Consider the following 111337-nt stretch of genomic DNA (forward strand, 5'->3'; position numbering starts at 1 on the left):
TCATTTTTCTGCCAATCTTGCAAAGTACGTTTTGATATCCCCACCAACGCAACTAACTGCCGAACTGCCAAGGAAGCGTCGTCATTTTTTTCTTCGTTTACTTTAGTGAGCAATTTCACTTTTTCTTCTAAACTTTTCTGTACCATTCTGTTCTACAAGATGGTCGCAATAGTACCGAAGTAAAAGCGACTATGAAGCTGGCACGGCGTTATATGAATTCATTGTCGATTGTTACCGCATCAATCGTCATTGTTTCACCATAATCACTCATAATGCAATTGCATCTTGTGTTAAAACCAACCAAGTACTGTTTATTTTTCATAACCTAACGATGTAACGATAGGAATTGCGAACCTGTGTCCGAATTAAGCGGAGAATTGTCCGAATTAACGGGAGTTTTTTACGTTCAATTTTTACTTTTGTTCCGTTCCCGAGCATTTTGGCCGAATAAAGCGGTTGTCCGGGTTATCCGGTGTCCGAATTAAGCGGATTCGACTGTAGATGGTATTTTCAGATTTATTTTTTATTACAACTGTAATTGAAAACATAAATCAGAAAATAAACATTTCTTTTACCCGATACAATATTAATAAAATGTTTCCCACATTTTCTACTTTTTCCTTCAACTCCTGTTATCATTGGTTACTGTACGTCTGACGTCAGAATGCAACCAACACATGAAAAGCGTGTAAAAGAGAAGTATCGCTAAGTCTCAGGCAAAGTTTTTCATGGAAATTCTTTTAGGCTAGGCTAGAATAGATAAAAATAGGGAATTAATTAAAAAAGAGGCTTAACCATCTGGTTTCATTTTTTTAAATTAGGCCTGTACTCTTAATCCATTAATGCCAGGCTGGACCAGTACCGGTATATCTTTCCATCAGACCGCCCTGGTCAATCTTTGTAAAGTTTCACTATAAACGACTGCCCCAAAACAAGAATTTTTTTTGAGTGATTTCGTCAAAAAAATGCTTTGAATTTCAGTTACGTTGAAATAACGTCGCCTAGGTTATTAACTTTGTGAATAAAAACCTTTGTAAAGCAGTATGGTATGGTAATCTTTATTGAAACACCAGTTAAAGCAATCTCAACACAGACACCTCAAAAGTTATCTTGGCGAGAGAAACTCTGCGGAAAGTAACTATTTCTTGCAAGTTTTTAAATTGGCGTTTGAACAAGAGGTTCTTTCATATTTATTATACAGGCAGCGTTTCACCGGGTGCCGGTTATTTATTTCGTATCTTCCTTCTTCGGTAAACAGCTAGCCGGTTACGTATTTATTTATTTAGACCTTTTACTTAACCGAGCTTAAACAGCCGGTTGCGTATTTGGTATTCTCTCACTTAAGTAAAAAGTGGCCGGTGAAGTAGACACCAATTTTACCGGCCGCTGTTTACTGAAGTAAAGAAATACAGTAACAAGGCTAGTCTGTGAATTGATATGTATGCTCTTTTTCAACTAAAATTGACAGTTTTTTCCTAGTATAAATTAATTTAAAACTAATTCGCTCTGACCCAATCTCTCACCTCACATGACTAAACTACATCACAAATATATTTGGAGGGAAAGTCAAACAATAGCAAGATTCTAAACCAAAATCTTTAGTATATTACTCCCATCGTTAACCACTACGCCACTCCATTACTTTCTTCCCTTCGTCCCAGACTTCAGAGTTTGGCATAGGCGCACTCAATACTGCTTTTCATGAGCTTCAGTGCCGCATTTAAGGTGCGTTATTTTGCACTTAATGACTTGGACAATACTTTTGTACACTCAATTTTCGATTGATTTCAAGGTTAAATAAGTCAAACTGTGTAATTGTGCACTTCCTTTGCGTCTGAGCATTTTTGCACAGCACATTTCATTTTTGGTTGTTTGGCACTCCCAAGAGTTTGCTGAAAATAGCCTTACTCTGCAGTACGGCCTTCACCCAAAACCAGATTGATCAACCCATAAGCTAAAACCTGCTGGTCACTGTATTGTGAGTCAGCATCTTCGGTAAACGGATGCCGGTGAAATCGACACTTTGTGTTATAAATCACTGTCCACGTAGATGCGACTCGTGCACTTTCAGCTATGGGATATCTGTACGCACATTTTGGAACACAGCTAAACTTTTTCCATGATGCAAGATTTGGAGAGTGGGCCGCCTCTGTGCATTTAAAAGCTGTTATCCACACAATTTCGTAGAGAAATCCACATGAAATGCTTACTTCAATTTTGTTAGTCTTTTAAAAATGTATGGATGTTCAAAACAGCCCCAGTCAGTGCCACAATAAACTGATACCCAACTTTTCAGCCCTGTATTTTGCAACATGAAAGTTGTTATTAGTTTTTATGTAGAACATAAAAGAGAGCCAAAATAGTGGAAAACATTTTATTATACAAACGTTTCGGTCGAACCTATAATAATAGGAATAAATATTGTATCGGTGATATATATATATAATATAGGAATAATGGAATAATGATATTTAATAGGAATAAATATTGGATTTTATCGGATCGGTAAAATTTTCCGAAATATATATGCCTTTTGCCGGAAAACGGCATCATCATGTATGAATAGAATAACTCAAGCACCTGTGACAAAAGAGTTCTATATAAATCATTTAACTATAACTTTGAATATGATTCATGTTATTGTCAGAAGTTTGTATGTAATCATGGGTTACACAGCAATTAATCACCCTTGTCACAATCGTTTTGGCTGCAAGTGAACTAGTTTTATTATTTTTGCTGCAATGTATCTGATAGTGCAGCAGTTGGAATTGGCTGAATAGATGTCAAACAGGCTGCATTACTATAAGTTATTATATATGTTTTTTACCCCTTTTACAATTTTGTTGTGTATTTTAAGCGCAATCAATTGTATTGTAATATTTCATTTCGTTTTGTGGCCCACATTTTGAAAAGGTCAGAAAAACCAGATTTAGTAAAATAAACTTATGTTGAGCTTTAAGTATTGCATTTTCAACTGGTGCTCACTGATAGTTTTTACTTTTTGTGGATTAATTGAAAACTCTCCAACAATTAACAAAAACCTACTGATTTTGTCTGTAGATTTGAAAGAATAAATATTCCTACAAAAACTTTGCTCTATTTTGTAATTGTAACAATTGCACTGCTCATTTTATTGGGTCTTCATTGTATACCCGGAAGTTACAATAATTTTCTCTGCAACTATTCCTGCAAATTACTTAAAGGATGGGAGATGAACCAAGCCAAAAAACCCAGGTAAACACACTTGAACACGTGAAATATTGTAAAGTTTGGTTGAATTGACAGATCGAGACAGGATCAAAGCATGCATAGATAGTATCTGTTTAAATATATTTGACAAAACATTTTTTGGTACTGGTTAACTCGGTATTATTATGTAACCATACATAAACCTGTGCAAATATTATATAAAATACATAAAACAAAGGACACCCATTGGACTCAATTTAGAACTACTCTGGATTTTCAAATCTGTATGCTGACATAATTTGAAAGTTTTGTTGTAAACATTTTACAGGTTATACTTTATACATGTTAAAGTGTTACTTTCACCAAGTCTGTGTGTTTTTTTTAGGATGTGAAGTCTGAAAATGACCATATCAATCTTAGAGTAACTGGTCAGGTAAGCTAATGACCAATGTGTATATGGTGATTCTGCTTTTTGTTATAGTTTTCAGGAAACTGTTTTGACATAGAACCTTCTCTAGAGTCCTAGGGATAGACATGAACAACAGGATTGTGAAGTCATGTTACTTAGGTCTTGTGTACCACTGTAATGTCATGCTATAGTGTAATATCCACTAACATGACGACCACTAAGACGCCATGTAACTTCCACCAATAGATGGTCAGCTTACTGGAGTTCTACTTCTACTGTTTAGTGTTAAAAAGAAATGAGAAAATTGCCAATGACAATCGTGTTTCATGTTGCAAATGTTTTAAATGTTTTCCGGAACGTAAAATTGGGTTAAAAAGGAATGTATTGGAGGGTATAATATTTTAGAAAAACTAATAGGTAGAACAGATTTCATAAAAGGGATGCGTTACATCTAGGTCTTTAGAAGCATGTTTTTATTTCTAACGAAGACATAACATCTTAACGTAACAGGAGATAGCGGAGACGCTTTGCACACAACAATATCATTTGTTGCATTACATATGACTCTGACAATGCCGACAATGCAATTTAGGAATAGTACACATTAGGGATGTGCCGCGAGGAAGATTATTCGGGTTCGGGCGAACCCGAATATCATGAAGGTCGACACGAACAAATCCCGAATCTATTCGTATTAGAACCAAACAATAAAATTTCCTCCAAAATTTGTCAAGTCTTGCTTCTAAAATGACGTAATCGATAAACAAATCGCTTTCTTTTGAAAAATGGTGTTTAAAAAACGATCGAAAAAGCAAAATCGTAAGGAAAACAACCTTCATTGTAAGTACTGCTGACTCTAGTTTAGCATTGTCGGGAAACTGGATCATCATTTTTTACGAAAGTCAGTAAATTTATAAGTAATATTGTATTCGGGTTCGCCATTGTTGGTATTCGTGTTCGCCCGAATCTTCCATAAAGGCGATATTCGGCGAATCTATTCGGGTTTGGGTTCGTATCGGCCCATCCCTAGTACACATGCAAGACATTGACTAATGAAGGCGATATGCCACCTGGCCAGCCCTCCATGCTTTCAAGTCATTATGATCATTAATCATATTATTCAAATGTCAAGGACACGAAGAAAAAAAATAATTGAAATCCTCAATTTATCATGACATTCGCTGACCCCTTCTCAGGTGGCACCAAGGGGTTTGCTGACCCCAGATTATGAGTAACTACCAAACACTTTCACAAATATATATAATCTTTGGCAGGATGGATCGGTTGTGCAGTTTAAAATAAAGCGTCACACACCTCTACGTAAGCTCATGCAAGCATATTGTGATCGTCAGGTAATTTTTCTGTAATTTTCAGCCTAATTTATTGCTTGGAAGTTTGTAACAATTATGTGTTAGCGACCAAAAAATATTGTTTCATAGGGTCAAAGTATGAGCATGATAAGATTTCGATTTGACGGACAGGCAATAAACGAGAATGACACTCCAAACAAGGTAAGTAAGCCTGACAATTTACATGTTAGACTTAAAAGCTTTTTAAAAATAGTCAATGCATGAGTCTTTGTCTTTAATTTTAGCTGGATATGGAAGATGAAGACACAATAGACGTTTTTACCCAACAAACTGGTGGACTGATGTCTTGAATAAAAAGCATAAAGAAAAACAGACATTTCATTTAACAGCACTCACCTGCAAAGTGTGTTGTTGTTTTTAAGAAATAATTTCCATTTACAACTTACCAAAACTGCCAGAAAGTCAGTCAGTGACTTTCTTCTTTTTCATTATTTAGCAGATAGTGCTATTTTCCAACTTTTGTATATTCTGTGCTTGTCATTTAATTAAGTTTAAACATTTATAAACTTTGGCTTGTATATTTTCTCCTGTAAATAAGTTTAGGATATTACATCAATTGGTATGCATTTTGGGAATTTTTCAACAAGTGATATATGTGTTTATTTTGTTTTTATTCCTAATAAAAAGCTGCATGATACTATCATTATTAATCATATTTTAGTCAGCCAACATATGGTAAAAATCAAACTACCCATACATTTTTCAGAATCCTAAAATTGCAAATGTACGTATATTTCTTGTGCCACTACAACAACAGGTTCAGAGTTTAATGACATTTTTCCATTACTGTAAAATAAAAGACCCTTTCAAAAGTGTTTCATTTTATTTTCATTTAGATAGAAAAATAGTATGGAACAGTCGAAGCTTATAAAATCCACTTTTATGGCCGCACTTAGCAGTATTTGACAAATGTTGGCTGGCAGTGAACTGTATTTAGAAGCAACAATCTCGCAGTGTAAGCGTTTTGCAATCCACAACAATATTTCATTCTTATTTTTGTTCAAAATGTTGAGGTAATAAGTTACCGACGGTTCAAGACTTCCCCCCTGAAGGTTAAAAAGACGGCAAAAAAATCATGTAACAGTCAAATCAGCATCGCTTTCATTTGATGCTTCAGTTTGCTCTCTTGCTTCTTTCATTTCCACGAGAGAATCATCCAGCGATTCTAATGATGGACATGCCTCGGTCAAGTCTGTTAACTCTGGTGGTGCTGGGTCCACTTGCATAGAATCTTCTTGCTTTATTACTTCTTCAGCATTTTCTTGCAAAGATTTGTCAACACTGCTGTTGTTTGTGTCATCATTGCTGCTTGCATTGTCTGTTCCAAAATCTGGCTCCGCCTAAAGAGGATGTAACAAATAAAAACTGATGCATTTAGTTAAGTACTTATGACAAACTTTCTTTAGGCGGCAATCCCATTTGTTTGAATAACTTCTTTTTTGAATTGTCATTACTTATGCATAATGGCCCATACATAGACACTTCGAAGTTTAACCGCACTTGGGTAAGCGTTTAGAATGAATAAAAGACAAAAGGTCTGGTCCAGATGGTTTCCTACTCTGTTAAGAGCATTCCAAACTAGGACATAACAAATCCACTGTTGCATATAACAAATAACTTGTTCCATCCATTTGGAATAAAACAATGCAAAATACAGCATATATAATTTTATCTATCCATAATTACAGAAAAAAAATCATTTATAATGCTATCTGAGACCGTATTTCTTACCACATAATTGATTAAATGTAAGCGATGGTGTTCTACAACGACATCTAGCGTTTTAATTTTCTTTATCAAGTATATGTGCAAAAACCAAAAATGTGTACAAAAACTGATATCCCATTCTGTCTGGCTGAAATATACCTCGAAATTAATTTGTCTGTACAACATGCGATACGAAGATTATCTAATGGGTTCGTACGATGTGCAAAACGTCTATTCCATACAAAATAGACAAATATCTTTATTTCTGACATTTCGACTATAGAAGTTGCCAGCTATGCCAATGTTTACTGAAAGTAACTTGCTAGTCTAATTAAAACAGTATGCTCTTACGAAATATTTTAAACAATATTGCCTAATATTTGTGTAATACTCAAAAACATCTATGTGGCCAGATGCAGAAAAAAACGTTCTATGCAACTTTTTGTGGTGTGTTTGCAAAAATTATGCTAGAACAAAACTAATTTTTGTAAAAATGGTTTCACTGTCTTCAGAACACAATAAGATATTTACTTAACAGTCATGAACCACTTCAAAGCTAATGTATGAAAAGTTCAATACTTTGACAAATGCTATTACGTTAACCTTTCCACCAAACTTAACTTGTTGACATTGCTACTTACAACTTTCATTTCCATATCGCCATTCTTTGTTGTCTGCACGTTTGATTGGTTTTCAGATTGAAAAGCAGGTTTCTTGCCGGTTACAGAAAAACGTTTTCCTATAGAGACAGATTATTGAACAACAGTCTTTTAATGTAACAAACCCAGTTGTAACATTAACTCTTTCTGCATTAAGCAACTTACTCTTCTTCTTTCCTGTGAACGTTTGTCCTTTTAACTTAGGCTTCTTTTTCAAGGCTAAGCCATCACTGCTGGGAATTGCTAACAAATTTACACAAAGACGTTGATTAACATTTCCACACTGCATTAAGTACGTCTTTGTCTGGTTTATCACTTTAGTTTTAACTATCCTGTTTACCTTTCAAATTCGCTGGAGGCTGCAAATCATAGCCAACAAGCTCACACCAACCAACTGGATAAATATCAGGCGACTGCGAGTCAACCCACTGATCGTAATCGTTCTCCCAACCATCAAAATGAATTCGCAGTAATCTGCCCACAACTCTGCACAAATATAACACTGAGTAAAGCTCCGTTAATTAATGCAACATAAAATATCGGTCACTAAAAGTAATACCTTGCCACGGTGGCGACACAAATCAATCTTGGCTCCATGAGATCAACTGCTTCCAATTTCATGCCTGGTACAAAACCGTGCGGAATTTTTTCTCTGTTAAACAGGTTTACAGGAGCTGCTTCACTGCCAGTTTCTTTCAGGTATTCCTCCCATGAAAAAGGTTCTTTGCAATCTGCCATATCAAAAAGAAAACATTTTCATGTTTTGACTAACAGTAACAGACTTCTTAGAATTTAGAAATGACGACCCTAAAAGAAACACAACAGGTAAAGAAACAACAAATCATACGACTTTAACAAAGACTTGAAATATTTTAATTTCTTGCAACCTTTAGTAGCCCTATTGCATTTACAGGGTCATAATGTTGGGCAAAGTTTGTCTCTTTCTACAACTAACACAGAGTTTATTAAGTATAACCTTTTGGAAGGGCAAGGTTGATGTCATTTGTGTCGCAAAACCCAACTGGAAATATTGATGGCGAGCTGCAGTGATAACAGAACCAGTCAGTACCATCAGCAGCCTCACTGCCATCAATGCCTGTCAGAACAATAAGAATACTACAGTCAAGTGAAACAAATCTAAAATAAAATGACACACATGCAAAGAGAACAAAAAAAGGAAATAATAAACGAACATTACATGGGCTTCAGGCTTTATAAAGTACATTTGCTGTTTTGCAATAAATTGTCAACTGGCTGTGACTGCGCATATATTGAATTTTACTGCAACTACTTACCTATCATAACATAGCCATTTTTGAGTACTTTCTTTACTGTTGCAATACATATGCAGGAAAGATTAAGGGGATCTATGGCTTCCAGTTTCATGCCCACCTTAAATCCACATGTTTTGACTTGTTTTACCTGTAATTCGTTATACGCTGTTTACATAAAGCCGACAAATGCATAATCTGCGTGGTCTATATTACGATAAAGAATAGTTCAGATTCGAACAAAAATGCACATTGCTCATGCAGCAAATGAACACGTATGTCTAAGTGAGCAGAAAAAATACATTACCTTCACGAGACATGACTGCAATAAAACATAAACTCGCAATATAATGTAATATTGTAAAACTTACTGAGGTAAAGTACTCCGGTTTACAGTTTTTGTACCCTGGCACATTCTTGTAATCTTTGGAGGCAACAAGAATTCGATGGCCCACTTTTTCCGACCAACCAACGTTGTGGATAACTGGTGAGCCAGCATGACACCTGCAAGATCTCAACTCTTTACACAGCATTTGGGTAAAATACCGCATCCAAAATAACGCGTAACTTAGTTTAATGATCCGCCTTCACCACACAGTGAGGTAGCTCATAAAACTGATGTCTTGATAATGCCATCGTTTGAGGTTGATTTGTGTCAAACCATGCTATGCGCACAGCATGCAGAGATTGTACCAAGACATGTATTTACGGGAAACGACTTTGGAAATTGTGACCATACCACTGAAGATAAAAACTACAGCTTTTATGAAACCTTAGGCCTAAAAAACGCTGAAATGTCTGATTCTGTTTGTTGGAAAATTAAGCTTAGTTTGCCAGAGTGGGGCATCTAACTTTTTTGAAGGGCACCCATTTTTACGAAGCCAGGATGTCCAGGGGAATCCACTGAGAAAGATAAAGGGTATTTTCTAAACAAGCATTACAATCAGCCGTCAAAGTAAGCTTAAACAGTAGGTAGCTCCGTACTTACAAACTACCATTTAGTATCATATAGATTTGTTAAGGATTGCATTCAAACATTGCACTATGACACATCAGACACAAAAGACAATTACCAGAAATCATCATTTGCCTCATCTGAATCTTCGTAGCGTAATTTGAGCCTCCCCCCAACAACTTCCTCCACAATACCAATGCGCATCCTTGAGATCTGAGTTTTATCCATCACCTAAATTGCAAATCATAATACGTTCTGATATTACGTCTTTACAGAACACCAAGAAATTAACAGTATTTTGATGACACACATCAACTAAATAAGCAACATGTTATGAAACTTGGAACAATTTGCTACTAAACATGTTAAAAGACCCACTAAATGTCATGCCTGTCTATCTTATTAACCTTGCGAAAAATTTTAACTGACTATGACTTCAGTCCAAGTTAAACGTCATAGGTATCTTACTCACCTCAAGCCTCATGTTAACTAGGAATGGACAGTCCAGACTTTGTACAACCCTCTGTTGAAAGTCATTTGGAAGTGTTTTCGACCCCGTAAGTCTCTGGACAAGGAAGTTCTTCCAATTGCTGTACTTGAACTGTATTGCTGCAAATAAATAAGATATAATAGCATCATAGTATTGTGGGAACTGTACAATTAAACTTCACTATCATGTATATAAAAATTATGCAAGTACAATGCATGGAACCAGACAATTTATAGCGCTTTTTAGGTAAGTGTTATATGTCATACGTCTCTATTTCCATGATCGTATCTGAAATTACTTTTCTCTACAACATTTTATGAGGCTAGCAGCAGCTTGCTTTTGCAGAAAACATAAGCTCTTGTGTTACCATATTTTGTATTATATGACACCATATGCTTGCAATATGCATTGCTAAAAGTTAGGCATATGCGGTTGCTACTAAAACAGATTTGTCAAATAGAGTTTTGACTATTTTGATGTACAATCTATCAAGTCATGACTGCTGTAAGGCGATTTTCTGAACGCCTACTTTCCCGATTGTTATCCTATTAACAAGAAAACATTGGACAACAACAACAACAACATTGAAAACAAGTTTTCTAATTTTAACTTTTAATAACCTACATGTTCCAAGGACATTTAAGATTTATGCAGAGATGTATATGTCCATAAAAATGTGCTTAGAATCACCAATAAATATGAATCAAAGCACTGCAGGTCTAAAGACATCAAACATTAAATATGTTACCGTTGGAAACTTAACATTCCTGCATTAAATAATAAATTTACGAGGGATACTACATGACATAGCAAAATGCAAATACGTCGGAGACATATTAAAACACATCTGCATCAGTACCACTTTTGCAGTAACTATTTTTACAAACAATATCTTCTAACTTTCTGGATACACCATTAGCAAATTCCACTAAAGTAGTTGAAATTAGTTCACTTACTTTTAGGTGGTACTAGAGGCTTTCCCATGGTTGCACACCACCCAACAGCATGTACATCATGTGTACACAAGTTGCACCAAAAATCATACTTTTCTTCATCACCAAAGCCTTCATACCTTAGAAGAGCTTTATAGCCAGCAACTCTTGCGACCTTTCAATTAATTAAGAGTTGATACAAAAATTTTAAAAAATCCTATTAAGTAATTTTACGAATGTTAAATATTAGCTGAATATTATTGTAGACCATATAAACATAAGCAAGTCACCACCTAATGATACACATAATTTTTGGTAAATAGTACATACATACTATCTAATACTATTGCAGTGAACAGTAGGCAAAAGAATTACATATACCTGAGCAATCCAGTAAACTTTAGTTGGTACGGGGCAATCAAGATTTAAAACTTCAACTTTGACTCCATCGTCGATTTCAGCCCAATGTAATGCCATTTGTGCCTACAGGTAATTAGCAATTTAAATTAAAGCACTCTTAGAAATTCTGTTAGCGTTAGACAGGATAATTTCCCAACATATTTCATAGTATTCAAATACAAGTCAAAAATTGTGCCACTTGCAAACATGCACAGCTAAACATTATGTTATTCATCCAATAATAAATCAAAATTTACAAAAGCAGAAAAACATTTCAATGCACGGTCAATGGCAATTCTGACATGATATAGCTTGGCAGTTAGCAAGCTTATCTTTATGCTTGACAAACAGGGTTGGTACAATTAGGGTAAGGTTCAGCATTCATCAAATCGATCTGAACCTTTTCGTACAAAATCCACAAGCAACATAGAGATACCAGGGCCACACAGTATGATACATATTGAACAATACTGTATCCACATTTAACAAAAAGCAGTGTGAAATGCAAGAACATATGTCAATGGGTATCAGCAATACAACTTACATGAGGAAACAAGTGGACTGGGCATGCCTGACAACCATGGTCAATCAAGTATTTTCCCCAATCAAATCCTGAACTTGAAATTTCTCTTCTTTCCATCTCGGAAGGCAAAACTAGAGGCAATGTCAGTGCTCTAATAAAGAAACTATGATTGGCTATGGTACAAGCATGGGGTAAGTCAAAATGGTTTCACTTCCAGAAAGACTTGTTCCTGCGATCTACTGTAATGCTTCATTTAAAAAAGCATAAAAGTATGGTCTAGCAATTATTATTTTTAACTTAAAGCATGAAAAAATAATGGCTCTTATCAGGGAAAAAACTAAATGTAAACGAAAAAAAGTACACATATATATGCTTTATACTACCCAGAGTAATATGAAAGTTTTCTTTTTTTTGTTCCTGATTTAATTGGAGATTCTGTGTGAAGGTTAGGAGAAGATGATGTCTCACGTTCACGAAAATATTTTCTGTGTCTGGCTGAATAACTGTGCGAGCAACTTGGACCACAGAATCGTTTAGTTGTTGAATAAAAGGACTTCTTGCTGCCCACTTTGCCACAAAATTCACAGGTTGCAGTTTCTTAAAATAGATAAATGTATGTGCTTATATTAACAAAACTAGTAAAATTTTTAGCCATAACGTTCATACATACACTCAAACCTAAACCATAAATCTAGTCGAAATGGAAGTCTGGGCTAAACTTACTGGGTAGCTACTCGGGTATGTACTCACTTACCTGTCCGGGGTGGGTTTTAATGCCAAAAAAACATGTTTTAATGGAAAAATAGTGTTTTTTTTTTAATTCACCTGCTTTTTGTGATTTAAAAACGTTTTAAACTGCAACCATGAATGAGATAAAATCATGCACTGAAACCTAATATTCAGTGTTTGTAGATGTACAGCACCATGTTTGACAGCTATCAGTTGTAATAGGCGAAGCACCAAATATATTTTAAGGAAAATTCTGCTTTTAGGGCAAAATGTTATATAAAAAGCAGATAGTATTTTGAGTTGTTTTCCGATTTTAGGAATGTTAGGGTTTTGAGCTATCATTGTATTAATATTTTAACAATTCAAATAACACTATAAAGTTACCTGTTGTATTTCAACTTTTGCAACATCCTGTTATGAAATTTTATAAAAAGTAAACATCAGTTTATCACATTCATTAATTGCATTTCAGTTAAGCAAATAACAATCATTGTAACACACATGTCATATGGCCGATAAACTACAACTAGCTACTTAAATATTTTACCACTGAAGTTAGCTTTGTCGCTGCCCAACTGGAAAGTATGGCAGTTTTCGACGAGAAATCAGGCATGCAAAAATAAAAATTTTGGTGTGATAGTGTGCACTGCAGCCTCAGTTTTTCGTTTATGTCTTATAAATTGGAATAGAAACAATCAAATTTTCTTTATTTGTTAGTTATTATTCGACGTGAAGGTAAAACTGATCGGTGTACACGTTGATAAATCTCATGCGTGCAGGTGTCACAATTTTCACTATGGTATAACTCCTCGCAAAAATTACAACAAAAGCTTTAAAAACAATTTCAAGCTGTACATATACAACCCAAGTTGTCCAAGCAATCTTACCAAGTGTTCAAGCAAACGTGCATAAATTTTAAAAGCACTCTAGATTCGACTTAACCTTAAATCTGTCAATGAATGACTAAAATCAAATTAAGTGTGAAGGCAGTGTCAATTTAACCAACGGCTGCTTATTGAAGGCTAAAAATACGAGTATATACAGTAAAGGATAATTAAGTACTAAAAAAATACATTAAAGGAAAATTAAGTTTGACTACAAATTTAAAACATTTATGCCAATCAGAGACCAAGTTTGCTAGATAACGTTGGAGGGGAGTGGGACAAACTTGGTGTGATATGCATTGATAGTTACAGAATACAGTTCCAATTGAGATAAACTACAAAGTTTGATAATAATTGTTCAAAATTTGGGGAGACATGTCCTCCTGCCTCTCTTTGAAACGAGGCGCCTGATGCCGATTTTTAAATTGATTTTGCAGTGCTCACCTTCTTTGTCAGAAACATTAGCTGCCTTTTTTGTCGGTGATTCCATGCACAATAGAATGTGTCGACTTTACTTAAATTCCAACATACTTACGCCACTGTTCTGAAAAACGGAATTTTCATTGCTTTCTTTTTGTTTGCGTTGCAATGCTTGCAAGCCGTTGTAAACAACTAAACTAGAGTTTTGATTTTTCTATCAAGGCAACTCATAGACATCGTATACATAATTACTTGTTTTTTAATATGATGTCTATAGCAGTTAAAAATGACTCAATTTTATTTCCAAAGCGGTGTTCTTCATAAGTTGTGATAGGTCACATTCAGATAAAAAAACAAAGGGTTTTAATTTTTGTGCAAATTCAAATGGAATTTAAAAAGAGCACGCGTAGTAAACTGATAAATGTGTGCTGACTCCAAAGCTAAATCTTACTATTTCTTTCTTTGACAAGTTATTTACAAAACCGCTTTTATAAACTAGTGCACTGCGCAAGGATCCAATGTGACGTTATAGTGGTAGTTTGGTGCTTAAGCGCATATCAGGACGCTATAAAGCTGCTGTTAGAAGAGTTGTTTCCGCAAACTTCTTGAGCCTGTAAAACTTTTTTTTATGAATTTACATCTATTGATGATAGACTAACGACCTAACGCGTTTTCAATTAAAAAAGTGTACAGTAATCTGTATGAGCGACCAGCGTGGTGTGGCCTTAGTCCTACAAAGCTACGCCTAGATAGTCAAAGATTCTATAAGTCTATACTCTGTTTAGGGACTAGATTTCCAGATTTAGCTGTTAGTATTTTTTAAATGCAAACACTATTGGCCTAGCAAATGCAGTAGCACGCTATTTCAAACAAACAGTTTTGCAATAACAATACTGTAGCATTAACAAATACTCGATATTACAATGTTACTAAGAATTTAATGTCGAGGTAGGGTTTCTTGCTCAGTTCTCACCCCTCCCTGAGAAAGCTACTACAAAAATCAGACTCAGATTTGTTTACGGTTAGTTCACAAACCCTTTAAAAGTTCTACACATCTGCAGTTGATATAACATGTAGCTAATTAAGAACGAATATTTTTTTAACTACAAAATCTAAAAATGATACACAAAAAAACTTATCTTAGGTTGGAACAGTGAGAAAAATTCTTCAATCTATAGGCCTACTGTTCGAAATTCTTCTTTAAACGATAAGGTGTTAAATATTTAGCTTTGTTTTTGATATTATCAACAATGTGAAATATGTTCTTTTCCATTATTAATCTCTCATTTAAAGTTTATCTGTGTAAGTTAGAACTGGAAAACGTATAGTAACTAAAATAGGATTAACATTTTCCAAGAGTATTACAGGAGCCTGAGCATCAAGTTGGTGCAATGCAAATTGCAGGGTTAAGAGGCCCCATGCGGAATCAAAAGTCAAGTAATTTTGTCACGCAGCGTCGTCTGCACCTTACATATGATACAACAATTTTATTTTCTTGTAAAGTGATTAATAACATATTATACTTGTAAAATACAATTGAAATTTCAATAAATTAAAGCTTCTTAATTCGAATTCACAACTATTTTCACTTAAGTGATTTTGTCTGATGTAAAACTTAGAAGGATTATCTTCACATGCTAATCTCTTTGTTTACTAAAATGGACTTTTTCTGCTTCAAAATCACCGGATATGGATTAGTTCATACTAAATATGTGTAATAACAACGGTATAATGCAAAGCAATACAGTGAGTATAAGCACACAAGCTGTTATGACGTGGTAAAGGTAAATTCATAAAAATGATCAAATTAAACGTGTTCTGCTTAATTACAGTTCCTCCCAATTAGCTGATAATTTTTACAGATAATTACGAAGTTTGGGAGGTCTACAGGGAGAAAAGAACGCGTAAAACCCCAACTCAGGTTGTAGTAAACAAGCGACTGACGCCATTAGTCACGGATGAATGCGATGAAGGTCAAACTTTACGTTGAAAAGGGAGTGTTGCTATAGAAAGATGCTGCATCAAAAATATCTTGTTCACACGTGCAAAAGTGACTGTGCCACCCGGAGACTCCAGCACTATTGGTTTGACTTTTTACGCAACCGGTACAATTTTGAAAACAATAGCTTTAAAGAAAGCATGTTAAATTTATTAATCTAGCCCCAATTAACTTGCAAACGATCGCATATTGATATTGGTCACCAGAAATCAACACGTGGCGGATGTGTTGTGTTGTTAAAGGGTTTGCCAATGCAGCCACCCTCGACACTTCTGGCACCTGCTCAAAGGAATTCTAACAACACTTTCAGCGGATTATTGACGTATTCTGCGCATAGCTGTCGTCAATCTTACAATCTGATCCAAGATGTTTGTTTCATTCGTCCGATGCATTCACGAGCTTACGTTGGTGATTTCTCCCCACCAAATGAAAATTGAAATCCTTAACAGAAATCCGAAGTGTTTAACTTAACTCTGTTTAGGTTGATGCCCAGGACCAGAACTTGTTTCCTTCACTGAGGTATATTTCTTGCGCTGCAATAAATCGCCAGAAACAACAAATTTGGACTGTGTATTAAATGTACTACAATCGATGCTTTTCATATGCTTCCATGTTTTTCATTGAACAAAATATAACCTTGTGTATAATATAAAGTCGATTACAAGTATAAAGCTCCTAGTAAATGCAAACACAGACCTTCGTTTACATTCTGGGCAAAAAGTGGTAAAATAAAACAACGCAAACTTTATCGTAAGCCTTCAAAATACTTCAGACTTAGTAATTTCTAAAGAATTCAGTCATTAAAAACCAGCACTTGTGTACATGGAAGTATGCTGTCAATATTACCGCGATGGCAATAACGTTCATGTTACGCAATTGATCTGAGGCTCCCAGCCAGACTCCTTGCAAGTGACCCGGAAACAAAATCTCCCTCACGACTACTGGTAGTAAAGGTCGTGGCACTTGTCTGTGTTAGGTCATTGACCACAAGATTAGATAAATCGCTTGAAACTGTTTTTACGTTAATCAAAAGAAAACTAATTTGCCCCGGTTGCTCATGGCAATCCGCCTATGAATGGCATTGCTCATGCAAACAAAAGCATGAGTAAGCGACCACTTACAACTGCTACATGTAATCTATGTGACAAGCCAACCGCATTGGTTATTTTGTCAACCATGTCAAAGACGTTGAAATTTCGAATCGATGTTACAATAAAGTCGTAATTCACCGATTGATATTCTAGATAATGTATATACGTTATATTACGCCCATCTAATGGTGTTTACAGTTGTAGTTATAAATGCGGCTGGGCTATATTCACCTTTGATCAAAGAGGGCACTTAATTGGTAGATGACATTGAGTATGAGTCAACGATTTTAATGAATATAAGCAACATAGGCCAAAAGGTGTCACCCTAGTAAACAACCGTTTGTATTACGTGACAAGTTAGATTAATTATTTTGCCATTCCTTACATCGAAGAGATAAAGATTTGTTCTTGAATCTTCATCATGTTTTCATAGTACGTTACGAGAATGTTATGTTACCGAGCACTGTACTGATAATAATGAACATGACAACAAAATTACAATATTAACTACCAATTTTAAAATTTAATGCTATAAATTGTCAAGTTACTAAATATTTTTTGCAATTGTCAAGTCATTTTGTGACAACATTTTAAGTTTCAAAGACGCCCGCAAGTCATGTGTCTTAACGGTTATCATCTCACATCTCACTAAGCAACTCATGGCTGTTATATGCGTCAGAAGACAAAGGTAACCATTATTCTCGGTATTTTTTGTAAATCTCCAGATACTTTCCCAAAAAAAGTGCGAAAGAAAGAAAGAAGATGTAATGAGATTAGCTATGACATTAAGAGATGTGTATGTGATATGTGATATATGACATGTGATATGTGGTATGTGGTATGTGTAAGAGATATGTCACACACGACTGCTTAACTTTACATTTATAGCGCCTTTTTAAAAATGTCCGTCCATTCATAACAAATCCAAAGTTACTTGGTGGTTATGGGTTTATTGTAACGTACGCTACAAAATTTGGTAAACATTTGCAGATTTGCATGTAGGTTGAAATTATAGACACTCACGTTATTGTGCGCGTTTCTAAAAACTCAGTCGGACGACGACTGTTTACGCACGACATACGGCAACTGTCTCGTGATGCATGAAAAAAAGTGACTTTTATCTTCAAAGTAAAATGTTTTTGGAATGCAATAACGTTAGTCTTACTTACGTAATGGACCCATTTGAACTCGTTGGGAGATATCTCTGGTATAATCTTTCCTATATGACGACAGATTTTAAACCACGACCATTGGCTTGATTCATCAAAATTTCAAATTGGTTTTGACGATTTTCAAGAATAAAGTTTTAAAATAATAACTTTAAAGGAAATGTATTGTTTCGAAGATTACTTCGAAATTCTCCCAAATCTTTTTCCCAAAAATAAACTTTGTTTTTACGGTATTGAAGTGTTGACGTCATGACTGTATACATAGGCAATACTCAAATAGTGGAAACTTTGCTGAGATTTTTTGCATAATGCCAAATTAATGTTTTTGATTTGGATTATAACATCAAATCACAAATTATTAAATTGTTATAGAGATAATACTTTTTTAATTATTAATATAATCACCGAAATTATTCCTCAACTAATTGTCGTTGAGTAATGATACATCAAAACCAGCAAATAATTCCCTCCACCTTTAATTTATTGACCATTTGCCGATTTTTCACTGATGCATATTTTTATAATTGCCTTGTAAGATTGCATTTTCAATAATCTTTGCGCCACCACCATATAAATATTTTTTGTTTTGATTCGTATTTGAGCGAATGATATAACGCAACCGGTCACGGAAATTCCGACCACGGTTAATCGTACTTATCCGCTCTTGAGGTCGGTCTTATACGTGTGTTTATCATATGCGATAAACATAAATCTAACCAGGATGATTTGTTTGTTAAAATTTGCAAACTTGACTTCGAACAATGTACCAAAGTGTTCTCTGTTGACTGTAATATTTTGAAGAAAGTTTTTCTTATCATTTCTCCTTCCCAGACAAGCAAAGAAACTTGAACCTGATAAAAAAGTCAGATTTTCCACATGGTCAGTTGATAATTAAGAAGGCAAATGTGGTAAGAATGAATCACCCATAATCCAAGTAAACAAGATATCTTTTTGTACAAGTTCAAACAAGGTTATATCATGCAATCGCAAAATTTCGAGTGTTTTGAACAAAATATATCTGAGCCACCTCGAGCGCTAGCTAACAAGTTCGCAACCGCCATTTTAAATTTCAATGAAGTTTTGATGCTAAGTGAAATGGATTTAAATAACGAAAACGGAAAACCACATATATGTAGATAACGTCTAATTTTAATATTGTTTATTTTTTATGGAATTAATATTTTGTAAGTATAAAAATAATGTTTTTGTTATGTTGATATTTATTTAATCTTTATAAGTTTAGGTAATCTGTAGAGCGATTCTCACAGTTAAAACTACGATGCATAAATTGTATTGAAAGATTGTCTACATTTGCTACTTGCCAAATGTGATAAGCATAAAATAAATTACTAGTGTTTATCGAAACTTGTTATTTTCAAAACTGTTTGCTTTCGAAATTAAAAATTAACCGTTTTGTTGTGATACAGCTGAGTGCATATATAGGAATCCCAGAGACTTACTGCCATTTAAGGAAAAACAATCGATCAAATATAATATTTAAAGGTCAATTGAGTATTCATATGTTCAACTCAATTGACCGTAAACTTGTTGGAAAGTTTCCAAAGAACTAATTGAAAGTTGATTTTCTTGGAAGTAAAATTGTTTGCTGAAGACAGACAATAAAGTGACATATGCCCAGCGATATAAACCGCAATGACGAAGAAAATAGACAAAAACTTTTGAAGGTCATATATACTGTAGGTTGGAGATTATGAGAATACGAAAGAGTAGCCATCAATGCATTACGTCAATATGAGATGACTTTCTCCAAACAAGTTTTCCTACAGAAAGTGATCACGTGACACGTTAATAGAGTTTACTAAAATTTATAAAAAGATTTTTTCATGTGTTTTGTAGGAGCTAGATTGACTTAATAACTCTTTTCGTGATTATAAAGTTTTTGGATAATTTCAAAGCGTGTAGACAGTAGACATGTATAAATGCATTAATTATTTTGATTTTGTATCTTAATCAACAGTGTGCGTAACGAAAGCAATAAAATGTGAATGTCATATTGTTTCCCATTATACAATTTTACAATATTCTATCTTTATGTATAGGTTACCGGTTTTAAACTATACTGTATAGTTGTTTACTTCATAAGTTTGCGCGTGTGAAAAATTCAAATGAACATAAATCCGAAAAATCTGCTATCAAATGATATCATTCGGCCAATTGAGCGCTGGTATAAACTGGCATTGCGGTATTTGCGGTGTCATTGAAATACGCTTTATATGTCGCCAACAGCACACTGGTGACCAACACATTTTGCGTGGGGTATAAATTCCATTAATTAAATGTTTTTACTTTTTTATGTATACGTCAAAGTTGTATACAATTTCGGACTTGGATGTGGAAATTCAGTTTGTGGTCGGTAAAGTCCAATGTCTTGTGTCATTTATTAACGTACATGGTTACGGCAGCATAAGCGACAGATATCTTTTGAATGTAATGTCCTAGGCATTACTCATGGAAGTTCAAAACATACTCAACGACATCGTTATTGCTAACTGGAGACTTGGGAACGGACTTATACTATTTTGGCTTACTATTTTGTTGCGGAATCCCAACTTGCAATTTTTATTTTAAGTTGGCAGGTTATATCATTTGGCTATGTTGATGTATTATTTGACATTTATATGCTGTATATATGTGGCTATATATTATTTAGCATTTGGCTATATTATTTAATAACGCCACTTCAATGAGGAAATTTAGTTGGGATAATAACAAAAACGTTCTAAGTGGTGTTCAGACTGCGAGGGTTGAAAAGGTTGAAATTACAAAACCCATTTCTCATTTCCCAGACATCACCGTCAAAAAACGCGACAGAGCAACAAAATTGGCAACTGAAAAACTTCTCGAAAATGAAGCGGGTACAAGAAAGCGCAATTTGACTGCATTACATTGACGCCAGACGTTTTTCAAAATTACCATCAATGTGCAATAACAAACGAGTTGTAGAGAGTCATTAATCAACGCCAACTACCGTCCTTTCAATGGTCTTCTATTTGCAAACAAAAGCATTTATTTTGAAGGTTCGCGGAGATTTTCTCCAAAGCTTACCGACCAGTTCAATGAAGTAATTAACCTAATAAGGTGTATGACGATTTCCGGAAGGCACCTTGAGGAATAAAATTTTTCTGAGTAATATTATTTACAAGATAACGAAAGGTTAGGATTGAAACCAAAAGGGAAATTTGGAGCGTTATTCAAGCAATGCCGACGTGTCGAATTATAAATCAAGATTAAGACGACCTAATTTTTGCTGACTTGTTCGTAAAGTTAACAACATGGTTAATACTGTTTATTAAAGAGCGCTGCTTTTAATAAAAATCTATGCGGCATGCAAATGATGTTGTCGCGTTGGCGAAAAATGACGTAACTGTAAAGTCTCCATATAAAGCATCTTTCTACTTACTTCTGTTTACTTGTGATGGTTTCAGAGGTTGAAAGTAATAAATTTTTGTTTTGCGATCGGTTTGCTGGGCAATGCGCAAGGCTTCGTTCCCACTTGCGTACGTTGTGCGACCAGCAAGAGCTTTCGTAGAACTACTGACGTTCTCTATTGTCTGCGTGACCGCTATTTCGTGTCATGGCCTATATTTGCACTTTTTTGATATATTGCCTCAGGTGCTATGCGCGCGTCCCGTGGAAGCGTTCTGAGTCGCTTATGAGGTAAACATTTGACCTTGTAAAAACCTATTTAGTGATTCTTAAACTTTGCTGTATTTATTTTCGACACTGGGCTTGTTGTGAAAAGTGTAATCACACGCAAAAGATCTCAGGACAATCTATAAAATTCACATTTCTACTTTGCACAGATCGACTTTAAGAAAAATGTATAATTACGTCAAAGTGAAACATATACAGTATGTACTTGTGCCTTTGCTTTGCAACTGGATACCAACGTTATACCTACTTTTAAGATCATTATAATCGAATGCAAACAGCTAAATCATAGTGTAATAAAATCAAATGATACAAATTAGAAATCCATGGCGAGTATCCGTTTCCAAAATTTTAAGTCAAAACTCACAAGCACCCTTTTTTTGAGGTAAACAGAGAACGTCAAAAATATGAGTGTACATACGCTGTAGCAATGCTAACCCAATTACAATTAGCGCATGGGTCTGTAAAACAACAGGAATGCGTAACGAACACACAGGCCACACAACACGCCGAAAGTGAGTTATCCGAAGAAAATTCGTTCCGGTTTGGAAGTTTTCCAAGCGGCAGCTATTTTTTGCTGATTGTTACTGATTACGTTTCGTAGGAGCTGCTATAGTGACGTCAATGATGAAACCGTGTTTTCGTTGGATTAGTTTTCAGTTTTGAACGAAGTTGTGCTTGTAAACAAAAGCTAAGGGGTTTCACATCTAATTTAAAAAGAAATTCCCGAAAAGTTTTTTTATAACCTATACACCAAAAGCGTATATCGGACAATTCGATACACTTTGTTAAAATATTTGAGTTATGTCGTATTTTTTATGCCTCAAACCAAACACTAAATATACTTGATATCCTCAAAAAACTATAAACATGTTTTAGATTAATAGTATTTTTATTTAAAAGTCAATCAAGCCCAGTCTTAACGTAGTACAGCTGGGAACCTTTTACAAGTAAAACAAATCAAAAATTCTGCTTTAATTTCTTCTTGTATATACTCTATATGAGAATTAGTTGGCGATATTCTCAACGCGATGATTATCAAAACAGAAAAATCCCGAAACAGTAAGTTAACAGAATAATCTATCCCGGAATTAGTCATGTTTTGAACTTCGATTCCATTCAATGATATCTTTTGTTTCTGATTGTCAGGTATCATACTGTGGATGACGAATATGGCACGTAGCGGAAGCAAAGTTTACTTCAACAAGAAACACTCATCTTTATATTTACCCTCAATCAACCATGTTCGCATGATGTCATCATTACGTAAGTGAATTTGACAAACCAGCAAAACCGCACGCGTAAAAAGCGGCAGTAGGAGAGAAAAAGAAAGTTAACCTCGGTATTCCACGCTGCCAAAAGCGGATTTGCGCAAAAGCGAAGCATATAAATATCGGCAACGGTATCATTTCAACTTCATACCGAGGAACAACTTTCTACGAAAACAACTTAAACAGACGCTAGAAAGCAAAAGTTTTAAAGGGACGGAAGCGTGAAGTCATTGTTAACGATCGACTTCACGTTTTCTGTCAACTTTACCTTGACAAAAATTGCGTCTTCGTGATAAGATTTTCCTTTGTTTTCAGAAAAGGGGTCAAAGGTTATAGTATGTCGTGCGCTTCTTACGTCAATAATTTAGAGATTATATCTTTTGTAGCGTGATGTATGCGTTACGTAGTTTATGGTGCCAGCTTGACGGTTGGAAACCGTTGTTATATGGAAATTAATTTTGCGGCTAAATTTATTTCAATTTCGGTTTTGAAGTCATTGTGAATTATAATTAAAGACAAAATTAAAACCGCGTGACTACTTAGAAAATGTTAGGTATATGACGTAAAGCGTGACATGACCTATTTGCTCTTTATTTCAACAGTAACTATATCTTATTTAACGCTAAAAAATATATAAAGACAGTTGTCTTAGCGTAAAAGTGATAGTGCCAAAACTTGCTCCACCAAATTCGGCAAAAATGAACGCACGACGAATTGCAAGTAACTCCCTTCTCGCTGTTGTTTGTCTTCTGTTGTGCCAAACTCATCTTGGCTCTTCCGGACCGACTAGAAGACTTCCGCAATATGTGAGCAGCAGAGGTTACGTCAGAAAGTGCGGAATGAATGCGAAAACATTTGCCCGAAGCTTGTGCGGCGACAGGTTTTTCGACCTACCGATGGAATTCAATAAATATCCATTGGAAGGTAAGTCATCTGCATAAAATAATTAACGCAGAATAAACAACTATAGACTACCCGATTTTAGGCATAATTCATTAATTTTGCTCTACATTTCTCTGACTTTTTTTCTTTCAGCAATTATCAAGGCCCGCCATCCCAGCCCTTTGACGAAACCGTTTCTTTACCAAACCTACATGTGCTGCACGGTGGGGTGCGAGCGAGAAGCATGGACTTTCATGTGCAATTACCATCGTGTTCTGCGTCAGTGCAAATCTAACAATAACGAAACATCATGTCGGAACGATATGAATGCAGACGGTGCGTGGATGCCACCTTCCTATAAGGATGTGCTGGGTTTGTAATATTAGCCCACTTGAGAGACAATACGACTTGGAAGTAGCTTCATAAATGCATACACTGCAAACTTTGCAGTGTATATATGAAACTTTTCACAACTTGTACAATGAAGTTTTATAAGTTTAAATCACTGTGTCTTCGAAAGTTTAGCCGTGATTTTGATATGCTTATATGCTGTCACATGTTCTCTTTACCAAAGTCAATCATTCTTGCCAGCTGTTTTGTGCTGTACAGAATCAATTTTCAAGCGATTGTCTCCTTGATTCTATTTCTCTCTCTCACCTTTTTGTAATTTCTGTATAATTTTACAATCCTATTTATGACTCTTTTATGGTTTACTGCAAACCGATTTCTTTTACATTTTCGCATACGTAGAAGCATTTACGCACCTTCCTTCTGAACGCTTTGTTTCTCAATGCGTAGCTTGCTTTTGATAGTTGTATTTATAAATACTGCTGTTGATATCTCCTCGCAGTTTGTCTGCAATGTACGTTTGTTTTATATGTTTGCCTTTGTGATAAATAAACCACATAATATCCTTGTACATAAAGTTAAGTCGATTCAATTTGCTGAATGTAGGTTATTTATCGAATTCTGGCGCTGTATGCGAGGTGAAAGCATTTAAATTTTAACCGAAAGACTAATTTAGACCAAAACAAAAAGTGTAATGCTGTGTTAGAATCTTCAAACAGACGACATGAGCACGACCTCCGAAACGTATATTAAAAGTTAAATGTAATAAAAAAAAAAGTCTCTTGCTTTGTGAATGGGTATAAACTTGACATGCATATAAGCTTGTATTTTCTTATAATTAATTCACGATCACTTTTTGCCGTAGTTTGGCCTTCTTTTGCTCCACGAGCCTAAATATTGCCTCGTTTCACGTTTTCATACTTGAAATTCGTGTAAACGGCTCTTAAGAGAAAAACAAAATTACTGATTACGTAGGCAAGAGAGTTTTGTCTAAATTTAACCTACTTACGCTACCGCTTGAAGCAGATTAAAGATGTCACAAATGACGGAGGCGGTGCGTTAAGCTTTTTGTTTTGTAAATTAATTTTTCTGTAAAATTGTTTGTACAAGTTTATCGGCACCAAACTGCTTTCTAAAAGATACGAAATTGATAAACAACGACATTACAACATATGCTATTTCAGTTGAAACTACAAAGACTAATGATTTTTACTTAATTCGTCGTTTGACTGCCATAGATTCAAACACCCTTATTTTTAATTCGGTTACAGCATTATTCGACCGATAAAGCAACAATGTATTTCGTCTACCGTTCTACGAAGCGGGCATTATACAGAATTAAAGACAGCGACACCAATCTGTATGAAATACAGCCTGTGAATTTCAGTGAAACGCTTTTCTGGTAGCTTTAAATTGTTCAACTAAGATTCGCCTATAAACTTTATGTTGACCAAGTTTACGCAATCACATGACAGGAAGCATCTTGAAATCTTTTCGTTTACTTGTTTCTTTTTAATACGTGCTCTTTGTCATGTATAGCATAAGGAAAAAGACTTGTTGTTGTATCAAAATGCAATAGCGAGAAATAAAAGTGAGGTAAAACAACCGAATAAGTTTGAATAAGTTTGTGCTGTTCTTCATATCGGTCTTGTGCAATGTATTTATCAGCTTCTGACCAACTTGGAATAATTGGAAAAGCTTTTACGGCAAAGTAGTGATTACTATAGTTGTATAAACTGTACTTTTCCAAAAGCGGATTTGCATCGCAACAGTTAATACCAATAAGAAGTAATACTTCATTGTGATGGAAAATATACCGTGAAAACAACTCTGCGGAATATTCGTCACCTGACATAATACAGTCCACGGAGTGGGAAATTTTGCTTAGCTGCTATTGCTCCGTACTTTTGCACGATTGCAAGAATAGCCGCAACTGCGCAAAATGTAAACAGTTACAAGGCTTGTCAGAAAAGGTTCTGCAACAACCATCAAAACAGTCTGCAAACCTTCCTACCTTTTTCACGCTTAGATTGTTCAATATTCGGTACGAAAACTGCTACAAAAAATTGAAGAATTGAGATTTTATTAATGCTCAGAAAATTTTAATTTTATTATTAATCAGACGTGGCAATGCTTTGACTATTTATCAAGCATTATGTTTTCTAAAAAATACATGCAGTTTGTTTTTAACGCACAATCTCGTTGCATTGATAGTCATACTGAACTTAAACGACCGAACTCATTTGACATTACACGAATCGTGCTAATCAAAGCAAACAATGCGGTTATGAAGAAACGACGTTGATTTTGTTGTTTTTTATTCAAACATCTTGTAGTCCAACTTACTATTCATACCTACTGCTAACAGTGCCATATTCAAAGAACAAAACTACTTAGTTACCGCAATGTAACAAAATCTACTATTGCCCAATGAAGTACAAATTATATAGGTATATAGGCCTACTTTATGCTTTGAATATTTAGCCGAGCTGAGCCGTTTTTAGTTGACGCTATGTCGCCTTCTAGCGAAAGCTTTCGGTGGTGTTTTAAGCATAAAACACTGCTTTCGGTGTGGTATGATAAACCTAATCTTCCAGTCCCGATGATCGATAGATCAAACTTACAAACACAGCAACAATCTACTGGGCCTTGGTACGCATCGTTTTCCTTTATGGCCAATGTCATAGGCCCTATGAATTGGAAGAACCTATGAGGCTGGAGGATCCTCCGACACTAGAATTTTTTGACCACAACCGTTCAAATCGCACACTGCGGATGTGGTGGCAACATTTTGTGCATTTCTGCTGGATATTGAGCCATGCTCTTTGCTTCCATGTTATAAGTAATGCATTTTTAGTAGTTGTTTGTTGTACAGGGCCCCTCCAGAAAAGTCTTGGCTTCTTCTGGTGTCCCAAGCTAGTTATGACCCAGTAAAGAAGTTTAGCGCTTTCACTCAGTGCAGCCAGTCCAATGCACTCTAGAGGAACAATGCAAAAAATTCAAGTTAAGTCTTCAAAGGGAAGTGCTACTGACAAAGGCTACAGATTTGCCTAGCTTCATAGCCTACTTGCGTGAGAAAATGCACTAAGCTACCATAAACAAATCAGCTATATAGCAAGAACAACCAACGCACAGAAACCATGAAAACAACATTTATTTTACTTTTCTCAAACAGGTACAAAAAATTTAAAACACATAAAAACTATTTGTTCCAGTGAGAGCAGTAATGATGATAATATGCCTAACACGAAATTGCGATACACGAGGTGAAAGATGATAATTATTACTATTGAGTGACTGCGACTCATGAAATTGAGCGCTTCGCCATAACAACACGACATATTATTTTAATGACAGGGTAAGCTAATATGCTGCAGCCATTTCATAAAGTCACTCTTAGGTGACCACAAAGTTTACACAATTAACACGTATGCAAAGAATTCCACTTGACGTTCCAGAAAGAAATTTGACACGTCAAGACGTTGAGAAATCAAAGCTAAATTTTTGATGGTTGTAAATTCTTAATTCTTTGCACTAACAAACGTTAAGCAAAATTTAAGTTAAAAAGTTATCTACGGCAAAAATTAACGTATTGCCTCTGACCTAGAAACGATGGCAAGAGTTTGCAATTGAAAATTGATTCAACACAAAGTCGGGGTATAAGCGTTAGATTAAACTATTAAAAATCTTTCACAGAGTTATTCTTGAGTAAATGGAATTCAAGACTACACGGATGGTAAAACGCATGAAATATAAGAACAGAATTATGCCAGAGCTAAATTTTCCAAAAAGGAATTTAAAAACAACGGAAATAAACTTGTTCGAAATTTCCCAATTTTGCTAATTCTGTGCTGGCATTTTATGGCGCCCATCTGATAGTATCAAGTCTATTACACTCGTACGACAAGAAGTGATCGCTACACAGTTGACGAATTACAAAATGTCTAACATTGCATTCAAAATCGAAGCCTGTGGTGCAAATTGACGAACAAAAAAGAGCAGCAGGAGCAGCACAGCCTGCATTGACGCGATGAAAAAATGTTGACTACACGTTCAAAAAATCAAAAACAAAGACGGGGGAAAAATTTTGAAGGACACTTTTTGACAAATGACGAACTGCAATGCGAACCAAACAAGTCTTAGCAAAAAGCAGTATTTGCAAAAAGCTCAAGTATCAAGCACACAATGAAAAACTTCCCGAACCGCAATTTCAAATACTGCTTAGTCATTGGACTTATGTAAGAGAGGGCAAAGTACACACGTGTTTGCTTTACGTAAGACGAAGTGTACCTTTGTTCGCTTCAAAGAACAGTCCTAAAATTTAAAGTAATCAATACCGCATTGTGCTCAACTTGTTTACAGTGGCTTAATGCTAGTACAGGCTAGCTAAAGCGTAAGCGACGAAAAATTCTTCTTTCAATGGTTCGCAAAACCTTATGCCTTGTACGAGTGTCGCCGCTAGATAGTAGACACCCTATTTAATCATCTGAAATAACAGCGACAGAATTTGACATATAAAGAAAATTAAACACTATCAGGATGCAAACACCTGACGAGCAATCAACGAAAAATCACTGCAGATTAGTTGGAGTTGGAACTAAACAATAATTACGACACCGAACTTTTCGCAAGATGTTGAACTATGGGCAGTTGGACACGAATGCATGAAAACTGAAGCAGTTGCACACGCAAGCACATCATGATTGTGCTAAAATCTCTAACTTCGATAGGAATAAGAATAATTGATTGAAACAAAATGAGCATATTTTGAGGTTGTAAAACATTATCAATTGACTGGACTAAATATAAAAGTGAGCATAAAAACTTGACTATTTGGCCCACAAAATTGGTGTGGCATTACGAACGTTTGGTTGCTTTGAAACACCTTCTTCGTTTGAAGACAAATGGTTACTTAGCAATGCAATACAATGCACAAGTTAATCAAAACCACTGTTATTGGTCGTTGTCTAAATCATCCGGAAAAGGTGGGAAAGAATATTCAAAATTGACCTGAAATAAAATTATAATTCTCGTTATACTAACGACGCCAACAGCACCAAACGTTGCCTGAGGGAAGTAGGCTCAGCTTACACGCGGTAGCATAATATTTACGCAACATTACATCCATGTACACATTGTAGAAAAAGCGTTGATGCCGGAAGTAGAAATTTAATATCTAAACCGCAGGCAACCCAACCACAAAAGCATAGCCGTTGAAGTAATAATGGTTGGCCTTTGATAAACGCGCCTTGCTATACAACCCTGCTTATTTTTATTATGAAACTTGCACGAACTCAAAGGTCATTCGTATAAGAACTGCACAAAGCAAAAACAAGCTTTACCTTTCCACCCATGCTCTCTGGAAGATTTTCAACGTCGATGTACTGTTTGAGTCCTTCCTTTCCACACAACACAGTAGCTTCACGCTGTTCAGCGGAAAGCATTTTACTCACTAGCTTCCATATGGAGTTGAGCAACGTTGGCAGGTTGTATATGATGATACGTTCTGCAACATTCAATTACAATTTTACAGTAGTATGAGTTCATGCGGTTTCATAAATCTGCCGTCATAAAACGAAATAATTACCCAACATGCTTGGAAAGTATGTGGTAAAACACTCTATTATGAAAGTCGTGAAGGCCATGTCACTGTTTCTCATGCTGGTGCCAGTGGTGTCCATGATAAATGTTATCAACTCGCCCGGCTCTTTTCTTTGAATCCTTTCCAACCAAAAGATAAGCAAATTCATGGACCTTTCACGGTCCTTCTTGTCCAGCATTCCAGTACGAAAATGCACTTAAAAAGCTCCAAAATTAACGATTTGCATTTTTAATAATAATAATTAGTCCAAGAAACAATAATTGCATAAATCATTTAAAAACTCATGAAGATTTTTCTCACATATTCTAGATCCTTTTTTGCTTTGACCGAGAAGAAATAAATGACCAGCCTTAAAAGCTTCTTCTCCAATGTTTTCAATTGTGAGATCTGTGTTTCAGAAAAAGTGAAACGGAAATCATTTGTTATATACCTGAAAGACTATAGAAATTTTTTACTGCTTAAAGAGATGAGTTGCTTACCATTTACTTTCTTGGTCAGACGCCATTTGAGACATTTTACAGCAAGATTAACGGCATCCTCGTCTGATTTTGACCAATTTAGAAAAAGAGTAGCATACTCTGCATCATTCATCAGTCTTTCTACATCACGGGTATCGACGCTATCCTTACAGTCTAGAATGTACAAGCAGAAATTATTTCTACTTGAGGGCAGCTAATGCCAGCAAAATTCCTCTTACCAAAATTAGCTTACATAACAACGAAAATACAGCTACCTTTATTTCATTCAGGAAGAATCACCTTTTATCTCTTTATTGAAAGCATCACGAAAATAAGCAACATGTTCAGAACCAGACTTTGTGTCTTCGCTTGCCATTGAAACACTTCAAACAATTGAAAACACAACAAAAGCACGCAAACATGGACCTAACACCTAATCAATGCAAACATAATAAAGTGAATGCTACCTTGCAACAACAATCACAACTTACAACAGTTTTAATTGACAGTCTCAGCAGACCTACTCACTTATCTGCCAAAACCAGCAATAAAATTGATGCACTTCAAAGTTATTCCACTTAAAAAAAGTTAAAGAATAAACCTTCATAAACAAGTCGACTGTATATGATAGCAAACAGTCCATTACACATACATGTCTGGATATCAATTAAATAACTTAATGCTGATTGAGAAACCAGTTACTTGACACACGCACAAAACTAAGCAGCCAATGTTAAACATAGCCATGAAAATTACGTTACATAAAAAAAAATTCATATCAATTAATATGTCATCTTAAGCTCTTGCTTACAATCTTAAAATCACAGTTAAACACATAAATGGATAAATTCGGATAGATCTTTTGGACTGTGGAACTATTCAGCAAGCAACTTCTCAATTTCTGGCTCCATGGAAAAGGGGTTATCTTTAGGACCATACCTCTTTCTTGGCACACCTTTCCGGTCAATTAAGAACTTTGTAAAATTCCACTTGATAGCATTTGTGAGAAAACCTTTTCCATTCTTGTGGTTTTTAAGAAACTTGTACAATGGGATAGCATCATTTCCATTCACATTTATTTTTTCAAAAAGATCAAAGGTGGCCTTCATTTTCTCACAAGCAAATTCTTTTATTTCTGCATTGCTTTTAGATTCTTGTCCACCAAACTGATTACATGGAAAAGCGAGAATTCTAAGACCCTTTTCAGAGTATTTTTCATAGAGTTGTTGAAGTTGTGAGTAGTTTTCCTTGGTTAAACCTCAGGCAGAGGCAACGTTAACAATAACGCTAACTAGTCCTTTGTACTTGGACAAAGATACATCATTGCCATCAATGTCCTTAACTGTGAAGCCATAAATGTTTGTCGGTGTATCTTTTCCACTCTCAGCCATATCGGTGGTATAATATCGACTCAGCAACACTGCAAGTAATCCAAGAATAAAAATACTAAAACAAGATTTACGGGACATGCAGCGTCCACAGTCTATATAAAAGATACAATGTTTACTTCTGTCATGCAAATATCAATGATCAATTTTAATGCGTACTGTCACTGACATGACTGATGAGTTAAACATTTGTTCACACCCTGGTGCAGCTTTTCCACTCAGAAATACGAAAACAGCTCTAATATATCAACTACATGAGTCACTGCACTGCATTTCCCACAAGTCCAGCTATGCATTAAAAAGCATCCTGGTGTCTTATGCGCCAAATAACTTCCTGATTCAACAAGAAATGCAGCTATCCATAAAAATGACATTACCTGATAATTGTAAACTTGTTAGATTTCAGAATAGATTGACAGAAAACTGTTAATGAAGCAACAATGCTGAACCACATTTGCAAAAAAAGTGCAACACATGCAATATGACTGGTAATACAAAAAAGTTAATGACTTCAACATTTGCCAGAAACATACCAATCTTTTTCTTTAACACAATCAGCTTTTTTATTTAAAACAGGATTTTATAGGACTTGTTAGTAGCTATTTATACGAGTGTAGTGATATGAAAATACTTTTAAACAAGGAATTATACAATCTGATGGTGATAAAGGAAAAAAATGAAATTTTTCTTGCAAAAATGTAATAATCATGTATATATATATATACATATATATAAGTTAGCATTTCCTGCAAACTGTATTAACATGTATAACAAACAAGAAACATATGTCCTATGATTGTAGAAAAAGTTCAATCTCCTTGCTCATAACAATGGCACATTTATGTTCCTATTAGAATTGGATGATGCTGTCTGCACTACAAAATTTAAAAACTTACAACAAATTTTAAGCATAATTTCATTCATAAACCTGTATTTAATGTGTATGACAGTCTTTGAGGCAGTATAAAGACCTTATGTATCATAATGTCAATTGCCATGTACAATTCAACAGATACGTCTCCTGTATGTAAATCTGCAATGGTATTAAAACATACTAAATAATCTGATTTAATCAATTCGATCCGAAAGTTTAGTGCAAAAACGTTACCTGCACTTGAACTTCTGCTGGCAACATAGCCGAAACTTCTGTTCAGAATCAGACATACAGCACTTCTAGGTAACCACATTTTAAACGTATCCACCGAAACACCTACACCTACTTCAAAAAAGGATTAGATTTCACGCATTTAGATTAATGATTAATCACAGACGCACATGGTACGGTATTAGAAAAGCGATGTTTTCATAGTTAACACAAGATCTTTGTCTGCTGTACTGGTACACGGTGCTTTCAAACACAGCAAAGTACTGAAAGGTCAAAATGTTAACAATACAAAACATATATTTATGCATGGAATTATTTAGCCTACAGATGATAATATTTATAATGAGCATTTTTATACATGTCTGAGTTCTAGTGCTTATAAAATGAAATTAAAACATTAATAATGTCAATTGAATATCCGTTTAATCACAAGTTAACAACCAAACTATCCAAATTAAAAAAGAAATGTAAATTAGTTTGCATGTGTGGACTGGCCCATACATTTAATTAGTTTGTTACCCTTAGCTTGTACAGAACATTCTCCCAAATCTATGATAGAGCATTTCACAAATTCAACAAGTGCTAAGAAATGACTTACAATCAATTTTTCAACAGAAAGGTACAATACCATGTTATGCACCTTGGGTAAAGAACATGCATACTAAGTACTGCATAAATGAGTTACTATAGTATACAATATATACATATCAAGTTTTTCATATTCAGAAAAAAAGTTTGTTTTTAAAAATTTGCTCTTAAGCTGTCACCTTTGTCTGCTGGCATCTGAAAAATAAGTACTACATGTACACTGTTGCTCAATTAGGGTACACTTCCTTTATTATGACATGGAGCGAACATTCATTTCAAGAACTACATCACTACAAAGTAACGATCGCCCACACCTCAGCACTTCCCTATATCATTACTGTATAAACAGACTCATTGATTTGTGTCAATTCTAAAGCATTTTTTTTATTAAAAAAAATTCCAAAATATTTTAAATTGAATTCTTTCCACAATGAAATTGAAAAATTATAAACATTTCAACTGAAACATACAATAATTTGCCATAGTTGCAGGAAAAATGTGGATAAATACAAAATTATCATTGAAAATGCAAAAGCATTTAATTGCTTAAATTCATAATGTAAGTTTAACTGTTGTTACTAGTTGCAATTCCAATTATGATGAAATTCGTGTGTACTTGAATTTAACCTTTTACCATTAAGTTTCTGTTTAAGTTCTTTTACCATTAAGTAATGCCACTCGCTATCAGTAAAGAGACAAGTCGCTCTGTTGTGAGAAAAAGACCGCACACGGCATGTATTTAATCTAATGACTGTCCACTTTTTTGCCGGGTCAATACGATTAGTTAACGGTAAGTCTATAAATAATTGTGAAATAACTACTTAATAAACAAGTATATATATTTGTTTTATGTTTATACATGGTTTGGGACTTTTTAAGTGCTAAAAAATACATTTATAAATTCCAAAGAAACTTGACTTCAAGGTGTTGGTTTAACTTTTCTCCACCAGTAGTGCTAACCAATTTCAGTGCTTAGCACTTTCATTCCGTACTGAACTGCAGTGTTACCAGCTGAAGATGTAAAAAAAGTTGGTGTTAACAAATTTCCCAAGGAAAAGTTAACTCATCAATTTTACAGCAAAATCATAGAAGGTCTAAAAAGGTTATTATAGTTAACAATTTACAGAAAACTACCATTTGCTTGCCTTAAGAATACACTGTATAATACTATAACTCATTGTGGGTTTTTGCTCAAATAAAAAATGAGAACCATGAAATAAATTACATGAAGTTAATCTGTATGCTTCACCAGACCATTGCATGTTTCATCAACTTTCGGAAATGTTAAGATTATCATTTTTAATTGATTGATGTAACTGGTATGCAATTAGCCAATTTCGTTCATATTATCTCACCCTGTGTAGTGTGTACTGATGAAAGCACAACAGCAGCCAAGAAATGATTTTAATTATCTTTTAATCTGCTTAACTAAATTATGTTCTTTAATAATGACCGTTAATAATACAACAAGCTTATAACGCATGCACAATGAAACAAAAATGGAGATCAAGATATTAGAAGGACAGATACTGGGATACACATAATTTACCACACCATGATTGTCACCAATATGAGGATTTGAGAAGTTTTTCAACAGGTTTGACATACTGGCGATATTCCATAAAAATAATATTAAATCTGATAAATATATAATAGTTTGGTATGCAGTTTATATGCCTCGTCTTATTATGGTATAGTAGTTTGCGTTATTTCAAAGAGCAATATGCAAAAAACGTATATAGTCTGTTTATAGAATACAGTATATATCTGTAAACTGAAAACAAATATTCCATTTATGCATTTCTGAATGCAACTGTAACCTACCGTGTTTTCATGAGAATTGATACAATCTAAAATATAAATTTATTTTTTCAAATTTTGGTTTAGGATAAACAAAAATTGATATGTATTACTAAATTTCATATTCTGTTTTCAACAAACACATTTTATGCATTAAGATAGGTAAAACCACAAAATAAAAAAATTGGTTTTATAAAAGGTAACCATTTATTGCCATGGAAAAGTAAACAGTCGTCTAATACAACATACCGCTAGACAATTACCACAAAACAGCATTGAGCAAAGCAAAACTTAAGTTTCAAAATTTAAAAATGCATCACACTATTAACTTGTTACTCATGACCTACATCCTGAAACTTCTGCTCCTCGACGACTCGACACGATTTAAACAGATTTATACATAATAGACATACGGAGAAACTGTGCCATACAAGAACTATCAAACTTGTCTATTAAAAGTTTCTGCAGATGTTTTAAAACAAGATGGATTTAAAGAAGTGGAGTTAACGTTAATTGAGTTGAAACTTCCTGTAAGAAACAAGTTAATAATATTTCTATAATTTTTTTTCTAGGTAAGGACAATTTCACAAAAAACTAAAAATGTTTAAAAATTCACTCACAAGGTAACAAATTCTTTAACAGTTTATAATAAATAGATGCTGCTTGCAGTATATTTACATACAACAGCACATCACAAAAAAAACACAATACAGTTAAAACATGCAAAACACAGTAAGAAATGTTGAATATCATCAGTAAAAACAGTTTTGTACTCACAACTTTTTTTCTATGAAAAAGCTATAAAAGGAACAGCAAACAAGAAATGCAAATTTTTATGGCAAGAAAAATTACCCTTATTGTGATAAAATAAAGGAAAATTACCAGATTGCATTTGCACCATAAATTTACAAATTTCAAGACTCAAGTTAAATTATCATCAAAGTGTGAAACACATACCACAAATAAAAGTAATTCACAGCATTATAATGGTAATTTTGTGTTGCAATAGAAAAGTATTTCAATCGATCAAACTCGAGCAATCAGTCATCACATCACTACGCCGTTATTGAACATTGACTGATATTTGAAAAAAGCAACAACTGGCGCCTAATGCCTTCACACAGTGTTAACTACCGAAAAGCATTGAAGCCGGATAACAAGACACAGTATATACTGATAGCTGGTATAGTAAAAGAACAATATCACACTCAAGCGTTGAAAATTATTGGAAGCTAGTAAACACTTTCTCAACTCACAAGAACATAAAAAATCGTATCTTGGGTTACTGTAGTAAGGTACAAGAAGTTCAGTAATAAAAACAACAAGCGATACTTTGCAGTTTGCACCGCCAGCAGTCATACTTAAGTACTTCATTTTAGAGGAAAAATTTCTTTTTGCATCGCACGCCATAATGCTGCAATATTGCCGGCTCCAAAGCCAGATGAAGTTTGAAAGCGTTGAATAATTTCAAAGAAAACCACTTTTTCCTCAAAAATGGGTTTAGTGAAAACTTGCATAATAAACCACTGTGTATTGTTCATACGTGTTATTTGATCTTCAAATATGGATGATTGGCAATAAAATGGAAAAACATCATTAGAAGTTTCATCAACATTCATATGACTTTCTAACAAGATATCATTTTCCCTTAGGAGTTCAGGTGTGTAATTGAGCTTAGTAATCTCAAAGCGTTTCAAATAATTATCGTAATATGACTGGGGAGCCTGTACACAATTTAAACCATGGCTTTTAAGGCGATAAATAGTATTTACAATATCAGTAGTGCTGAATGCTATGTGTTGCACTCCTGAGCCTTTATGTTTAGCAAGAAAGTGTGCAATTTGGCTTGAATGGCAGTTATCATCTAACGGTTCACATAAAACAAATTTAGGAAGTTCTAAATCAGACAATTTACTCAACTTTCCACCATCTAAACAATCAGTATTTGGACTTGATATTGCCTTAAGCCTTAAACCCTTATTACCTTCTTGCACAACAAAACCATTGGATTTGTCTTCATCGACATTAATAATGAGCCTGCTAAAACCTAACACATGACTATACCAGTTAATGACATTATCAGTCTGTCCAACAGGTAGAGCAAATGCAATATGATCGATAACTTTCAGTAAGTGATCTTCGTTAACAGTGCCTCGTTGCACAGTCTCTTTAGATGCATCAATTAAATTAAAACCCGGCAAAAAAGTACCACTATAAGATGATAAATCAATCAGTGTGTGCTGAACATTGCCAACAGGTGGTTTCAAGACAGCAAATTTAACTTTTCCATATGTATCTTCACAATGTTCTGTTGCTGTTCTAACCAAATGTTGATCAAGACTTGTTGCTCTGCTCAAAACGCCTTCTATATCAGAACAGCATAAGCAAACATCACAGATAGTATCCACAGGATATACTGTATTTCCTGCACAAAATGCATTACAAGAATCCTCTTTTATTGATCTCTCTTCAAGTATGAAATATATTTCATGATGCTTCAAAACAAGGCTCTCTGCAGCATCAGACAATTTCCTCATTGCATATGGTTTAAATTGTAATTGATGAATTAAATATTTAGAAAATGTTTTCACATCTTTAACAGCATATCGAACGTGGTGAACATTCACATGCATTTTATGTTTGTTTCACAGTAACCTAGAATAGTTAATATCATCATGTATATATTTAATAACATTAATTATATAAAAAAAAAACTTTCCATAGGGCTAGGCTATTAAACTTATATTTGCTTCAATTTATTTGTATTACTTTTCAAACAAACAAGCAAGGTACTTTTAATTGTTCTGGTTGGTAGCGTTAAGGAAAAGTAAACAGTAGTTCAACATCTGAACATGAGATGAAATTGGAAAACTAAACATTGCCTCAGGAAAATTAACTTGTCATTATTATTATAAGCAAAGGTCTATGATAACATATACTTATAGATATGCACTATAGACACAGACTGTACTTCCTTTAACGTCTGTGTTTAAACAATATGACCTTATACAAAGAAACATGTATAAATAGCTTGCATGCGAAAATGCTGTAACCAAACTAATAAAAATCAGTTAACCCAAAGTCGCAAATATACCACTGATTGCAGCTATACTGTATTGATATACTAACAGACTGACATCTATAGCCATCAAAACTGCAGTTTGTAATATAGCCTATGGTAGGTATTAATAAGAGAACAAAAACTGATAAACTGGTCAATGAACCAATAAACAATTCAACAAACAGGCAATAAAGTTTAAAGATGTGTGGTGTGGAAGTAAATATTATGATAACAGCACCATCAGTTTCATCATTATGATGGTTTGCATATACGTCTTCATGTTACATCACCTTGCTAATGTTGTTCCGTTTATGGCAGCAAAAGCAGAAGGACTTGATTTATATTTCTCTTACGAAATATTAGCTTATTATACCGGATAGCCTAAAATAAATCAATTAAGTTACCATGGTCAGGCCGTACCTAGTACTGTTATTGCCATAAATGAAACCAAACTAAGACTGGCTTTTCGGCTAACACTAACTTTAGCAAACAGAAGACCAAGGAAATTGTCACATATACAATTTATTGGATATTGTATTCCTATCAGATTCTCTGTAGTCTGTACTAGCAGTGCATTCATAGGCAAATTACTTTAATCTAGCCCAGTGGTTTTCAACCTTTTTAGCTTGCGGACCGGTAAAATTTCAAAACAAATTTTGCGGACCAGTGGGTCTTCAAAAATCAATTTAATTAAAAAATCTTCAAAAATTTAATTACGACAAAAGTATCCATGTGTTACGTCACAGAGCTGCAAATTACGGTCTAGCGAAGTTCTAAATCAATTTAAAATTTGATGTTTTATTTCTTTAATCAATGGACAAGCCTTCAAGATCTTGCATTTTGCATTTGAGATATAAAATTGTAATATAATTGGCGGACATGCAGTAAAGTTGACACAGGCCGGCACGGGTCCACGGACCGGCGGTTGAGCACCACTGATCTAGACCAGAGGTCGGGAACCTATGGCTCGCGAGCCATAGGTGGCTCTTTTGATGACGGCATCTGGCTCACCGATAAAACTAAGCTGGCATTCTTAGCACGACCGTTACGAATAAACTTTTTCTGTAATTTTCCATAACGTAACAATCCATTCATAACAATAAGAAGTAAGAACAGTAAGAAGTAACAGTAACAGTAACAGTAGCTTTCCGGCATGGCACCCCAGAACGCCAATATTTTTATGGCTCGACCAGAAGAGAACGTTATACCCGATTTTCGTCTGAAGCCACTATTTTATTTGCGATATAGTGATGATAATATATTCATGATCTGGACTCACGGTTACGACAATCTTGTCCAATTTTCAGAAGCCCTCAACTCTAAACATTCTAGCATCCAATTGACGTTGGAATGGTCTAAAACGGAAGTTAACTTCTTACACACCCAGTTGACATTAATCCAGAATAAAGTACAAACCTCACTATATCGTAAACCTACAGATTATTTTACTTACCTACACCCTAACAGCTCACACCCCCCTCATATATATAAATCTATTGTTTACATTAAGACACTGCCGCGTTTGCTCTGCCATTGCAGACCGAGACCAACCACAACGCAAATTACACCAAGAATTTGCAAAGCTCGGCTACCAAAGCGTTCTCATAGAAGAAGCCAAAAAGAAACCACGCCATAAGCTCCTAGAATACGGATGTAGGCTAAGCCTTTAGAGTTGTAGGCTATAGGACTCCAGTGGTCATGACAATTTCTCCACAACTGAGACCCATAAAGCGTACCGCTAAAGATATAGCCTACAGGGCATTCTCAATTTTGATCCTACACTCAATGCTATCTTTCCAAACTAACCTCTAATAGCTTACCGACAACCTCCCAACCTCAGAAATCTCCTGACGTCGAGCAAATTACCCGACACATTTGAAGAAGTGGGAACATTCCCCTTCCAACACACCGCAGATGCCAACTGTGTCCGTACATCCACACAACTGCCCGAGTAGTCGGCCCAAATGGATTTACGCATCGCATCAGTGGAAGATTTCAATGCAGCAGCACTAACGTCATTTATGCCATCTGCTATCAACGCTGCCCCAAGACAATTTACGTGGGAGAAACAAGATCAACCTTGAGAAAACGATTCACGGGTCACAGAAGTGATATTCGTCATGAACACAACCATAAATCAGTAGCTGAACATTTCAACTCACCGGGCCATAACATCAACGATTTACGCATCATCTTATTACGAAAATTAATTTCTAATAACCGCCTTGATCGAAGAATTGAGGAATAGCCCACCATTCACTTCTTTAATTGTATTAATGACGGCCTTAACAGAGATGCCGGTTTTATGGGACTTTATGAATAAAAATTCATTACTTGACTTTAATACGCCTTTATTCCCGTTTTCGTTTCATTTACCGGTTTACTTCATTTTGTGATGTTACGCCATTAAGTATTTTGTAACTGCTTGGATGCATGTAGATATTAGCCTACGTCACAAATTGCGATCGTTGTTTCCAAGCAGACATTTACCTAGTAATTTTGAAATATTTTTTGCCATTTCACAGTACACCTCAAGAAGCAAGCTTATGCTTGCGAAAGCTCGTGTCGAAAAATATAAAGTTAATCTTATGAGTGCCAAAGTATATCCTGTTTCTTATTTTACAGGAAAAAGCATGTTATTGAAGAGTAAATTCAGACATTTACCGTTGTCTAAAACTGCTGGTTTTGCTTAAAAATGCACACGTTAGTTTCATTAAGTGTTGAAAAATATCATCTCTCACGGAAATACAAATAAAAATATGTAGCTTTCAGGGCTCCCTTAGCTAAAAAGATTCCCGACCCTGGCTTACACCATTAGTTTGATGTTGAATCTTATACAACTGTTGTTAGTTGCTGCTTGGCTGGCTGGACCTCAATAATCATAAATGTTCACTTCGATTTATCTCGATCATATTGATTCTTTATTGGTTAAAGATGATGAAACGCAACATTTTGTCAAGACAGCGAAATAACAACGTCTTCTCGTCTGGGTCTTTGTAGAATAATAATTGCAATGAATACATTGGACGCTAACCAACAACAAAATAGGGTTGCGCCAATTAGCACAGAAAAACATGTTGTAAAGAAATAAGCACAAGAGACGTAAGCTACAAACATTCCATAGGAAATTGTTTGCAGGCTCCTTAGACATCACGACGTGTTCTGGGAAATTTGTATCTTGTAAGCAGGTCTAATGCAGACATAGTTACAGAAATCACATAACTTTACTTAATGTTTGTTTTACTGTCGTTTTGAAATTTGTCATACATCTATCAAAGAGTTATTATTGCACAGTACTAAGTGATTAATCCCTTATCGCATTTATTAGATGCGTGGCGCAACAACACCTAGTATACTACTGTATTTCGTATCAAATGAATATTTTCTATGCCTCACATAAAACAATATCTCAGAAACACGCTTAGGCTAGTACTTTAGGGCCTAAGCTGTACAATATAAGCAATACGGTCCTGTGTACAATTGTGACGTCATAATTCTGTGCGAAATCCACTAAACGACTAAAGAGACCACCTTACTAACACGACCATTTCACTATGCTCCCGCGGGTGATCGACCTGCCGTGGTTCTACTGTACTTGCTAACATTATATAGTTGTTTAGAATGAAAAAAAAGCTTGGAATTGGTGAAATAAGTCGTAAATATTATAACTTAGTTCATATTTTATAAAATTGTTTATGAATCATGTAGTAATTATTTAACTTTAATTTGATTAACTTCTGAAAATCTGGAGTTAAAAGTCTCGAATTAGAGGAATCGCCATACTTTGAAGGCTACGTTTTGTAGTAAATATGTGCACCATCACATGACTCCATATCGTGGGTCAATTGTAACGTATCGCTAGGTAAGTTGTAACACCAATTTTTAAAGCTCCTGTTCTATTGCAAATCATTTATATGCAATCTGAATTAATGTCAGAATAACAGGTCTGACATACAAAACATTTAGAACTCCAGTAGCATGTACCACGTTCATGTGTGCTCTGTGCAGTGCTTGCATGCCATGCATCTAAATTCCGTCATTCACCTTGTGAATGCTGTGAATGCTGCTATTGAAATGCTTGCAGCATATAAACTTTACAAAGCATAAGATTCGTCGTCAGATTTATCAAAACCAAAATGAATTGAGTGTGATCAGGGTGGCTAATAGAGTTGATGGTTGGATCGTAGGTGAAGTCAACAGTTATCATTTAAAATTTGAATACCGCGCTCGACAAGCTGTTACAATTAACCCAAGCATAGACATTCACCTTGTAAACAAAATTTTTACTCTTTTACAAACCAACTGCACCAATAAATACTAATTTATAATAACTATTATCTCATATTTTCTTCTCGCTACCACCAAAAATCTGATTTAATTATTTATTAGATGCAGACCAAATTATTCCACTGTTTTAAAAAAAATTACTCAATTGTGTAAAAAATAAACTATTGTTCATATTTCCTTTTTGGCTTACATTACAATCGAGGTGATTAGCTCAGTTTATACTAGTTGTAAAGCCGATGTATTGTCTACACAATTTCGACGTTTAATGACGTAGTTAAACAAGGAAAACTTGAGCTGTTATAGAATTTATCCGTGTTATTTTTGTCCCCGGTCTCCCCTACCGTTTGCTTTTCTGTATTATTTCATTTTACGCCTCTTTTAATTGTGCATGTATTCTTCACCGAATTGAGTTGCATTATTCTTGTGTATTGTGCTTTTAGTTTGGTGGTGGTCTCTATTTTGCTTGCACGCAAGTTATTTTCTTGGGCCTAAGGCCGTCACTCTGGTTTCGCTCTCCCCCCTCATTTGATAGGATCGGCGTGCCGCATGCTAAAATGGGAAAGGTGGTTGATTTTAATATTTTTATTCTAGATGTACCTGGCACGGGTAAAAACGTTTTTTGGTGTGGTTCATCGACGAGTATTTTACTAGACATCTCAGCCAGCTGTTATGCGTTTTTTCCGTTTTATTAAAAGGTGAAATTGACTGTGACAGTCATTGCAGTAGTGACTGAAGAAAGCCCGGTTGTTGCGGCAGCCGTTACCGCGATAAGAACTTGGCAGTGTACAACAGACGTACTCGTAACACATATGATAAAGCCACGTCCAAGTAAGTGGCATGTTAAGGATTGCGTTGAGGAGGATTGAAAGTTTTTAAAGGCTGGAACAAAAATTCTTGTGTTTGACCAGTTCAGCCAAAAATGTTGGGTTTTTATGCCCCAAAAACCGCTTTAAAACATCTTCGAAAGATACATATTTTCAAATTTAAATGTATAATAGCTGCCAATTTACTGTGTACACTTTTTAAACGCCGTATATATAGGCTACAACAGTTTTGTAGGGTTGTATGTAACAATTTTGAAATGCGCCATGTGGTATACCGGCTTGACTCAGTAGTCGCAAACAAGGGAATGTGATAAACTAAAAAGATTGAAGACGTAAAAAGGCCTATATGACCCAAAAATGTTGGGTTCATGAGAAGGGCATCGGCCCAATGGCATAGGGCCTATGTATAGGCTATAGGCCCCCGCTTTTTACTGATGGGAAGACCTGGCCAATCCACTTTTAAAACTTAAACGTGTTAAAATTTGATAGTCCTAAAGCAAATCGCGACATTTGGATTGCAAGTTAGGCCTAAATTGGCCAACAACTCATACATGACGTCATAATTATACTTGCTGCCATGTTGGAAGACGTAGGCTACGTCATAAGTTATCAACCACTGATCTCTATAAACATTATGTGTTTACTATATATATAGTATACTATATACTGTAGACTTAAAAGCCTATTCACAAAAGAATGCCTTTATATAGAATGTAGAAGCATTGAAGCAATATAGGAATAGACCCTTTCTGAGTTAGCCTACTGTCTGAGTGGCAAATTTTTTCGATCGCCTATATTTAACACTAGAAATTGTTATCTCTCCTGAGTAGCTCTCAGGCGAGTAGCATATTAATTTCTTTACACATAAAGAGAAAATTTCGAAAAACGTTACCTAAGTTCTGTTGTACAGTGCTTTAAATTCTACGCATTGAACTTGTTCGTTATGACGTCATTGTACGTGATCATTGCAGCATGCGACGTAAACTTTTTTGGCTGCCACTATTTCACCGGAAAAAATCGTGTGTTCAAAGCTACTTTTCACAGTGTCTTGTTAACCTAAGTTAAACGTTATAACATAGTAACCTAAAACTAACTACTAATCTAAATCTAACTCCAATAAAACCTTAAATAGCTAAAATCAACTTTTTGCATACCGATTCTACCAACGTCCTCACAGGCTATCTTCACGAAGTGACTATTTCACCGTATCTAGGTAATGCAACCTGTTAAAGATAGGCGGTTAAGTTAGGAGAATGAGTATCCAAAAAATTTATGTAGGATTTTATTAAAGTTAAATTTAGGTTACTAAGTTATGAAATTTAAGTTTGGTTAAGAAGAAACTGTGAAAACTGGCTTCGAAGGTACGATTTTTTCCGGTGAAATAGGCCTAGTGGCAGCCCTATCTTAAACAGCAGGCTGCGTGACCTATTTACAGTGAAATAGTCTCTCTCAAAACATTTTGCAACCCCAGCGACTTCTTTGATTGCTACCAAAACTGGACGAATAAAAAGAGACTACGCTGCGTCATAACTTTTGCGATAAAACGACTTCGACCCCGACAATAATTTTACCCACACTGGTCACCAAATTCACAGAAAAAAAATTTATTTTTTTCAAGTCATCTGATTATCTTACAGGCAAGTGTGACGTGAACTTGTGCAAAACGATGTAACCATAGCATGTTGGTGTTGCCGAACAATAGAAACAGCACATTATGCCATGAATAGGTGATAGCGAAGGGATCAAGAAAGGCCTTTGATCATGATATGGAAACACGAATCAAAGTAAAAATGGATTAATGCAAAAGGAAAATATAGATAAAAATCAAGTATTAGGAACGCTGTCAGATAATTATACATTAGGCCTACTTGCTGTAAAAATGAGCTTTAATGCACGAGATCATACCAACATTTTTGAGCCAGTTTTGAACTTTTAACCTTCATAAACCGTAACGGAGGTAAAATTTAAGTGTCACAAGAGTAAACTCGGTAAAGTGGTTGCTTGCCGCACTGAAATGCTATCAAGCAACTTGCGCGTTCGAGGTAAGTATGTCGCTAAACCAGTCTGAAAACCAGCTGTGCCAAATAGATCGTTGTTTATATACAACAGTTAAGCAATACTCGATTGAGCATACAACGTATTAAGGTTGTATACTCGAAGCAAATGCATGAACAGAACACGTATCCTGATTCGACTACCATTGTTGTAAATCACGCTATATCTTATTTGTAATTGTAGGTAATGAGTTACCGCTATGCATTTCTTTACAAGAATAAAACATAGTAATCAATAAAGCAATCGTACCCTTAGGTCGTTTTCACTCTCTTACGTTGTTTATTGAGAGACCTTATCAAATTTTACAAAAAAAGCAACACCACATTTTCCCTATAGCCTTTAGCTCCACAACTCCGGCAGAATTTTTTGTGTAATAACAAAGCAGTGGTTGTGCGAATTCGGAGTGTAAATGCATAAACTATGCGACTACTGTAACCAAGCGTATTATCCAGCATGAATTAACTCTACTAAATTACAAGCACTATTAGTATCGTCTCGTATTACTAGTACTGATATCGACTGATCTAAACACGCAACATTTGGAAACACGTAAATACGAACATTCAAACTACTTGTAACAGAATAATCTCACTATATAACAAAACAGAGAAAAGAATTGTATTTGTTGACAATTTCGATATGTTCAAGACTTCGGGTTAGTTATGAAATTAACATCAAATTCAGGATGGCACTCATCAACTAAAATTCTATTGAAAACGAATAATCTCGCATACATGCAATCTGAGTAAACAAAAAATATATATTCAAGAGAAAGGCAGAACAAGTAACATAATTCAATTGCTGCCTTGTACACTGGTATTAAAATTGTATAATAAACATAGTTCGGTACTATTTTGTAAACTTGAGATACTTCCTGATGGAAGTAATCGGTATACATATAATGTATATGTAAATTATCTATATATTGCAGTTAAAGCACTCACACCTTAAAACTTGACATAAAAAAGTTTGCCAAAAATTTGACACTGCGGTAGGCAAAACACCACACTTATGTATTGGCACCGTAAAATAGAGAGCTGTTATATCACTTTGTATTTTTGTGTGCATACATGATCTACCCATTGCATAACGTGCGGTTGATGGCCACAAAATGTTACTGCACAGCTTGCTTTCAATACACTCATTAAATCACAATGTGAGGTAAGGTAGCTTCAAGGTTTTGTCATGTACTGGTACCGTAAAGGCAGTCCAGTTTTAGTAATGTTAATATTAGTCAATCACAAGAATGTTTAAACTCAGAAGCGTGGAAATGTACATTGCTTGGGTATTTTAAATAGCCATTAAAAGGTTTCTTTTTAATCTTTCGTTAATGGACTAGCAGGAAATTTCCAAATTGTATAGAACAAAAATGCATAATGTATATTGATGCAGAAGGCCAGCGCTTGAGCTAACATATCTTCAGATAAAAGGTTTGCAAACATAAATAAATTGAGTTGGCCAGTATTCGGAATGATTTTATTCTCAGAAATGGTCGGAATTTTACAAAAAGAAAGCTTTAAAGTTTAAACTATTAGTGGATTAACAACATAAAGAAAATCAATTGTTGTAGTTATATACAACGAAAAGAAGCAAACAAAAGTTCTGCACAATATGGCAATTTGAAGCATTAGATTACACAAAGCATTTTAATATCAAGTAGTTGCTTAATTCCAAGTAAAAGATAGGTAATATAGGCTTAAATGTTTGTAACACATGCAGAAAGTAAAGGCTACAACTATCATTTTAGTTACAAAATGCAAGTGGCTCGATACAACAGAATTTCTGAACCTTGCGGGAATATTTCCATTAAAACATTTGCAGGTATAAATGCAACCACTCCAGGTTTCAATTCACCAGCAATTCCTGCCACACTTGCTGTTCCAGATATGCATAATAAGATACTAGCAGAGTCGTGTTGCTTTACAACATACTTTTCATGGTCAGAAGGAACTCTAATGCATATCACAGCAAAGTCTTTCACCGGCGGATCATACACCAATTCAAAAGGATAATCAGATGACTTAGGCTGAAATTTACGGTCTTCTGCAGGTGTAGGAAGGTAGTCAAGCATATCACAAAGCGTGCTAGCATCAACCAGCTTAGGAGTAAGACCTGCACGAACTACATTGTCTGAACATGCCATGCATTCTATGCAGTCTCCAGAAAGATAAGCATGCGGAACATTAGCACCAAGGAAAATTGCCTCACCAGACGAAAGCAATATGTGATTAAGAAAATATATGACAAAGCAACCCACATCACCAGGAAATTGCGAATGAACTCGAAGCAATAGTTCACCATGGACTGGTTCAAGATTTAAATTATCTTCCTTCATTTTCTCAATTCTTTGCACCAGTGTATTGAGACATTCCTCTCTTATATGTTTCTCACTCAGTATAACATTACTAAAGCATTCCTTTAAGGAGGATGCAACATCAGATACGCCATTCAAACATTTCGCTTTTAAACGATCGGCAGTGACCTTACCAACTACTGCCTCCAATTCTGGAACAGCTTCAAGGAACTGTACAATTTCCTTCACTGGACGGAAGCCACACAAAGCTTCAAATTCAGTTAGCGCAATAGCCATTTCTGGTTTATGATTGGAGTCTCTGTACACTTCAGGTCTCTCAACATGCAGTTTTTCAGCCAAAGCTTTGTCTGGGTGAGCTTGAATTGAAAGAGATTTGGCAACACTGAGGACTTTAAACAAGAATGGAAGCACCCCAAACTGTGAAACAACTTTTTCACCCAAAACACCAGGATATTCCTTCACAAAGTCTAAAAGGTTTTTATCACCTCCAATGAGCTTGCTGGGTGCTTTAGGATGTGCACCCATCCATAACTCTGCGTAAGGTTCATCATCTTTTAAATTGAAAGACAGATCAGCATTGGCACATAGCAAGGCAACCTTGCTTGATTTGCCAACTTTTCCCCATGCATATTGCTGGACTGCTCCTTGAATCAGTTGCACACTTGAAGTATTATTTGCCATGTTATGGGTTTATTTCACATATAATACCTGTGAAAATTAGATATATGTTATCGGTTAATCAAACAAGGCTAATTGGGATAGTTTTCTAGTTTATCAACTAATAAAACTTATATGAAACAGTTTTTTGAGTTCATTACATGATCATTTTATATGGTTTTAGCCCTATGCTGTACTTTCCCACACATTGTTAAAGTTTTGCATCTAGTTTTCAAAAGCATGCTTGTCACAAATTACCCCATGTTTGGTAAGGGATCCATAATACAAAATACTGAGCTATTATAAGTAAAGCTCAGCATCAGTTATTCACCGCCCTCACAAAATCACTTCATTCAAGTTTCAAGACGACAATTGCCAAGTTGATGTAATATCATACAATTTATGTCATGATGCACGCGTTGCTTGGTTTTGAAAATTTCAATGCAAAATTGAGAATAAAAGAAACACTCCAAAAAACATTGCTGTATATTGTCATGTTTTTATAGAATTATACAGGTCTTAGCTAGGTTTGTAGTCTAGTACCAAGCAGTCTTATTAACTTACAAATTCTGCAGTCATTGCAAAAGCAATGCCCACCAAATGTAATTTGCAATCTTTAACAGAATTGACAGTGTAGTGCAGAAGTGCACAACCCATGCACAGGATGCATTTGCATAGCCTAGCCTACCAGGCTTACACCCGGAATTGATTTAATGGTCGTGCTAACCTGCCGTTGTTACAGCACTCTCATGTTCTGGTGTTTAACATCTTACACGTTTTATAAGCTCTCGAGGCTAGGCCACAATTCGGCATTTTTCCGTCTGTTAATTGCAAGTAAGTGTTTGTTTCGATTAGTCTGTAACAATGTTTAGCGCCCCGTTTTTTCCCCTTTACAGTAACAAATTAAGAAATGTAGCCTACAGAAAATAAACTAAACTAGCGGCTAGCCTACTACGGTAACTGAATATAACAAAAAAATAATATTAGCCCAGGCCTGTCCCTATATGTTAGTATGTTTAACACCATAACCTGCTAACCTGATTCCCGACTTCTGCTGTAGGCCTACTAAACTTAGTGTATTGTAGAGTAGACTATTAGACTGGAGTTGCTACCGACATGAAATTAGTTAAATAGGCCGCACAGATTTGAGCAAATGAAATTCGTCTACAGTACTTTGTTTTCGGTGTATTCCAGTACGCCGCCGATTGCAAACAAAAACGGCATTATGGACAAGTCCAGACACGCCCGCAGTGATTGCGCAAGTTTTGCACAACTGGTACAGTACATGTTATTTTACTTTCGACAAATAACCCTTTAAAATACAACACTGACAAGTAATTTACCATATTTATTTACTATGCTATATTTCTTGATTACCATTTTTTGCATTTTATCTACATCGCGTCAAGGGCTCGCAAGCGTCACATACGTTTTTCTCAGAGGGAAAGGAGGTTTAATTAAAATCCCCTATTAAGGTCTTTCCAAATAACGTAGTAATATTTTATGTTTTTTTCGCGTTGCAAGTTAAGATAATAAAAGTAAACTAAGCTTATTATCGCTAGCCGGCAAGCTTAAATCCAATTTTTTAAATCTAAAGTGTTTTTAGGCGTATAAGTAAGTAAGTTAAACGTCTGCACATCCGTTCGTAAAATCTATATATTCTGCAACTAGCATTGGCCTGCGTGGCATTATCAACATTATTAACGGCGGCATACACCAGATACTGTAAAATAAAACCACTCAAGGTATTTCTATAAACTTTAGACTTTATTTTTATAAACTTTAGGTATGAAGCTGTTTCACTCAGATGTCACAATGCATTATTGTCTCACAATTACCACTGCATTACTTAATTAACTGTATTAATTACAGTTATCACTGCAAAAACGTTATCTACACTTTGCTGATTGTAGGTCACACAGGCTGCTGCTAAACATAGGCGGTTAAATTAGGTCGTTTGGAGAATAGGTATGCAAAGAAATGATTTTAGCTATTTAAAGTTTTCTCGGAGTTAGATTTAGACTTTAGAGTGAGGGGTAGATTTAGGTTTCTATGTTATAACATTTAAGTTAGGTTAACCAGAAACTGTGAAAAATTGATTCGAACCTCACGATTTTTTCTGGTGAAGTAGTGGCAGCGGTATAGAAAACACGTTAAAACAGATTCTTGGTAAATGTGCTACAATACGATCCCAGCGTAATCATAAAAAATAAACGTTTTCACATTACTCGGTCTTGCACAATGTTCCCTCTAAGCTGCGTGCGTGCGCAAATGCGCACTGCTGACACGTTCTCCGCGCACAGAAAATCTGTGCTGCGCACAAGAAAAAATTCCAACCTGAATTGAAAATAGAATAAACGCATAATTATGACGACGCGCACGTCAGATGTTGCTCACAGTGGTCCAAGAGACCGCTCAGAGAGTTAGAGTGTTTGCTCAGACTCGTTAAAAATTAGAGGGAACATTGGTCTTGCACCTTGATATTTTGTGTGAAAATTTTGCCCATATTTTGTTTGTGCCCCTAAAAGGTAATACTTTGTGGATGTATTTTGTTATAAGTGTATTTGTTATGACGCAATGATGTCTTACAATAAACACTGAACTAAAATGATTTTTGAAAAGTGCCCTTTTTTAGAATTTTGGATGAATGAAACAAAACTGCTACATGAACGCCTTTAAGGGAAATTGGAAAAAAGCTGGATATACCCGATTGAACTACATTGTTGACGAATCACTACAATTTAGGGCAAAATAAATTTCTTATAAGTTAATTAATATTAGGCTATTCGTATAAAACGGAGAGTAAGTTACCAGAAAAGTTGTTAACATATGAAAATGGAAGATTTTATTCACATGCTTGGCGTAATCATTTTGAAAGTTTAGTTTGCACTAGATCATAAAACTTACTCTTTGTGACAGCAATGCTTGTGTGGAATCTTTTAATGTCCATCTCCAAAATACCGTAGGCCTATATAAGTTTTTATGGATAGTAAACGGACGTAGGCTACGCAGTCCGTTGTTACAATACGTACTGTAAAAGGTTTATACAGATGGAATTAACGTCAGTCAAAGCCTGATTAGGCCAATGCGAACGATGCCATTTCACTAGGCCTCGCGCTGCTTAGCATCAAAACAAAATTTACAATTTAACTTTTATTTTGCGCAAATCACAGTTTAATTTCTCAATTTCTTCCCAGAAGAGAATATTTTGGTGAAATAATATCAAGAAACAAGGCTTTGATGGGAACTGATTTGCAAAGGGTTGATAGACCTATATGGTTTACGTTATTATTATATTTTAAGCTTTATAAAAACACCATCACTTCCTGCACTGGGCCCCGCTCTTGATGAGGCCGATGTCACTGTAAAGTGTAAACGAACAAAACAATTCTACAAGACAAAAAGACCTAACAGCGGGCTACGAATCCTACGATAAACGCGAATTGTCACCGTATAACATGCCGCAAACTAAATGTATCTGAAACATAAGAAAATTGTCGTGAGTTGAAATTAATAAAATTGTAAAGTAGATTGCCACTAACGACAAAGCCGTTAAAAGCATATTTTTCTACCCATTTCACGAAATCAAAGTTTTAAATTTCTTCTCAAACATGAATTTGCAGTGAGACGCCACACTCTATAAGTCTACATTGTGATGTCATTATTAAAAGTGAAACTTTCTTGGGCGCAAATCTTGAACAAATAAAAACGCACCCTATACCGAAAAGTATAATTTTTTTTACCAAACCGACATCAAATACATTTAGCCTATATGACAGGGGTGGGCAACCTTTTTGAACCCGAGAGCCACTTTGGTTGTTAAATTTTTACTGACGAGCCAAGTCATAAGAAATTATGACGTCATAAATAGTTTATGTCGTTTAATTGTTCCATATCTGCATTCCTCAATCGAAAAATATCATTAAATTTGGATAATTAACAACTTGTCATCATTGCTGGCCTAAATAAGGAAAAGAAAAAGAGAGAAACGTTCATAAACGGTACTCTTGGTAGCCTTTACAATTTTTTTGAAATTTTACGATTCGACTAGAAGAGCCACAAAAAACATGCCGGAGAGCCGCATGCGGCTCGCGAGCCGCAGTTTGCCCACGTCTGCTATATGAGAATGTAACCACAGCTTTACTACTGTAGTATGTATACTTTTCATGAGTCATACCATGGCCGCAGGAATTGTAAGCTAACCTAAACCCTCCCCTACTTTCTTCATTTTTCTCAGTTCCTTTTTCGGCCAAATTTTTTCCATAAAATTTTAAACTTCTTTCTATTTGTGAGCTAAGAGGCTCCCATTGAGGTTCACTGATCTATCAGCTTAATTTTAAATGTTAACCAATGATACTAGTTTGTAAAAAAATGCCATTTTTAGCTTAACTACGAATGATGGCTTCCGTATTGCGACCTTAGTGAGCTTCTAAAACCCTGAAGAGTCACGATTAATTCTTCGATATCGGGTAGCTGCATTTTTTATCAAAATACAATACGACTATTTTATCACGCTAGTACCAAACCAACATCAGTTTGACTGAAGGTTCTTTCGTTTTACCGGTGAGAAGTACATGGGACAACACGTTACGTTAAATCACTTTATTCGTGAAGTTTTGATGACGTAATAATCTTAATTGGTTGTGTTACGCCATAAAAACGCTTTGATAAGGAGCAAAAGTTCTGCATAACTTAACATAACATAACAATCACCCCATAACTGCCGTGCTGCACTAAATGAGCTATTTGCCAGATACGATCGGCTTTTTTCTGAAATAATCGTTGTAATCAGGATGTCGAACCGGAACTGAACCTGTTAAGTGTAAATTGTGTGATTTTGGGCGGGTTGACCAGAGGATAATTTTACTTTCTACTGTAGCTTGGGATTTTCCAGAATTGTTTTAAGTCATTATACGCGATTAAAAATGTTTAAAATTTGATGAAGTCAGAATTTTCATGAAACGAGACTGAAGTTTGCTCGGATTAATGTTTTTTGGGATTATGAGTATCACAGGAAAGTGTTTTTCAGGAAAGGAGGCGACTCGTGTTTTCAGTCGATAGACTCGATACTGCAAGCATTGCGCTCAACTGCCGCATTTTTTAATTTCTCTTTCGAGAAATAAGTATATAAAAGTGAACCTGGTGTTTCACAATTCAAAAGTTAACCATTTGTTTATTTTAGTTAGTACAGTATTTACAAAACATTGCATACAGAATAGACGTGATGTTTTGATAATTTTCATTTTTCCTATAGGAATAACATAACGCATAGGATATGCAGCAGCCTCCATGGCCAAGAGACATTCATAAAATGATAAGGAAGGTACAAAAAGATTTGCTATTTGTCACGCTACGCACGACTGGCGAAGAAAAGCCTCGCTTGAGTGACTAACTATGTCCCTTCTCCGAGCAGGGATATTTCACCTGTTGTTGATGTAGTTGTCACTGATACCTCCGAAAACAGGGTTAGGTATAGTATAGGACTATAGGCTATACAGGTACACTATTTTATGATTCTTAGCTATTGAATCAGAGATAGACTAGTTGCAAGTTTAGATTCGACTGCGCATATTTTTTAAGCATTCAGCATGCTGCGCGCTTGTTTTACTGTATGTGCGTAGTATAATCGCATATTAATATGAAAAAACTACTTGGTTAAGTTTTTGAACTCAGGGAACGCGCCAGTCGCTGATGTTTAGTAATTTTGTTAGACTATTTGTGTAGACTTCCAAGTATACCTGTCTGCGAACTAACGATTTTTACACTGTGATTCGTTTGACAACCTTCGTTTTTGTTTAGTACGATTGGAGACGCAGTTGACCTTAAGCTCTTATACAGGCTATAATCTACTAAAACAACCAACATGAAAGCTGTAATCGTTGTCCTTTGCTTGTGCGTCTTGGTCATACTGGCAGGTACGTGTCTTCCCCAAAAGAACTTTACTCAAATACGGCATGGTGCTTGATCTGTCTCACACTGAATAGCTATGTTTGGCCAACTAAATCGCCGTTTCAAATGTGTTGCCCATCTGCAGGCTTCGTAATTTTATACGTTGATGCTGCTCAAACCAAATGCACATATAGCGTCACTTACATCCAGTTTTAAGTTTTACGTTATGTGCTGACAATTTTAGTTATAGGCCTATGTTCGTATCAAAGAATCTTAAATATTACCATAGCCAACATAGGTTAGACTACATGTATCCATCTTATTTATTATCATATATCTGTAATACAAATAGTAGCCTATTTATGCGAAACTGAACTTCTGTTTTGCGTAGAGGAAACACCAGACACGGCAAAATTCGAGGTAAAAGTAAATTGCCCGGAAGGACACGATTGTCACAAACATATACAAGAAAGACTGGACAGTCTCAAGGAGCACGGCATTCACGCTACGCTTGAGCATATGAAGGAGAATGAGCATGGAGAACTTTAGATATGTACTTGTAAAAACTACTTTTATTTGCAGTAACGTAAATTTGTATTGCCATTGTGTCGTTGTCGCACTTAAAGCCATTAGTAAATTATGGTGTGCTGTCACATGACGTACGGTCGTCGCTTTCTTTGTGGTCAATCTTAACACGCCTGATTGAAGCCTCTCCCATGGGCCATACAGCGTAGAGCCAACACTTTATCGAAGCCACCACGCTCTTTTAAGCGCGAATAAAGATGCACATGAAACAACCCACTTACGAACCGAATCAAAATATCCAGATCATGTTTTTGTTTGTTTTATCCACGTAGTTCCGCCAGTTTATCAAACGCAGAACGCGCGAACATTCGAGATGTTAATGCTTCTTTTAGGTAACCTCGATTGGTCATGATAAACCAGCATTATGTCTCTACTTTTTGTCGGATTATTTCTTTTCATTCCGCTGATATTGAAAAAGTATAAATTTCTTTTGTTTCTTCTTCTTAGTATAAACTTCTTGGCGTTAAGATCTGACATTTCCAAGTATGAACATCCATTCAGTGCCGTCTTCTTTTGTTTTCTACTGGTCTATCATCGTTTCTATTTTCCAAAATCTGGTTTTTATTAATTCGTTTCACTGGGGTAAAAATGTTATGAGGCACGTTTGCTAGCATGATATTTAACCCTCCTCAAACTCAGTAGCAGAGAGCAAGCTATAAAAAAGCTTGACCAATTGCATGATATGACATACAGAAGCCTAATTGTACATACAGGAAGTCCGACATTCGATTAAATGCAAAAACAAATATATTTAAAGAAAAGGCCCCGACCGGCACCTCGCTTATTGACGCCAGACGAATTAATGTGGTTGGGTGCTACCGCCGCGGACGTTGAAATCGCAGTACTGCACAATTATGGAAACCACTAACCAGTGTTTCTGGCGTACACTAACCTTCAGTGTTGTAATAACTCGAGTCAAATTTTCCATGACTTGACTAGAGTCAAATGACTGGAATTACGTGATGACAACAGAGCTTTACGGTAGATAAGAAAATCGTATATTTTTAAAAATTACACTCTGCTGGAAAGAAAGTATCAACCAGATCAACTTTAGCACAGCAATGACGTTTTGATAACCAATTAAACGCAACACGTAGTGTAACGTCAGAAATGTTTCTGAAAAAAAAAAGGTATTGACCACTCCAGTCACAGCAAATGGACTCAGAAATAATGACGTCACTCAGGAAAATAATGGTGCTCAACAACAAGACGTTTGCTTGCATTCCGGGTCGTAAATGGTGGTATTAAATTGATGGTGACAACTAGCACAGTCACAAAAACCGAAACAAAAGCTGACAGCTGCAAAGGGGGAAAACCCACTACAAGCGGAACACCATCTCAAGCAAAAGCCTGGTAACTAGTGGCAATGCTGATCAGTGATAATGTTGGGATTTGCTGGACTGCCCGAGTTTCAGTAATTTATGCAGCAGAACTGTACATGAATAATGACATCAAAAGATATTATGGCATTACTGCTGCTCAGCACAATGGTTTTGGGGTTTAGTGACCGTCCATCGTTATAGCACAACCGTTCTGTAGTTAACAACTTGCATGCTACAAGAATTCGGAGCTTTTTCGCTTTTCTCATGTTCATTGATCTATTATTTGTAAGCATATTTTTGTTTTATTGTAACAACTGTTAGCATTAAGCACTGCACTTTTTGCTTCCCAAATTCAATAACATAAACTATACTAAACAATATGACATGATCATCTTTGGTAAGAACATCAACTGGGATTTTATGGTAAGATTCAAAAAGTTGCTAACACTATTTGATGAGTAGTGGTGGATAGAACGCTTCCATTTTCAATTAGTGGATATATTCTTGGTGAATCATGAAACAGACCAAGTTAACCATCATTGAATGAATGAATCTAACATTGGTCACCTTACAATTAAACATGGGGAGTAAGGTGTGCAAGCACCAGTGCATGAAACAAAATACGTCGTCACTCTGTCAAGTACTGTGACATCACATAATGTTGACAAATTAAGTGGGTAAGGTTCAAAGCGCTGCTAAATTCACCATTTAATCAATAAATTTTGTTATAACAAAATGTACATTCACGGTTTCACCTTCAGTGAAATCTTCACAATCTGATGCTCAGAACGCATGCAATTTAACCGCTTTACGCTGATATTATAAACTTGATGAATAAAAATATACATAGTTTCGTATAGTTTTATTTTGTTACTAATTGATTTCCAGATTTAAAAACAAAACTCTTGTGTTTGGTGGTATCGGTCTTAGTGTGACAAATTAGGGGCACCAACAAGTAAGGAATATTCCCTCAGATTAAGCTGTGATTAATGTTCTGCTATTTGTTAATCGAGTGGGCACATATTCTCTTATTTTATACCAAAATATCGTTTTCATTTGTTTTTAATATCGTACCAGGATTTGTAACAAAATTGGTAAAAGAAACCAAGCGAAAACATAGCAAGTAGCAACTAACCAGAACAAAACAGTGTACGCATTACAAAACACGATAGGAACAACATAAAATACTCAGCGTGAAATTCATAAGTGGGTTATTCTTTAAAGCAGCTAACTCTTTAGTTTGAACAAATATTTACTTGGTATTTTCGCTTGGCTTGGAAACCAAAAATTTATTGTCTGAACACTTTGATGCACTTCCAAATTTAGGTAAAAATAAAACACTTTTTTATAGTGCTCTCTTTTAGTAAAGTTTGCATTAAATGACAAGTGTACCAAAATAGGAACAGAGAACTTTTACAACGCTATACGGCGATTGCAAGTGCCGGTGCAAAAAACAGTGTTTTGTGTACGGATGGCCCACCAAACAATATACAGAACTAAATTTGTTAGACTCTGCCTAGAACTTACTTTTGCTGTTAAACAGTCTTGTATTTCTTCCTCAAAACATTTTAACAAAAAAAAGACTTTCTACAAAAGAACACGCCAATCAGTTGAATTATCTCACAAAATAGAAGTAAGATTTTCTAATATTTAGTGTGTATAAACAGTATAAGTGGGAGCAAGGTTTATGAAAAACTTTTGCTAATGGGACTGTATTGCAATAAACGACTACCATAGTATATAAATTAAATACCAAACTGATTTACGTCTGGAAATTCATATGCTCACAAATGATGTAATGTGTTGCTTTAGATGACATTTAATATAATGTGTGGACTCTAGAACAACACCTCCCCAACCCAATAGATTTTCATAAAAATTTTTTCAGCATTTGTAATGTTTAGCTATCATATGCCTTACACAAAGTGGCCTCTACAAGAAACCAACATTGTAAACTATACAAGCTCATAGCAAGATGTTGTAGTGCATATTACACTTGCCGCAACATTTTTTACTTCCAAACCATAAAAATACATAACAATTTACATTATTGTAGCATTTTTACATAAAACACATCGTTACAGACTTCAATAAACAGAAAATAATATTTTTAGATCATATAAATTATCACCAACTGCATTGTGTACTGAAAACATGGTCATTGAAGCAACCACCAGCAGTAAAATAATAACCTATAAAACAAATAAGATCACCAACCTAACAAGCCTAAATGTTTTGCCCAAAAAGTTAGGTTGTTACCATAAGAAAAGTAGGCCAATTGCTACATTGCCTTAGCACAACATAAGACTGTAAGCAAGAAGAATAATAATATATTTATTTGTAGGTACAATATTCTGGATGGCTGTGAGCTAATTCAACAGTTTTATTGTAATTATCCAAAGAAAACTCAACAGTGGAAGTAATTTTGCGGTAAGTAATACACTGCAGATGGCTCTGATTGTTCACAGTTCCAGTAACTTCAACTACATCTTCTAAAAGTTCATTCAAGGGCGTATTCATAACTACCGTCACAGCTGTTTTGTCATCAACTTTCAAACGAAATGAGTTTCCATCACTGGCGATGTCACCTGAATCTACTAATCCCACCATGGTAACATTATTTCCGACATACTTTGGGAGCATAGAAGCTGTAACTCTTGGCCGCGGAGTAGCATAAAGTTCGTCCATGGTTCAAAAGCAAGAATTACAACGATACCTGTCGGTAATTTGAGGAATGGGCCAACGTTGAACGTTTCCAAAAGAACAAAACTCCAAAAAAAGAGCATGGCGGGAAATTAAGTATTATAGGGTAATACCCTAACGAAGTTTTTTGTTATTGTTTGTGCGGTTATAAATTAAAATGCCAAAGATTTTTGTGTTTTAAATAGTAATTTGGGTCTCTATAAAATTACAAACTAGAAAAAAATAAATAACGATATAAAAATTAATTAAAAACGATCCAGATGACTTTTAATCGTCACCATTATGAATAGACAATAGACATTCAATCGCTGTATAAGCCTACGTCTTGTTCTTTTTAACACTGATGACTAGGGTTTGTATTAGGTATGGCAGGCTAGCTAACGCACTTTGGATGGAATACGTCTCGATAGGTTTGTAAGAAAATGGTAATGTTATGTTGGGGCTTATAGTTGAATTAAGCGATAGGCCAACAGTTATGGTTCATTTCCGTTCTACGTACAAACTCTTTAAACACGAAATATGCAAACAAGAATTTTCAAAACAAAAACAAAAACAAAGTAGGTTAAATATAAAACTGGTCTAATCCTAGCAGAAAACCTAAGCTCAAAATCAGAGAAATGTTAATACGGAACATACTACCATAACGGAATTCATCAAAACATAAACTTATGTTACAATACTTATATTAGCTCTTATATTACACAAGATGGCAGTCTGGTTGAATTGCATTGACTTAGAGGCGATCGGAGGATTTATCTATGTCTAAACAGGAAAAAAGAATTTTATTGGCGCTTGAATCGTAACGGAACAGCCAAAAAGAAATAAACTAAAACCCGAGTGTTTCATTACTTTAGGGCGAACATATCGGCCTAGTGCCTAAAATACGATTAGTTCTACCAGGCTCTACTTACTACTTGGAATCTTTTATTAATCAATTTGGTAAACTGATGTTTGAGGCAAACAACAAGACAGTGTTTTGTAGGAAGTCCACACCTTTCAAAGCAGCCAAGTCGGAGGTACGAGCTATAACATTTTATTGCCCTGCTATTGATGACAACACACATCGATTGGCAACCACGAAGCCTCACTTGGTGACCGAAATACCTTCATTGCCTCAGATCAAACAGTAAATTCAATATGTGCTGACGTGAATTCTTACGTTGTGTTACGTGGATTGTTGTCGAATTAAAACTTTTGCACTGATTCAACGTATCGAAATGAGTCGAAAATTGAATTACCGTTGAAATAGGTTTATTCAACACCACCCAGAAAATATGTTGTTCAAATTACACACAACAACAATGGGGACTAAATCGTATCAAAGGCATATTTATACGAACCAAATACACGTAAAATTAATCTCAGCATAAATAATTTTACAGTGAATGACGCATAGGTAATGTGCAGCAATTGCAATAGTACAGACAGATAGATCAGAAATAAGAACAATTAATGACAAACAACAACGAAAAACAACTAGTGCCATAAGAAAGTGTTCACAAAATAGCACGGTTTTAAGCCTAAATTAAAATTGAAAATTTTTGTCATGGCTTGGTACTATATATCTCAATGGAGGTAATATACAAAAACTAGTCTACATAAGCCGCTATGAGGTATGAAACCGAGTATGTTTTTGTTACTAGACATAAATTTGTTACTGTGACGGAAAGGAGATATAAAACCGATAAAATAATTAACAAGAAAATAATGCATTGCATGTTAAACAATACCTGACAAGTAATGTGAAAAAAAATCCTGAAAATGATTTTTCAATTTAAAACGAACAAGCACCTATACAGAAACCTACACGTGGCGAACATATAATTTTGTACATTGAAGTAATTATTTTTGTACTTTTGGATGTTGAAAAGGTTTCAAGCATCAAGATCGCTTTCCTCTTCCTCTTGAATTAGGAACACGTCATCAATATGGTCACGTGGATTCGGTTTTGTCACGTCATCAGGTGGTTCCCCTAATTCGAAATAGCGTAGTGATTGAAAGGCATGAGCGCCAGCGTCAGATGAAGTTTGAAGCATGCGCTGTCTGGCCACGAGTTTTTCGTGTCGTAATCTAATAAGAAACTTCAATTAACCGGATATTATTTCGTGGCTGAATTCAAGGACAATGATAATGATAAAATCAGGGCTGGTAAAGTACATCGAAAGTGTAATACCAAAGCATGCTGTGGGGGCAAACTTTAAATAAAGGAAGTTTGATGACGGTAATAATTGGGTTTAGAATTTAGAGTCAGGTAATTCAGAGAGAACTCAGATAAAATGTTGGTTTTATTTACCACTGTTTTAAAACGCCACAAACCACTCACCTTTTTCCAGCGCTTTTACACATACTCTGCCGTACTTCGTCCAACATTGTAAGCTCTTCCTTGTCGTGGAAATCTAAGCCCGTTATAAGAGCGCTCCGGGAGAGTCTTCGAGATAATCTCCTTCTCCATTTATCACCGGACATCGACCACTAGAAAAAAAGATACAAAGCAAAGAGATAAATCGCACAACTTTGAAACAAAAAGAACTAGGAGGCCATTGATCATGCAATAAAAACAGAAATTTAAGAGCCTAAATACAAGCATAAGGCCAAATAATTGCTGGAAATAGTTTTCATACCGATCCAGAGCTTTTCCTTGAGGATTGTGACGACCTCACGGCAGGAGGAGGCTTCTTCTTTTTTGTTCCATCCTTTTCTGGTTCCATTGCAGAGACGTCACCATTCAATTCGCCAATTTCGTCATCAGATTCGTCTGAGTTCTTGGAGAAAAAAACAAGGATTACATTTACAAGGCATAAAAAATATCAAAAAAATCTAATAAATTTCCTTCAAATGTTTTGGCCTGTAAACGCTAATTAAACGACCTGCTACAGGTTCATGTCCATTTACCTCAACTGGAAACTGTGCATCGAATACTGGATGCTTGGGCATGCTTTCAGGATCAAGCAAGACTTCAGGAGGAACCCTTGGATGTTGCCAGGTGGTCGGATCATTAACATCCCAAGGATTTGACTGCCCAAACGTTCCTTGAATTACACAGCATAAAAGAAAATTTAGCCGAGTTCGAACAAACGGAAACGTGAAAAGCATCACCATGAATGTTTTAACCAAATGTAATATCGGAGGACCGAGAATTCATTTCGTTTTTGAGATAAAAGTTTTTCGTCTCACCATAAACACCACACTTTTTTATTTTACATGAATATATTTTGACGTGTTTAAGAACGTGGGTACCCGTATAATGTTCAACGCACCTATATATTGACCACTCGTGGTCCAAACCCGGACTGAGTAGTCAGTCGATGACGTCAAAACAATATCATGGCTTTCGATAAGTTCAATCCACGTGACAGGGTGCACGTGACTGCGCCAAGCAGCCAAGCGTGGCGGAGGTGGTGTGGATTTTGGGCAAACGATGTCCTTGTCCATGTCAAGTAGTGGATCGGTTGCGAAGTAATCGATGTCAAATGCGTAAACGAAACCTACAACACAAAAAATTTCTTTGTGCGCATTGGAATAAAAACGAAGCATTAAAGTTCGAAAACGGGGAAAAGAGGCCAACGAGCCACTGCCTACATTGACAGGGTATTGTGAATAAATACTAAAATACCTTTCATAAATAGTATTTAACGCATGGGTGGTCTCACCAAGATGATCGCCAATGTATAATTGGTTGCCATCACTGGAAGCGACCATGAAGCTTAAGCCTCCATTTCTATTTGAGATGGAAAAACGAGCATGAGCAGTTCGGGTGTGGAAGTTCCAAAATATGACGTATCCGTCCGAGCAGCCAGCCACAAGAGCAGCATTGTCTTTTGTGTGTAACCGGTTGGAGAGGAATATGAGCTTATTTATGACCTGTTTTCCAGCACGAACATCTGTAAAGCGAAAAATGGATGATCTTCGCGTACAACTCCGGCCTGCTTAGCTTTTAACTTACAGCCAACGAACATGTTCAACGTTGGTTCGTAGGTTTTCAAGCTGCATTATTGCTGTTGAAATTATGACAATTTAATGATGTTATTTTTGAACATCATTAAACACACCTGTCCCGATATCGCTTTGCTCTTCTACTTCGTCTTCTTCGTCAGAGTTAGACTCGGACTTCACACTAAAAACAAAGATGAGCATTGATTCATAAAATAAGCAGATAAATAGGAACTTAACAAATGAAAAACAATTTTTAGTCAGCAAATGGACAAGCATAAAAGGATATTGTTTCTAAAATCTGCAGTTTCAGACAGCGATCCAAGCGGCTAAATGACTCAAAAGATGGTAAAAAAATGTTACATTTCTTTGGGATATGGAATCCGAGAAACGCTATGTCCAGATATGATATTCCAAACAATAATGAAGCCGTCGTATGAAGCCGTCGCAATCAAGTTCGGTTTTCCAAAAGTGACAGATACGATGTCTTCAGTGTGACCACGGCGCTACAAAACATGGCAGGTTTATATTGACTAAAAGTCGAGCGCTCTGGTAGCGGCTTGTTGGATTGCAGAAGTTCTAAAGTCTACCAAATCGTCTGGCCAGTGGGGCATGGGCCGCTGTATGTGATGAAAATAGTCGGTTTGATCAGGGAATATGTTTATCCGCTGGTCCCAGCCAACGGCGATAATGAATCGATTCTTATTTATTTCCACATACACGCAGTCAGTAATTTCACTCGATTCGTTTTCTAGAAAAAGTAACATTTAATTAAGGACATGTTCTTTAAGAACTATTTCTCATTTGTTGAATCATAGAATTCGGTTAATTTTTGTTAGAAATGAACCGAATCGACGAGTTAAAATTATTAAACACATTACCTCGTTCGAGCGACCGAAGACAGTGGCCGTTGTTATAATTCCATATTCTCACGGCACCGTCTCTCCCGGAAGTGATGAGACGTCGCCCGGAAGCGTCGAAGGTCAAGCTGGTGATGGCAGTATCACCATGAGCTTTGTTAAATTCAAACATGAAGGTACCAGTTTCAAAATCCCATAATTTTACAACCTTCAAAAGAAAGTGAACACAGCTCACTGACGTAACAATCTTAACATCCCCGGTAGATCTTTTCAAACGTACAGAAATATCGCAAATGTTTCAACTTATGTTAACGTGATGGCTTTAAAACACTTTTAACCGAGAAATAAAGCGCTCAAATAAAGCCATTGGTACAGTTGTACAAAGCCCAAAACAATTCAATTGTGACAGCCAGGGACGCGGTTTAAATGCTGACAATATTTCAATAGTTGACCTGTTTAAGCGTAGTAACCGAATACTATACACAAAGTGACAATTAAAGGGATGAAATGATACAATGTTGCGAAATCGTACGTAGTTGTTTGAAAAACAGGGACAAACAAGCCAGTGAGCCACTAAATCGCCTCCACGCTGATGTAGGAAGACAATCAGACCTCGCAAGCATAAAAGCTTTATTTACTATAACGGACATATCAAGGAAATTTGCTTTCTACCTATAAATGGTTGCCGTATTGCCGGGCAAAACTCCAATAAAACGGTCTAAGATTAAACTGAATTAAAACTACAATCAAATATACTGTTCTATTGCATGAAGTATGTTTAAAAGCGTTTAATTTATTCGAGAATTACTGTCATCGACATACAAATTAAGTTATAAGATGGTAAATCTGTACTCTCACCGAATTTTCCGAGCATGTGATCACGTGACCAAAATTGCTGTTGAAAGCACAGCACATCACCGGCTCGTTATGCGACACTGATACTTCGTCAGTCAACTTAGCTCTGAAAAGAGTTGAATACCGCCGTAAATCGATTACCTTGCTGGAAAATGTAACAAAACAACCAAAGGGACTAATTCCAGACATTATATAAACTGCCTGTTCAATAAATTATAACGAGCTGTTTCAAAGCCCGAGTAGTGAAATGTTAATGTGATTAGTTATTGTTATACAAAGTAGAAGCGAAAATGAGCTTGGCGAAATGCCAAAGTTATGTAAATCTGCGGCCACGGTTTTATTTTGCTTTATTACACCGCACGAATTGCTAAAGCCAGGCTTCAGGAATGAAAAAATCCAAGTCTACTACCAAAGTATTAGTAGAAGCTAGTGATGACGTTAACTCCTTAATTCAAAAACGAAAAAACTACTTCGACTATGGAAGTTAGTCGTGACTGATGAGGTTGCTTTATATTACCGGTATCCGAAATTTGGTATCACGCGAATTCGAGTTAACAGGCATCCGCACTGTGAATTATGTTTAATCAGCAGCACAAAACTAATCGATTTAGTTCAAACAAACACTCAGTTCATTCCTAATTTAAAAACGTGCACCAAGGAGACTCACTGTTTCACACGGTAAGCCATTGCTGTCGGCAATGTATCACCCTTCCTGTGATAATGGTATTTACGAGTTATAGAAGTTTTTATCTTACCTGTAAGTATACTGTTTAGAAGATAGACACTAAAACACAAATGTATCATTATATGCACGTCTTTCTACTCACTTTTGTGATATTTTCAACAGCGACAATTGGTCTGTAGCAACTGCCAGCGCCTGGAACTGGTGCGAGTATGAACAGGCCACAATCTCCCCGTTTATCTTGTGCAACTTGGGGTTGATGGTTACCAAGCAGTTTTGCTCAACCAAATCCCAGCACTGTTCAGAAAATAACCCAAAATATATTGAGTAACCTCAAACATTTTAAGTAAACTCCAGCGAGTACCTTCAGACATTTGTCTGCTGAAATACTAAATATCCTTCCATCTTCACCGTCTATTGAGATGAAAACGACCGGAGAAGAATGCCCGCGTAGAAGCCCAGTAGCCTTCTGGGGAACATAAGGGTTCCACAATCGAACTATTCTGTCCATGCCTGGGAAGCAAAACAACGTTTAAACGTCGCAATTCCACGCAAATGACGCAATTAGCAGATAAATAACCTATTGGCTACTATGCAATGGCTGTCATATTGCAAGAACAATAAAAGGTTGTTACCCCCAGTTGCAACGATGTTTGTCGCTGTACAGAAATCGAAGGTCTTCACACCCTTGTAGACGTAGAACACGGATTGATCGGTTTTTTGACGTCTTTGGGCAGCCATGGAGCCATGTTTTCGTGTTTTGTTGCCCTGGGCGGGAGTCTGGGATTGAGCCATGAAGTTGCCCGAAATAGTTGTTGGGTGTAAATTGTTTAGGATAGTACTGGCAGTTGTACAACCTTATAAAGGAGAAGAATATGTTAACCTGAAAACAAGTTAGAAGAAGTGAACCTTCTTTAATTTAATACCTCTAACTAGCGCGGTGGAGGCGTGGTTCGAGGCTGATATCACCGAACGGAGCTCGTGAAAGTATCGTATCTGCAATAAAACTTCACTAACTAATAAAGCCTCATTAAGTAAAAAAATATAAGTTGTATCTGCAATGCATCACTTTACCTCTGTTACCCAGTCTTCGTGGACTTTCCATTTTACGAATGAAGTTCCCACACCATTGGCCACATCATGCATGGTGACCGTTGGAATCCCGCATACTTTGGGCACTTTCTTCCAATTTCTTAAAGTGTCTCCGATAGCGTTGAACATCATGATACTTACACATCCCTGTTGAGTGTTTGCATGCAAATAATGACAAGTTGAGGTGTTAACTTGCATCCTACATATCCTACATAAGATCGACAAGGACAATAACAAATAAAAAAGGATATAAGCACAAATTTTATTTAGTTTCTATACATCAAAAATCAAAACTACAATTATAGTGTATACGCAACCCATTTCACCTGATCATCGCCGTAAACTATGAGGCAACGGTCGGCTTCAGTGGGACAAACGTCGATACGAAGAGGCACTGCATCAAGTCCAATCACTTGACAGTAGAATTCGAAAGTAATCAGTTCGTAAAAGTGAAGTTCGCGTTCGCCGGTGCCAACCAGTATTTTACCGTGGGCAGGAATCAAAGCAACGTCGGTGACCCACTATTCAATGCACAATATTGTTTTTCGAGCATAAAATTTTTACCTGCGATATGTGAGGGTGCTAGAAAATGTTATTATTACCACTGATGGCTTTGCAGTGTACGCCTGTCTTTCCACTACGGAGCTATCCAGCAAAGATTCTGTCCTTTTCAACTTCAAACTTTTAGACCAAAAAGTGAACAGCCCATCCTATAAATGTAAATAGGCATGTTTTCAGGTCATGCGATTGTCAAGATTTTTAAAACGATAATGAGTTAATAATGGTTGTAATTTTAACGTTAGATATTTTAATACACCAGATATTTGACAAGAGTAACTGCAAAAGCTGTTTTTTTTCCTTGAGCTGTCTCCATCTTTTTACACATAATCAGAAAGAAAAAAAAGTCAACTGATACAAAATCAATACGTTAGGATTTGAAGAAGAATAGAAACATAAACACAATGACACGTGTACACATACTTTAAGTAGGGACACTTGAAACCACAGCTATTTTAAGCCAACATACTGGTGATGCTTCAAAGAAAGGGAAATCAATTATTAATCTCCCTATTGCCACATTAATCCTTGTGTACATTACACTTAAAATAACAAAAATTTCAGAAAAAAATACTGAATTCCATTAAGACCTTTTCAAAAAAAAATTAGACGCACAATCTATTTTAATAAAATACAAAGCTAAGAGTAAGTAAAATAACTTCCCTAAGATAAATTGAAAGTATTCACTGATAGTTCAATCATGTCCAATTGCTTTTAAAAAATCTTACTTGTCCTGCACACATGTATGATGAATCTGCAACGCAAATCACCCTTAGTATGGGAGCTTTGTGATGCGGGGTGGTGGATGACAATGCAGGCAGCACAAAGTCAATTCTTTTTGCTCTTAAGATAGCCTCCTCTTTTTCAGCATACTCCAGTTGCATGTAGGTGCAGAATTCATCCTGATTAGTTTATTATGGTTATTATTAATGATAATTTTTAATCGCATGTCATGTTTAGTTGCACATATTGCATTGCTTATCGCGTGGTAACAATTATTAGTAGCAGCTTCAAAAAACTATTTTTAGATCTTCACCAAGGCAACAAAAAAAACGATTTTAGAATATTAATTTCTCAGCACAGACCCAGTCAATTTCTCCATCTGAAGAAGAGTCAATTTTCATAAAAAGTGCAACAATCTGTTCTTCATTCTGCGAAAGTAGATTCAAGTTTAAAATTATTACAACATGAAATGAGTGTTTATATTTTCATACCTAAAAACAGTAACCACCCACCTTTCCACGAATCCCAAGGCATTCCTTTATCACCATTTTAAACTCGTCAATATCTAACGTTCCACTTCCATCTGTGTCTGCTTCCTTAATTTTTGCAAAATAATCCAGTAATGACATGATTGTTGTGCTTTAATTAACTACTCAACTTAAAAAATGTTTAAAGGCATCGCTCTGTCCCACAATAATGACACGAACATATTTTTAACAAAGAATATGCGATGATTGTGTACCACAAAAACTCTCAATGCAAGGCTGAAGTGTCCACTTGAAAGCATTGACCGAAAAAGAATGAGCAAGTATTATATCTAGTGGCATAACAACGTGTCTAGCAAACTATTGATTGCTTTGTAAATGACAGAAAAAAATTACAAACCACTTGTGAGTGCATAGCCGTGTCCACTTAGAAAGAAAATTCATATTTCAAAGCTAATAATCACATAAATTAACAGTTCTAGACAGTTAGAATTGCTATCAAATTATTGCGTTCGCATAGCAGTCAGCTTGTGAATGGTATCGTTTTTGTGACAAAGACTGTACAGACATAAATAGGTAAAAATGACAAATATCTGTGACAGGAAATATTTACTCTTGAAACAAATGTATAGCATTAAGCAAAACATTTAAAGCATAACCTAAAAATTTTTAGATTCAACTTACTTCAAACGCAGATTTAATTCTGTGCAATTGATCCAGAGTTATTTTTTCTTCAATCTGTATGAAATTAATATTGACAACCTGAACCATATGCAAATAAGCACGTGAAGCTGAATTAACCAACTCAAAAACAAAGCAACAAGGAGTACAATAAAATTTAAATAACAAGTTGATACAAAAAAGAAATCATAAATTTTCAAAATATTTTAAACTTAAACACAAATATATTTGAACAAAAAGACAAGCAAAAGTTTTCTTGAGCAGATTTATTTCTACCTTAATTTTTTTCATAGAGCTTGCAGGTGTGTTGAGTCTTGTGAGAATTTTAGCAAATTCCCCAATGCCATGGACAGTGCCAAGAGTTAAACGATGCTCTAAAAATCAAGAGTGATTATATTAAAATTATGAAGTAAGGTACTATGTATACAATACTTTACTAATTTTACAAGTTGTTAATAACTTAGCTGTATTGTAGATTGTAAGTGCAGCAGCAAAACTTTGTTACAACGCAATTTTCGTTTGATAAAAAGCATCGCAATAGTACTACGGTATTGTGAAAAAAGCAAGTATACAAAGTAGCTAAGTGATTGAATAGAAAATCACTTGATATCAAGGCGTTGGGATTTATGACTCAAATGCAGAACCAACACCAACAGAACAGGACCAAAACCAATAAAATATTTATTATGCATACACTTTGTTTCATGCTGCAGCAGCGGTATAGATACTAATCAGTAAATTAGAGGGACCAATTTTATACAAATTATCAACATTAAATAGATTTCAAACAGTTGGAATATACGTTTGGGGTGGGGCTGGCCCTTGAGTGCAAGATAGGCAAAAAATCATGTGTTAAAGTAAAATTACACATTTTCTCTATGGAGTCCATCACTTTATATCCAATATCACATTATTGATGTGCTATATAATAAAGTTTTACTGTATAATATATATATTATATATGGAATTCAACTTAGAAATTAAAAAAATTATTGCAGTACCATAACTACTTTAGAGTTTTTAATGGAATCCTACCTAGGGGTGGTTTGGGTGGCAAATTGACAGCTGAATCATCTACAGCTGGAACAGCAGTAACGGACTTTGTCCTGGACACAGCACCAGCGCCAGAGTTGGCATCATCCAACAAGTTCGTATATGAATGAGACTGCAATTTAGCACGTGCTGACGATGGTCGTATAACAAATGGATCAATGTCTTTCTGTACACTAGCCACTGGCCTACCAGTGGTAGCACGAATCATTCTGAAGCTTTTGCAGTCGGTGCCAGCCTAGGCAGTCAGGCACTGTTACGCTTAAGTTCTACATAAGCATAACACAAAAAGTTAGTGGGGAAATATGTTAATGCAGTGTTTAGCTTTTTTTGTAATCCACGAATGACTAAACTGGATAAATTTAGCATTAGTTGTAACAGTGCACCTTTGTTCACTTGAGGTCCAGTTTCTAGTGTGAAATTTTTCCCGGTTTATTTGAAAAGGATATTTTATAGACCTGATTGCACTATAGTATTTAAAATATGGTGTCTTTAAAATGCACATGAAAAAAATTAATATGGGTGCAATTCCGAGAAAATCGCAGTTAGGTTATATAGTATTATTTATGTTGGTATAGACAAATCAAAGGCATGATGCGATTGCCATTTAACAGCATGATTAGCCTACAACAAAATTATGTAAAATTGCGTTTTCAATGCATGTTTATGCTTATTAAATATCACTTTTATAAATTATACTACTGGTACTGTATAAAAGATTGAAAAGTTTTTCTGTTTCTGGGTGAGAAACCGCCTACACAACAAGATGAAACAACGGCCTTCATATGCACAATTAAATCTTATCCCACGCGCACTTAGTAAACCTTCCAATCTGGCTGTCAAGCCTGCAGGTTATAGTATTTAGTATGGCAGAAGCATTTCTACAAACAGAACCTAACTGCTACAAAACACAGAAACTTTTACAATGAAAAACCATAAGCCAGACTATAGAGTTTGACAGTTTTGGCCAATAGGTCCTATCTCGAGGATACAAAAGCAAAATCCCAGTATGCACAGCTCAAACACATCTAATGTTTGAGGTAAGTAGGATGTAGCCGTCTATAGTAGAAAATAGCGTGCAATATCATTTTGGTCAAAAAATCTCAGATTATCTTCTGCCATACTCTGCAATCTGGGCCATAAGTAATGAGACTGGAGCATTTTATGAAACTTTATGGCCACAGCTGTAACTTGTTACACTTGTCTATACTGAAAACTTCTATTACGCTAATTGTCATAATTAGCACAGAATTCTTGTGCAGATCTCTATGTTTACCAACAAATGCTATGCTTTATTTTGGCTTGTTTTTAGTATGTGTTCTGGCCATCGTGCTTTTATCACTTCTAGATTACGAAAACCTTCACCACAACGCACAATGTGTTGATTCAATGTTCAATCTACTTTTGCAGTGATATTGAAAGTGTCTCTTTGAATGAGTTCTGAAAGTAGTAATCGTTTTGATATAAATCAATAGTAGGTATAACTATATTCAAGAATATTATCAGCTTGGTTAACGTACTGTCATGCTCAACTAGTCTATACTGATATAAGCGATTAACGAACAGCCAATTTACAATTACGATTAAAACACAAGCTGGCACAGGTCCACATTCAGTTTTACATTGGTGAATTTGCAATGTAGCCTTTATATGCCAGATAACTAAACCTAGGCCTATATGCCGCTCAACTTAATCTCATCCACAACTAAAATCACACAATTTGAACAAAACGTTCGGGTCTTTTGTTTTTACCATCTGTTATGAAAATCTGAAAACGTACAAGTACAGGTATAACCATGAAACGTACGAAAGCAACCCACTTTCGTAACTTGGAAACAGCACTAACACTGAAACAACGTTTGAGAGTGTTCCACAACGCACGAAAAAATTTGTTAATTTTAGTTAATTAGTTAAGTTAATTTGAAGGTATTGCTGCGGATAGCTATAAAAAGTCCCTATGGTACCTATTGTCATAAAAATTATGCCGTATATACTGTACCGTAGGTCGTAAGACAGTAGTACAGTAATAAGCTAGCCTAAGCCCTAGGCCTATATAAGCCGTAGACAATAAGCAATAAGTTTGCCGTCTAAAAACCATAGGTCTATAATCTTAGTAACTTGCAAAAAGCTTTAAAGCTATATAAAACGTCATGTTTAATTTTTAAAAAATACGTCGTACCGAGTGAATTTCTATGAAAGGTTAAAACAAGCAAATGTCAAAATGTGCTTAAAAGATTTTTAACCTGCCCGGTCATTCATTCTTTATTGAATAGCGTCCCTGTTTCCAGCGCAATCCTCACATGATGACGCTATATTTCTATCTTATGTTGATGTTTTCGACAAAGCAACGCCGTTATAGAGAACAATTTTTCAGATCATTCCCTATCGTTGCGGCCCACGTAATATTTTAAATTAATTGGCAGGAGTTACAGCAAAAATTAGGAATTTGGTAGCATGGCAAAAAGCGTTGGTAAACCGACAAAACTTAAAAAAATATCATACCTCGTCCTTCTCCTTGCATGTGCTAATGCTTTAAATTCCAATCTCTCTAACAGCGAGAACCATTTCGCACAAAAGTGGTTTAAACTTTAAAGCTAGCAGAGTTTTCGGACCTCTTAAATGGAAATGTTATCCGACATTTCGGACGAAAAATCAAGCCAGTTGTTACTAATACGTGCCAAATAACAGGAAAAAGTGACAAAGCCGAAAAGGCCTAAAACGTGCTCAAGATAAATAACGTTAATAATTGCTGGTAATAAGTAGAACGGCCACTAAACCCATACTTAGTTAAATCTATAAAACATAAGTTGAAAAAGTGAAAAATAAGCAGACGAGCAGGTGGTGTGTTCAAGCAATTCATGATTGAAAATTGATTCACTGCTGTACATCAGTGGATGGGTACTACAGTTTTCGTACTGTATTTAACCAGAACGGCACTTGTAGAACAAAGCTGTTTATTTCACAAAATTTTTCTTTCTGGTGTATTTGGAAAATTGTGTTGCACAAATATTACTGATTGGTTTGTAGTATTCTACTTCAAATATTTCTTTTGCTCCGATGTGATTTGCAAACCCTGCGCAAATGAAGAAAACATTGTGTAGCGTTTGGGAAAAAAACATCATCACTGAACTACTGTAATACGTGGTTATTAAGTGCTGGAAGCAGACATATTTCTGATATTGTAAGTTATTTTTGTTCACTAGTACAGCATACTAGTATAGGTTTGAGAGAGGCTAGTTCAGATTTGCTCTCTTACAACAATCGGACCGACTGAACCGTGGAATTTACCTTATCTACAATGTAGGTGCTTTTTGTTTTTGTGATTATGTAACAGTTTGTCACCTGTTTATTTTAGACAAAAAAGACTTCATTCGCAACCGTGCGAGTTTGCGGAAAGTGGGCTTGAAATATCATGTTACCTTTTTTAATATTCGCGTCTACAGACCTATAGCTTAGTAAGAATCCGTAGTGGAAACTGTGGCACCTGTACTCCGATCTTTTTCATATTTACACCGATTTATTAATAAATGAACAAAGAAAAACTGGTTGTTTGAACGCCAATTTATAATAGGTAAACAAAAATTGAGGTTTCAGTGCATGCCATCACGCCAAATTTTACTTCTTTGCACAAACGAGTTCTCGTCAAACTATCGTACTTTCCAGTCTTGGTATAAGAATCTTTTCAGCGCAGTACCTGGTAAGTATAGCTTAGTTCGTGACTAACTAGGAATTTGCTGCCCGCTTTTTACATTTGTTTTTAGTTGGTGGCTAATAGCTGGACAAATGTTTTCCAGTCCCATTGCCAAATGTAATTTTTGTCCAAACTGACCAAAAATTGTCCAAAAGTGAATAGAACTACAGATATCATTAAACTGAGTGATTGTAAGTCTACAGAATAGCAGTTTTCGAGGAGAGCTCTGGTGTGTGGTATGCAGCAAGGGTTTGTGGCATTAAAAGTAGAACATTCTACAACTAAACAGAAGTCAAAGATTCTCCTATTGATTTAAATCCACAAATTATTGTTTATATTTTAAAAATATAGCCACCAAGTGCCAAATATTGATGACGAATAAGTAATTGTTGTGTCAGTGGGCAAACTTTTTTTCACCAAAATGTAATCTCCATACATGCAAACTTTCCAGTATGTGGCTTTATCAGCAATAGTCGTAGTAGCATAGTGAACAGGTTACCCTGATAGAATAACCTGTTGTTTTTAATTTCTAAAATATTCTTTAACCTACACTCATTAGCTTAGCCCACGGTTTGGCAACATTTAGCATTGCTAATTGACTACTTAACACTGACACTCTGAGCCAGAACACCTAATTGACTACTTAAAACAAAAACCGTAACAATACATATATAATTCGAACTAATGCTTTACAGTTACAAGTAAAAACTTCAGTAGTTACCCTCACAAAATTCTCACTACCACGATGACAATTTGCATAGTCATCAAACAAAGACCAATATCCAAGACATGCGACCTCAAACAAAAACAAACTTAGGATCACGTGAGTGGCAAGCAGTCATGCGTATTATGCCTGCGAAAATCACTGTGTAGTATTTATATAAAATTTTCCACGTCCGAATAAAACATTCTGAATAATAATAAATCGGACAAACACATTAAGTTATTACATTGTGTCACTAATAAACACCATTATTCATTCACATTAAGTTTTCCTAAATGAGCTCGTTGGCTCTGAGTTGCGGGAGCCATAGCACAGGGATGAAAGAGCCGCAGGTTGCCGACCTATGGCTAAGCCTATACCTTTGGGTCTACTATGGAAGTAAACTACGGTTCCATCTTGTAATAGTGACATGATAAGTAGGTCGCTTTAATTATTTGTGTTTGACATGATTGTACAGAAGGCAGTTTATCGTGTAAAATTTTGAAACGCCGCATAAAACCATTCTCTAACGTCGTATACAATGATTTCGTTATTCACCTGTTACAAAATCAAGACATGAAAATGCCTATGGTCCCAAAAAGTTGGGTTCATGAGGGAGGACTATGACCCAATGCCCCCTTAAATTGGATAGTGACTGTGGGTGTTAATCTTAGGTTCTTATTTTTAACGCTTGTTTTTTTACAGGGCTAAAGTGACATTCAAGATTATTTTAACGTCAGATCCAAAGCTCCCTTATAAAGTGTAAGTCAGTTTTCACTTGAATTGTACGTTGTAAATAGCAAGCTGTTTCTACATTCTTTGTCTTTGAAATAGATTAAGCGTTCCTGAGACAACACCTTTTACAGCAGTTCTTAAATTTGCTGCCGAACAGTTCAAAGTTCCCGCAGATACCAGTGCCATCATAACTAATGGTTTGTACTACTCATAGTTCTATTGAAGGTATTTAATTACTGCCACTTAAAGCAGAACTGAAGTCATTTTTTACCTATTTTCAAAAAAAGGATAAAATACGCTGTTTCCGAAAATAACAAACTGCAGGGAGCGGATGTGATGTCACCAAGGTTGTTGATCAATAGACCAATACAAAGTTCAAATCAGATCAATAGAAAGTAGCTGTTGCAAAACTCGTTTGGGCAAATTTATTGGGGCTTGTTGGATAGTTTCTTTTTATATTTTCTCAGTAATGGAAGATTGACTATTTATGCATATAAGAGGTATTTTTAATTAAACAAGTGTTATTTGTATCAGCACTTGTTTAATTAAAAACTATTAAGTTACAATAATTAACAAAACATTAAAATACAATCATTAACAAAAAAGAGAGAAAATGCGATTTACATTTTCAGAATATGCGTATTTTTATCCTTTTTTAGAAAATAGGTTGAAAATCACCCTTTAAGTGTCATAGCAATGTTAACACTAGAAAGACTGAAATTTTGATTTACCTAGAATGACGGAGTGTGTCATTTTGACACCCATGTACTTTGGAGTCCAACAGTCTGTTTTGTTTACGTTTTTATTTAACATAACAACACCCTCCGTCGTTCTAGTGTTAACGTAGTCGGGGCCAAAATATGAGCACTCATGAAAAAACAGCAAGTCTTGTTATTTTGTGTAAAAAGTGAAGTAGCACCATCGCCAAAGTTACAACATTGACATCTTGACTTACATATCAAAAAAACATGTATTTTGCATTCAAAACAAAGGCACAAGTCAATATTTTGTGAGAAAAGCATACCTAGAAATCTAAATGATGTCATCAAATATTAAGTATCACTAAGAATTCATAAAATATTGACCTATGCCTTCAATTTTAAATGCAACTTATATAATTTCATTTCTTACGACTGTCTTTAATCAGTATATTAGTTTTGAAATCTTTTCAGTTGTACCTCTTCCTTATTTAAAAAATACAGAGATGTAATATTTGCTGTTTTTCATGGGTGATCCCGTTATTTTGGCCAGGACTGTGGCCGGTGGTGTTATTTGTTATACAAATATATATTTTTTGATATGCAACTTAATTAATGAACATACTAAAAATCTTTCTTCCAGATGGAATTGGAATAAATCCAGCGCAAAATGCAGGAAATGTATTTCTTAAACATGGTTCAGAACTAAGATTGATACCCAGGGATAGAGTGGGCCATTCATGATTATGCAATTTCTTCAGTGGACAGTTTTTTTTTGATGTTTATGTGGTGTGTTGTTTGGATATATATACAAATTCTGCCATGGTGGAATCACACAATATGAGGATAAAAGGCAGTCCGGAATTTTAATGCTTTATCATCTTTATTGTTGCACATTCTATTTGATAATATTGAATTCAAGGTAACATATAAGAGGCATATGACACTGTTTTAGTGATTTTTCTTGAATTTTGGAAATCTTCAGGATTTGTGCAGTTTTAGTCAAGAAAAAATACCACTATAAACAAACTGTAGGTATTATAGTATAGTGTAACATAAATACAATTCTTCTTGGTTATTAAGTTTGGTATGGGTTTTTGGTTGCATTTACTTCTAAAATACTGTACTAAAATCTGATTCACTATTCATGGCATTGGATTGTTGTTAAGGCAAACGTTTCTTAGGTAACTGTAAGCTTTTCTGCAAAGCATGTTTATGTACCTTTCAGTGCAATGCTTCTTTGGTATATTGAAATTAGAAAATAAAATTTATTGAATTGAGAGTGGTTAGATAGTAGGTAAGGTTGCTTTGTGTTAAACAGAGTCGAGATAATAGCCTTCTACTGTAGTTACGGTACTGACAATATTTTTTGTTCCATTCATCAGACACAAATCAATGAACTTAACATTGTATTAGTCTATGAAAGTTATGTTGAATAATAGTGCATGCAACCAACCCAAACAAGTAGAACATCACCAGTCAGTATGAAATTAAACATGATGAAGCACAATACATTCATTGTAATACTGCAATCAGCAACACAAGATAAATACTGGCCTGTACATGTTTACTAGTCAAATTTAGTTCCAGTTAAAAGAGCTCAGTGTTTTGCAAAAATTTCAAAGGAGTGTGCCTTGTCTTAGCTAATGGACTTGCAGGCCATGCAAACTTTAATGGAGTTCCTAAAGGCGTAGGAAAAGAAAACACGCCCCTTCTTATAGCAGATTTTGGTGTGCTCCATCTGAGAAAATAAACACAGTAAATGCTCGTTAACTCCACTTTCCTTGACATGGATAAGTTAAAGTGAGGGGCAAGTCCAAAAACAAGTACGCCTCAAATCAAAGAGTAGTTGTCAGCAAATGTACTGGTGAAAGGATTTGTACTTAGATGTAGTGGTTAAACAGTTATTGCCATAAACATGATGAAGATGGCGATTCTTATTACTTCAATATAAAAGAGGGGCACTCAGAAAGTTGTGATTCCGTGATAACTAATAAGGAAGGTTGCGTATCTTCCCAATGAGCACGAGCTGTCCCGAGCGTAGCCAACTTGAACAATCCAGACTCTTACAAACACAACTTGTATTGTTGAACTCATCTGCTTGATCAACAAGTATGCACGATATACATAGCGAGCAAATACCACGCATAGTAGTAATCAATGCCAAAATGTCCAAATGAAGACAGAATCACCGTGTAGTGGGCCACGAAAGAAACAATAGGAATGACTCAGGTATTTGGATCAAGTATGAATTAAAAGTTTGCTGTGACCAACAAGTAAAGAGTAATAGATATAATTACAGCATACTTGAGTGTCAATAACATTGTGCATTAAATAACCCTAAACTAGCGTACCGTTAGTGTACTGTATATGCTAACCTACAGTACAGTGCAGTCTGGGCTGGTGGAAACAAGAATGCTTTACCAGTTAATGTGCTGTTATCTGTGACATTTTTAAGCTGAAAATAGACATTACTTGCTACTAATCACCTACCTATGGAGACGTATTCCATCCAAAACGCGTTAGCTTGCCTACCATACCTAATGCAAACCCCAGTCACCAAACATACCTTTACATGGTGACGCCATAATGACCACCCTTGTCATAATAGAAGGTCAAATTTACGATACAATTTTGGCAATTACGGCTCAACCACTGCCTATTAGTACAAATCCTTTCACCAGTATGATTACTGACAACTACTCTTTGATTTTAAGGCCAACTTGATTTTGGACGAGCCCCTCACTTCAAAGCAACTTCATGAGTTTGGCAAATAGCCTATTACAATGAATGTCAATTGTCAGGACAATTAACGGTAATGAGGTGTTTTAGTGGTTCCCAGAGCATAACTGGTGACTGTAATGTATTATTAATTGACAAATCTTTCATTGCAATGTAAACATTGCAGTGATTATGTGTTGTGATACAGTTAAGTTAAAGTCTTGTTAATTGTTGTAAATTAATTATGAACAGAAAAAAATCAAGTTTTACTCACTTCAGATAACTCGGAGTAATCTAATCATAAATTCAATAAAACCCTTACTTTAATCTGTCATCTTCTGAATATGACAACACAGATTTCATCCAGGTCCACACGTGGGGATATTTAGCAGCACTAATCTCAGTGTCCGAAATTGCAAGTATGACATCCCTGTCGATTTTTGATGGTTCATCCCTAAAAATAGAGTACTTCCAAAACATTGGCAATCTAGTGATTTTAAGATAAATTGTGACTGTTTTATTTTGTGACTTCACATTGCATATAAAAATGTAGAGATTATGATTAATTAGTAGGTTGATGTTAAAAAATGATACTACTCACCCAGTGAGATAAACCGTTAGCTTTGAATGAAAATTATCATTTGAATACTGAGTTAAAGGTGTGGTGGTATTTCCTGAGTGATTGAAAGCTGGTAGTAACCTGCAAAAAACCGGTCCCAAGATACTCAACACTATCTATAAATGCTGCAGTCATTCTCAAAATCATGAATTAAATATTAATTAATAGCATTTTTAACATTGGTTTCGATTGCCGTTCACCTTTTTAAGTCGGAGCTGTCATCAGAGCTTCCTTCAGATGACTTTGGCAGTGACCTCATGCTCCCATTATCAGACGAGGATTCTTTTTCATTACAAGCTAAACCAGAAATCTTAGACGATAATTCGCCAGTGACATCTGAATTGGAAACAGAGGCATTAACAGATATATAGCTAGATGACATTTTCTGCAAAGGTGGTGTCATGTTCGGGTGATGCCTTGTTGAAGTCTCTGTAGAATTCCCAGTGCTCAGATTCTCTGACAACCGAAACATTTGCTCTTTCCTTGCTTTTATCAATGTTTCTCGCAAGAAAAACAATTGTTTTTCTTTGGACGTTACATTGTTTGGACTAGTTTTGTTTTCCACCAATGGCGTATGAGGTGTCCGGGTGTTTGTTGGGGTTGAAGTAACTGAATAAAGGCCCCTACTCTTAGTGACACTTCCGTGTTCTTTAGCAATGTCATCGTCATGTTTACAAGTGGTTCCTGTTTTTGATACATTTTCATCCACACTCACGTCCCCCATTTGTGAACATAATTCTTTTAATGAATCATCACTTGATTCAAAAACAGAGACTTCTATATCACTGGATGGTGGTGAATATTTCCTTTCTGTCCTAATAACAAACAAGGAAATGCAGTGGTGCATTACAGTAGGAATTGCAAAAATTCCTACGTATGACATCCTACATTAAATGTCTTACTGCTTTATTAAATAAGTTTCCAACTGAGTGAGACCATCATCAGTTGTGAAATCAGCAAAGTTTTGAAGGAAATCCCAGTATTCGAGCCACGGGATCTGAGCTTTCTTGGCCAATTCTCTTCCTATTCTTTCTTCACCTCGATCAACATCTGACCGCCGAATGTCTCTGAACCTTCGACCTAAATTTATACATAGAGATTAAAAAAGTTAAAAAGACAACAAGTTAAAAATCAAAGACCCCTTGTTACGTACCGCATATTCCCTTCTTATCAGGAGTGGTCCACGATCGTTGCATTTCCTTAGCTTCTTGGCTAGCCATTGGGCCTGCCAAAGCGTTAACAACAAGTACTGGAGCAGTGGGGTCGTCGCTGTCTCTGGGCAGATCAAGTGATCCATGCGAGATATCTCCAGTTGTCAGCAATTTTCCAACAGATGGTGGCATGGAGTTATCATGTGATCGAACCAGGGGTACAAAGTATTGATCACGGAAAAACGACTCAACTTGTGACCTGCAAACACATAGCAGAGATGGCAAAACAGGTCAATATCTTAATGATATCGGTGTCTTTTTACAAAGCACCTGTTGACCTTGAGCAAGATGTAGCAACCCAGGGTAATAATTCGACCATGCAAAATAATTTTAATATATTACAGACATATACATCTTTTTTACAAACTTGCACATACTTGGCGCTTGGATCCTTTCTTCGTCCACATATAACATCACTAGGAGTCTGATCAAATTTATTTTTCATTGTCTTGCAACATAACGGGTGAGATGAAAGTTCAATTACTACATCTTAAAGTGAAATCAAAAAAATTAAATGAGTACAGTGAAAAATGTCTGCACCATAAATACACAATAAATCTTTATGTATACTTGTGCAAAATTTACCGACAAATCCGAACTTGCAAGCTATGTGAAGCGGGGTTTCATAAAAGCCCTTTTCAGGGGTGTTCAAATATAGATCCACAATACGGTCTATGCGCTGTGTAAGGATATTCTCATCAACTTTGGTACAAGCAGAGTTACTTGCATACATTAATTCATGAAAAGCAGGTTCTTGCAAAATGGCAAGAAGTTTTTCTACGATGTTGGGCCGATTGAATTTCGAAGCAATATGAAGAGCATTATATCTGTGAGGTGCATTACAAGAAATAAAATTAAATTAGCCTTGGGGTCAACAGTAAGCCGTTAAAGTTATTAAAAAATCCCAATAAACATGAAGCTTTTTCATTAGAGTCTTTACCTTACATTCGGTTTCAGCAGAACTGGAGCATCCCCTGCACTGATAAGGTAACGTGGATTACCCCATACAAACGTATTAAACAACTCCACATCATTTTTTTCAATGCACTGAGCAAGTTTGGTTAAATCAGTTTGTTTAAGCGCCTTGAAATTGTTAGGTTTTTCCGATCCAACTGCTTTAGACTCTGTGGTGGTTTGGTCATCTCCTTTGCATACCCTACAAGAAAATGAATGTAGCAACTCTTTTAAAATATTATACATAAATAGTTTTCCAATATAGAAAAATATTACATAGTTATTATGTGAAGCTCACAAGGGCGGTTGTTTGACAAAATCTTTTGCTTCGTTTCTGTCTAGAAACCGTTTAAATCTGGCATCTTTATTCTTCATTAAAAATGACAGTGCACTCTGTTTGTCATCAAATATGAGTTGTTCTATGCAAGGTGTAAATAAATTGTAAAAATTAGTATAACAACAACAACACAATATAGCCTAATAGGAATATGTCGACCAGTAAAAGGTTCAGACTTGTGAGAATAATACATTTACTACATGAAACATTAGTACAAATCAAAATTAGACCTTACAGGACTTGAAAAGAAAAGAGCTAAATTTGAACTAGCCTTTTCGTACATGAAATATAAAAATGTTCTTATTAAATTTCAATTGTATAAAGTTATTAAAATCCTCAAATGTATTTTTAAGTGCTGTACAGTTTTATAAAATACCTCACATTAATGTTCATTGCTTTTCAAAGCAACTGTTTATTGCATTCTATTTAAGTAATAATCACGTTTCTTTATGATTTTTATTACGTTTTCTTTTGCTTCCTTCGCTTAAATTGGGGTGCTTAATACTTTTTAAAAAGAAAGAACGAAAAATGCAAAGACTATATCGAAAAGCTGAGAATATGCAGGTCCAGTGTCGGTACAAGTTAAAATAGAGCAAACATTGACACTAAAGGTTTTCGTACATTTGTCTTAAAGTCAATTTTGCTATGATTGGCTGACATCTTTAACATTGTACTTTATTCTTTTCTATGGTCACCATGCCCTGTGCATCACCATGAAGCGGGTTGTGTTTGTGCAGAGTGGTTGTTACTCTCAATTCTAGTGCATTTTAACATGATTTGCTTTAATGCAGTAAATATGGTGTTGAAATGGTTTTATTTATAAACCTCTTTAAATTTAGCTCCATCAATGATGCCAACGCTAAGCTAAAAAGTTAAGTTTGTACTCGCATAAATTCCAATTTCGGTTTACTTTTTTTATGATGTCATTAAATTGAGTTCCTTAAACATTAAGTTCAAAAGGTCAAGTTCTCTAGACGCCAAACCATTTTAAATTTTGCAATCATATCACAAAGATTGGCCAACACGCTGCATCCTGAATAACATTTGTATTACTTTGGCACATCCTTATCACACAGTATATACAGTTAAATGAAAATGACCCTACTACCACTTGTTGATTGCACTTACCAACACTAAACAAATTTTCATTGGATGATACTTGTACAGCATAAAAGATTTTTCCTTTTTTTTCTGCAGTTTTATCACCGCTGTTTTCCTCATTTTCTGTTCCATATTTGACTGTAAATTACACCATATTTTAATATGTTATAATCTGAGCTAGTCATATATTGTGACCTCACCAGCGATTGTATCTATAGAGTGAACTACTTTGTATTATGAAATTTTGGGTTTGCATGTTATTTCTGTACAAGTAATAACACACACTCATTACAAATAAATTATAAAAAAATATATATACCCAGTGCATGTGATGACAACTCGGCAGAAGTCTTTTCCTATATCAAAATCAATGCTGTTAAAAAGTAGATTCCTAACTTCACACTCATTATTTTGTATCATACGTATTCATTGGAGAACTATACCTTGCAAAAACAATATATACTTTAACACAAGACAATTACCACTTCCGTAGCTGACTGTCAAGAATACAACATGAATGATGTGCAACTCCATAAAAGAAAATTACACATTTGCAAAAACAAATTTGCAAAAGGAGGTGTATAGTTCAAAAGATAAGAGTTCTCTGATTTTGTTAAACTCTCACCTTTTTAGACCAATCAAAGGGCAGCATGGTTAGGGTTGTTTTTAGTCTGGGAATTCCCCTAGCAGATAGTGCTTTTCAAAGTTCCAGGTTACGCAGAAAACTTGGATAGAAATCGGCATGAAAAAGTAGGAAATGTGTGTTTTAGGCCCAAAACTACACTTTTCTCTTGCAGAGATATATGTGATTTTTGCCATATTCTAGTATGAGATAGTACCTTGCCTAAGCCTAGTTCACATGCAAAATTTCAGGGATACCTATGGTGTGATTTTTGAGTAATTGTATTTTTAATAATTTTACTATATAAAGGAGTAAACAAAGAAATTGAAGCTTTTTTGAAACCCATACACCTCCTAAAAGCGCTCTCATTAACTGAAAGCTGAATTGTATGAAACCCATCAATAATAACAACTGGGTCTGGTAACTCGCGCTATAAAATCTTACTTCACCTGCAAACTGTCATATTTTTCTTTTGAAGGATCTTTTTCAGAGAAGGTCAAAGTCCCCAATCGACCTGCAAGCTTTTTTTGATAAAGCTTCTTTGTGGTTGGCGTCAATGGAACAGGCTGAATTCCAACTTTAATAAGCTGTTTTCTTAGCTCATCATTGGTTAATTTTGCAATGCTTTCAGGTATTTCTGTCATTGCACAATTAGACAATAGATTACTTTATCATTTAACTTTATCATTTACTCTAAGCAAATATATAACAGTTTGTTAAATACAATTGTTGTATAGTGTCATAGTGACCAGTCTGGCTTTGGAATTAAATACTCTACCATACACCTACTCGGTCTCTCTAAAATGTCTGGTTTTTTAATTTTAGAATTTTCTTGTATTTCTTACAGCAATAACAATAAGGTTACGTGTGCAAATGGCTACTAAGAACTGAAGGGTGCCAAGAAACCCAGCCTGCCAGGTAAAACCGCAGGTCCATGGGTGCTTAAAAGAGCCGTACATTTTATTATTAAAGTTATTTTAGTCTAAACTCTACTTTGACAGAGTTATATTTTAATCTGTATGGCTGGACATTCTGACACTAGGTTCTAAGTCTATAACAGTATTTATGCTTTATATTTATACGCGGTGGGGTTAGTGGCTGGCTTTTGAATTAGTACAGCAGTAATATCCCGAGAACTTCTAGCATTTTGTATTTAAATACAGCGTAATGATTCAAAGTTGGCCTAGCCTAAGAAATCCGCTAAAACAAAACGTATCGCTGCTTGGGTCAGGGTAATGAGTTGTGATGTAGCGAAAAATACATACAGAAGTTAGTAAGGGGAAAACCCTAACCTACAACAGTTTTAATTTGAAAGTTTCAACATGGAACCATCAACCATAGAATATTAAAATATAATTGACATAAATTATCTTTTAATAAACTATGACAAAACACCAGTAAACAGGCTAAAAAAAACATCACCAGAGGGTCTAGAATTTAGTTTCCTCCCAACTTTTTTTAAATTTGACATTCGTAAATGCATTAAAGCAAAAAATCAGCAATGCAGAAAGAGAATATATGTAGGCCTACTGATAGGCTACAAAAGAAAAACGAATATCTGAGTAGCCTAGTTGTAACTTTGCACGAAAAACATTTTCTTTTCAGGCAAGCTACTGTAAATGTGTATTTCAATTTTTAGTCGTTTTGTGGAAACTTATTTAAACATCGACTTCAGATTTTCCAGCCTGATTGTATGAAGCTAGGTTTTCGTCCAGTTTTCATTGTCATAAAGATGGTATTGTAACCGGTATTTTGAATTTTTGAGAAGAAACTCAAGTTGGGCTTGGATGAGATGCAGCGGAATGAATTCCGGATTCCTCATCCCCATCGTCTTTAGAGGAACTAAGATTTTCCATCCAATTGTGAATTGACATACCATGCTTATATTTTGCACTGAGAGGTGGTATGCGATCACGTGTAATGAGATAGGTTGAGAGATTCATGAAGTCAGGAAAGACTCTGTAACGGTCGCTGCAAAATCAACACATAACGTTAATTTTAGAATACACAGATATGCCAACAACTGATTTTTCATCTAGAGAGGGACCTGCAAAACTTGAAAGCTGTTGAAAGCGAAATCAATTGAAATCTCATTCAGTATACTAAGCCAATATAATTACCCGCAGGTGGATCGTAAGTACATGTAGCCCGATGATCCTCCCGTTCCGATTTTGCTACCAATCATACGCTGAACCATGCAAGCGTGGTTGTCTATAAACACAAAGGTTGCTTGTTGTTTGCTGCTTTTATTTTTTTCCTTGGTCAAAAGTTTTACAAGTTTTTATATTATCTCCCAAGTTTCGTTATTGTAAACTACTTTACAAGGAAAACAATTTCTAAGCATTTATGCACAAATTACATCGAAACTTTAACATTGCGCTGTCTATGTCTACAAGACGCTGAAGAATTTGGAAAGGAAGATGGATTCTGGGCTCTTCACGATACAAATATATGAATAAGGCGCCCTGAAAACGACAAAATCAAATCACAACAAAGGTAATAATATATACTATAGGCTACACAAGTTACGAACTCTTGTACAGTGCAGATTCTTACCAACGTTGCTTTATGAGTGAGTCTTCTGTTCCCTTTTGCACGTAATTTATCGTGCAAGTTTTCATCGAACAAGGTCGCAAAAGTATCCACTTGGCTTTGGCATTCTTCTAACAATAGTTGTCTCTTTGCTAAATCTTTACATGCCTAAAGTAATATGCAGAGTGAAAGAAGTTGTAGCGATAAAGTTTTTTGCGTGTGCTCAGCCAGATTTGATATAGGCCTGCAGACTCCACCGAAGCTATTGAGCAGGAGTAAATTTTTCTATTCGTTGCACAGCGAGTAAAAATGATTAAAACGATATAAGATGAAATCTCGAATATCGAACCTGACTGGCTAAAATAGCCTACAAGTCAGACACTCCACCAATGGGATAAAATTCATATATTAATGCTTCAAATGACTCTGCTCTATAGCATCTAATAAATCTCAAGTCTATCAGTTTACCTCCGCATGAGCTTTGTTTTGTTCAATCATTCCGTTCACTGCTGATTTATATTTGCCAAAGAAATCGAAGCCGTTTGCTTCCAAACCAGGAGTTCTTTCTAACCAGTTATTGACAACATCGAGAAGTGATTTCTCTGTTCTTGCTTTAAAGATTTTGTCTTTTTCTTCTCCGAAAAACACGTCTGTGTAATGGACTTTATTGTATAGTATCCGAAGCTCCTAAAAATGTTTATTAGTTAAGCAAATAAGGTTAACAAAGTATTTTAAGAAACATAGCCTACAAAAAAATATACATTGAACTGTAATCGTTTTCGGTTTTAGCTATAAGTTATTCGTTACGGATGCAACATTTGTTTTTGTTTTACAAACTATAACGTTTTGGAAAAAAAATTGTTCTGTCTTGTAAGGCTGTTCTATTACAACATTTCAGTTAGAAAAAAAGGACAAACATAATTGCAGCATTCAAATATGGTTGAAAACAAACTCAACTTTTAGAAAACAATATTGTAAACGAAGATAGGTAGGCTTGGCTACGCCAATAACCACGTCACGAGATCAAGTCCCGCGGCTATTAAAAGATACAACAAAAGCCGGGATTAGTTAGCTTATGACGAGTATATTTGACCGTCATTCAAACATCATTTTAAAGCTTGCCAGTAAATAGAACAAGTACAGTCAGGGCAATTCTAAAATGACTCAGCTCACAACTATATGGACGGCTGTCTTGCTTATTTTGAAATATGTAAATGATATCAGGTAAAACGAGCCAGGGAACAAATATTGAAAATATTGCACTGTAATTTCATAAACCTATACAAGCACAATATAAAATATGTACTGCGAATGATTTCGCAGTAGATTTTGCTACTATTATATTATAATATACTACTATATTGCTTATATTATTATTAAATACTACTATATTCTATAGTACTATATTGTATTATTATATTAGACTACTATATTGTTACTGATTTCGCAGTACACCTGAAGCAGCAAGCTTATGCTTGCGAAAGCTCGTGTAGAAAAATATAAAGTAAATCTTTAGAGTACCAAACTATATCCTGTTTTTCATTTCACTTTAAAATTTGGTTAACACGGTTCAGACAACATCAAAGTTTTTTATAACACTTTTTGCTGAAACAAATAACTCACAAAATCACTACAAAATTTCTTACGTCGCAAACTCCGAGCTTGATTTCCAACAATCTGAACTGCATGCTTTGAAATCCGGAACTTTTTGCTAAGTACGCTCTAAGTTTTGAACATAGAGTTTGGCTTTTAGTACAGAGTAGCAAAAGATTATAACATATTCATATAATTGCTTCATTACTGCATTTTACCTCATTTCAAGAAAATCCTGAGGTGTCATTGTTTCCATAATAGGGAATTGATTGCAAAGTAGCTGTCATTGAAGTTCATATATATTAATGCTTATGTTTATTTTTATGTACATTAATGTGATATGATTAACTAATGAAATAAATAAATTACTTCCAATATTTGCGAAACGCGATCCAGTCTTTGAATAATGCACAAAGTGTTTCTTTCTTCCAAATATTCGCAGTCAAATACTTTGATTACTGACTCGATGTCGAAAATAATTTGCTTGAACCACAGCTCAAAAGCTAAATACAAAAGTTGTTTAAAAATGTATACAGACCTACAAAAACAAAACAATGGAAGATTTTAAGATGCTGAAAACGCAGCAGCAAAAAAGTGATTGATCACAATTTATCTAAATGTATAAAGATACCCTGATGAGTGATGATAAACAGATGTTCATCATGAACCGGTGTCACTTTTCCGCCTTCGCTGCTCAGAAGAGATTGCGCTGAAAGTAATTGAGGAATCTAGGAAAGTAAATAGTGTAGCTAATGTTAATATGATTGAATTATTGTACAGACCAAACTCATTGCAAATTGGAAAGGAAAATGGGTTAAATGTGTTACGACATGTTTTGCATGCTTAGGACATTATAGTAACAATGCGAACGATTTCACGTAAAGTAAAATGTAGAAATTAAACAGAAATAGAAACTAAAACACATAAATGCTACCTTCAAATAGGTTTTATAGCTGAGCTGATTTTCATTAATGATACCGTTGTTGTGATCACTTTGTGACGCATCAATAGTCTGAGGATTCTCCAGTGACTTTGATTGGATATCAGAAGGACGGCTCCTGTGATAAGCACGTTTTTGATGACGTAAACGTTTTATGCAGGAAAAATTCACACTCGTTGCAATTTATCAAGCAAGCGTGGGAAATCTTGCTCAAAACGTGTTCGGTATGTTGGAAATTCCACTTATAGTTTCACATCAGCTTCTGTTGGTTCGTTTTTTTGTGTTATTACGCATAAAACACCAACCCAAGCCCGCATATTCTTCGAGACAGTTTGCAAAAACTGGGAAAACTAACTAACTAACGCGGTCCCCCTTGTAGCAAATGTTACGACTATGAAACCATTACTACTGTTATTATTACACAAATTTTAAACCGTTATAGCAACAAGAAGCCTCAAAATACACGAATACCTGGCATTTTAATGCAACACGCATAACGGAACGCAAGTAAAACGTAATCAACGTTTTAAGACAACCAACTAAACGAATTAATTGCTTTGCTGGTTGATGTCTGACACGACTAACGCAGTCTCTCAAAAGAGATTAATTCTCAGCAACTCTATTATTTCGGGTATTTGTTTGTTGTTTGTTTGAAGGAAAAGTTCTATTTGGCATTATCTTACATAGCTCCAATTTTGCCTCAAAACGGTCAGTTTTTACAATAAACTTAATTTTGCACTAAGCAAGTATACATACTTAGATATATCTACAAGGGATGTTTGATGTCCTTGCAATTAATAGATTGCAGCAAATCGTTGCCTGACTGACAAATATTGCTAACATTTTGTTTTTTATGTAACTTATAAGTAGAAATATACTAGTTTTTGTCGTACAAATAGCTTATTTTTATTTAAATTAAAAATTAAAAAATAATTTAAACTCACTTTTCAGCAAAATAGGGACAAGCCATCGTATATAGGCCTATATGTTTTTCTTTACAACTATAGTAAAAATCTGTAGAGACCAAAAGGTTGACTTGTTAACTGCCAGCTAGCACAAAACTGCTCTTTGCTTAATGTTGCCGTCATAAACACGTCACTAAGACTACAGAAATTATCGCTGAGTGGGGTGTGTGTTTACAAACCATGAATTGCGTTGTACACCTCATTGAAACTTTGGCTACCAAATAAATTTGAAATGTCCTAAAAATGATCCCTATTTAACTAAAACGCTTTCTTGCAAGAGGTTATAACTGTAAAGATCAAATCAAAAGTAGTAAAAAAACATTTCTAGACTATAAGGAATGTTAACACTTAAAACCTAATATGTGAACGTAGCCTTTGACCCCACTTGCGCTGGTCCTGATCAACGTTCGGTCGGTCACCGGTCAACATAACGTGATAGTTGTGATAAGTGACCAACCTGCGGATATTAAATTATAGAGAAGCAAGCTTCGTTACGCTTTGTAGAAGCTTTGTTGCTGTCATGTGTTGTTGTTGTTGTTGTTGTTGTTGTTGTAGAGTTTACTCCACTGATTAAGAATGACCTAAGTTATAAATAAAGACGAAACGTGCAAATGTTTAATAAGTAATTAGATTTGTTCATCAGATCTTGGCCATCAGATCGCATTTCAGGCTCGCATCGATAGGCCATAATGGTCACATGGGAAACTCACCAGATGCTGGTAAATATACAGGCAGCAATTACTGCTTACATGTAAACACAAATTATTATTTATAGATCACCACAACCAACAGGTTGTTGCCTATACAACAACCCAAATACATTTAAGCAATAATTTTTTTTATGTAACAAACCCGTTTGTTCAACCGCCAAAAATAAGGAAAGAGTAAGTTTTACTTAAAAATAAACCAAGTAAGGTATAAATTTGACGTTCCTTCGCTACAAAGTTCAATATATATGTATTGTAATCTATTTAAAGTTCCTGTATCAGTACTTTAATAATTTACCTTTGGTTGTCATTTTGGCATCCGGCAATAGTTTTCGAACTTGAACTTAATAGCAATTCTTAATTAATTCGTTTGTAGTTAGCAAATAGTAGTAAGTTGCTCGAAGTCGGCCTTGTTGGTAAATGACTTTGGATTTCATTTTCTCGTGACGCGTATAGCTAACGATTAATTATACGTAATGTCGCAACTTGTTTTGTTTGGCAGTCGGTCCGTTCCCGTTGCATAGTAACCGTTATTTTGACGGTAAAATTACCACGGCTTGTTTTGATAGACAGTCAATTCATTGACGACTAGTAGGCGGTTGTTTGTGGACTCTTTTGTTGGCAGATTATTTTGCAATCCCATTATTTTGTTTGCCTGGTTGACGAAATAGTAGGAACTTATAGTCGAAGTAGCTCTTACAATAGCCAATTACAAAAGTTATTTGATTTGTTCAATCAAGTTGACGGGGGTAATGTAGAATCCTAGCTACCATAAGCCGCTTTTTTTTGCTGTCGAATCAGGAACGCATGCCATATATAATATACCGAGGAAATAGCTTATAGACCCTGTGACTCGACCCCGTGTAAACAGTGAGCGCTACCGACTGTTAATTTTAATCCGGCTACACCTACTTATTTTAATCTTGCTTACCATTAAACATAAAATGAAAAACTTTATTCTAACTACTTTAACTGGAACGTATAAATCTCATAGCGTTAAAATAAATTTCACTGTGCCAACGATAACCAGTTTTTGTTAATGTAGGTATAATTAGTGACGCGGATAAGCAAAACGATTGTGCACTTTGCAATAAAAAGAGAAAAATTTCAGAAACAAACTTTTGGTAACAGAGTAACAATCGTAAACATTTGGTGCTTTTAACAGAAATTGCACAAAATTTTCAAAAACATCAGCTTAACAGCTACACTATAATAGCAGCAATAGCCTGTCAATTTCTTTTTACCTAATTTTATTTCATTTAATTAAGAACTGATGAAAGTACCGCAACAGTAAGTTGCCCGATACAAGCTGCTCACGAACATGCTACACGTGGAATGAATAAGGATTTAACCTTTAAACTTTTAAAGGATATTAGCAAGGAAATTAATTTCTGTTCTTCATGTACAATTTTTACTAAAAATTCATCAATTGCCACTAACAGTCTATCACCATCAAAACACCTCAGTATTTCCAGCTTTGCAAAAACCAGTCAGAAAAATACTGTAACAAAATATGCATGACGTCTGTCTTTTCTGAGTAAATAACTTTTAAATTTCACATTGCTAAACCTAATAAAGCATAAAATCATGTACAAAAGCAGAAAAGGAATATAGATAGAAAAAATTCAACGCCTTGTTATATAGGTAATCTTGAATCAAGAACATTTTCTTCGTTAAGTAAGCTATATGCGGTAAAGTTTTTGGACGTTCAATGAAACGTATTTAAACTTCTGTTTCAGGTTTGCCGGCATGCCTGTAGTGGTTTACGTTTTCGTCGAGTATCAATTGTCCTGAAAGCGACGTTGCTTTTTTAAATTTCGCGGCTAGGCTTGGATGAGATGAGACGGAATGAATTCCGGATTCTTCATCTACATCGTTTTCAGAGGAGCTGAGATTATCCATCCAGTCGTGGATTGACATGCCATGCTTATATTTTGCACTGAGAGGTGGGATGCGATCACGTGTAATGAGATAGGTTGAGAGATTCATGAGGTCCAAAAAGACTCTATAGCGATCGCTGCAAAACCAAGATAGAAAATCGAATTTAGAAATATATAAATACGCCAAAATCTGATTTTTGGTCTACAGTACACGGTAGGGATGTGCCGCGAGGAAGATTATTCGGGTTCGTGAGAACCCGAATATCATGAAGGTCGACACGAACGAATCCCGAATCTATTCGTATTAGAACCAAACCGTAAAATTCCCTCCAAAAGTTGTCAAGTCTTGCTTCTAAAATGACGTAATCGATAAACAAATCACTTTCTTTCGAAAAATAGTGTTTTAAAAACGATCGAAAAAGCAAAATCGTTAGGAAAACGACCTTCATTGTAAGTACTGCTGAGGCTAGTTTAGCATTGTCGGGAAACTAGACCATCATTTTTTACAAAAGTCAGTAAATTTATAATTAATATTGTATTCGGGTTCGCCATTGTTGCCCGAATCTTCCATAAAGGCGATATTCGGCGAATCTATTCGGGTTTGGGTTCGTATCGGCCAAACACAAGTACACGGTGACTTGCAGAATTTTGTTGTGAGTGTCAATAGTACTAAACAGAGTCAAAAAATAACATATATGTTGTATCAAGCCAATATAATTAATTAATTACCCGCAGGTGGATCGTAAGTACATGTAGCCCGATGATCCTCCCGTTCCGATTTTGCTACCAATCATACGCTGAACCATGCAAGCGTGGTTGTCTAAACAAAAAATGCGTTTGTTGCATTTGATTGCTCTTATCTTTTGTTGTTTTTATGAAACGCTTTACCATTTACATGTCTATGTTTTGTTTTACAAGTTCCATTTTTACAATGTGAAACTCTTTATCACATGAAGAAAGGTTTGTTTTTCTAAGCATTTATGCACAAATTACATCGAAACTTTAACATTGCGCTGTCTATGTCCATCAGACGCTGAAGAATTTGGAAAGGAAGATGGATTCTGGGTTCTTCACGATACAAATATATGAATAAAGCGCCCTGAAAACGACAAAATCAAATCACAATAAAGGTAATAATTTATAGGCTACACAAGTTACGAACTCTTGTACAGTGCAGATTCTTACCAACGTTGCTTTATGAGTGAGTCTTCTGTTCCCTTTTGCACGTAATTCATTGTGCAAGTTTTCATCGAACAAGGTCGCAAAAGTATCCACTTGACTTTGGCATTCTTCTAACAATACTTGTTTTTTGTCCAGATCTTCACATGCCTGGTGTAAGATGATAAGTGTTAGAGATTGTAAATAGATGTAGTCTATCTATTGGCAGTGTAACGTGGTTTCAAGTTAAAGACATTAACAAGTAAGTATTTAAAAAAATATAGCCTGTTTAGAATTAATAGGTTGTTTTAACCATTTAGTAAACCGTATGGAATCGACATACATTATTATAACCTATGAATATCCTCAAACAAAAAAAGTGTTTATTCGACATCGTCGGCGTTGGTTTACCGCTGAAGCTCCGGATTATCAAGCTAATTTGTTAGGGTATATTTTCCGAAAGAAAAATACTTTATTAGTTTCTTCTTGTGGTCTCATTCGATACGGTGCACAAGAAACACCAAACAGGAGAATATTTTGTTAATTCCTTGCATAGTTTTGGTAATACGGATATAGGAGCGAATTCAAAGTTTTGTAGCGCAAGCAGCGATGAAATGACATTAACCTACGTCATTTTCGTCGACAAGTAGCAGGTAAAATGTAAATCCCCATCGTTCATTTATTAAAATATTCCCAGCAGCCTATTATTGGGAACATTTGGAACGTATCTGGAAATCGGGAGTAGAACTAAATTCCCGAAAACAATAAGATTATAACACATTGCGTAAACCACTTTCCACGAATGCTTCACAAATTATTTTGTAACTGTTGGCTTGTGTACGTTAAATCTTACTGCTTCCGTCATTTATTGCCAAGATTAGATCGTCAAAAGGTACAATTGAATACACGGTTTTAACTTGTTGATATCACTGTTTGTTGTGTGGTCAGTTGCGCAGCATATTGCGAACCGAGGCCATGATAAGAGCAATATAATACTAATCAAACTATGACGATATAGAAAAGCATAATTTATTGCAACATCTTGATCTATACTATAGGCAACTCTTTAGTTTAAGGTTATCAAATGACTGTGAGCGAAGTAATTACAAATGCTATACATAACGAACCTGGCAAGCAAATGTATAACTCAAACACTGCACCAATGGGATAAAATTCACACTGATTCATGCAATGACATTATTCTCAAGTAATTAATCTCAAGTCTATCAGTGTATACCTCTGCATGAGCTTTGTTTTGTTCAATCATTCCGTTCACTGCTGATTTATATTTGCCAAAGAAATCGAAGCCGTTTGCTTCCAAACCAGGAGTTCTTTCTAACCAGTTATTGACAACATCGAGAAGTGATTTCTCTGTTCTTGCTTTAAAGATTTTGTCTTTTTCTTCTCCGAAAAACACGTCTGTGTAATGGACTTTATTGTATAGTATCCGAAGCTCCTAAAAATGGTTAAAAGTTAAGCCACTATACTTAGCAAAGGTTTAGAAAACTAACAAAGAAAAACAATGGGTTGTCATTGTTTTCAATTTACACCTTTTTGATGTAATTTGTAGGATATTCGTTACGATGACGTCACGCGGTCGAATACCGCGGCTATGGAAAGATTCAACAACACCCACGACTGCGTAAGATAACTTATAACGAGTATATTTGACGTACGTTTACACGTCACTTATTATCGGTCGGCAGTAAACAAGATGAGAACAAGTACCGCGAAGGAAACTAAAAATCTCTCAACAACACAGTTCGTGCACGATGCTCAGCATTCCTATTAATTATTATTGGTACATAGCCAAGGCAATTTCCAAATGACTCAACTTAAAAGTATGCACGACTGTTTTGGTCGTTTTGAAACATGGACGATATATCAGTCACCGCATGGCCGGAAAGCACTAGCGAAAAATATTTTCACTCTGTGTAACCATTATGTTACAAGCAATATTGATCTATATCGGGTGTATAAAGGAACTTAAAGATAATTTAATTTGTTTACTTTTCTGTAGCGTTTTCGGTTTGGATAACTTTAACACCTTTACTATATGACCATAGACAATTCACATTCCTAGGTAGAGTTGGTTGTCGTTCGTTTTTCAGGATTTTTAACATGAAACCTTCATCCACGTTAACCTGAAGCTACAGTTAGTTTGGCCAAGCACGTTGTAACATATAACATCGTACGGAGTTGCTTCACTCATCAAAGCCTAAATTTTGAAATAATCATTGATCTTTACATTGCCGTATATAGTTTCACAGCCCTGCACCATCTTTCATATTGTTATTAGAATTATACACAGAAACGTTTTATCCATCTGAAAGTGATCCCTTGTAGAAGAGCTTTTAATATCACATTTTTATTTTTGCTTAAACCGCGGAATGGCCTATAATCCTATACAGTGGTTACAGAGCGCCTGAATTCTGTGTGGGAAGCTTGGGCACGATTCTGGGGTCCGGTCTTATACAAAAGACTTTATGAGTTGTATATTTTTGTGATTCCTGCTGCTTTGTGTTCAGCATTGAGAAAGTATAAAGCGAAGAGAGTAAACACGCAGTTCCAACAGAAGACCTGCAGAGTTTGGCGCCGCTCTGCCTACGGCAGTTACATGGGACGGCTTTACTTTATTTACTTAATATTATAAAACTCTTACGTCGCAAACTCCGAGCTTGATTTCCAGCAATCTGAACTGCATGCTTTCAAATCCGGAGCTGTTTCCTAAGTACACTCTAAATTTGTAACAGACAGGGTTCACTATTGGCGTTCACCCAAAAATGAGTAATGCGTTTATACACCATATGTTATTGTCTCTATTTCTATAACACGTGAAGTAAACAGATCGCAGACGTAAGGCTACTACTGCATTTTACCTCATTTCAAGAAAATCCTGAGGTGTCATTGTTTCTATAATAGGGAATTGATCGCAAAGTAGCTGCAGATGAAGTGTAATGTGAGTTATTGTCTTACAGTAAAAATTTTTTCTCAGTTTAGCATACATATATGTCTGATTAATAACTATAGCAGAAAGCAACATAATTTACTTTTACTATTTGCGAAACGCGGTCCAGTCTTTGAATAATACACAAAGTGTTTCTTTCTTCCAAATACTCGCAGTCAAATGTTTTGATTACTGACTCGATGTCGAAAATAATTTGCTTGAACCACAGCTCAAAAGCTAAAATACACAAAAGGTTTAAAAGTGAATGCAGACCGACAAAAACAAAACAATGGAAGATTTTAGGATGCTGAAAGTCTATCTACGAAAAATACACAGCAGTAAGAACTGAAAGGTATTATAAAAGATAAAAATTTATCCAAACATTTCAAGATACCCTGATGAGTGATTATAAACAGATGTTCATCATGAACCGGTGTCACTTTTCCGCCTTCGCTGCTCAGAAGAGATTGAGCTGAAAGTAATTGAGGAATCTAGGAAAGTAAATAGTGTAGCTAATGTTGATATGATTGAATTATTGTACAGACCAAACTCATTGCAAATTGGAAAGGAAAATGGGTCAAATGTGGTACGACACTTTTTTATATGGTTATGACAATATAGTTACAGTGTGGCCCAAACCACGTAAAATAAATTCGGTAGTAAAATGTAAAAATCAAACAGTAAATTAAACAAAATCACGTAAACGCTACCTTCAAATAGGTTTTATAGCTGAGCGGGGTTTCATTATTGATACCGTTGTTGTGATGGCTGTGTGACGCATCAATACTCTGACGACTCTCCAACGCCTGTGATTGGATGCTAGAGGGGCGGTTCCTGTAGGCACGTAATAAATCACGTAAGTCGTAAACGTTGTATGCAGAAAATATGTTACGCTTGTCTGACAATCAGACCATAGCGTGGGCAATTGTAATTACAACGGGCTTATGATATCTGTAATAGCTCTTCGTCATTGCTTGTTACAGAGTTTGCATGTTTGTTTTATGACGCAAAATACACCAACCCAAGTCATTCTGTATTCTCCGAGACAGTTTGCATTAAAATTATAGGTAATATGGTGATATAAAATATTGCGGCGATTCTCGTAACGCTTGTTATGAGCAAGAAATTATATAATTACGGTAATAAATTCACAAGTCTCAAATATTGAAAGCCAAAAAAACTCCAATACCTGGTATTTTAAAGCGTCGTGTAAGTACAATGTGTGAAGTAAAATCAAGATCGACGTATTAGATAAACAACAGGAATTAATTACACTTCGACACAACTTACACGGACATTCAAAGACGATAAATATGCTTCCTGTTTATTTCAGATATTTGATTTCATTTTAAAGGAAAAGTGCCATTTGTCGCAAACAAAAGTCTAATTGATAGGATCAGTTTCTACAATAAACTGAATATTGCATGATACATACTTTGATTTATCTACATGATACATACAAGAGATGTTTGATATCCTTTATAATTTTGATTGCCTGTTTATTGACTGACAGACAAGTATCACTAGCAGGTGGCTTTCTGTAAATCACGGCTTGATTGTCTATCGTAGAAATAGCTTACTTTCATTGAATATAAAATTAACTCAAACTCACTTTCCGGCAAAATAAGGACAAGCCATCGTATTCTTTTCGATTAATGAAAATTCCAAGTTCTTCTCTTTGAGGTTGATTTGCAAACTGCGTAGCACTAAACAGAACTGTGATTCTTTTAACAGTGCCTTTATAAGCACGCCTCTAAGACAACAAAAACTATGCAGACTGACTATTTCACCGTAAGTAGGTCACGCAGTCCATAGTTACAGATAGATGGTTAGGTTAGGAGAACGGGCATGAAAAAAGTCGATTTAATCTCTTTGGAGTTTATTTGAAGTTAGGTTTAGATTAGAACATTGATTTAGGTTAGGTTTAGGTTACTGTGTTATAACATTTAAGTTAGAGTAACAAGAAACCACGAAAAATAGGTTCGAACGTACTATTTTCCCCGGTGAAATAGTAGTAGCCAAAACTATGGCCTACAAGTGTGATATATGCCTTGATTTCTGAGCATGCAGTGTATATTGCTTCGACTATTACAACGTTTAACGGCGATAGTTTGCTTGTTATATAAATGTCTTGCCTGGAATGAATTTAACAGAAGCAACATGTAGCGTTGTTGCTGTCATAAGTAGCTTTTAACACATTTCCAGCTATACATGAAGAGTAAGCAGTTTCAAGTTGATAAAAAGAAAATGAAAAAGCATAAAGTTGGCTTCTCGTTTTTTCGGTCATTGCATGTTTAGTTATAAGCGTACTCAAAAATTGATCACACTGACTTGGATAAACCACGCTTTGTTTAGCCAACTAACTCTGGTTTCAACTTTATTTCTAAACTCTCTGTTGTCTTCCACTCAGTATACACTTGAGCTCGCCGCATTTAACTATACATTCTACCAAATGCTTTAAGCTAACCACAAGATTAAATAATAACAGCAAATGTAACCGAGAAAATATGCGACTACATATTAATAAGATATTTTGTATGTCCCTCGTCAGCAAGCTCTATGAACTACGCAATGGTGTGAGCAATATCTGACACTTCCCACTTTTTTACATCAAATGACAAAAGATTAAGTAGACATGCAAAAGCTGCTTTTCCTAACTTTCGTGCCCGTGCCCCGGGCGGCAAAATCACAAACGAACCGAACTGAGAATGTCTTGCCAACGCATCATGATCTGCTGCATGACATTTTTGTCTCACACATAATCGTTTTCGGTATATTATATGCAAGCCTATATTTCTGTTGTTTCTTCAAAGCACACGATACGCCTATTGCGACTTTATGCAGGAAGTGTTGGTTCAGTTTCCAACTTTCAGCACATTCTCGTGGATTTAGTGTTCATCACATGACCCATTAATGGTCCAGAAATAACTTCCAAACAGCTCAACCTGCCCGCGGCAGACACCGTCATGACTGATGAGTAGATGACACATCACGTTTAGCAGAAAGCGCAACTGACAACAATTAATTAGCATGGAACTTTAAATTGCGATGAAAGTATAGCCATCGATTTCCATTCTGCAAATATGAATGACTAAGCAGTTGTCCGTTATTATGTAGAATGTAGATAAACGAATGACAGTGACAACAAACAATCACCGACTTGGATCTATAAGCATAACAAAACCGTCATACGAGTATACAGCGATACCACAAACACTACATCTCCTGCAATCTTTGGAACAACATGTACATCATCAGTTGAATTAATCATTTGGAAGTACACACTTCCTGGTAGGCTACTGTAAGGCATTTGAATATTGATGTTCAAACCGGCGAAAAGTTTTCCCACAACATAAACTCGGAAACGACTTCCCGCTGCTCAAGTTCCGGTTACCGAACCTGTCTGTTTGCATTATCCGATAGAAACGTTTTTATTTTTTTGGATTTTTTTTTGCTTTTCCTTCAAACAAATCACTTCCATATTTTCTCCACCTTGCTAATAGGCATCAGGCAAATTATTCATACCGTACATATATTTACGTTTTCATAGAAATAATATATACCTAAACTGAGAGCTTGAAGCCTACAAGACAACATCGATTACAGGTTGTACTGTAGCATCGAACTGTATGGAATTCCTTCCCACTATATCTACGCAAGATCCAACAAAATATTTTTCCGAGTTTAATAGATGACTTTCAAAACACAAGATGTCGCTCAAATCTGTTCAAACACAACTTAAAAGTTCTGTATTTCATAGCAAACATTTCGGGTATCGCCCCCCTCAAATTAGCAGATTAAGTGTTTCAGAAACTACCATTTCTGCGCAGCCTGGAGTCTCCAAACACTAATGTAGTTAGAAATCACGTTACATTATCACGCCACCAGTCAAAACGTGCATTGACATTTGTTAGCATATTTATTTCTTGAAAAGAGCGGTGATGTGTGTTTATTCTCACTTTGTTCTATGCTACAGATATGTCCGCATCGTGCATCAGATAATGCTGTCATACGTTGGCCAAATATTGTACCTTAACTGGGGTACTGGATATTGTGACTGACTGGCCGACTGCTTACTGGCATGACTATTTAGACAAACTCGCAAATTGACCAGACGCTGCCGAGATAACCCAATTAAACTCACCGCAGTCAGCAAAGTAAACAAGATAAATAAACAAAAATTTAAAGTAACAATAATCCGCCACAAACGTCGGGAAGAAAACTAAAGGCTTCAAAATCCTCACAAAATCAACCAAAACACCCAAGACAAGAAATGAAATAAATGAAAGATTGATTTTGAAATTTCATATTCACGACTCATCTATTTTACTCAAATGTATGATTGCTAATCTCCTCGACCAGAAATTGAATCTTGCCACTGTGTGAAACTATAGCTTTTTCAAAGGTGCAGGTCAGTTTAATAACATGTCTCGAATGCCCATTGCACTTGTGTTCAAGCTTCAAAGCATTGTACCAATCCCGATGTCCATATGACATGGACTGTTTGGTACCACGTCGCTTTACTTTGGCGCAACAATTGTGGAGTATACGCAACTAGCTTTCCTACACTCGAAAGCAGCCACAACGGCATACTTTGTGCATAAGACAAAGCGCCACATGCAGTAAAATTGACTCCCACATAAACACCTTCAAAATATTCCAAAAGTAAGAAACAAATTACTAATGCAAATTTCAGAAAGCCCTCGTGATCGAAAAAATAAGCCTCTCAATAAAACCAGACAATAAAAACGGCTATTTTGCTCCTAAATAAATTATAACCATGACTATTTTACCACGTCCAATGCTATTTTTCTTAACCTACTTCATATGGAATAAATTGGTATCAGGTAGGTCGCTAGCACAGTAAACGAGTCGGTGTTAGGTAGATTCTGCAACGTTATGACGTGAATGCAACGTATAGCACAATGGTCATAGTTAATTCGACGAACAACAAACCACGTCATCTTTCGCAAAACTTATATGTTTAAGAGCCATGCGTGTCGTTTTAACGTCATTCGCTGCATTTATGTTTGTTTGTTTCATTATACGCAAAGAACACCCTACCACGTGTTTGTGAAATGCTTTAAAATACAGCTCATTCACGACTGGTACGTATACATTATACGTTCGGTGGTAAACCCTTAAGTTACTGGTAACTTGGCTATATAATTTATAAGTTTCTTAAACAAAAATTTCCTAAAATGATGCTTATATTAAATTCACTACCACTTTCAACTCAGTTGATGCATTTTAAAGTAGGTTTAAAATTTGCTTGTCTGAAGATGGCGTGATACTATTTATCACGAGTCTAAAGAATGATACCAACCAACATGCCAATAAGCTAAGCCAGAACAGTCAGCATATTGCTAGTCACATAAAGGATAAAAAATGATGGGATTTGAAGTATCTATAAATTTAGATAACTTTCAATTAAACTAAATGATTTTATTTCAGTAACCTTTATATGTTACAATGTGATCTTTATGTATGATATCACCTCTCTCTATAGTTGTATATATTACAGGCTATGTGCAACCATTAAGTACATTGTCCATAGGCTATACTGTATTATTTGTGCAACAATACTGCAAAAAAAATATTCTGTCATTCGTTGAAGGAAAAAATATATCAAAACTCTAGATACCCATCAACTACCCATATTTTCAGACAGTAACCTAAAATTGGTGTTTCTGCAAACCCAGTTCTTCATTGATGGGACAAATGTACTAACTATTAAACGTGATCGACATCTAAGTGTACTGTATAGTGTGTAGAACTGTTTTTATCAGTCCGTTCGGCTTATTCTGTCTTCACTTATACTTATACTTCACTTATGCTTCTTTCTTCAAATGTCCATATCAAACGAATTACTTTGAGGGGCAGAAGCAGTGAATTTTTAAAGCCCCGGGGTGTCGCTGTTAATGACATCGAAACAAATTATATTGGGTCAAATAAATTGACGTATCGCCTTTTGCAAACGCGCATGATTGATTGAATTCAAAGTTTTTGTGTTCTTCCATAATTGTGTTGTATGGAGTAATCCCCAAATAACTGGAAGTCACGTTTTCATATCATGTGTCGTGACGTGCAGTGACATTTGTTGGCATATAGGCATATACACATGCGCGGTAAGGGAGCTATATTGTACATGTAAGCGTACAACAGCCGAACGTTTGAAGATAGCGTGGTAGATTCTGAAGTATGTATTAGCAACGTGTATTGAGTTTTGCAAAATTTCCTGTTTCGTTCAACACTGACGTATATTGGCCTAAACGTAAGCAGGCATTTGTCAAACCGGCACAAAAATGATCCAAAACCCAGAAACTGAACGTGTCGTCATGCCATGTCCTTTTCAATAATTATAAGTCTTCTTGCGTTTAGTTTGAGGTTTAAATTTGGAAAAGTGACGTTCGCTTTTTCGCTGTGTGAATTAGGCTAATTCGTTTATCGTAAACCTAAACTTTGTTAAAGCTGTCCATTTTGCAGAAAGCTGTATTGCTCCATTTAAGACCGGACTCACAGAGTTTGTCAATTATTTGTTGAAAGAAAAGAGAAGAGTTATGAAGGTTTTTCAAACTTTGATTTTGGTTGTAAGTTTACTGGGTAAGTTCTTGTAATCTTTAATCGTGTTATAGGCTATTCTGGGCTGAAAAAAAACGATGCATACTTCAGGGCGTGTATAAAAAAAAGTTGCTGAAGCTGAGAATTTTTACAACTAAAAATTAGAAATTTATTAGTTTTTCAAAGCCACCAGCAGTTATAAAGCAACAATGTTGCAATTATTAATTTTTAGTTTCACAGTGGAAGCATGAAAACACGACATTTAAAATACGCACCTGTATTATTATGAATGTCTCTTTTTTATAAACTTAAAAGAATTGAGTTATATATCTTTTTAAATTTCAGGAGTTTTGGAAAATCACGTTACGGTTGCGTGTGATAACAGCATACTGCAATCGTTTGGCACCGAGCGATATAATCCAAGGAAAAGTGAAAACTGTACCTGGACTTTCGTTCCTCCAGAAAACAGAACGGATTTGATGCTGATCTTAAGATTTACAACCCTGGCGCTTTATACAGATGGATTCCCGAATAACGTCATCACTTTGCCCGATGGTACTTTTTAATCTGTTTATACACGTTATATAACAACGTACGTGGTTTTCAGTATAGTGTATACAAGATTTGTTGTTTTATAACCTGAAACGTGCTCGAAAACTGTAGAACATAATTGAGGAAAATATACTGGCATATCTATTGATATGGAGCATACAGGTCGAACAGTTTACATTGTAACTTGTACATTTTGAAATGTAATATCACGAATCAGTTTCAACTTTTCACGCAACGACTGTTAAAGTTCATATACTTTTTAAATTTTAGGTGGATATAATTAATATCAAATTTAAACTTAAAAGGTTTTTCCGGGACTTGTAAAAATAAAATATGGCAACAATAAGTCATCGATAACTTTGATGTGATTTGTTTAGGCACAGTCCTGCCAAAGATGAGTCGGATAAACAGCAACAAGAAAATGTGCACCAAGTACATTGCGAAAAATATGCAAACTAAAGAATGCAATTATGAGCTCGCTTCTTCATACTGCCCTCTTCAAAACAACCGCACTCTTGACAGCTGGCCGCCGAAGCTTCGGGCCACCACACAAGAAGCAACATTTCGACATGCTACGGGTAGTTTTTACCTCAACTTTTATTTTGATTATCTTTACATTCCCTGCACCGAATCAAAACTGCCTTCACCACCAAGCACAGGTAAGATAGCTTTCGAGGAATGAAAATAGAAACATTATGCAGTTGTGAACGATATCTTAAAATCAACGAATGTAACATAAAATAAACGAATGTAGGACGTAGGATGACTGCTGCAAGTGAAATATGACTTTAAAAATATATTACAAAAAGAATTGCGAAATTTTTGTGTTAACAGAAATGGAACCGATTCAAAGTACTGGAAGCATAACAGCAGCAATTGTTCTTGGTATCCTGCTGATAATTGTCGTCGTCGCCTTTGTGTTATTTGCACTGAAATGCAGGCAAGGGCATGACATTACACCATACACGTTTATTTTTTGTTATAAGAATAGCCGAATAACGGTTACGTTTTCCAATGCAGAAACAACAGGAAGTTGCCAAACAAACAAAGGCACGACTATGCTTACGTAAATGTGAATGGGCACGCTTCCCAGCCGTCTGCAAGCTTCAGAAATACCCAGCAACCTGAAAGAACCGGTAGTGGTGCAAGTAGATCTAAGAAAAATGAAAACGATTACGTTTACGCGGGACCTGGTTCTAGTCCTTACCTCCAGCCACTGCGAGCATCGGTAAAACAGATTGAAAACGGCAAACCAGCACCTCAAAACATTTCAAATTATGAATCGCCATACAATATGATACCCGAACAAGAGAGTGTTCCAAATGTTCTCTACCATACTTATAACGACTCGCCTACTGGATAAAAGCTGCACTATGCCTTCTCTTTACCTGTATGGAAGAGCCTTGATATGCTATGATTTTACAAGAGCGGTCCAGCAAAAGCGTTATGTGGCTAAATTACATTTAATATATTTTGTCCAGCACTGACGTGATAAATTCTTTGCCGGGCTGTAATGATGCAGCTGATTGTACAAATTTTGCATTAACAAAACTGTCAAAGCAAGCAGTTTAAACTTTTCAGTGACTCACAATGTTCATTAAGTATGAGTGCTTTTTGATTGTATGACGTTGCCTCGTTTGTGTTCTTTTGCACAATTTGTTAACGTAAAAGTACTTATAAATTTGAAACCATTCTTGCAAGCAAATCTTGTTACATCGAAGCATGGATAGCAGTCCTTCCATTTTGGTTGTCCATTACCATTACTCGATAACGTTATCAGTTTACCAAACTAGTTGTGATTTATTCATTCCTAATCTAACTGCGAAAGTATTATTACAGTTTGACCTATTACTACAGTATTGCATGCGTATGGAAAATGCTCACGGTCATGCAGACCATGGTTCGTAAACAAAAGGCAATCTGTGTAAAGGTTCCAGCAAACGCACTTAAGCTTTGTCACTTCCTTATTGCAGTTAATTGTTACAGTTGCGCACTACCTTATGTATAAGTTTGTTGTGCTAAAGTTTGAAGAATCACAACGTAGAAAATAGTATAATAGAGAAGCTTAGGCGCATTACAATTGCGTGAATAAAGGAATATGCAAGTGTTTGTCAGTTTAAGTTTAACTCTATATCTGTTGCTAAGTAAGTATAGAATATAGATAAATTACTATAACCACTACAATATTTAGAAATAAACTTTGTTTAACTATTTGCATACTATTTTACGTACAATCGTACATCAATTACTATGAGTCAATATGCAAACAATTTTACAAACAAATACATGTAAAGTTTGCTTCGTTTAATCATCAATACCAACAGTATGTGTCAGTAAAAGTGTATCATTTCCTGTTCTCCGATTACGCCAAAGTGAAAACTAAATCACTTCAACGCTGTATGCTAATACTACTGGAGTAATTAAGCATCAAGGAAGGCTACGGTTTGTTGCGTTTTCTGCTTATGAAAACCCTTCCGCGACAGACGGGATTTTGATTACACATCCAACACTGTTTTGTGACTGTTTAACTCACAGATCAACTTTGACTTGAATTGGGTACTGCCTTCAAGTTTGGTGATTGCTGATATTGATAGGAATATTTTTGACTTTTTGTTACTGGATTATTTGTTGAACGTTTTACAAAAAAGGAAGTTAACATAACCACGGAAACTTTTGAATCTGGTTTAAAGTAAACTAGTACTGTGTCCTACGTAGATGAGTATTGTAAACAGTATTGTAGCCTACACAGATGCTATCCCATTCGTTTACGCCAACTTCTTATGGCAATGAAACCTTTCCATCGCCATTTATACGTATAAGGTTTTATCGTTACCACTATAAATAAATAAACTTTGTTATCTTTCTTTATTATAGTTTTATCTTTGCAAGGTCAAGGACGTCTTGGAATAGCAACGACTTCCGTCGATGTACAAATCCTCTCAGCAACGGAAGGATTTGTTATGTACACCTCCCCAACATCAAAGCGTGACCACAAAATGACATATGTATTTAACCATCCTGAAAACCGTACAGATGTGGTCCTTGTGCTTAACATTCATTACATCTACTCTTATGTGAACGTACAAGACCGCATAATAACTCCTGAAAGTAAGAAACATGTAAGCAAATGTGGCATACAATTTTGATTAAATAGCATAGCCACTGTACAAATTGCGTTTATTGTTTTGTCAGACGTTACTCTTTCTCGTCAGAAGTTTCTAGCGCAAAACGAATACATTTGTCGGAAGTATGTCATTTCAGAAGCCCAAAAAAAGGCGTGTAATGTCTCATATGTTACGAATTACTGCCCGAAGAAACAAATTTCCCAGGCGAAGTCCTGGCCCCCACGACTGATGAGTATTGACCATAAAAGTTATAACAATGGAGAAAATCATCTACTGTATAAATTTTCTTTCTATTTCCTACCCTGCTCAACGGAAACGAATCAACACAGTAATCCTGGTAAATTTTGTTTTCTGTGCTTTGCTGTATAACATGCTCAAGTCAGCATTTCTAATACTGTACCGTGCTTATATTTACTATATTATAGCCCATAGGCTTATAAGCTATACGGAGTGACTTTGGAAGGCCATATACTGTAACTACATACAGTACGTTAGTGTGGTTTAGTGAGATGTTTTTTATACGTATAGGCTAATTTGAAGCGTTGTTGGAATAACTATTGTTATAATCAAATTGAAGTCATTAACTACGATATGAAAACTCTATAGTTTGGTGTGCAGGTTCTGTCGGCGCCACCGCTGCAGCTGTAACAGGCTTTGCGCTATTAGGATTTTGCCTGTTAAGCCACTTTTACTGGGTCCGCAAGCGGTAAGATTTTTTCATACATTTGTGGTTATTTCCATACATTTTATAGCTAAGATTACGATTAGGATCTCTTTTCTTTCATTATTATCAAGTAGGCTATAAACAAACAGATGTGGCCAATTCACACTTTGATTGTCAAAAGGAGCCGCATGTTTGTAGAAAATGATGGTATAACATAACCACTACACTAGAACGAGATATTATCGCACAGCACATAGGCCTAATGCTAAAAGTTTTATTTTATTTTTTCAGGTCAAACAATAAGAAAAAAGACGCATTAAGTTCATTTCCCAACATCACCGTAAACTACTCTGTACCGCAAACACCGACCCGCGAACATCAAACGGACGGAGATTATGATAAACTTGAACATGACTCAATTGTGAAATCCGATGTAAAAACAAACATTTCGTCGATATCTCCGTCATATAGGTCAGTTAATAACAAGCAACTTGTTGACAATGAGTTGTACCAATCCATGCAATCTGCCAACACCAACGCCTCAAATAGATATTACAGAGTACAGAAGAGAACTTAACTTTTCTTTATGAAGTTCAATGATCTGATGCGAGTGATGTTTTATACATTTGTAATTGTGTTATGAATATCGCTTAGAAAAGTCAGTCAAGGCGATAGAATAGACCTTCTGTATATGTATTCCTACTATATTAGGCCTATTACTATGTGTTTCTGTATTTTAAAGTGTTTTTCGTTGCGTCATACGCCCGGGAATTAATATGCTATTAGGCTACTATATTAGTTGACGCATCAACGATTTTATTCTCCTCGGCATAATGCCATAAATCCTGAAGCAGACCTATAGCCGCGGTTGCCATACCATCCTCTTTTCTAAGAAACGTCCTTATTTTTGTCTTAATTTTAGGGCAGAGGTTCCTATTCTGGGCAGTTTCGACACCTTTAGTATACCATTCTGTATCAAACAGATAGCAAAATTAAGAACATACAAATAGTGTCTCGTTTTGTTTTTAGGAACATTGATTGCCTTCTCCTGTTGTGCACTATTTGAGGTAGTATTCTTCTTTCGTTTCCTAGTCGTCCTTATTTTTGAGTCCAGACCGATAGCAACCCTGCCTATATAGACTATAGTTAAATTTTCGTTGTCAGCTTGCCAATCAAATGGCGGTCGTGTTTTAGTTTTTGAAAAACGTTGCATCAAGCTCTCCTAAAGTTTAAGTACGAATAAAAATTTATCATCTTGCATAGCTTTTCAAGATTAATTAACAGAAGATATGTTTAATTGATATTTTTGTATCAAAAAAGTACGATATTCGCATGCAGGCAGGTATAAAAACTCGCTTCATTCGCGTTGTCAATCTCTTTCTCGAAATCATTTGGCCAATGAAGCTGCGCTATATTGCACGATATACAGGCTCACATGTCACCGCATAAAGAAGATTAGACTTCGAATTTCCGAATGTCAACTCATTCTGGTCACAACTTGAAAATAATAATAAATTGTACGGTTTTCCAACAAACATTGATCTATAGATTTATTATTTCTTTTACGTGCTTAAAGCTACCTAATTAGCTAGGTAGCTTATTTAGCTTACTGGTTTTTTATATATTTTTATGGATTTTTTTGTGAAACGTTTTTTCAACAATGCGAAATCACCATAGTGTCGTCACATCAATCAATTCGATTGAATCAATTTTGTTTATTTACATCGTGTAGACAAATAGCCTACGTGATTCTAAAAAATTTCTATTTCTTTTTTATAAATAATAGAAGTAGGCGATAAATTGTTTCTTTTCTTTATCCATGTGAGGGGAAGGTGAGGTACGACGAAATGGTTTTTAATAAAACACGATAGCTGGTTCGTTTTGCAGGTCAAGTTCTTAGCTATGGTTATAAAACAAAAATTTTAATTTCGTTCAAAATTATCTGACTAGTCGCTTAAGCTACATTATCTAGCCGTTATTTATCATTTTCTATTTTGCTTCTACCGTAAAAGTGACGTCAGACTTAAATATATATTGATATAGTATTATATGCTCTAACTTTATTTTTTTCCTAAGGATATCTCAATGCAATGCTTGACATCAAGCTTAGATTTATGATTTTATTGCACAAGCTCTAATCTTGTCCTAAAAGCTTATTTAACTGCTTTCTCCCAAGAGTAGGTTATTTTAGCTGATGTAAAGAAACAATATCTGAGATATAACAACCAATGAGCAAATTTCTAGACAAAGAACGACTTCCTCATTGGCAAACAGCAATATTTTGAAATGTAGTCCCATGACCTTTGTTTGTTGTCGAATCGTTTATGAGCCATATTCGAGTTGCTTTTATTTCTGTCTATATTAGCTGTCATAACCTTGGAGCATAGAGCCAAATGTAACTAAGGCTTTATTAAACTGAATTGTGCTAGTCCTAAAGTAAGACATATAATTAGTTACGTAAGACATTACTTCAAATTATATAACACTTATATAAATAAACTTTTAGCATTAAGTACTGTATATTAGGAGGACTCCCAAACTACCAGCCAACACTACGCTTAGTAAAACTGAACCACGTCGTACAGACAAAACTTTAGCACAAAACACAAAAACCAATCAAGGCGGCGCGATAATGCGCGAAGTAGAAAGAAAAATAGCAGCAAGAAATGTCACCACATTTACCTATCTTCTCACCTGCATGTATAGAAGCGTGTACAGACCTCGATCGGCTTCGCAGGCGGAGCGTGACTGTTTTATACATGGGGTGGTAACAAATGTCTACTGGGTAGTAATAAAGGACTATCAGGTGATAAATATAAGGTTTGATGAATTGAACGTACAGGGTTTTTATATGATGTTTATCTTTCGCAAAATGTTTTTATCCGGGACTTTTAATAGATTAATCACCCAGAAAGGTTAATTTAACCCAAAGTACGTTTAACTGATAAGCTTGGAATGTTTCTAAAGTAGACGTTCCTTCTGAAAGCTTATTGGAGTGGGATCAGATAAGAGTTCAGAAAATAACAGAATATTATATTGCAAATTGACAAATTATGTTACTATTTTTCCAAATTGTTGCCAGAATGAAAACTTTATATTATATTAAATACTGACATATTTCGGACTTAACACTGATCTTTTCCGGCACGTGTTGTCATTGTTCCAACAATTGGTATAATAAAGCAATTTCAACTCTCCCCAAGTTATACTAAGTTTAATAGCTCATACAAATGATAGATCGCTGAACAAGACCTACCACTTTCATTAATTCCCGGAGTAATAGAATGAACTAAATTGGCTTCATCGGAGCCGTAGCTGGAGCAGGAGTCAACAAAACATTACCCCAATCACCACTGCCCTTGATGCTGAGACCAGAAATGACCAAAGTTCATATAAATCAGTGGTTCTCAAACTGGGGTCCGCGAGACAATTTTCTGGGACCGCGAAGCACCATCCAAAAAAAGGCACTACTTGCCATCAAGCCAAAAGCTCGAAACCGGTTGAATGTGATTCACGATATTAGGGTTGCGTTGTCCAAAACGGAACTGTGATAATATTATGAATTAATGTAATATAAGATTGTGTAAGACATAGAATTCTCGTCTATCGAATCAGCAAAGCATAACACTGCGTGACGTAATCGATCTCTTCCTGCTTGTTGTGCGTGCAGTACGAGTTATTCATTCCTTTTTTGCTATTACGTTTAACGCCGCAACATGTCTTTATGCTGTTGCTGTCACAATGTTTTATCTTGATGTATTCGTTTAAAGAAGCTTTAATATAATCAGAATAGAAAGTTGTCGAGGTGAACAATTAATTCTAAGATTAAGAAAAGCAGAACAACGACCTTGAGGCTCATTTACCATCGAGGATAATAATTATTAATAATAATTGTTTAAACAATTCAAACAGATAAACATTGTAGTGATTTGGTCGCCCTTACAGGATAAGGTACGACATACAACCATTTCATTACATAGTTTATGATTAATTGTTCACCTTGACAACTTTATATTCTGATTATATTGAAGCTTCTTTGAACGAATACATCAAGATAAAACATTGTGACAGCAACAGCATAAAAACATGTTGCGGCGTTGAACGTAATAGCAAGAAGAGACTGATAAGTGATAACTAGGGCAACCAGTTTTTTGACCTTAAAATTTGCAAATTTTGACCTTATTTTGACCTAAAAAGTTTAAATTTTGACCTTATTTTGAAAAACGCTATACTGATAGTCTCTACACTGTCTACAGCAACTTTCTAATCTAAAGTTGCATTTAAAATTGACAAAACGCTTTCCTAGTGTTGACTTTTTTTCGTTTCTGCGTATTAAGATTGACAACTTGCAGTTTCAAATGCAATGCCTTCACATCGTGACGTCACCAGACGCGCTGA

At 35.5% G+C, this 111337-nt stretch overlaps 15 protein-coding genes and 1 long non-coding RNA gene across 22 annotated transcripts; 6 read left to right on the forward strand and 10 right to left on the reverse strand.

The window, feature by feature from the left end:
- The first annotated feature begins 3034 nt into the window (after positions 1-3034).
- On the forward strand, positions 3035-5608 carry LOC143448330 (small ubiquitin-related modifier 3-like). Its single transcript, XM_076948025.1, has 5 exons — positions 3035-3234; positions 3575-3622; positions 4873-4950; positions 5038-5109; positions 5193-5608. Exons 1-5 carry the CDS (start codon positions 3205-3207, stop codon positions 5256-5258), a joined length of 294 nt encoding a protein of 97 aa, XP_076804140.1. The 5' UTR covers positions 3035-3204; the 3' UTR covers positions 5259-5608.
- Positions 5609-5772: 164 nt separating this feature from the next.
- LOC143448282 (MBT domain-containing protein 1-like) lies at positions 5773-14119 on the reverse strand. The gene is made up of 15 exons (XM_076947943.1): positions 13962-14119; positions 12288-12501; positions 11926-12055; positions 11364-11465; positions 11007-11157; positions 10033-10169; positions 9679-9791; positions 8977-9109; positions 8630-8756; positions 8311-8430; positions 7894-8065; positions 7675-7820; positions 7500-7577; positions 7317-7414; positions 5773-6308 (listed from the first exon to the last, which is right to left on the reverse strand). Exons 1-15 carry the CDS (start codon positions 14005-14007, stop codon positions 6042-6044), a joined length of 2034 nt encoding a protein of 677 aa, XP_076804058.1. The 5' UTR covers positions 14008-14119; the 3' UTR covers positions 5773-6041.
- A 9176-nt stretch (positions 14120-23295) lies between these two features.
- LOC143448323 (uncharacterized) lies at positions 23296-24946 on the forward strand. Its single transcript, XM_076948012.1, has 2 exons — positions 23296-24063; positions 24175-24946. The coding sequence occupies exons 1-2, from the start codon at positions 23838-23840 to the stop codon at positions 24399-24401; spliced, it is 453 nt and encodes a 150-aa protein (XP_076804127.1). The 5' UTR covers positions 23296-23837; the 3' UTR covers positions 24402-24946.
- Positions 24947-26670: 1724 nt separating this feature from the next.
- LOC143448294 (motile sperm domain-containing protein 2-like) lies at positions 26671-33039 on the reverse strand. 3 transcript variants are annotated; one of them, XM_076947970.1, is made up of 7 exons: positions 32926-33039; positions 30730-30862; positions 30451-30603; positions 30272-30358; positions 29957-30166; positions 29712-29875; positions 27506-29379 (listed from the first exon to the last, which is right to left on the reverse strand). In XM_076947970.1, the coding sequence occupies exons 2-7, from the start codon at positions 30803-30805 to the stop codon at positions 29323-29325; spliced, it is 747 nt and encodes a 248-aa protein (XP_076804085.1). In that variant the 5' UTR covers positions 30806-30862; positions 32926-33039; the 3' UTR covers positions 27506-29322. The 3 variants fall into 3 exon arrangements, with proteins under 3 accessions (XP_076804094.1, XP_076804085.1, XP_076804101.1); XM_076947979.1 differs by lacking the exons at positions 27506-29379; positions 32926-33039 and adding an exon at positions 26671-27346; XM_076947986.1 differs by lacking the exon at positions 32926-33039 and having other exon boundaries at positions 30705-30846.
- LOC143448316 (uncharacterized) lies at positions 30863-32050 on the reverse strand. Its single transcript, XM_076947999.1, has one exon. The coding sequence runs from the start codon at positions 31896-31898 to the stop codon at positions 31305-31307; it is 594 nt and encodes a 197-aa protein (XP_076804114.1). The 5' UTR covers positions 31899-32050; the 3' UTR covers positions 30863-31304.
- On the reverse strand, positions 31912-39081 carry LOC143448288 (4-hydroxyphenylpyruvate dioxygenase-like protein). Its single transcript, XM_076947957.1, has one exon. It carries the CDS (start codon positions 37941-37943, stop codon positions 36681-36683), a length of 1263 nt encoding a protein of 420 aa, XP_076804072.1. The 5' UTR covers positions 37944-39081; the 3' UTR covers positions 31912-36680.
- A 7056-nt stretch (positions 39082-46137) lies between these two features.
- On the reverse strand, positions 46138-48579 carry LOC143466133 (mannose-6-phosphate isomerase-like). Its single transcript, XM_076964755.1, has one exon. It carries the CDS (start codon positions 48530-48532, stop codon positions 47285-47287), a length of 1248 nt encoding a protein of 415 aa, XP_076820870.1. The 5' UTR covers positions 48533-48579; the 3' UTR covers positions 46138-47284.
- A 5389-nt stretch (positions 48580-53968) lies between these two features.
- LOC143467280 (uncharacterized) lies at positions 53969-55055 on the forward strand. Its single transcript, XR_013118945.1, has 2 exons — positions 53969-54423; positions 54789-55055. It is a non-coding gene; the product is annotated as an uncharacterized LOC143467280 (long non-coding RNA).
- Positions 55056-58280: 3225 nt separating this feature from the next.
- Positions 58281-59078, reverse strand: LOC143467264 (replication protein A 14 kDa subunit-like). Its single transcript, XM_076965025.1, has one exon. It carries the CDS (start codon positions 58990-58992, stop codon positions 58639-58641), a length of 354 nt encoding a protein of 117 aa, XP_076821140.1. The 5' UTR covers positions 58993-59078; the 3' UTR covers positions 58281-58638.
- Positions 59079-60243: 1165 nt separating this feature from the next.
- On the reverse strand, positions 60244-70192 carry LOC143464561 (cilia- and flagella-associated protein 337-like). 2 transcript variants are annotated; one of them, XM_076962413.1, is made up of 25 exons: positions 69909-70192; positions 69150-69247; positions 68877-68930; positions 68220-68303; positions 68070-68135; positions 67713-67886; positions 67029-67136; positions 66753-66947; positions 66409-66573; positions 66261-66330; positions 65970-66191; positions 65699-65847; positions 65480-65631; positions 65320-65364; positions 64656-64758; positions 63819-64005; positions 63528-63688; positions 63301-63443; positions 63057-63121; positions 62658-62888; positions 62265-62492; positions 61900-62036; positions 61629-61769; positions 61331-61479; positions 60244-61077 (listed from the first exon to the last, which is right to left on the reverse strand). In XM_076962413.1, exons 1-25 carry the CDS (start codon positions 70132-70134, stop codon positions 60882-60884), a joined length of 3549 nt encoding a protein of 1182 aa, XP_076818528.1. In that variant the 5' UTR covers positions 70135-70192; the 3' UTR covers positions 60244-60881. The 2 variants fall into 2 exon arrangements, with proteins under 2 accessions (XP_076818528.1, XP_076818537.1); XM_076962422.1 differs by lacking the exon at positions 65320-65364.
- Positions 70193-72925: 2733 nt separating this feature from the next.
- LOC143462185 (ubiquitin-fold modifier 1) lies at positions 72926-77032 on the forward strand. The gene is made up of 4 exons (XM_076960244.1): positions 72926-73223; positions 75023-75079; positions 75152-75249; positions 76394-77032. Coding segments are annotated over exons 1-4 (258 nt in total). The 5' UTR covers positions 72926-73221; the 3' UTR covers positions 76495-77032.
- Positions 77033-77125: 93 nt separating this feature from the next.
- On the reverse strand, positions 77126-84029 carry LOC143462120 (ankyrin repeat and LEM domain-containing protein 2-like). Its single transcript, XM_076960166.1, has 13 exons — positions 83765-84029; positions 83013-83049; positions 82721-82831; positions 81554-81674; positions 81242-81457; positions 80887-81128; positions 80679-80790; positions 80244-80500; positions 79993-80170; positions 79291-79905; positions 79073-79171; positions 78794-78925; positions 77126-77491 (listed from the first exon to the last, which is right to left on the reverse strand). The coding sequence occupies exons 1-13, from the start codon at positions 83957-83959 to the stop codon at positions 77341-77343; spliced, it is 2466 nt and encodes an 821-aa protein (XP_076816281.1). The 5' UTR covers positions 83960-84029; the 3' UTR covers positions 77126-77340.
- Positions 84030-84922: 893 nt separating this feature from the next.
- Positions 84923-89452, reverse strand: LOC143462156 (tryptophan 2,3-dioxygenase-like). Its single transcript, XM_076960203.1, has 11 exons — positions 89325-89452; positions 88375-88498; positions 88072-88168; positions 87810-87943; positions 87659-87720; positions 87494-87569; positions 86316-86534; positions 85872-86015; positions 85675-85780; positions 85436-85526; positions 84923-85286 (listed from the first exon to the last, which is right to left on the reverse strand). Exons 1-11 carry the CDS (start codon positions 89348-89350, stop codon positions 85088-85090), a joined length of 1278 nt encoding a protein of 425 aa, XP_076816318.1. The 5' UTR covers positions 89351-89452; the 3' UTR covers positions 84923-85087.
- Positions 89453-91043: 1591 nt separating this feature from the next.
- Positions 91044-100941, reverse strand: LOC143462131 (tryptophan 2,3-dioxygenase-like). 3 transcript variants are annotated; one of them, XM_076960185.1, is made up of 12 exons: positions 99601-100941; positions 97650-97743; positions 96748-96871; positions 96432-96528; positions 96141-96274; positions 95970-96031; positions 95753-95828; positions 94328-94546; positions 93118-93261; positions 92926-93031; positions 92662-92752; positions 91044-92069 (listed from the first exon to the last, which is right to left on the reverse strand). In XM_076960185.1, the coding sequence occupies exons 1-12, from the start codon at positions 99632-99634 to the stop codon at positions 91775-91777; spliced, it is 1476 nt and encodes a 491-aa protein (XP_076816300.1). In that variant the 5' UTR covers positions 99635-100941; the 3' UTR covers positions 91044-91774. The 3 variants fall into 3 exon arrangements, with proteins under 3 accessions (XP_076816300.1, XP_076816293.1, XP_076816307.1); XM_076960178.1 differs by lacking the exon at positions 99601-100941 and adding an exon at positions 98173-99585; XM_076960192.1 differs by lacking the exons at positions 97650-97743; positions 99601-100941 and adding an exon at positions 97328-97606.
- A 610-nt stretch (positions 100942-101551) lies between these two features.
- LOC143462165 (uncharacterized) lies at positions 101552-105259 on the forward strand. Its single transcript, XM_076960214.1, has 5 exons — positions 101552-102640; positions 102944-103153; positions 103528-103809; positions 103985-104090; positions 104171-105259. Exons 1-5 carry the CDS (start codon positions 102598-102600, stop codon positions 104511-104513), a joined length of 984 nt encoding a protein of 327 aa, XP_076816329.1. The 5' UTR covers positions 101552-102597; the 3' UTR covers positions 104514-105259.
- Positions 105155-108987, forward strand: LOC143462172 (uncharacterized). Of its 2 annotated transcripts, none has more exons than XM_076960233.1 (5): positions 105155-105294; positions 106040-106258; positions 106343-106612; positions 106894-106981; positions 107231-108987. In XM_076960233.1, the coding sequence occupies exons 1-5, from the start codon at positions 105249-105251 to the stop codon at positions 107514-107516; spliced, it is 909 nt and encodes a 302-aa protein (XP_076816348.1). In that variant the 5' UTR covers positions 105155-105248; the 3' UTR covers positions 107517-108987. The 2 variants fall into 2 exon arrangements, with proteins under 2 accessions (XP_076816348.1, XP_076816341.1); XM_076960226.1 differs by having other exon boundaries at positions 105159-105294; positions 106025-106258.
- Positions 108988-111337: the final 2350 nt, after the last annotated feature.

The sequence above is a fragment of the Clavelina lepadiformis genome, chromosome 1 (assembly GCF_947623445.1).
Source record: "Clavelina lepadiformis chromosome 1, kaClaLepa1.1, whole genome shotgun sequence".
In the NCBI taxonomy this organism is placed as follows: Eukaryota; Metazoa; Chordata; class Ascidiacea; order Aplousobranchia; family Clavelinidae; genus Clavelina; species Clavelina lepadiformis.

Coding starts and splice junctions, on each gene's coding strand:
- LOC143448288 (XM_076947957.1), bottom strand. CDS start 37,943: ATGCATGTGAATGTTCACCACGTTCGATATGCTGTTAAAGATGTGAAA.
- LOC143448330 (XM_076948025.1), top strand. CDS start 3,205: ATGGGAGATGAACCAAGCCAAAAAACCCAG. Junction 4,951..5,037: donor AAGCATATTGTGATCGTCAG/GTAATTTTTCTG, acceptor ATTGTTTCATAG/GGTCAAAGTATGAGCATGAT. Junction 5,110..5,192: donor AGAATGACACTCCAAACAAG/GTAAGTAAGCCT, acceptor CTTTAATTTTAG/CTGGATATGGAAGATGAAGA.
- LOC143462156 (XM_076960203.1), bottom strand. CDS start 89,350: ATGGCTTGTCCCTATTTTGCTGAAAA. Junction 88,499..89,324: donor TGTCCCTATTTTGCTGAAAA/GTGAGTTTAAAT, acceptor TGCTTATCACAG/GAGCCGTCCTTCTGATATCC. Junction 86,535..87,493: donor TCAAGCTCGGAGTTTGCGAC/GTAAGAAATTTT, acceptor AAACATTTTTAG/GAGCTTCGGATACTATACAA.
- LOC143464561 (XM_076962413.1), bottom strand. CDS start 70,134: ATGATTCGTGCTACCACTGGTAGGCCAGTGGCTAGTGTACAGAAAGAC. Junction 67,137..67,712: donor CATACATGTGTGCAGGACAA/GTAAGATTTTTT, acceptor TTACATTTATAG/GATGGGCTGTTCACTTTTTG. Junction 62,037..62,264: donor CACGAGTGGTCAATATATAG/GTGCGTTGAACA, acceptor GTGTAATTCAAG/GAACGTTTGGGCAGTCAAAT.
- LOC143448294 (XM_076947970.1), bottom strand. CDS start 30,805: ATGGCAAGCGAAGACACAAAGTCTGGTTCTGAACATGTTGCTTATTTT. Junction 30,359..30,450: donor TCTGACCAAGAAAGTAAATG/GTAAGCAACTCA, acceptor TCTGAAACACAG/ATCTCACAATTGAAAACATT. Junction 30,167..30,271: donor CAAAAAAGGATCTAGAATAT/GTGAGAAAAATC, acceptor GAGCTTTTTAAG/TGCATTTTCGTACTGGAATG.
- LOC143467264 (XM_076965025.1), bottom strand. CDS start 58,992: ATGGACGAACTTTATGCTACTCCGCGGCCAAGAGTTACAGCTTCTATG.
- LOC143448323 (XM_076948012.1), top strand. CDS start 23,838: ATGAACGCACGACGAATTGCAAGTAACTCCCTTCTCGCTGTTGTTTGT. Junction 24,064..24,174: donor CAATAAATATCCATTGGAAG/GTAAGTCATCTG, acceptor TTTTTCTTTCAG/CAATTATCAAGGCCCGCCAT.
- LOC143462120 (XM_076960166.1), bottom strand. CDS start 83,959: ATGACAGAAATACCTGAAAGCATTGCAAAATTAACCAATGATGAGCTA. Junction 83,050..83,764: donor AAAAATATGACAGTTTGCAG/GTGAAGTAAGAT, acceptor ATTTTGATATAG/GAAAAGACTTCTGCCGAGTT. Junction 82,832..83,012: donor GTTGTCATCACATGCACTGG/GTATATATATTT, acceptor TGTAATTTACAG/TCAAATATGGAACAGAAAAT.
- LOC143462131 (XM_076960178.1), bottom strand. CDS start 98,218: ATGACAGCAACAACGCTACATGTTGCTTCTGTTAAATTCATTCCAG. Junction 97,744..98,172: donor TTCTGTTAAATTCATTCCAG/GCAAGACATTTA, acceptor AGTTCTGTTTAG/TGCTACGCAGTTTGCAAATC. Junction 95,829..95,969: donor CAGGATTTTCTTGAAATGAG/GTAAAATGCAGT, acceptor TTACAAATTTAG/AGTGTACTTAGGAAACAGCT.
- LOC143462165 (XM_076960214.1), top strand. CDS start 102,598: ATGAAGGTTTTTCAAACTTTGATTTTGGTTGTAAGTTTACTGG. Junction 103,810..103,984: donor GCCTTCACCACCAAGCACAG/GTAAGATAGCTT, acceptor TTGTGTTAACAG/AAATGGAACCGATTCAAAGT. Junction 104,091..104,170: donor TTATTTGCACTGAAATGCAG/GCAAGGGCATGA, acceptor TTTCCAATGCAG/AAACAACAGGAAGTTGCCAA.
- LOC143462172 (XM_076960226.1), top strand. CDS start 105,249: ATGCAAGTGTTTGTCAGTTTAAGTTTAACTCTATATCTGTTGCTAA. Junction 106,259..106,342: donor CCGCATAATAACTCCTGAAA/GTAAGAAACATG, acceptor TTGTTTTGTCAG/ACGTTACTCTTTCTCGTCAG. Junction 106,613..106,893: donor GAATCAACACAGTAATCCTG/GTAAATTTTGTT, acceptor TTTGGTGTGCAG/GTTCTGTCGGCGCCACCGCT.
- LOC143462185 (XM_076960244.1), top strand. Junction 75,080..75,151: donor CCAAAGCTCCCTTATAAAGT/GTAAGTCAGTTT, acceptor TCTTTGAAATAG/ATTAAGCGTTCCTGAGACAA. Junction 75,250..76,393: donor CAGTGCCATCATAACTAATG/GTTTGTACTACT, acceptor TCTTTCTTCCAG/ATGGAATTGGAATAAATCCA.
- LOC143448282 (XM_076947943.1), bottom strand. CDS start 14,007: ATGGAATCACCGACAAAAAAGGCAGCTAATGTTTCTGACAAAGAAG. Junction 9,792..10,032: donor TAGTTAACATGAGGCTTGAG/GTGAGTAAGATA, acceptor TTTGCAATTTAG/GTGATGGATAAAACTCAGAT. Junction 8,757..8,976: donor AACCGGAGTACTTTACCTCA/GTAAGTTTTACA, acceptor AACGAATTACAG/GTAAAACAAGTCAAAACATG.
- LOC143466133 (XM_076964755.1), bottom strand. CDS start 48,532: ATGGCAAATAATACTTCAAGTGTGCAACTGATTCAAGGAGCAGTCCAG.